The following is a 122,178-nucleotide window of genomic DNA, read 5'->3' as shown; positions in this document are numbered from 1 at the left end:
GACTTAGGCGAGTACTCTGATCCGGGAGTTAGAGACAGGGTCGCATGGCTGAGAGCAACTGACCCGGCTGTGTGGCTTTGACCCTGTCTGGGACGTAAGGCTGGTGAGTCCTCAGGATGCACCTGCTACGCTTGCCCTGCCCTGCTAGTGCTTGAGCAGCTGTCCAAGGTGCTAATCTGGGTGTGCCCCACCCCACCCCACCCCATTCCTACAGCCGACCCTGTCCCAGTCTACAGCCCAAATGGCAGCCTTCCCACGGTATCTCCTGCTAGCTGTGGCCAGTCTCTCTTGCACGACTTCATTTCTCACATGGCCTGCGTCTCTGGTTAGCAGGGACACTTGATTGGAACCACCATGATGTTTTGCACATGTGTCTCCCCTGCTATCCTAGCACGCTTTCTCCAGACACCTTCCTCAGCTGCTGGGCGGCGGGGGAGGGAGTTCTTTTCTGATCCCACATCACGCCCGGCTGTTTATCTCACACACACGTTACTGATTGTTCCCCAGTTAGCAGAAAGAGCAAGGATTGGGAAGGCTGACAGGTGTGGGAGGGATCCGCCTCTGACATGTTCTAGTTGGGGGACCTTGGGCAGGTCAGTCCCTTCTCAGAGCCCTACTCGAAGCTCAACATGTTTGTTGAGATGGGAGTTTCTACAAGGCTCTGCATGTGTGTCCATGTGACCCTGAAGTATGAGGCAGGCTCTGTACTCCTCTGTCACAGCCCCTTCAGGGTTTCATTTCGATACCTGTGAGTCCCAGATCAGCAGGGCTCTGGCCCCCACAGGGCTACTGCAGCCAACCAAGTGCCTAGGTGGATATCTCAGAATGGAGGTGCGATTCTCCTGGTGTAGGGGGCTGGGCAGTTAAGGTGGATCCAGACGGAGGCAGGAGGACAAGAGGCCTGGGGGCAGCTGATGGACTTGCGCAAGGCAGGGGTTTCTGGGAAGAACTGTGAGAGAAGCAGTTGATTTGCCCTGAGAGTTAGGGCCTTGGAGGCATAAGCACAAAGCCCAGCCTACAGGGTGCTGGTCATTCTTCTGTGATGGCCTTGGTCAGGCCTGAGAGCAGACCTGCATTCCACAGGTCGCAATTTAGCCAGAGGGTGGTAAAGGTCTTGCAGCCGGTGCGGTGGATTTAAACTGGGCTCCCTCTCTTGCTGGAGAAGGGACCATGGTGAAACATGGAAACTACAGAAATGGGTGTCTTGCTGTGGGAGAGCAGAGAGAGGGAAGTGGCCCCCAAATACACCCCAAATGAGTGTCTCACAGGGAGGACTCACCTGCCACCAAGATATGTCCCCTCCACAGTGTGGCCAGGGCCTGTGCCAGGTGCTTCCCTGGGATTATTTTATTCCAGAGTAGATCTCCACTCCCACTTTATAGAAGAGGAAGCAGAAACTCGGGGCAAGTGGCTGACGCAGAGCAGGCAGCCAGTGATTGGTGAACGGGGCCTGTCAGCTCCATCTTCCAGATGGAGCAGTCGTGCAGTGGGCTTTCGGTGGTGGCCCCTGTCCTCGGTGGCTCCTCTCAGCCATCATAAAGCCAGAGGTCTTAGGGCCTGGCACAGGGCTGGCCTCGTTAGCAGTTCTGAAATGCCAAGTAGGCACAGCCCGCTGGGCCACCTCATCCATTATGCATCTGGTGGGTAGGCCCCCGGCGGGCAGCTGGCACAGCCCAGGCCGGGAGCCAGCAGCTGCCTCCTGAGCCCACACCTGCTCCCAGCTCTGGGCAGGAACCTTGTGGGGCAAACAGCAAGACTGAGCTGGCCAAAGCGGTGAATGCCACCTGTCCCAGCTAAATAAGAGTGTGGAATCCTACTGGGCACAGGGGCAAGAATACATCCTAGCAGCCATTTCTGAGAGGAACCTAAGTTCCTAGACCTAGACGTAAATGAACAGAGGTAGCTGATGGAGTCTGAGGTACACACAGACATAGACAGACAGACAGACAGACAGACAGACACTCTCTCTCTCTCTCTCTCTCTCTCTCTCTCTCTCTCTCTCTCTCTCTCTCTCTCTCTCGCTGTCCAGAGTGGAGCTGGGACTATTTACCATTAGCCTCAAGCAACTATTATGCACCTACAGGTTTCCGAGAACTGAGACTCAGCAGCCACCATTAAACACCTACTGTGTTCAAGGAGTTTGCAGCGAGCACTAAGCACCTACTGTGTGGGGGCAGGGAGGGTTCCAGATGCTGGGGGTTGGGGGGGGGATCAGTGAAACATGAGACAAGCTGAGACATCTCTGTTTGGCCATGACTGGTTGTACTTCTCTGGGCCTTGGTGTCCTCATTTGAGAAATGAATGGGAAAAAGGAATTGTAAGCGGACCAATATCTGATTTTTCGTCTGCCTTGCATTGAACTCGCAAGCAGGCTTCCAAGTGAAGGAAGAGGCTAGCCGCGCTGGGCTGTGAGCCACTGCCCTTCACACAGGTAGATGTTCACACAGCTTTGTCCCAGAGATTCCATAAGCCATGTATTGCTCCTGGGCCAGGAAGAAGCTGAAGCGGGGAGAGAAAGTTCTGAAAGGTTTTTAGAAGACCTAGCGTTTAGACTCTGGAGGAAGGGGCGGAGACAGCCGTGAGAAGAGTTGGGGTATCTAGGAGCAGCAGGTCCTGAGGCAGGGATGAGCTTGTATGTCCTATGAACGGAGAGGAGTGGGTGGCTGGAAACCTGAGGAGTGTGAGGCCACAGGTGGCTCTGAGGCTGGGGGAGGCCGGGACCGAGTGGGTTCTGCAGATAAGATGTGGGGTTCAGATAGGTCAGCCACACCCCTACAGAAGTACCGAGTCTCAGCTGCCTGGCTTTGAGGAATCTGAAAGGCTACCGACCTCCTGGACTCTTTGGCAGCAGAGCAGCCCTAGAAGTACCTCTTGTAGCCTTCCCACTTGGCAAGGAACCACTTCATCTGCTCGTGACCCCCTTCAAGTACTAGAAGCTTTTGGGGCCTTGTGAGAAAAACACGTCTCTACTTTCCGTAACTTTTTTTTTCTTTTCTTTTTTTCGGAGCTGGGGACCGAACCCAGGGCCTTGCGCTTGCTAGGCAAGCGCTCTACCACTGAGCTAAATCCCCAACCTTACTTTCCGTAACTTTATGGGCCTCTTGAGCCCCCCGTGCCTCGGTTGACCCATCACCCTTTCTTTTTTAAACATTTTATTACATTTATTTATTTTAGTTAGTTGTGTGGGGTGGGGTATGAAGCACCACAGCGTGCTTGTGGAAGCCAGAGGACAACTGTCAGGGAGCAGTTCTTTCCTCCCACCAGATGGGTCCTGGGGGCGTCGGGGGAGGGGACACAGGTTGCATGCTGGACAGCAAGCATCCTTACCTGCTGGGCCATCTCACTGGTTTGCCTGTCACATCTTCTCCTAGGTTCCCAGTGACAGGCGGCTCCCTGCCCTTGAATGGTGGTCCCTTGCAATGCCAAGCAGCTTAGATGGTTTTCAGAGGGTTTTCTTTTCTGAGCTGCCTGAGCCTCTGTGTGTTCTGGGGACACACACACACACACACACACACACACACACACACACACACACGCGCGCGCGCGCGCTCCGTAAGAGAAGGGAGCTCTCTGAGGCTGCTCCTCCTACATAGGGTTGTGTATTTGCATCCTGGCTCCCCTTTCACCCTCCAGCTCAGTTACTGTCTTAGTGTCTTCCTATCACGCTATACAAAAGGGCGACCCCTGAGAGGGTCCTCAGAGAGATGCCTTCTGTCAGGAAGCTTCCCCGTAGCTTCAGGAGACCAGAGTTAGGTCCCATCTCGGTGGATTTAGATCCTGGACTGTTGTGGTTTTGCAGTTTGGCCTAGGCAAATGATTGCCACCAATCCCATGCACAGCACCCACACCCTCCCTGTTCAAGGTTCCTGGTTGTTCTGACTTGACCCTACATCCTGTTGGTGCCCAGACGGCCCCCTCTGTCAGGAAAGCTCTGAGCTCCCTAAAGCCGGTTCAAATGCACACTCTGGCTTCCACTCAGTTATGTTGTAGCATTTCTCAATCTGCTTTGCCTCTGGGCCTTCCATGATCCATGATCATGTCAGTGTGACCACTTAGAAATGACTGCACTGTGGCTCTTCAGGGATGTTTCCTGCCTCTGTGAACATTGGCACTGAAAGAAAAGGTTCATTAGTCCACAGAGACCAAATGTCACGCGCCTGAGCACTTGGCGGGGGAGTGGATGGCTTAGGAGGAGGCTCTCTTAGTATCTTGGGGTGCAGGATCTTATGCAAGATTATTGGCCAAAGTGGACAAATCCAGGTATTAATGTGGGGAACCCTCGGAGGGTCAAAGCCTGTGCAAACCAGGGGACATGGTGGCAAGCCGTAGAGACAGGAAAAAGGCCATGACTCTTGGAGTTACTCAGGCCAGAGAGGAAAAGGTTAAGGCCAAATTTAAAGTGCAGACTGTCATGGCAAGGCAGCAGGGGCTTGAAGCAGGAAGCTGTCCATCCACAACCAGGAAACCATGAATGCCTGCTTCTCAGCTTGCCTACTCTAGAGGGTCCAGAATGCCAGCCAGGGAAATGCCATCCACAGTAACTGACTCTTCCCATCCAACCAAAACAATCCCTCAGACATGTGCAGCGACCCTTCAGTCAGGTGAGTCTAGATTCTATCAAGCAGACAGTTAGCACTGACCATTTCACTACAATGAGCCAACGTGGAAATGGGCTGCATGGCACTGCGCATGTGTGCGACAGACGGGTTGGCTACATGACACTGCGCATGAGCGAGACAGTGGGCTGCATGGCACTGCGCATGAGCGAGACAGTGGACTGCATGGCACTGCGCATGAGCGAGACAGTGGACTGCATGGCTCTGCGCATGTGCGCGACAGACTGGTAGGGAGATAGAGATTGTGGGTTGTGTCTGGTGGGGTATGAGCCCCATGCAAGAGAATGTTCTAGGAGATCGTGGCAGAGAAGAGCGGATGGCTTGTGCTGGGCACAGAACCTCGGCCATGTCTGGCCACTGAGAGCAGCTGAGTTACCCATCAGGCCCTGTGTCTGATCTCCATTGGGGCGTGGGGGTGGGCTCGGAGTCTCTGAACCCTCAAACCAGGACTTATCCTGACCTCCTCTTTGAAGCTGAATTGTTCTGGGCCTTTGGAAACCAAATCCTGTTGGTACTCTGGGTCTGGCTTGTGACTGCCCCCACAGTCTGGATTTGGAAAGTTAGGGAGCTTCTGTGGGCCTCAGTTTCCCCACTTGTTAGGTCTTTAGCCTGTGTGTGGGGAGAGAGAGAGACAGAGAGACAGACACAGACACAGACACAGACACAGACACAGACACAGACACAGACACAGACACAGACACAGAGACGGAGAGAGTTAAACACATAAGTAAGAAACTAGGCCCAGGGAAGAAATGGGGTCAAGTCAAGACACCACACACATCCAAGCTTGCAAAGCCTCTTGCCCAGACCCCAAGCAGCTGCTGGCGTACGTATAACTAGAGGGGGGAGTAGGCTGTTTGGAACCCTGGCAAGAGTTGGCTGGAAACCGATGGCAATTCCACAGGCACCAAGGACCAACGTAAGGCCTGTCACAGACCTGCCCCTGACCATAGTAGCTCTTCCTTCTCCACGGTCATTGAATGCATAGCGGCCCTTCCGTCTGCTTGGTGTCATGGAGGCCTCTGCCTGGGGGTGATGAGACTTTCCCCAATTCCTACGTGAATGAACACACCACCTACTGGTGCCCACACAGGCTGACTGTCTCAGCTGACGACCCTGAGGAGTCTCTCACCTGAGTCCTTCTTCCTCCCTCACACAGTGGATGTCTGGGATCCCCCACTTCAGGGCCAGTAACATGGGGAGGACATGCTGGAGGGAAGCCTGCCTGGTGACCCGAGTGACCTGTGGATAAATCACTTCTTCATAAACCCAAGGTCATCTCCGTACATTCTTGGGCACCTGGGCTCCAGTAGGGGCTGGCTTGTTTGACCTGGTCTGACTATTTGCTGTGTGAGTTTAAGCTAGAGGCTTGCCTTGTCTGAACCTGTTTATGCCCATAGATATATAAACAAGGATTTAGTCACCACATAGGTGTCCTTGAAGTCAGTTTGTCTGTCTGTCTGTCTGTCTGTCTCTCTCTCTCTCTCTCTCTCTCTCTCTCTCTCTCTCCTTTGTTGTTATCATTGTTGTTCTTTTGAGACAAGGTCTCTTTATTTAGTTCTGACTGTCCTGAGACTCAAGACCAGGCTGGCTTTGAATTCACAGACATCCTCCTGCCTCTGTCCCCCAAATACTGAGATTAAAGGTGTGTGCCACCATGCCGAGCCCTGTAAGGCTTTTCATTGGCCAATAGTTCATTGAGCAAATACTTCCCAGGTTCATGGCCTGAGCTGGCTATTCACCTGACGCTGCAGGGAACTGAGCGAATGAAGCCTCACACAGCTTCCCTTTGGTTGGAGGAACAGACATGAGATGAGCTGATGGGCCGCTGAGAGGATTTCAAATGGTTAGCATGGTCTGGAACAGACTTATAAAGGATCCTGCCGTTGAAGGGTCCCAAGGAAAAGTGTGTTGTAGGAAGGGTGATCTAGATAGCAGATGCTCTGTTATAGGGGTCAGAAGTGAGATTTTTATGTCCCTGTCTCTTACCTCAGCCAGCTTGGTGACAGTCCTCTGCCTTCAGCCAGATGCCCACGAGGCAAGAGGTCCCTTGAAGCCTCCTGCATTGGTGCCCGTGTACCCACAGAGCTCCGGAGTTCACCTGCACAGGCTGCTGTAGCAGACAGCTGTGTGGTGAACATGGGGTCACAGGAACACCTCTCACTGAACAGCAGGCGATAACCCAAGAAGCTGGGCACACTGTGCACTGAGCAAGTTCTGGTAGCAAGGTTCTGTGGGCCTGGCCTGGGGCTTTTGAGGCAGGCTGTTAAGGGGGACCCCTCTCCTGGTTTGTAGGGGGTTCAGGAGAGACCGAAGAAGGGCAGAGCCTGAGATGCTACAGTGAGACCCGGCCCAGGGTGTGTGCAGAGACCTGGAGTTGTTTAGTGTCCCAGGGACTTGGGAGCTACAATGGTTGGGGAGGGAGGGCCATTCTGAAGGGGAGATGGGAGCCGCGTGAGGCAGCGTACCTTCATCCTCACGCAGAGTGAAGCCATTAGGCAGGTGGGTGGCACAATCCCATGTGAGCACACTGGCTCCCAAGCCCACGCATGCCCCAGACACAAGAGCGTTCTCCGCCACCTCCACTTCCTGTCGTGCACACCCAGCCACTTCCCACCCTGTACTGCACGCCCCCCCCCCTTGCTCGACTGCTGCAGGGAACCCAAAACTCAGAAGGGACAGACACACCCACTGTAAACAGCCTGGCTCCTGGGGCTCAGCCCCTGTGCATGAGGTGGCTGACTGCCTGAGAATTTTCCCATGAACCTGCAGGGTGGGGTGGCTACCACCCCTGCACGCTGGAGAAAAGTGAGGCTCAGAGGCACAGACCGCACAGGCAGATCTTGGCACATCCAGGAACCGAACTGGGGGCCCCCAGACCTCTAGTTCTGCTCTTAGCCCTCTACCTTGGGCATGTGCAGGTGTGGCTGGTCTGCCATTCTCCCCGAGACGGGGACAGGTGACCTTCAAGGCCAAAGTCTTGCACAAACAAGTTGATTGACACCAAGTCATTCAGAGCTCTGGGAGGGGGCTGGGCCAGCCAGGTGGCCGGGAGGTCTCTAGGGTGGGAGTGCAGTAGGACGAACCTGCGGCCAGCTGGGCATAGAGCCTGTGTTTGCATTTACAAATGAGATAGGCAGAGTTGGCTTCCTGGACATTACTGTGACACCAATATCCTTCCTTCACCCTCAGGTAAAGTGTGCAGAGTGCCAGGGAGGTGAGTGGCTGGCTCTTGTGATCGCCCTGGGTCAGTGTCCCTAGGTGACTGGAGAAGGCAAAGGAGCCAGGTCCTGACAGTCTTTCCCTTGGTCTTCTCTTTTTCTTTCTTTTATCCGATTATTTGTGGAATGCTTCCTGCACATCCTTTTATTATCCACAGTGTAATAATCTGCAATTCCTTGTTAACTCTTCTGTATCTGCAATTCCAAACCCACGTTTGTCTTCGGTGGCTGGGAAACCTCCATTCTGCCCACACGGTCTAAGCCCGGGTCTTGCTAACCTACTGAGGAATGCCAGTCTACCGAGCCTTCTGCCAGCCAGTCTTATCCCAGAGTTTCACGACCTACAGAGGCTGATGTGAGTCTTGATTCTGTTGAACGTCAAAGCTGGCGTGAGGATCAAAAGTCACTGCTCGGGGTTGGGGATTTAGCTCAGTGGTAGAGCGCTTGCCTAGGAAGCGCAAGGCCCTGGGTTCTGGTCCCCAGCTCCAAAAAAAAAAAAAAAAAAAAAAAAAAAAAAAAGTCACTGCTCAAAGTGGTGCTGAGTGACTCAGAGTGGTCAGCCTGCAGGGGACCCCCAGGCAGTGGCTTGGAGGCTGCAGGCAAAGGGCAGACAGGAAGGACTGGAGTCACGTGACTCTTCTTTTTCTTAAAATACATGGTGGGGAGCCTCTCAGCTGGTGAAGGTGCCTACTCCCAAGCCTGACAACCTAAGGTTGGTCCCTAGAACCCACACTGTGGAAGGAGAGAACCAAATCCCACAAGCTGTCCTCTGATCTCCACACGTACGTGATGGCGTGGTAGCATGTGCCCCCTCCCCCGCCCGAGTAAACAATGATTTCTGTTTTGTTTTGTTTTAAGAAAGGGAGGGTGCTTGGAGAGGTGGCATGCATCTCTAATCCCAGCTCTTGGGAGAAAGAAGCAGTCAGATCCTTGTGAGTTCAAGGCCAGCCTGGTTTCCACTGTAAGTTTCCCGCCAGCCAGGCTACAGTGTGCGCCACTGTGTCAATCAGTATAAAAGGCAAGGTCTAATTGTTGCTACTCAGCCACCCAGCCTGTTAGCTGCTGACTCTGCCTCCCAAAGAGGTGGGCTTTCATGGGCTGTCCGTGCTTTTTTTATTTAATTCCTTTGTCGAGACAAAGTCTCATCTAGCCCAGGCTGGCCTTGAATTCACCGTGCAGCCAACAATGAGCTTGAACTTTCAATCCTCCTGCCACCACCTCTCAAGTGCTGGGATTATGGGCCTGTGTGCCCCTTATGGCTGACTTTTCTCCTTTGTTCAATCACAATACTAAGTCCTCAGAAAGGGCTGAGGCTATCGCTCAGTGGTAGATGGTTGTCTAGCATGTGCCAACCTGGAGATTCATGCGACAGCACACACGGCTCTCACTAGAATTGAAAGTAGAAAACTGTGTCACAGAAAAGGGCGGAACCCCATCCTGCTTCTTAGACACAAACTGTGGGGACATTCGCATGTAGTTTTGACTTTTTAGGAAAATTATATATTTTTATTGCAGCTTTTCTTTTCTTTCTTTCTTTCTTTCTTTCTGTCTTTCTGTCTCTGTCTGTCTTTTTGTCTGTCTGGTCTTTCTGTCTGTCTGTCTTTATGTCTTTCTGTCTGGTCTTTCTGTCTTTCTGGTCTTTCTGTCTTTCTGTCTGTCTGGTCTTTCTGTCTTTCTGTCCATCTGTCTTTCTGTCTGTCTGGACTTTCTGTCTTTCTGTCTGTCTGGTCTTCCCATCTGTCTCGTTCTATCTGTCTTTCTTTCTTTCTTTCTTTCTTTCTTTCTTTCTTTCTTTCTTTCTTTCTGTCTTCCTTTCTGCCTGTCTGGCCTTCCCGTCTGTCTCTTTCTATCTGTCTGTCTTCTTTCTTTCTTCCTTCCTTTCTCCCTCCCTCCCTCCCTCTTCCCTCTTTCTTTCTTTCTTTCTTTCTTTCTTTCTGAGACAGAGTCTATGTAGTCTTGGAACTCACTATATAAACCAGCCTGTCCTTGAACTCACAAAGAACTGTCTGCCTTGGCCTCCCAAGTACTGGAATTTAAAGGCAGAGCCAGCCTTCTTTGTTTACTTAATGTGCCTAAACCACTGGAACCAGAGGCCTGCTTTACCCCGGTTGCCTAGTTCTTCATGGCTTGTATGTACCTTGAGATATTCGCTTTATTATGGTGGTGAGAGCCAAACCCAGAGCCACATATGCTCTGACAAGAACTCCATCCGTTTACATTTGTTTGGGAACATGGTCTCACCAAGTTACCCAGACTAGCCTGGGCCTTTCCCTCCTGTCTCAGCCTTTAGAAGGATGGATCGAGGCCTGGGCCTTCAGACCTGGAGTTGTTTGCCTTTGTGCAATGCTGTGGGTGGGCTTAACCATCCTGAATGTTCCATTGCCCACTGGCCTCCTTCAGTGGCTGCTAAGGGGGACCTTCCAGACTTTACCTTCTGCAAACCCTGCTGCATCGACTTCCCAGATCTCTGTGCCCCCTTGTGCATGTTTATAGAGAAAGTAGAAATGGAGTCTCCACACCAAAGCATGTGTCATTTGTTCTTGGCTAGGAGAGGGTTAAACCTTGTTTGCCCTGGTACATCTGGAGAAATCCTGGAAGCCATGGGGATTTATTCTGGCCTTGGAGGTCTTATGGAGCTGGGAGTGGGGGGAGCAGACATCTTAAAAGTCCTGCCCAGGCCTCTGTCTCTGCTCCTCTGGTCTCCAGCTGCAGTCCAGGTCTGCCTGCCCTGCCTTACTGTCCAGGGGACCAATCCCCCACCCCGCTGGCTGCTCATATCTACCTTCTGGAACAGAGCCCAGCCCGTTGTCAGCAAAGAAAGAAGACAGGCGGGGAAAGGGGAGGGTCCAGGTTCTCATTTACCACACACTTTCTAAGGGCTAATTTACCAATGTTCGCAGACCGACACCGTTGTTATCCTTCCTTTAAATTCTAAGTGTGTGCGTGTGTGTGTGTGTGTGTGTGTGTGTGTGTGTGTGTGTGTGTGTGTGTGATGGAAACCCACGGCTTCACACATGATAGGCAAGCAGCGTGTCACCGAGCTACTTCTCCAGCTCTTCTCCCTGATTCTGTTGGGAATTTTTTAAAGGCACATTTAGTCAGCTCTTGGGAGGCAGAAGCAGGAATATCTCTTTGAGTTCAAGGCCAGTCTGGTCTGCAGAGCAAATTCCAAGACAGCTAGGGCTACACACAGACAAATCCTGTCTCAAACACCAAAGAAAAAATTTTTTTAAAAAATTTATGTGAGGGGACTGGAGAGATGGCTTAGCGGTTAAGAGCACTGACTGCTCTTCCAGAGTTCCTGAGTTCAAATCCCAGCAACCACATGGTGGCTCACAACCATCTCTAATGGGATCCGATGCCCTCTTCTGGTGTGTCTGAAGACAGCTGCAGTGTACTCATAAATAAAAATAAATAAATCTTTAAAAAAAAAAAAGACAAACCCTTTAAAAAAATTTATGTGAATGAGTATTTGTCTGTCTGTCTGTCTGTCTGTTTCTGTGTGTGTGTGTGTGTGTGTGTGTGTGTGTGTGTGTGTGTGTACCATTGTATGTGCAGTGCCCCCAGAGGCTAAACGAGGACATCAGATGCTCTGGAGCTAGAGTTAGAAAAAGATGGTTGTGAGCGGCCATGTGGGCGCTGGGACCTGGACCTGGGTCCTCTGCAAGAGCAGTCAGTGCTCTAACCACTGAGTCATCCCTCCAGCCCCTCTTCCGCTTGATTTTTATAGGTGCGGAAACCGAGGCTCACAGAGGTTCAATAACTCTCCCAACGTTACAAAGCAGTCGTCAGACTTAGAAATGCAGGTGGCTTGTTTCTAGAGCCTACACTGAGGCTCACACTGGAGCCCCTAACTTATAAGTACCTGTGGTATACTCAGGTCGAGGCTAGTCAGGATATACATATACATATACATACAGGATATACATATAATTAGGACACCTAATTTATTACATGTAACAACCCTGCACAGTAGGTATTTATTATTCCATTTTGCAGACAAAAAACAAACTGAGGCCTAGAGCAGAGAAGAACTTCTGAGGGGATTAAGGTCTCTCCTCACGGAAAGGTTTCCTTCCAGGGTTTGGGAGACCACCTTCTTGGAAATTTACCTGTGGGACCTCACAGCTGGACTTTAGAATTATCTAACCTGAGACCCAATGTCCGACGTCAAGGCTCCGGCTCGGAGAGGTGGTAGATCTCTACGGAGATCACTACATAGTCACTGATGTACAGACAGAACCAGGGCCTCTTGTGCTGTCTTCTTCAGTCAGGAGACCGTGACCTTGTCCTGGAGTTTCTGTCACAGCTTGGAGCCCTCGAGGTGACAACTCTGATCTTTAGCAGGGCTGGTGCAGAGGGGGAGGGGTGGACTAAATAAGGCCTTGGTTATGGAATTGGACATCTTGCTGGTAAAATCAGGGTTCTGGGCACAGCCAGAGAATCTGGGTATCTCTGTGGATCTGCTGGGGTGGGGGGCGGTCACCCACCTTGGCCCCCCTGCCAACATCTAGCACCATTGTCTGGCTCCGAGCAGGCGGCAAGCCATGCGCTATGGATGAATGACCAACCATAGGAATGAAGGGGGGTGGTGGTGGCTGTGCGTGGGCCCTGACGGAGTGAGTGAGCACAGGAATGTTAGGAGAAAGGGGACCTCCTGGGCTGCAGAGGCTAGGACAATAGGTCAAGGGTGGGTGGGGTGACACAGAGACTGTAGGCAGCTATGGAACTCTAGCCTGGGGGTGCTGGAAAGGGCACCCTGGCCATCCTGGCTTTGTGTCTGGGGGGTGGCAGGTCCATCTGAGAGAGCTGGCACATGGTACTCTGTCCTATGGCTATGGCGGTGTGGGCAAGGACTAGAAATACAAGGTGTAAGCTTCGGGTGTCACTGCGGGCAAGTCCCCTGTTTATCTGTTGGGACTGCGGTTTTCTTCCAGGTAGAGTGGATTGTGTTACCTGCCAGTGGATTTCTGGGTAGCTGATACAGCGGTCCTTGGGGAGGGATGGTGGTATGTCAACGGAAGGCTGCATTAGCAGATGTCCCCAGCAGGACAGGTCCCTGTGCCAACGACCTCTCATGTGTAGTTTCTCCTTCCTATATACTGTGAGAGCCGAGTCCATGCCTCAGAGCCAGGAGAGCTGGGAGACAGCAGAGCTCAGAGTTTAGGCTACCTGAGCCGGGCAGACCAGCACCCCAGGTTGGGGCCAGTCCGTGACCTCCTCTCTGGCTTGCCAACCTGCTGTTTGCTCAGGAGGCCACTGCCTGGCCCAGCTCCGGGATCCGGGTATTTGGGCTCTCAGCCAGCACATGGTAAAAGCCCCATGTGCCACCTTTCTGTCCACTGGTGAGCAAGGCCTCTCACCTACATGTTCTATGGGGGCTCTAGCAGCTGTAGCCCCAAGTCAGGAGACCCTGAGCTCATCTCAAAACTGGGTGGTGGCGGTGGCAGCCACCACAGGCGTGTCCTTAAAGGATTAAACGACATCACAGTCAACAGGGGCTCTTGGCCCTCCCCCATCCCCACCCCCATGCTCCCTTCCAATTGCCATGAGGTCAGAGGTACCTAAGGAGGGATGCCAGATGTGGAATCGCCCAGGCCTATATCTGCTTGCCTCCGCCTGGACAGAAACCCCCTACCTACCGCGCCCCCCCCCACACACCTTGCTTTGAAACCTGTTCACTTGGCTATGCCTAGCCACATTTCCTGGCACCTGGGCACAGGCAGGGATGGGCAGGCAGGGCATGGGGCATGGAGGAGGTCTGTGCCAGATGGCTGAGCTCTGAAAACAATGGGCCTCTGTGCCCCCTGGGTGGGGGAAGCTCTCGGGGCAGCCATTTGGCTTCTGTTTTATAATAGAGTCCTCTCAGGTCCCTGCTGAAAGACTGGGGCCCTGGAGGGCATGGCCCTCCAAACCTGTTTCTCACTGGGAAAGTGCCCCTTTCCCACTTACCAGGAGGGCAGAAGGACTTGGCTGACAAGCCCTTCCCCCAGTCCCTGCTGGCAGGCACAGGCTGGCCGGCACCCTCGATGTCTCAGTCCCTCTGTCTCTAGCTAGCTCTTCCTTCCCAAGCCTTCATTAGCTGGACAGTTCTCCTGACTACTGTATCTGGTTGTCCATGTGTGCCAAGTGGGTGTCCTCAGGGCAGGACAAGGAGAGGGGCACGGGAGGTGCGGGGTGGGAGGGGGCATCGGCAGGGTCCTCCCTCGGGCACCTGGAATCATTGCTTGCTTCAGGCTTATTATAGGCAGGCAGCCCTTCGCAGACAGTTCCTTAGCTCTCGCTTTGGAGATTCAAGAAAAGATGGGGTCCTGCCACCAACCTCCTGTTGGGTCACAGGGGAATGTACCCTGGGGAGGAGCCTGGTACTCATCCTCCGCCTGCTGGAACTTCCAGAAGTGTTCAGACCCAGCTCCGACCCCGCCATGCAGCCAGGAAAGATCTCTGGGGGTCGTCCGACCCTCTGTGGTGTCCAGAGCTGAGGGGTAAGATCTCTGGGGGTCGTCCTACCCTTGTGAGGTGTCCAGACCTGAGGGGTGTGCTGTGGGGGAGTCTGAGCTTTCACCTCTGATCTCCTATTGAGTGCTGGGCCACCTCCAAGGGATGCCTCAACTTCTCCAAGCCTCGGTTTGCCTTTCTAGTCATGAGGAGCCTCAGCTCAGTGCCTTATCTGCCGGCTCAGTTCCAGTGAGAGTCCTAGAGCACCGATAAACCAAAGGATAAAGCAAAGAAACCTTTGGAAAGCGCAGAGCCCGCCCCCACCCCGCTTGTGCGATTATTATTACTACCTCGATGCGGAGATAAGAGAGATGCAGAATGGTTGCCAAGAAACTAGGAGCTGTCTGCAGCAGCTTCCAGCCGTCCCAATCAGGACCTGGGCCCTGTCCCCTAGACCCCTGCCTTACTTTTTCTCAGAGAAAGACGCACACCACCGAGAGGTGAAGAAACTGGGCCAACTGGCTGGCGACCAGGCAGACACAGGAGCTGAAGGTCACTCTAGAGTATGCCTGGCCCAGACTTTAGGTTGGCTCTCCCTGTGACACAGAGCAAGTCGCCTCTTCTGTGGCTGCAGACTGTTCATGTGTTCGGGATTGTACTGTGCACACCGGAGATAGGAAGGTCATGGCACTGTGTGTAGGAGCCCAGGGCTGAGGTAGAGAAGTCGCTGTGGGCAGAGAGCTAGTTGACAGGAAGAGGGACCTCCTCACAGAGAGCTGGGATGTATGTAGTGGAGTCAGACCCCAGCCTCGTTCTTTCCCTGCTGTGTGATGTTGAACTGTTAGAGGAAGTCTCTGTGTTTCTATTTTTTCATCTGAATGAAAGGTTGATAGAGACACAGCCCAAAAAGCCATTTTGTGGGGGGGGGGAAGGGGGGGAAGAAACAAGATGGCTCATCAGGTAAAGGAGCTGGCCACCAAGCCTTACTACCCGAGTTTGATTCCTGGTACCCACATGGTGAAGGAGAAACCAATTCCTGCGTGTTGTCCTCTGCATACCCTGTAGCACGCAAGCACATGCGTGCACACATGCACACATACTCACGCGCACACAAACACACATCATTTTATTTTTGAGCCACTGCCGTGCTGGCGGGAGACCTCCTGTGTGAATTGTAGGAACCAAAAGGGGCACCTGGCAGTGCAGAGCCCCTTCCCCTGGCTGCCGGGGTTGGAAGAATGGGAAATATTTGAATTGAGTTGGGGTCTGAGGGGTCAGGAAGGGTTTTGGAAAAGTGGGGAGGGGTCAAGTTCAGGGGACCTACCCCCCCCCACCGTGTAAACAGAGTAACAGAGACAAGGGTGGGGTAGATGACTCAGGAGAGACCTAGAAGGTCAACTTCGTGAGGATGGTGGGGAGGTGCAGAGAGGCTAGAGGATGCCGGGAATGAGGGTTGAAACAGGAATATCTAAGCAGAAGGCAGAGGGGAGGGGAGGAGGAGGGAGAAGGAAGGGGGGAAGGAAGGAGAGGAGGGGGGAGGGCAAGTCTGTTCTTTGCTGTTAAAATGAGGGTTAAATGAGCCACTACTGTTTGTTAAGAGGCGCTGTCATGCGTGGTTAAAGAGATAACTCCTCCCTGACCCTCAGGAGTTTTATGGCCTTGGACTTACTGAGTATGACCTTGGACCAGTCAGTAATCAATCTTACAGTGTTTTAGTGTCTTCTCTAAAAAGGACCCCAGCCGGTAAGTAAGATGGCTCCATGGGTAAAGTAGCTTGCGGCCAAGCCTGAGGACCTGAGTTTGATCCCTGGGACCATAGTGGAGGGAGAACCAATTCCTACAAGTAGAGCTGTTCTCTTCCCTTCGTACACGCCTCGTGGATGGCTCTGCCCCTCGATCCTGACATCTCTTCAGCTGTCCACAGCAGCGCTCAGCCCTCAGGCTGGGAAGGTTCTGTCAGGCTTGGGCCACATGTGTCAGTTTAGATTTTGACTTTGGACATTATAAAGTTGGGTGCAGATGTCTGCTCTGCAGGTGGGTGCCCTTTTTCAGCTTCAGTTGGGACCATGTAGGAAGTGGGCAGTTGCAGAACGCTACCTCGTTAGACTGTAAGGCTTTTGCTAAGACTGTCCGTCCATCCCTCAGGGCTGAGGACAGGATGTCCCCTGCCCTAGTCCCACCCCTGGCTTCTCCAGCCCTTAGGACCCAGCTGTGGCTTATTAGAGAAACCGTCTTGCTGGGGGAGGGACAGGACTCTGGCCAACAGAGAAAAGTGAGCAGGGGGCAGGGAGGTGAGGGGTGGAGGTGGGGCCTAAGTGGAGGAAGATGGGGCTGGAGCGTCTCCCCACAGCTGTGAAAGGTCTCTTCTGCAGCTCTCCCGGACACAGGAAGCAGGCGAGGAGGAGTTGCTCTGTTAGGAGTAGCTACTCGGCTGACCACAGCGGTCAAAGCGTGATTCTGTGGCCAACAAATGGGTAGACAGAAGGTACCACTTCCTGAACGTGGCTGTGCAAGCCACCATCACATGCAGCCAGTGAGAGCCCAGGACAGCCACTGAGAGCTTTGCTCCAGCTTCATCAGTGCTTCCTGGCCACTAAGCACCTTTTCTGTTACACTCCATGGGCACCGGCTGTGCTTGGTCAAGACAGCGAACCTTGGAGTGCAGTCCACACTTGCTGGGGACTTAGTTCCTTTGTCTGTAAAATAGGGGGGTCGGCAGGGGACCTGGGAGCTGGCTCAGTAGGTAAAGTCCTTGCAGGGCAAGCGTGAAGACCTGAGTTCAGATCCCCAGCACCAGGGTAAAAAGCTGACACAATGGCACACGTCTTTAAAATTCTGAGGAGACAGAGGCAGGAGGATGCCTGGGCCTCATTGGCCAACCAGGATAGCCAGGTCAGTGAGCTCCAGGTTCATCGAGAGCTCCTGTCTCAAAAAGGAAGATGGAGGTCAACTGACGAAGACACACACTCACACACACACATACCACACACACTCACACACACACTCCCACTCCCACACACACACACCATACACACACACCACACACACACACACACACACACACCACCACACACACATGCACACATGCACACACATGTACACATACACACACACATGCACACACACACATGCACACACACACACACTCACACACACACACCCAAACACACTGACACCACACACCACACACACACACACACCCATACCACACACACCACACACACCCACACCCACACACACCCACCACACACCAAACACCACACACACACACCCACACACACACCACACCACACACACACATACACACACACACCACACACACACACCACACACACCCCACACACACACACACACCACCCACACACACACACCCACACACATACACACAACACACCCACACACACACCACACACACACACACACACACACACACACACACACACCACACACACACACACACACCACACACACACATACACACACACTCACACGCACATACACACACACACACACACACACACACACACACACACACACATACACACACACATACTCATCACACACATATACATATATACACACACACCACACATACACACACACACATACACATATACACACATATACACACACCCCACACACCCCACACATACACACACACACCCCACACTCTACTCACACACACACCACACATACACATTCTTACATACACATGCCATACACATTCTCTTACACACACTCTCTCTCTCTCCCTTTCTCTCTCTCTCTCTCTCTCTCTCTCTCTCTCACACACACACACACACACACACACACACACACACACACACACACACAGTGAGAATAAGTAACTCCGTTGCCCGTGTCCAGTAAGGCCATCAGTCAGCAAATACTCTATTGGTCCTACTTGGGAATGAGTTTGTTGCGTGAAGAATACCTATGACTGCCCAGTCACGGTGATGAATTGTTTTAGAGACCAAGGCCCAGAAGGGCTGCTGCACTCTGGACTCAAGGCACAGTAGCCATTGATGCGATGGGCATAAAGGGCTGCTGCCTTTTGAGTCAAGTAGTGTCAGAGCTCAAACCTTGTAAGAAGCTGACAGACCCGGAGGGTAGGTAGGGGGGCCCCTGTGCTAAGCAGGGTTGACACCTGTAGGAGGGAGTTGGAGTTACCATGCTAAGCAGGGCTGAGGCTGGTTCCTATGACCCAGGGAGAGGCAAGGAGCTTAGAACTTGCCAGGGTCTCCTTCGGGCCGGGATCATATGGGCCCTCCCTCTCCTGGGTGTGTCTACCTTGCTCTGCCTGACTCAAGCCTGCCACAGGCCACTGAAGCTCCTCTGGAAGGTGACTCACTCTCTCTGGACTAGTCTGCCTTGGTGGAACCAGGGCAGGAGTGCAGCCATGTCAGGTTGGCCTCAGGCGACAACAGAAGCCAGGCCTGCTTCACCAGGCCACCGGTTCCTCGAATCCGGGAACCAATGGGCATGTCTTCCTCTTGACGTGGGAGGTGGACCCAGCGGGCTTGTGCGGGAGACAGGCGCTGACTTCACCCTTCTGACACCTTCCCCCTGTCTGTGAAGGGCTGTGGGTGTAACACTGTCCAGGCTTGGAGTCCGATGGATCATGGACAGCGGCCTGTTGTGCGCTGGCTGGGTGACCTCTGTGTACACTCCGGTCCATGTCCTGAAGTGGACGTGTGACAGTGGCACGCTTCAAGGCCATGGTGCGCTCACTGCGTGGTGCTCACTGGTGTCAGTAATAGCAGTCCTCAAGGTGCTGCCCATTAAAGACTCAGGGAGGGACCCAGAGAGATGGGGACTCTGATAGCTCCTGCTTCTATAGCAACGCTTGCTGTCTCTACCTCCGTCTCCCATCTTCAGAATGGGCTGGAGAGCTGGTAGAGAACTTGGGGGTCCATAACTCTGACCTCTGGGAAGAGAAGCCTGCTTGTCAGCCCTGCTCAGGAAGCCCCTCCTGTTCTTCCTTTTACAGGGCTCATAGCCCTTCCCACCTGCTTTGCTCTCCCAACTCTCAAAGGACTCGTCTGTCCCAAGATCCCAAATCTCCTAACCTGGGGCTCTCCCTGACCTCAGACTCTCTTTCTCTTCCAGGAGGAGTGATGGAGAGAAACACAGCTTCCCTCAGACACTGAACCTGTTACTAGTGGACTCAGTTCCCTCCCACCCTGCTTCACCCTACCCTAAGGTAAGTGACCCCAACCTATGGCCCTGGTCTGCCCCCAACATGCCAGGGCCAGGAGATGCCTACACATGACTATTGGGAAAATGTAAAATATTTAGGTCAATGCTTGAGGGCTTAGTCCCCAAAAGGACATGGCTCCTGGCTGTTGGGTGGCTTGTGTTGTCTCAGAGGTTGAACCGGGGTCTGCATAAGTGTGCTCTGGCCATCTCTCCAGTATCATCATGGCCACATCTGTCCCCACTACAGTCCAGATGTGATAAGAGCCCCTGGTTACCAGACCACACGCACCAGGTTTCGATGAAAGGTATCTCTCCAGTAGCCCAGGCCAGTTCTGGCTCCAAGTCTTGTGGTGAAAACCTTTCTGTTGCTATCAACAGCCATGGTTTGCCAGGCACCTGCTTAGTATCTAACGTCAAGGACACATACTCTATACCCCAGACGCCATGCCCAGGTCATGAGATGAACTACTTAACAACCTCTGCAGGATGTGAGGGGCCAGGAGGAGCTGGTGTTTCAGGAGGATCTTTCAAGAGGCACTGCACAGTACTAAATGTCTGGCATGGAGGGCTGCTCTGCCCCTCAGTTAATCACTCTTTGATGTGGCCATGGTGATTCCAATGCAAGCCCAGAGATGCTATTTGCCCAAAGGGCTACAGGCTGGATGCTGTGGTATGGGGACTGGCTGATGCTTTCTGGCCAATGTCCGGCTTGTGGACTTTCCAGTGTACAGAAATGAACCCCTGCTATGGCAGGACTAAAACTCACACACAAGTCACCTTGCCACCTGGCCCTTTCATCAACATCAGGCAGGAGGGCATGCTCCCAACTAGGATCCAAATGTTCAGAGAGGTGAAGGGTCCTTCCCCAAGGTCATACAGTCTGAAGGGTCTGCCGGACACCTCCTCTAGAGCTCTGTGCTAGATTAAGGATCGACACCTTTCCTAGGCCAGGAGGATGAAGGTCCAAGGAATGTTTTCTGTGTGTAGGACTTCGATCTCCATGGATATCCCAAGCAGGGATGCTATCAGAGGCATAAGGACCTCCTGAGACCTTCTCCTGCCTTCCCTTGAGGGCAGCGGCCCTGGACAAGGCTGCAGGAGCCCTCAGAAAATGCAACTTGATGGCAGTCACTTTCTTGAGCAGCTGGGTTTGTGAGTGAGGCTTCCTCCTGGCCATGGGACTGTTTCATCTGGAAGGGAGGCTAATGTAGCATATCCTTGGAGCCTTGAGCCTTCTGCCACCCTTCTGTGTGCCCTTCTGTTGCCAGTAAGCCACTATCCTTCAGCCTCCTGGCCTCCACCACTTTCCAATCGTGCTAATACAGGGCAGACCGTGAGTTTCAGGCCACCACATCCCCACAGTGAACCCCTCCTCCAAATTAGGACTCATTCTGTGAGCTGCTATCACAGTTCACAGAAACCAACTCCCCAGAGTGACTCATCTGGATTCCCAGCAGGCTATTGGTGGGCTGAGGGAACCTGCCTGAGATAGTCTCCAGTTGTCCTCAATACCCTATACTGGTACATATTTATAATGATACTGGAACCAGTTTGAGGGGCATGTAACCTTCCTGTACCTAAGAACAAGTCCCACCTATAACATAGTTGCTTCTCCTTCTTCCTCCCCCCTCCTCCCCTCCTCCCCTCCTTTTTTTTCTCCCGCTCCTCCTCCCCTCCTCCTCCTCCCCCCTCCTCCCTTCTTCTTTTCTTCTTCTTCTTCTTCCTCCTCCTCCTCCCCCTCCCCTCCTCCTCCTTCTTTTTTCTCCTCCTTCTCTCCTCCCCCCTCCTCCCCTCCTCCCTCCTCCTCCCCCCTCCTTCTTCTGTTTTTTTTCGAGACAGGGTTTCTCTGTGTAGCCCTGGCTGTCCTGGAACTCATTCTGTAGACCACTCTGGCCTCATACTCACAGAGATCTGCCTGCTTCTGTCTCCTGAGTGCTGGGATTAAAGGTGTGTACCACCATCGCTTGGCTGAGAGTGTCTTCTCTATTGATCTTGCCTGGTCATCACTGGGCAATGCCTTAGGAAGTGCTTTGGAAATAATCAGTCTTGCTGTGTTCCTAGGGCTGGGCAGGGGTGGTATTTTCTTCTCTTTGGGGAGCCACATTTAAATAGACTCTGAGTCGCTCTCTGCAGGACTCAGGGACTCTAAAATCTGCATCCATGTGCCTGCCTATACCTAGCCAGGGGCCAGGCCACATTCAGACAGACAGACATATATCTATACTGTATTCAAAGTTGCTCATGAAGGAGACAGTAAACACCCCTGGGCATCCCTACCCACCGCTTCCTACCCACCCGCACTTCTATGCTACAGAAGGGCAGCACGTCTCGTAGAGCCACAATTAACCTTGGAGATGCACACGCACACAGACAAGGAGCTGGATACATGCACAGCATCCGCTCTACCTGGCCTACATATCGCTGGTGATGTGAGCAGCTTTGGCCTCCCCCAGGGCCGCTGTGGGAAAGGATGTTCCTCTGGCTGCATTGTGATGGGTGCCCGGAAGCGTGCAGACCTGGAAGTGGTTGTGTAAATCAATATTTGCTGTTGTTAATTATTAAAGCCAAAGCTACTCGGTGTCTGGAATGCACATCTCTGGTGTTCCCACTGGCTCTCTAGGTCCAAACCTGACCCTGGGCCAGGTCTGGAAGAGAAGGGAAAGTGCTGCCTGCCTGCCTTCTTTTCAGGAGCTCCCCAGCCCTGGGGACTGAGGAGGGTAGACAGCACTTCTGGGAAGTTGTAGGAGGTCTAAACCCCCCGCTGGAGGAAAGCCCTGCCCCTGGAGCATCCAGACTTCTCCAGCATCTGTCTCGGGGCCTGTCCTCGCTGCACAATGGCTGCACCCGCCCAAGACACAAGGACAGCAGTGTCAAGTAGGGGGACTTCAGCGGCCTTGTAATTTACAGATGGTGAACTGGTCCAACAGAGGTGCCAGAGACTGCAGCTCCACGCCTTCCTAGGTGTCCCTGGATTTCCTAGCAGATAAGCTATGGCACCTCTTGGAATATGGTTTCCCTAGCTGTCTAGTGAAGACATTTGTGCCTCCTTGGTTATGGCCATATGGTGAGACACGCAAAGGGTCCTGCTAAGGAAGTGCTCAAGTAAAGCAGCATCTCCGGGACTCTTGCATTCCCTGGGCACGGCTGTCCCAAGAACCTTGTCCTTGAAGCCCAGAGGCAGGGTCTCCAGTCTGGGAAGACACAGCTGCTAACAGAAAGTGCCTAAGGCTTCCTGCGCGCAGGCGCAGTGTCCTGGGCCACTTGCCGGGCCGCCCCGCGAGTGGGCGTGGCCTACAGTCCGGCCCCTCCTCCGCGCCTCCCGCACCTGGCGCCCCGCCCCCTCGGGCCCGGCGGCTGGGTGAGCCCAGAGAAGGCAGAGCCGCGGCGGCGGGACAGGAGCGCGGAGCTCCGGCTACGGGGCCCCGGGCCGGGCCGGCTTACAACGCCGCCGGGGCTGGGGCTCGGGATGGCGCAGCCGCGGCCCCCAGCGCCCCAAGGCCGTCCGAGGAGGGGCTCGTTGCCGGCGGGGGCCGGCTGGCAGGTGAGGACCCTGGCAGGGGCGGCCTGGCCAACTGGGGACCCAGGGCCATCACTCAGCCTTACTACCCAGAGTCTGGCAGGCTGTACCTGAACCCCGTTATGGTGTGTGTGTGTTTGGACTGACACCCGAACTACACGGAGCATCCCAGTCCTATAGGCAGTTTTTCACAGCTGCCCCTGGGTCAGATGTGGGGATACTGTGGCCATGGGCTGCAGTGACACTGGGTGTGTGTGTAACTGTTGTTGGGACCTTCTGCTGTCTTCCCCACACAGTTGGCGCAGCAGTATCACAGGGTAACTTTTGGTGGCTCTTTCCCAGGTGGGATGTCCGACTTCTGGCCACACCACTCCCAACCTTCCTTTGCCATGTGTCAGGGCGTCTGCTGTTGCCTGTGGGGCTGTAACTGTGGGTGTTACTTGTTGCTGTGTGTGTACACTCTGGGTGACAGTGCCATGTGTCAGTGTTTATATGGTGGTGATTCTGGTGCAGCAGTGTGTGGTATTTCATTGTGACTGGCCGTTTGGTCACCTTAAGTGGGTCTCCTCTCTTCCTCAGCCCATAGCTGGGTCTCCTTAGCAGGGGTAGGTCAGAGACTGTCCACCTGCCCCTGAAAAGATGGTGGCCCTGTTATGACACTGTCACACTGACAGATGTGTTTATCTTCCTGGACTCTAGGTGTATGTCTATGCTATCTGCCAAACTGCCAGTGCTTGGGTGTGGCCACAGGTACCCATGGCTCAGGGGCTCCTGGCTACTACCGAAGTGGACTTTACAGGTTGGGTCTTGTTTTGTAGGTGGGCTTCAGAGCATGTGCACAAGGGGTGAGGTTTTGTGACCTTCACATTGTGCATATGTGGTGATGGGTGGTTATACTCAGGATTCCATGAGGTTTAACAACCCTAGCACTTGCCTGACTCCTTTGCTCAGAACTCTTGTCTACGATGTGGGATGCTGGCTTGGCCCTGTTGCACTGATGCCTTGACCCTGGCACCGGGGCCTGGGATTCTGCATCTGTTTCCCTGAGCACCTGGCTGATCCTGCACACGCACCAGTGTGTGCCCTGGTCTCAGCCAGGAGAATGCCTGTGTTTGCGTGTGCAGTTACTGGGGTTCAAGCCTGCGTTGGTATGTGTGTGCACATGTGTGACTATCTGGCAAATGGACTTGAGTATGTGCTGTGTGTGACTCAGGACACCAACATGTGTATGTGTGTATTAGGTTATATCTCTAAGAATTGCTATGCGCAGACTCCATATGGATTGTGCGTGCGTGTGTGTGTGTGTGTGTGTGTGTGTGTGTGTTTTGATACACAAAAGATATGCCTGGCACCCTGTTCAAATCATAGTGTAGGGGTTGGGGATTTAGCTCAAGATATGCCTGGAACCCTGTTCAAAAAAAAAAGAACCAAAAAAAAAAAAAAATCATAGTGTAGAGGCCTGTGAGTGTGTGTCTCACAGATGGAGAGTAGTTCCTTGGATTCACAACCTTAGCACATGTGTGTGAGGTCAGATGGCCCCTCCTCGGCAGCAGGAACCACCTGAGTTGAACCTTGGAAGGGCTGGAGGAAGGCTGGCCTGGAGACTCTGGGGGCTTCCCAGGCCCGGCCCCCAATCGACAGCCTCCATCCGGTAGGGATGCTGCCTTCCAGGAAGACTCAGAAGGGAGTTGGCGCTGGAGAGGCCCACGCTGCCAAGCAGCTGCCAGACGCTGCATTAACCCTGTGCGTGTCCTGATTGGCCTTGGACAGGCTGGCTTGTGCTTGGCGGGGGTAGGGAGGGTCCATATGGGACCACGTGCAGGTGAAGGGACAGTGGCAATCCAGCATCTCTCCCCAAAGAGTCCCCAGCCCCCAGTTCTTGTAGGGAGGGCTGAGGGCTGTCTGACAGCGTATCGTTGGCTGGGCTGTCTTCCTGGGTGCTGGTGGAACCACAGACCCTCCCCACATACTTGGTAGACCTTGGCTCTACGGCTGGGTCCTGGGGGCTCTCAGGGGTTCATATGCCAACCCCAGAACTGATATTGTTGCACCCCCAGAGAGGAAGGTATCTCTTCCCCGAGACTACAAAACAGCCTCCTCCTTGCAGAAAGCAAACTGAGGTTGGGGCATCTGCCAGAGATCCAGGAGCTGGGCTCTGGGCTCACATCACTAGGCAACTGGCCAAACTCTGGAGGGTCAGTTGTACAAAGCTCCTCCCACAAAGTCTCGGTTGCACCCTCTTGGTACCTCCTGAGAGGACCAGGCAAGCTGGGGTGGTTAGCACCTGTCCCAGACTTGACAGTATCAGTCGCACCTCCCTCGGGTCTGACCCCACTCTCTCATCTCTGTTGCAGAACACAGATCTGTTTGAGATGATTGAGAAGATGCAGGTAAGGGTTGGCCGGGGAGCCCTAGAGCTGCCTGGGCTAAGGGTGAAGGTCCCCTCTGCAGAGCCTTGAAGGACTAGCGTTAGGCACCTGCCTCCTCTCTGACTGTGAACTCTTCTGGGCTCCCAGGGTCCCCAGCGGGCCACCCCCACACATACATACCCACCCAGCTCATCAGAGTTCTGGTGGGCTCCTCTGCAGGAACCCCAGGCAGGATGGAGGAGGAGATAGATGGGAAGGGATTAATGAGCCAGGCAGCCTGGGGTGCAGTCCTGACCCTTGCTTCACCCCTGCTCACTCTCCACCTCCTAGCCCTGGCCTGTTTGCACCTGGGTGAATTCACCCATGTATCTTGATGCACTAGCCCCTTCCCTCCCTCCACACACACACACACACACACACACACACACACACACACACACACACCAGGCCTGAGTACACCACCCTGCCTGCCCCCACTCCTAGCAGCATCTGCATGCCTGCAGAGAGCCCCCAGACCCTCCCTGCTGCTATACGTCCCTCCGCACATTACAGAGAGGATGCCAGAGGCCCGAGGACCCCAGCCAGCCAGCACCTTGCTCTGCAAGTCCCCCTACGTGCATGAGAATCTCTCTTAGGGCTTTCCCCTCAGCTCAGGGAGGGCTCCTGGTGACAGGCAGGGCAGAAGGGTAACAACAGCATCCCTTCTCTTGCAGGGAAGCAGGATGGATGAACAACGATGCTCCTTCCCGCCACCCCTCAAGGTAGGTGGACCAGGCCACAGTCTGGGACAAGACACCCTACTTGGCTGGGCAGGGTCTCTGGAGAGCGTCCCATTGTGTGCCAATCCTGGGCCCTGGGCGCACAGGGCAATTGGCCCCGGGAATTTAGCAGCGTGTAGAGCCTTTGCCCTGACTCTGGCAAGAGCCTTCAAAGCTAGCTTTTGCTGGCCTCCTGCACCACTGAAAGCACCCGCCCCTCCAGGCCACCCGGCACTAAAGCTGAAGCCCTTGTTGCCACAAAGGTGGCTGTCATCAAATGTCTGTGTTTACTCATTGGCCTGTGAGCCTTGCTCCTCTCAGCTCTTGTCTGGGGCAAGGGCAATCACAGATCCTCGGATAGCCATGTACCTCCGATTCAGAATTCTCCCTAGAAGATGTGGCTGGACCTAGGGCAGGGTCATAGGGCTGGGGGGCGGGGTGCTGGGCTGTGAGACTGAAGCTTCATTCAAGGCTGGGGTCTCAGAGCTAGCTGTCCTCAGACTGACGCCACCCAGGGGCTTGGTAGGAATGTCAGCTATAGAGTCCTACTCGGACTACTGCCTCAGTGCATCTGAGCTAGACTGGGGAGGAAGGGGGCATCCTTTGTCCCTGGAAGAAAGCTTCTGAAGATATCAGACCCAGGGAGCCTCAGAGCAACCTGGAACTGTGTGTGTGTGTGTGTGTGTGTGTGTGTGTGTGTGTGTGTGTGTGTGTGTGTGTGTGTATGCGCTTATGTGCACACACATGCTTGAGCAAGCATTTGTGAGAGGTGAAGCCCCACCTCAGCTGGCCCTTGGCTTGTTTAAATTTTGCAGACGGAGGAGGACTACATTCCCTACCCAAGTGTCCATGAGGTACCAGCATGAGCCCCACACCCACCCTTACCACAACCCCAGGGAAGCCCTCATGAAAGACTGTCCCATTGGAGACCCACTTACTGGTTCTGAGTGTTCCACGGCTCTTTGAATCTGAGGCCTCTGGACCACACTCCCACCCCTCCCCCATCTTTTGCATAGCGCTGAGAGGAGCGGAGCCAAGTAGCTTCCCCAGAGGGGTGGATGAAAGTCTAGGACCTCCTCATAGCCCTGGGCCATCCAGTAGTGCTTAATAGTCCAGGGTCTGAGTTGGGAGGTTGCCCTGGGTTCCTTAACGGGTGCTCTGTGGAGTAGCTCTCAGCCGAGTCCCCCTCTAGGTTTTGGGGCGAGAAGGGCCCTTCCCCCTCATCCTACTGCCCCAGTTTGGGGGCTACTGGATTGAAGGCACCAACCATGAAATCAGCAGTATCCCCGAGACAGAGCCGCTGCAGTCTCCCACCACCAAGGTCAAGCTGGAGTGCAACCCCACAGCCAGAATCTACCGGAAGCACTTTCTCGGCAAGGTGAGCGGCTGGCTGGGGTGAGAGTCCGGGCCCTGGGGGAGGGGACGTGGCTAGGTAGGCATCTCAGACTTCTGAGTCTCAGGGGGTGTCCCGTGGCTTCATTCATACATTCTCTCACTATGAAGGCAGTTGGGCACGGCTGTCAAGAGAAGAGGCCTCCGCCATGGTTTGCACCTTAGCTGGGTTACCTTGTTACCTGCCCCGTCTGGTCTGTAAAACCGACAGTGATGGCGTCTCGCTCACATGCTTTCCAGGAAGCCTTAATGAGAAGATGCTAGTAGGCGATTTTGAATGTCATCTGAAACTGTTTTTCATGTGAGCAAATAGCGAGCGCTAGCTGTATACCTGGTCTTGCCCTGGGCACCAGCTATGGAGCAGCAAATTAAACCAATCCAGACCTGGCCCTCGGCAGCCAGGAGGCCGGGGAGACACAGGGGTGTCGTAGCTTGACTTGGACGGGGGTCACCATGGTCTCAGAACAGACCTGATATCTGACACTCAGGGTGACCCTCTGCTGAGTGGTGGCTGGGCAAGGTGAGAACTCTCCAAGGTGAGCCGGGTAGGGTGATGCATGTCTGTAATCACAGCACTTGGCAGTCTGAGGCAGGAGGATCACCAGAGGTTCAAGGCCTACCTTGTTTCACAGAAACACAATGAAAGAAATTACTGGGTGAGAGAGTTGGGAGGAACTCTGTGTTGGGACCCTAGGTTCTACACCGGCATGGTGTCAGTTTGCCGTGAAAAACGGAAGAGTTATCTCACGGGCTCTGAGGCCTCAGGGCCTAAGTACCCAGTGGTGCCTCCGTCTGTTGGTCTGCGCTGTTATCTTGGGTGTTTTATTTAACCTCCTTGAACTGCTTCCTTATCTGTAAAAAATGCTGTAAGGCAAGCGCTTGTGAAGCGCTTGTAAGGCAACCGTGTAATAAACACACGGTTGGCGGTAGTTGCCGCCACACCTGTCTGCTCTGCCACCCTGAGAGCAAGGCTCTCCCTATTCTTAGGGAAGAGGAAGCTCAAATTCGCCTGGTGACTCGGGCAAGATCAGTTACTGAGCCGGAAGATGGGCTTGAAGCCAGGGGATGGGGGATATATGTGTGCACACATGCACATAATGGAAGGATTTGGGAAGCTATGTGGTCTCAGTGTAGACGCAGGGCACTAACTACATCTAGGAAATACTAGTGCTATCTGGGTTGGGGGTAGGTGGGGCAGTTCACTTGGGCCCAGCTCGATTCTACCTCCTAGCTGAGCCTGCGGGGGAGGAAGGGAGACCTTCGTCCCCAGTGCCCACTGTCCAGTGCTCTCAGCTCTGTCTAGGAATCGGGAGATCATGAGCCTGGCACGTAGTTGGCGCTCTTAAGCTTGCTAATGGAGTCACAGTGCTAGGTGGAGGTAGGGGTCTTCAGCACAGCAGATGCTAAGGTACAGGTGGAGGCACTTGGAGGAGGTGTGGTGACTGGGGTCAGGTCGGCAGGACGGAGGTGGGGTCGCTGGGAAAGCAGTGCCCAGGGAACACATCACGGCAGGAAGAGTCACTGATGGTGACCTTAGGCACCAATTTCCAGAGAACCTGAGCCCATCTTCCACTGCGTCTCTAGGGCTCCTCTGCCCTTGTCAGGAACTCCCAGCCCCAGGACTCCTGGCCAAGTACCTGCCACTCGCCAATGGACAGTGTCGGGGATTTGGGGGTTTTCTCACCCTGTGCCCAGGCCAGGGATTAGAGGAGCCCTGGTATAGATCCATTCATTGGCTCCTGAACTGCAAATTTGAGGGCACCCCCCCCCACCAGCCCCACCTCTCTCTACACCCTGCCTCCAAATGCAGTGTTCGTGTTTAAACAAGACTGGCTTCCAGGATGACTCTCAGGGCGGGTGTGGCTGAACAACTCCACTCCCAGGCCTGGGCCAGCAGAGGGAGCCCAGGGCCAGGCTGGGGCTGGGGCTTCTCACTTCTGGGCTTAAGGTTTTCCCCCTTTAAAAAGGTGCTGGGCCTGGGTACCATCGAGGGGTGCCTTCTTGTCATAGGTATCCCTTGTGCCCTGCTGACTGTCTTGCCAGCTTACTCTGCTCTAGGTGAGGCAGGAGGGCAGAAACCTGCCTGGTCACTTAGGATGCTTCACTTCCTGTTTCTCACGGGGCCCGGCTTCAGGGGCCACTGAGCCACAGCTGGGCAATCAGTCAGCGGCTCGGGCTTCTTTCCCCTTCAATTTCCGTTTCTTTTGAGCTGGTTGGCTCCACCCCTCCCTCTTTTCCTACTCCCTTTATTCTGTGGAGGTCAGGAGAGGGTGCTGGATCGATCCTCTGGCCCTAGAGTTATGACCACCTCACATGGCTGTTGGAAACAGAAGTCTGGTACATGCTCTCACCTGCCGAGGCATCCAGCCCCATCCCCTCATTCTCTTTTCTTAAGACAAAGTCTCCCTGTGTTGCTCAGGCTGGCCTTGAACTCAGGTTCGCCTGCTTCAGCTTCCCTAGGCCTTCTGGCCAGGTGTCCCCACCTCACCTGGCTGGTTGGCTTCCCTCATCGAGTGCTTGCTGAGTACTCAGGAGCCAGGCCATACTCACACATGCGGGCTAAGGTGCCAACAGGCATTCTTCAACACCTGGCTCGCCTGCCCCGTTCGGATAGGTGGCCTCCCTCCCGCTTCTCGGCTGGTAAGGGGCGGAGCTAATGCTGTTGTCACCGCTGCATCTGCTGTTTGGTGAGGGACCTCAGTTGGGACCGAGTTGGCTTCCGGGTTTCCAGAGCCACTTTTCTCCCTCGCTTCCCCTCCCCCTCCCCACCACAGGAGCACTTCAATTACTACTCGCTGGACACTGCTCTCGGCCACCTGGTCTTCTCGCTCAAGTATGATGTCATCGGGGATCAAGAGCACCTGAGGCTATTGCTTAGGTAAGGGCGGGTGGTGGGGGGAGCCCAAGACAGTAGGGAGGACCGAGGTCTAGAGTTCGAGTGCTCTGCTCGATGTACTGGCCTTCCTGATGGAGGCCCAGAGAGGAGCAAGACGTTGCCTGAGGTCGCACAGCAAGGTCGTGCCTTAGCCAGGCTCGGTGCCCCCCACTCCCCGGTCTCCCTGAGATCTTCCCACCGTTCAGTCTCCCACCTGCGCTACTTTCTCTTCCCAGGACCAAGTGTCGGACCTACCATGATGTCATCCCCATCTCCTGCCTCACCGAGTTCCCCAACGTGGTCCAGATGGCAAAGGTGAGGCCATGAGCATCCTGGATCTGGCACTTCCGGGATCCCTGAGCCTGCATGTGGCCGCCGCCTCTACGGGCAGCCTCTTATCTGGTTCTGTCTAGTGTGCATACCGTTCTGGGTTGTCCTGGGTGCCTGCGTATATGCTTCTAGCTCTCTTTACAGCACCCACAGATCCCAGGGGGCCCCAGTTCTCCGGGCTCCACTTTTAGCAGCAGCGAGGGCTCTTAGTCTTTTATTAGCCCCTCCTGCTTCCAGCAGAGCTGGTCCCCACTCCTTCTGCCGCTGTCTTCCCTAGACTGGCCTACCAAGACCCAGGAAGTCTCTCCCTTTCTCTCTGAGCCCAACTCCCAGCCCTCCCTGTGCTCTCTTGCAGTTGGTATGTGAAGATGTCAACGTGGATCGATTCTACCCCGTGCTTTATCCTAAGGTACCTGACCTGGCTTGCTTACCAAGGATGGGTGGCAGCTGTTGGTACTCTGGATGGCCAGGCATGTCCCCCAGGTCCTCTCGATTGCCCCTGACAGCCCTACATCACCCACAGTGTTAGTGCTATCTGGAGAGTTTCCTAGGATGGTCTGTGCTCTGGAGGTCCATGGCCCTCGCCTTCCAGGGGATTCAGGGGGACAGAACCCCTATACAGCAGCTTACAGCCCCATGCTGCTGGCTCTGGTGACATCTGTGACAATCCTGAAATAATAAGCCTTGGAAGTCATGGCCTTGAGCGACGCTGGGGGTTCCTGGCTGGGTCTTTGATCAGGCTGAGGTCCTGAGAGGTGAAGGAAGGGACATCATAAATCAAGCCCCACCTCTTGGTTCTGGTGGAAGAAACAGGCTCAAAGCGAGGAGGGACCCCCTCTCAAGGCCCCACGGCCAGCTGGTCAGACTTTGGGTGCCTAGGAGCATGAGGAGGTTTGCCCAAGGGTCAGGGAGTGAACTGGGCATCGTAGAGCAGATGGGAGCTGCCTTGGCCATGACAGGCAGGGCTCAAGGTAGAACTTGGAAATCCAACGGGATCAGGGAGGGCCAAGGCCTAACCCTGGCAGGCCTGCAGGCAAACCTAAGGCAAACTGCTGAAGCCTTTGAAAGCAAGGGGTTGGGGAAGGGTGGAGTCTCTGCTTACGAGGATGCCCGGCCCAGGGCGGAAGGCGCTGTGATGCTCGACCCTTGGTCTCCACAGGCTTCCAGACTCATCGTCACCTTTGACGAGCATGTTATCAGCAATAACTTCAAGTTCGGAGTCATCTATCAGAAGCTGGGGCAGGTGTGTTTACCCTTCCCCTCCCCTGGCCCAGCCCTGCAGCCCACCCCACCCCACCTTACCTGTCACCTGCCAGGGCACTCAGTTTCCCAGGAACATGGGCTGTTCACGGCCACTCTCTGGGAGGAAGTAGGGCAAAGGGAGCCCCCCCCCCAAGCTGCAGCTATGTGACGTCACCTCTGTGTGGGCTCCAGACGTCCGAGGAGGAACTGTTCAGCACCAACGAGGAAAGTCCTGCCTTCGTGGAATTCCTTGAGTTTCTGGGCCAGAAAGTCAAACTGCAGGATTTCAAGGGGTAAGCCCCAGAGGAAGACCTGCTCCGACCATGTCCCCGAGCGGGGAGGGAGCCCGGTCCTGGCCCCATGGAGGCCTGACTGGAGCTGGAGACTGAGCCATGGCCTTGGGGACCTGGGGACAGGTTCCGAGGAGGCCTGGACGTGACTCACGGGCAGACCGGGACGGAGTCCGTCTACTGCAACTTCCGAAACAAGGAGATCATGTTTCACGTGTCCACCAAGCTGCCATACACAGAAGGGGACGCCCAGCAGGTAGCCTGGGCACCCATCTACCTGTTTCCTGCAGTCACCTGTGACCCCCATCTACTTGTCTGTTTAGCATCCGTCCCACTAGACTCAGTGTGGCCCTGTGCTGCAGGGGCAGGTTGTAGGTGGGACAGGGGAGGAGGCAAAGCCTTGGCTGCTCCCTCTGTGAGGTGATGGTGATAATGGCTTCTACTGTAGGAATGCAACTACAGTAAATTATACGCAGCGGGGGCCCTGCCTGGGTGAGCTTGAGCAAAAGACATGGTGGGGTCATGTGGGGGTCCCGAGACTGAGCAGAGCCAGGAGTTAGGAAGCGCTTTTAAGGTGAAGTGACAGGCTGTCAAGTCGCTAAGAGAACGAAGTGCAGAGTCCCACGCAGGAAGAGTAGGGAGTTCAGGCATGTTCTTAGACCTACACTCATCTGGAACTTTCCCATCAGGCCATCTGCTTGCCTCTGCTCCCCCAGCCCAGAGTGCTAAAAGGTGCTGATGGATGAAGGAGACGATTACTTTTACGGGTTTTTTTTTTTTTCCTTTGATTTTCCACTTCAGCATCACTACCTTCATTGTTCAGTGATGGACTGTGGCTTGGGGTGCCGAGATAGGGTTGGGATAGGGAAGGGCTGAGAGGTGAGACCTGGGTTGAAGTCCCTGAGGGCATCAGGAGACCTTGGAAGGCTCAGCTTCCATTTTCTCATCCGTCAGAGGTTATCAAGGAGACGGGAATCGTTTTAAAGACAAGTTTTGCTATTTTGGGGGTGGGCAGAGAACACTCATCCCTGGATGTGATCTCTGCTTGCTCCATCCCCCCAGCCCTACACCCTCCGGGTACCCCTGCCCACACCCTACATGGCCAGGCTATGAAGGCCTGTGGCCCTGTGCTCAGTTGCAGCGGAAACGGCACATCGGGAACGACATCGTCGCCGTGGTCTTCCAGGACGAAAACACGCCCTTCGTGCCAGACATGATTGCTTCCAACTTCCTGCATGCCTATGTGGTGGTGCAGGCAGAGGGGGGTGGCCCCGATGGCCCCCTCTACAAGGTGGGTAAATTGGAGCCTCCGAGGGCTCGTGGCTGTGAGGAGCGAGGACTCCTTAGAGGGGCCGCTTACCTCCTGGTCTGGTCTGGTCTGGTCTTACCCCACCTCCTCAGCCCGGCAAACTCAGGGCAGCAGCTGGAGGAGCTGAAATTCTGGTTTAAAAGGTTCCCAAACTGAGCCGCCCCAGATCCTCCCCAACCCCACGGGATAGGAGCTGATTTAGGGGTCTGTGACCCCACGGACTCAGCTTCCTTTCCTCTCAGGTCTCAGTCACCGCGAGAGACGATGTGCCCTTTTTCGGGCCTCCCCTCCCAGATCCTGCTGTGTTCAGGAAGGTAAGAGGCAGCCCTGTCCGTTCCCCTCCTCTCCCCCTCCTCCCCCCCCCATCAGGAGGGCAGGATCAGAGTGGGAGGGGCGGGGGAGGAGTTGAAGCATCTCTGTGTACTGAGGATCTAGGTTCCTTTTCACCCTTCACCGGTGCTACCTCTCTTTGTCTGGATAAACACCGTGACTTATTCTTCAAGGTTCAGCCTACACCACAGGCTGCCTTACATTTTTCCTAGCTGACTGCGTCCTTTCTCCTCTTTGACTGTCTTTCCTCAATGTGTGTGGGGGAGGGGCACACACGTCTCTGCCAACCTCTCAGGAGACGCATGGCAAACCTTGGTTTGACCCCTCCCTCCGCTTTCATGTTCTAATGGGCCCTCCGCAGTTAGGGGTTTCCCATCAGGGGTACAGGGTCCCTCACAGGTGCCTGGCTAGAGAGCGGACTCTGGGAGGCCCAACATGACTCACCTTCCATCAGCCGCTAAATGGTCACCTGACCCTCTTCTCACTTCCCCCACGCTGGGGGGGATCCCAGGGGCCTGAGTTCCAGGAATTTCTTCTGACAAAGTTGATCAACGCTGAGTACGCCTGCTACAAAGCAGAGAAGTTTGCCAAACTGGAGGTAAACGTGGCCTGGAGGGACGGACACCCTCCCTGGAGGGAAAAGGCATGCTCACACCTCGGCCTCGCCTCCGGGGTGCTGATTGGGGAGGGCAAGCAAGAGGCAGAGAGGGTAGGGTCCACATGCACGGGGTGGGAGGTGAAGACCCACGCAAGAGGAGGGAGCTGGAGGATTAGGGAGGCCAGTGCAGCTGCAGGAAAAGCTCCTGAAGGTGAAGCCGGGATTGGGGTCCCCAGGCAGGGACTCGATCTCTGGGGTCTCTCATGGCTGACCCACAGGAGCGGACACGTGCTGCCCTTCTGGAGACACTCTACGAGGAGCTCCACATCCACAGCCAGTCCATGATGGGCCTGGGTGGTGACGATGACAAGATGGAGAACGGCAGCGGTGGGGGTGGCTTCTTCGAGTCTTTCAAGGTAAGGGGGCCCGGGGCTCCACCCTGGAGGGCAGGGCTCATGGAGCAGGAGTAGGGTGTGACAGCAACAGGCAGCTCAGTTGTGGATGGGTCTGGGTCTTAGTCCCAGAGGTGGGGTCTGAGGTGGGACTGGTGTCTCTGTGAGAGACATGTGGCTGGAGGTGGGGTCTGGCTGAGGGCTGTGTCTCGGCTTGCAAGTGTGGCTAGGGTTGAAGACATAGCTTGGTGGACCTAAGCTTTCGGGTGCATGGAGATTTGGAGATGTGCTCTGTGCCTTGGGTTTTCTGAGCGAGGAAGAAGAGTATGATGAGGTGGGGCTCTGATTCCGGATGGGGTTAATGGCTGGGGGAGCTCTGGGTCTGTCTGGGAGCACCCCAAAAGGTTGGAGTCCTCTAGATCAGCAAGGAGCAGTGGTGCTGTGGGCTGTGGCTGCCAGGTTTGAGGGGAGGAGGTCTGTCTTGTTTGGGTGACATTGCAGGGGTTCCTCACTGTGTGACCTCGGTGGTACTTTGTGGTTTAGCTAAGAGCACGGGGTCCCTGGGTTTACATTTCAGCTCTGCCTCTTAGCGTGAGCATTCTCCAAACCTCAGCTATCTGTTGAGTAGGGAAATGGGGGGTTCATAACAGCTCACCACACGCAAACGCTTTTGAATTATTTGCAAAGCAGTTAGGCGAGCATCCTGTGGGTGTAAAATCTTGCCCACCTACCACATCAAGGACAATCTAGAGGTGGGCAGAGGAGGGGGGCTTCTGATTCCCTTTGGATGGGGCCTGGACTCATCCAGCTGCAGGGTGGTGCGTAGTGATTTCTCTGTTCCTCTTGGTCCACAGCGGGGAGGTGACCTCACTCTTACCCAGGCTCAGCCGCAGTGGGAACTGTGGGCTTCTATAGGAAGATTAATCTAGTAGTCCACAAAGGACACCAGCCAGAGTCAGGGACCCACAGACTGAACACAGGTCTAGTGTTTGCTTTGAGCAGGGTCCGGGGGTTTCTCATCTGGCTGATGCCAAGTAGGGACCCTGGATTAGGTCCAAGTGTGCTCCTAAGGCAACAGAGTCTGCAGGGAAAGGCATATGATCTGGCCCCATGGGCCCCGGGCTCACCTCTGCCTAGGGTTTTTTCCTGGTTAAAGTGGCCATTAGACAGCTCCACCATGTAGAGGAAGCACTTGGAAAAGAACAGACAGAGGGAAGGGACCCTGAGAGGGTCCTGAAGGGCCCCTGATGAGCACGACCAGCCATGCACATGCTCAGTGTTGTCTGCCCTCCTCATGACATCCACATGAGACGCTCAACATGCTGGTGACACATCCAAAGTCAGCGGCTCTGAAGTTCGCTGTTCACCTGCCTCTAGTGTGACACACAGCTGATGCTTCAAAGGGTGGGGCTTCCCAGGGTCACCCAGAATGGCATTGGTGACAAGGGGACAGATGCATGTTTCCTGAAGGTTTGCCAAGGGTAAGAAGCCCCAGGAAGCCTATGCCTCCTTTATGCCCCCCTCTCCTCCCACAGAGGGTCATCCGGAGCCGGAGCCAGTCCATGGATGCCATGGGACTGAGCAACAAGAAACCCAACACCGTGTCTACCAGCCACAGTGGGAGCTTCACCCCCAACAACCCGGACCTGGCCAAGGCAGCTGGCATAGTGAGTATCCCCAGACTTTCCCTGACCCGCCTTCCTCCCCAGGGCCCTTGGTGCTCCCTTCCTCCTGAGGCCTGGCCTTACCTCTTCCCACCGCCCTGCTGTTCCTGTGCTCACCCTAGGCACTGGACTTGATGTAGATACTGCTCTCCGGGGCCAAGTACCCCAATCGGGACATACCGTTCCTCAAGCCCCTGGCCTTCTCCTCCTGGCCCTTTGTTTATTTGGGTGTGACTTTCTACAGCCTCTGTGTCCCAGTCCTTACTGAATACCTGCTGTCTGTTGTGTGCTGGAAACTGGGCTGCTTTGTGGGCACCTACTGTCAAGCCTTAAGTCTCTGGAGGCACCTCTGTGTGTGAGGCTATGGGCATCCACTGTGTGTCAGGACTTGGGCTGCTGTGTGGACATGTACTTTGTGAGCACCTACTGTGAGCCCAGACTTGAGTTCTCGTGAGCACCTACTATGTGCCCCATCCTGATCTGCTGTGTGAGCACCTACTGTGTGTTGAAAAAAAATGGGCTTCTGTGTGGGCGCCAACTCTGTGAGCACCTTCTGTGTGCCCCAGCCCTAGGCTGCTGTGTGAGTACCTACTGTGTGTCAGGAATTGGGCTGCTGTGGGAGCAAAGGATGCGTGCTAAGCTCTGATTATCAGGGGACAAATGCTGTCTCTCAGGATGTATGCTTAGGACGTATGCTAGTCTGTGTCTGCAGCAGCCTGGGCCTCAATGCCTGTGACTGCCTTTTGTGTGTCTGGAACTGGGCTTCTGTGTGGGCTTGCCTAAGTGAACCCTGTCACTGATTACTGTCTGCCAGTCTCTATGGGAGTCTGCACCCCCAATACTCAGGGAATTCAACAAGCCTACATCATAACTTAGCTGCTTTGCGCCATCTAGTGGCTACCCCAGACACTGCATGCATCGCTCTGCCCCTCTCCCACTCCACTTACCTTCTCAGACATCCACCCACTTACCCACCCATGCATCCATCTACCCATCCGCCCACCTATGCATCTATCCATTTATCAGCCCATCTAACTATCGATCCACCCACTGGTCCGTCTGCCCAACCATAATCCTCCCACTTACATATCCATCAGTCCATCCGCCTGTCCACCTACCCAGCCACACATTCTTTGCTTGCTGTCTGCACGCCAAGCCCTGTGCTTTGTGCTGTGAGACTGTGCATGTGGCGGGAGTCTCCCCTCTCCCTACCATCTCTCGTGTGGTCTGGTCTGGCCAGGGGAGCAAGGTGAGGCTTGGCTGTCCAGTGGCCACCAAGTCCATTGACATCCAGAACCTGGCCCAACTTCTCCCCAACCCAGGTTCTCAGCCCTTCCCTTCCTGCCTGTGGAGCGGCCCCGCCTCCCGTGGGTGGCTGTGGAGGGGCCCCGGGTTAGGGTCAGGCCAGCAGCAACCACCGTGGCAGTAACCAGACCCATTTCTGTTTTTGTTTTCGCACGATTCTCCCTCTCTTCACGTGGCTTCTTTTCCCTATTCTTCCTGTTTCCTCCTCCTTTCCACACCTGCCATTCCTTCCTTACCCTGTCCGCTTGCCCCCCCCCCCAATTCCTCCTGCCCTCGGTTTCCTTTCTGACCCCTTTCGTTCCACCTGCCTCACCTCCCTTGCCCCACTGTTCCTCCCTACCCTCGGTTTCTGTCTTCCCCATGTCTTGTGCTCTTGCCGTCCCCACTTGCCACTGCCTCCTCTGTTTCTCCCTTTCCTTCTTTCTCTTCATATTCCCACCCTCCGCCCCCGCCCCTGCCCACCACTCTCTCTCTCTACCTCTCTGCCCCTCACCAGTCATTGCTTATTCCCGGGAAAAGCGCGAGTAGATTCGGACGCCGGGGCAGCGCCTTAGGCATAGGAGCTGTGGAAGAGGTTGTCATCCATCCAGGGGCCGCGGCTCCGGAGCTGCCTGCACGCGCTGTTCTCCGCTCGCTCTCAGGACGGAGGCCATATTGGGGACGTTGCCCCCTTCCCGGGACAGGCCTAAGGGCGTGCAGGGCAGAGTGCCACGGCTCTGGTGATGCTGGGACCTGGGCCAGACCTCCTCGCTAGGAGACTCTGGCCCTGGCCTGGCCCGGCCCCTGGAACCCTGACTGGGTCCTTGCTGGGATCTGGTACTCTCTGCCCAGCTGCACGTCTCCCAATATTGCCGGTTCTGCATGAAGCATCATCTCTCCCTATCCCCGTGTCCCCTCCTTACCATGAGCTGCCTGCAGATCCTGTCCCTCCCTTCATGCCTCCTCAGGGCCCACTTCCTACCTCCCCATGCTTCCCGCCATAGTGTGTGTAAAAGGGGATGTCCCCATTTGGGGCACAGAGCCTCCCCAGGTAGTCTGACGCCTGAGGGTGGAGGTGCCCTGGTAGGGGCTGGGTTTGCGCCACTGCTTTCTCACTACTACTTTTAGGCTGCAGCTCCCATGAGGCCCAGGGGCAAGAGGCGGGGCCATCTGGGGATTTGTCCTTCCTTCTGACCCCAGTGGCTGCCCTCTCCCTCTCTCTAATGTCCAGCACAGCCCTGCTGAGTGTTCTCCGGAGCAGCCCCGGCCCTCTGTGGGCCTGCCCGTCTATCAGGCAGCCCTCCGGAAAGCACAGTTTCTCTCCTTTCTTGCTCCTAACCTGTTGGCTTCTGGGCGCGGTGGCAGGGCCCTGGTGGGAGGTGGGGCCACTGGTGATCCAAGGCAGGTAGGCGCTGAGACAGAGTCTCTCCCCCACAGTCCTTGATTGTCCCTGGAAAGAGTCCCACAAGGAAGAAGTCTGGTCCATTTGGCTCACGCCGCAGCAGCGCCATTGGCATCGAGAACATCCAGGAGGTGCAGGAGAAGAGGTGGGTTGAGTGGGAGCCAGACCCACCAGGAAGCCTGGTGCGCCTCCCACCCTGACCGGCAGGGGCGCTAGTGTGTTGTCCACTCCGATCTGCAGGGGGCGCCAGCGTGTCGCCTATCCTGACTTGTACTTGCCCTCTGCCTCATACCCCTCCAGTGACGGCGGTCACTTAGGAGTAACTACTTCTGTCTGACACTGAGCAGTTCCACTGGTTCCCTGGGCCAGCACCTTACAGATAAAGTTCACATTCCCAGCAGGGGCGAGCAGGGAGAGGGGCTGGCGGTCTGTGTGAATGCCTGTGGGCACGGCTGAGCCCAGAAAGCAGACAAGAGGACCTTACCCTCTTGCAGCTTTGTAGGTTGGGCCATACCACTGTACTTCTCTGAGACTCACCACAGTGTGGAAAGTGAGGTAGGAAAAGAGCCAGCAGCCTGAACACAAGACAGTGGCCAGTAGATTCTCATACCCCCTGAGCTCCGAACATAAATCCAGGGTTTAAGGCCTGCTGTAACCAAGTCCTGGCTGACCATCCGTTAGGAGGCCATTATGGATAGAGAAAGGACCAGCCAGCTGGCTAAAAAGCCCATGGGGACTGTGCCAGGGTTGGCCTCTAAAGCTACACCATGCCCATGACCACCCCTCACAGCCTGGGCCTCCCCCCGCTGCCCCTATGTGCCCCACAGGGAGAGCCCTCCAGCTGGCCAGAAGACCCCAGACAGCGGGCATGTCTCTCAGGAGCCCAAGTCAGAGAACTCATCTACTCAGAGCTCCCCAGAGATGCCCACGACCAAGAACAGGTAGGGCTTTGGGTGAACTGGCTTGGGGGAGAGGGCCTCTCATTCTTTTTGTTCCCTGATGTCCCACTGAGCACCTCGTGAATGCTGTGCCCACTCTGTGCTCTGGAACACAGCTGCACGCTGTGTGCACAGCCAGCCAAGGAGCTGCTGGCCCGGATAATACACCTAGCAAACCATATCTGCGCTGAGCGCAGAGAGAGATGGCAGGGAGGAATGAGGCCTCCTTAGTGGGTCAAGCCCCGCCCAGGCACACCAGATGGATGGAAAGAAAGGCCACGGGTAGCTGGAGCAGTGTGAGGGACTGTGCCCATTGGGCAGTGGTAGCAACGAAGTCAGAGAGGTAGGCAGAGACCTGCTCGTAGCTTTGGAGGCTATGTGAGAGCATTGAGTTTTATCTTAAAGGGACAAAAGTCTGTAAAAAGAGCAATGCTTTTTAAACATGCTATTAGAGAGGCTGGAGGGGTTGGGGATTTAGCTCAGTGGTAGAGCGCTTGCCTAGGAAGCGCAAGGCCCTGGGTTCGGTCCCCAGCTCGAAAAAAAAACCAAAAAAAAAAAAAAAAAAAAAAAAAGAGGCTGGCAGTGGGCAGGACCAGAGGCAGGGAGGCCTAAGGAGGCTGCTGCTCTGTTGGGCTGGTCCCTGCCAGGGGGTGGGGTGAGGGGCCATCATGAGCTGGGGAGTCAGACTGCTGAACAGAGACAGAAAAGTGTGACAGGGACAAATTCGGGTTGCGGAATTGTCGGAATAGGCGAGACTCTGGGCAGGAGACACAAAGACCCCGAGTGTGAGGGCTCCAGGCTGAATGCCACCCTCCTCCTGCTTCCAGGCCCGTGAGATGGGTCCCACAGCAGCACTGTCTCAGGGGACCAAGGCATTGAGCTTCACAGTTACTGAGCACCAAGGCAAAGCATCCAACTTTCCCTGGGGGCAGATGGGGAGCCCCGAGAGGGTGTTTAAGCATGGGGGGGACCTATCCACAGAGTTGGGAAGGGCTTCACCGGGAGCCCGTGGAAGCTAAGAGGCTGGATGAGCTGTAATGGTAGTCATGGGGTGCTTGCTTGGCTCCTGGCCAAGCTCCCTCGGGGAAGGCGGGGACCAGGGAATATGGCGCAGTGCCCACGGCTGATGGCTCCCGGCACTCACTGTGTGGCAGAGTGGAGTCGGCTGCCCAGAGAACGGAAGTGCTGCAAGGCTTTTCCAGATCCTCCTCCAGTGCCAGCAGCTTCACCAGCGTGGTGGAGGAGACGGAGGGCGTGGATGGAGATGATACAGGCATGGTGAGACACAGAGGGGTCAGGGCCCCGGGGAGGTGGCGCAGGCGGCAAGGGTGTCCCAACCTGCTGGGGATGCAGACAGCTCTTAGCCCTCCATGGCTGCCCAGTGCTGTCCACAGAGACAGACCCCTGAGGGCCCAGACACTCCTCGTACCCTGTTGTCTCTTACCTCCTCAGACACTCTGAGCTCCTCTGCAGTCCCTAACTGTGGTGGGCTGACCCCGCCCTCAGGCCTTTGCACCTGTGGGTCTCGTCTTCCTGCCTACTCCTTCCCCCTTGGCCAAGCAGACTCCTCCCCTCCCTCTGGCTTGGCCCTCACCTTCAGCACCTTGGCCATTTTCCATCAAACATACTTCCAGTGGGTACCTGCAACTGTCCTGTCCTGTGTCCCTTGACAGACACAGGCCCTGCCTGCTGGCCTTCTAGAGTGGAGGTACAGGGGCCTTCACAGTCTGTGGGCCTCTGAGACTTCAAGCTCTCTGAGCTCAGGCTCCGGGTCTGTTCTATCCCTGAGACCCAGACCAGGAGAACATCTGCAGATGTGTGTTGCCTGAACAAAGGATGGGGGTGGGGTGGGCTGTGGGTGGGGCTGACCTCCCCCCCCTCCCCAGGAGAGCGTGTCGTCCTCAGGAACGCCCCATAAGCGGGACTCCTTCCTCTACAGCACATGGCTGGACGACAGCGTGAGCACCACGAGCGGGGGCAGCTCCCCAGGTACCGGGCTGTGCTGGGGGAGGGGGCGGGGCCAAGCACATGGGGCGGTGGTTCGGGCAGGTAGACTGGCCTCAGAGGACAATAGAGGGTACCTGGGAGGTGAGTTGAGGGTGAGGATCCCTAAGGGAGGGGCCTGACAGGGTGGGGGAACCCCAGTGCCAGTCACCCATCCATACCTGCATCTCCTTGGTGCCTCCTCTTGGTCAGTGAGGTGGCTCCCTCCTGCCCCCCTTCCCAGGCCTCACACGGTCACCCCACCCAGACGCCGTCAAGTCGGGGGACCCTGCGTGTCCCGAGATCAAGATCCAACTGGAAACATCTGAGCAGCACACACCCCAGATGGTATGAGGGGATCTCTCCTGGGAGAAGGTAGAGAGGGTTGGGGACAGGGACCGGGGGACCGATGGCTGAGATACCTCACTAGGCCAGAAGGACTGGGCTCATCCAATGACTTCTGGTTTCCTGTGTCTCCTGCCCCCACCTCTGGTTGCATCTGTCTCCACAGGGCTGCTAGCTGCCATCTCATCAGCAGGCGGGACTGAGCAGGTCAGCTCGTACTTGCCTGGATCCTATGGGCTAGAGGAGGGGATGAGAGGCCCCGGGCTGGGCGGGACTCTCCGGCCTCGGTGGCTGTGGGCCTGGGCTAGTCTCGACGCCTTTAGGCCTTGTGTTGCCTGTTTGTGCATGGGCACACAGCGCTGCCTCACCTCTGCCTATGAGTTGTTGGGGAACTTGATGGAGCCAAAAGGAACTGGGCGACCATGGAACATGGGGAGAGCTGGGGATGCCCATGGCCTGGGAGAAGCTATTGCCCTCTTCCTCTGAGTCTCTTGTCCCCCATTCCCTGCAGACGAGGCCTCAGAAGCACAAGAAGATGCTGCACCACATCCAGGCAGCTGGCCCTCTGCCCCACAGCCACCACCCCAGCCCCTGGCGCCCCTCCCTCCAAGCCCTGGGCCCACCCATCTGGGCTGTCTCCGCAGGGCGGAGCCATCCAGAGCTCTCGAATGGATGGATGCTGCTGGCATCACCCCACCCCTACTCCAGGCTGGAGCTCTGGGTGTGGGCAGGGACTGTGGCCCTGGATTGCCCCCACTGGGGCCTCCGTCACACCGGGTTCCCCACTGGAGTCATGGGGAACGGGGTAGGAAAAGGAGAAGGAGCGCCGTGCGCATGCGCGCACCCTACCGTGGAAGCAGCAGGTGCAGGGTGTGCCGATGAGCACTGGGCAGAGAGTCCTGTGTGGCTTCCGCGGTGAGACCCTCATTCTCTGGGCATCTGTGCCGCGAGTGGACAAGAGCATTTCAGAGATCACTGAAGACAGATTCCGTGCACCTGCCCCAAAAGGGGGTCGTTGTCCTAGGACCGCCTATCACGCTGACTGCTTCCTGAGGCCCCAGGTGGGCTGAGGGGCCGGGGCTGCTGTACCCATCACCCAACCTGAGTCCCCCAGCTTTACCACAGAGCTGCCAACGTCCTTTCACTGTCTACACGATGGATGGCCAAGTATCCTCTGCTGGGGTCATCCCTGGCTCCTCATCCAGCACCCAGCTTAACCCTGCCACCCCGCGCTCCTGGGTGTACTGGGTTGAGGGGGTCTCAGCTGGTCTGGAGTCCAGACCTCGACATCCCCTGCCCACCATTGCTGTGGAGGGGGCTGCCAGGCACAGCTGCTGTGAGCCAAGTCCTTGTGTGTATCTGTTCACTCTTAGGAGCCACGCCCAAGGCGAGACTTCCAGCCACAACACCCACTTTGGAAGCCCCGTGGCCACATGTATGTCAGTAAGGGTTGTACAAAATAAATTCTATTTATCGCTATTGTACCCAGAGTTGAGAACGGCTTTGCGTAAACCCTGCCTAGACACACTCCAGATGGATGCCTGCAGGACCCAGGGTGTAGAGAATAAACCTGTCCCCTTTGAGGCTGCTAAGTCGGAGGGTGCGGTGCCTCCAAGGCCAGCAGGCCACAGGGTCTGTGAACACCAACTGAGGCTTCCTTCTCATGGCCCAACTCTCCCACCTCGTACCCGCCACGTGCCCTTACCCATGGAGGATGTGTGGTTTTGAAGTCTGCCTTGGTACCATCTCTCTTTAGCTTGGTGGTAAGGAATTCCATCTCTCTCCTGTCAGAGGAGCAGGAAGAGCTTGTGATCTCCTTAGGGACTGTGAACATCCAGTGAGCTGGTTCACACAATCACCAGACATAGAGTCAGGCCAACACACAACTGAAAATTGGCGCTTTCCTTTCCCTTCTCATGTCCCGCAAATCCCGTTTCCCTTATATGGCCACTAGGGGGCACCAAAGGATCGCCATCGGGGACAGAGAAGCGGTCAAAGTCCCAACCTCAGGAGCTGATAGAGTAGCCACAGGCTTAAGGGTAAAAGGGTGGGCAGAAAGGGTGGGGGAGGTAGAGGCTGTAGGTGAGAGGGGTCTGTGTGTGAAGAGGGTGCACCTCAAATTGGAAGGGGTCCAAAGTGAGGACGGTCATAGAGGGGACAAGGAGGTAGGTGGGGGTGAGGCCAGAGACCTCGTGGTTTTGAATGCCAAGCCCAGGGCCAAGACTTCAAGCAGAAGGCAGTGGAGAGACACACTTAGAGTTCTGATGGCTGTTAATGGAGAACTGGTGGGCCCGGCTGGCTGGTGGAGTCATGAGGGGCGGGTTTCTTAGGGGAAGAACCACAGGAGATTCATGGATGGGACAGTGGCCTTGTGGGTAGATATCCAGTTGAGCTCTGAGGGATAAACCATCTTAGCTTCCCTAGAACCTCGGTACCCCTCCTCACTCTCACCTTCTGAGAAAGATGCTGAGGGTACTTTAGGCTCCCAAGATGGACCATGCCTTTCTTGACAGGGCCTTTCTATGACCCACGGATGCCTCAGGCCACCCAGGGACCATGACTCATACCCCAGCTCCAGCCCTGACCAGCAGGGTTTGGCTCCAAGGCTCCCTGGCTCAGTTGTTCCTCTTCCTAGGTCACCCCATATTCCACTAGCTCAGCTCTACAGTGTGTTCTGCTCTTGCCTGAGGCCTGCAGTCACCTCATCCAGCATGGAGCTTCCTGGGCGCTGGCTCTGAGCTCATTCTCTAGTGATCTTGGCCCCCTGTCCCTTCACCTCCTCTCCTGTGGTCTCTGGTATGAGGCTCAGGGAGTGAGGCCTCATGGTGGTCTTGCTGCAGCTGGAGCTATAGAGGCTCAGATGATACGGAGGGGAGGTTAGGGGCAGGAACAGAGATGGTGGGTCATAGTCTCTGAGCAAAGGTAACCACGGACAGCCCCACTGCTAAGCCTTCAGATGGTACGGTCTGACCTGTGACCAGAGGACATTGTCCTGTGGGCTGGCTCCACACAAGCAGAGCTGAAGGTGGGTAGTAACGGTGCACACCTTTAATCACAGCACTCAGAAGGCAGAGGCAGGCAGATCTCTGTGGGTTCAAGGCCAGCCTGGTCTACAGAGAGAGCTCCAGGACAGCCAGGGCTACACAGAGAAACCCTGTCTCAAAAAACAAAAAATAGAAGAAGGGGGGGGAGAAGAGGAGGAGGAGGAAGAAGAGGAAGAAGGAAGAAGCAGAAGCAGAGGAGAAGGGAAAGGAGGAGGAAGAAGAGGAAGAGGAAGAAGAGGACAAAGGAGATGAGGAGGAAGAGAAAGAAGAAGAGGAAGAAAGAAGAAGAAGAGGAAGAAGGAAGAAGAGGAAGAGGAAGAGGAAGAGGAAGAAGAGGAAGAAAGAAGAAGAAGAGGAAGAAGGAAGAAGAAGAGGAAGAAAGAAGAAGAGGAAGAGGAAGAGGAAGAAGAGGAAGAAAGAAGAAGAAGAGAAGAAGAAGAGGAAGAGGAAGAGGAGAGGAAGAAAGAAGAAGAAGAGGAAGAAAGAAGAAGAGGAAGAAGGAAAAAGGAAGAAGAAGAGGAAGAGGAAGAGGAAGAAGAAGAGGAAGAAAGAAGAAGAGGAAGAAGGAAGAAGGAAGAAGAGGAAGAGGAAGAGGAAGAAGAGGAAGAAAGAAGAAGACAAAGGAGATGAGGAGGAAGAGGAAGAAGAAGAGGAAGAAGAAGAGGAAGAAGAGGAGGAAGAAGAGGAGGAGGAAGAGGAGGAGGAGGAGGAAGAGGAGGAGGAGGAGGAGGAGGAGGAGGAGGAGGAGGAGGAGGAGGAGGAAGAGGAGGAGGAGGAGGAGGAGGAGGAGGAGGAGGAGGAGGAGGAGGGAGAGGAGGGAGAGGTAGAAGAGGAAGAAGAGGAAGCACCTTTGGAAATGCTTCCCTAAGCTTCACCACCACAAACTTTTTGGCTGATCATCCCTTCATGGGGATTTGCTCAATGGTGTACCCGCTCCTCTGGATCTACTCCAGAGCTGAGCTGGAGCAGCAGGGCCCTGGGGAAAGCACAGGTGAGTAGCTAGGAGAACAACCCCTGGCCAGCCCCTCCAGCCCTCCCTGCCTGGTTGCACTCGATACAGGAAGAAGCCTCCAGGCCGCAGCCCAAGCCATTACTCTCAAGCCCCAAGGTGGGGCTCAGGGAGGCCGAGGATGCATGGGATCAAAGTGGACAGTGCTGTTTCTCTTGTCCCCATGCCAGTTCTGTGCCTACCCTGGATTCTGAGGTGGGGAGGGCAAGCCGGGACACCAACTCCAGGCTGGAATTAGGGCTAGGGCGGGGGTCACCAGCTCCGGGAAGCAACTGGCTCTGTTAGAAATAACCTGGGGTTCTGGAAACAGCAACTTTTTCCCAGGAGACAGTGGGGGCAAATCACACCCCTGGCATCCCTGGCTCCCTGTGGGTAAGACTCTTCAAGTGTCACCTTAACACAGGACAAACCCAACTATGGTCCCAAACATGTCATACCTCTAAGGAGCCGTGATGCATGAAGCATGGTGCAGAATCCACGTCTATGCCACCCCACCCCCACCCCCACAGTAAAAGTGCCCCTGGACATCTATGACCAACTCCAGGACAACGTTGCCAAAGCAGTGGCCGCAGGCCCAGTTTGGGGCCAGAAGACCAGAACTTGGATGCTCCCTGCTTCTCAGGCTGCAGGGGGCACTCAGCCAGGGGCTCTGGGATATTGAGGTCTGTCCTTCCTTCCCTCCCTCCCTGAGCCTGCCCTATTGAGGGGACAGCCCAGGATGGATCCTCCTGAAATAAATAGATCTGGTGAGCGAGGCTAATTTTAAAAGCCACTCTGGCTGCCCCATGGGCCCTTCTGGGAAGCCCTGAATGTTCCTATGTGTGCCCTTGGGAGGGGTTCCTACTCCACACCCCAAGTTGCTTCCTAAAGCCTATGGACCCAGGCTTGACCCTGGGGATCAGGAGCCCAGGCTCCCCTCTGCCACGGACCCTCCCTCACTGCAGCTCAGCTTCTTTCACTTTCCGTCTCGGACCCTGGACCATCGGCCACCCTGGTCTTCTGCTTCTAGGTCTCCTGAGCTCCATTACTGTGTCTCTCACACTCCGGGTCTGTTCTCTGCAGCTGTGACTCCATCCCTCTCCCGACGTAACATACCTGACTGCCCAGAACCTGCTTCGTGCAGGCCAATAGAGGTGGCTGTCCAGCTGGAATGGAGGACGGGAGTCCTAGGGCTGACAAGAGCTAGGCCCGGCATGCAGAGGCCGAGTCTGGGCACAGGCTGGACCACCTGGCCAGGCCAGGTGCCAGTGAGCTTCGGGGCGAGGGTTGGCAGACGGCAAACAGAAAACATGTGGTGCCCAGTTAAATTTGAATGTCAGGTAAACACAGACTCATTTTTAGCCTAAGTATACCTCATACAATATTTGGGACATACTTATAGCAAAAAATGATTCCTGTTTACCTGACATTCACAGTGAACTAGGCGCCCTGTGTTTTATCTGGCAGCTCTGCCTGGGGGCCTAGGAGTGAGGGGAGGCCTCTCAGGGACAGCCAGTTCTACAAACTGGTTTGAGGGTAGAGGTGCAGTTCCTGACCAGAGGGAGGGCTCAGTTTCCAAATGGGGACATGGTGAGGGGTCACGTGGCATCCTGGCACAATCACCTGACAGCAGAGAGGGTCAATGCGCTCCACTGAGCCCCAGGAGTGGGCATACAGTGGGTCCTCCATAAGTGCTAAGTGAATGAGACTCCTCATACCATATCCACGTAGGATATGGGCCACCCAGCCAGGAGAGGGCTCTAGAACTCTGCTCCTAAGGTCCCCAGAGCCAAGGCAGGGTGCACGGGCTCCAGCCCTGGGCTCTCCTAAGGCAGCGCAACCTGCGAACAGACAGCAAGCTTAAGGGCTCTTCTCCCCAGCCCACTCTGGCCCAGAGCTCGCTCAGCTCTGGTCAGTGGTGCAGGAGAAGGGCCTGAAGCAGGGCAACTCTGCCTTCTAAAGTGGAGGAACAGACCTGAGGTACTGTTCTATGTTCCCTAGGGAGCATCTGAGCCAGCCATGGGACACCTAAGGTCCAGAGTGTTGGAGACCCTTGTGCCTGGGGTTGAGGTTTCAACCATAATCCCATTGTCCACTCATCCCTGGGTCTCTTACTGGAGAAAGATCTGTTTCCCTCTTATTTTTTTTTAAAGATTTATTTATCTTATTTATATGAGTACACTGTCGCTGTCTTCAGACACACCGGAGGAGGGAATAGGATCCCATTACAGATGGTTGTGAGCCACCCTGTGGTTGCTGGGAATTGAACTCAGGACCTCTGGAAGAGCAGTCAGTGCTCTTAACCACTGAGCCATCTCTCCAGGCCCCCTGTTTCCCTCTTATACCTCTCAAGACAGAGTCCCTTAAACAGCGTATCCACCCATCCATCCATTCGTTCACGCATCTATTCATCTCCAGTCACCTCCTCATCTATCCATATCCACCCACTATCCACCCATCCACCTCCATCCCATCTCCATACCTCTGTCCATCCACCCATCCACCTACACATCTGTCCATCCACCCATCCACCTACACATCTGTCCATCCACCCATCCACCTACACATCTGTCCATCCACCCATCCACCTACACATCTGTCCATCCACCCATCTACCTACACATCTGTCCATCCCTCCATCCACCCATTCATCCACTCACTCACCCATCCATCCATTTCCACATCCAGCCACCCGCCGAACTCCTGCGCCTCAGCCCACCCTTTCACCAGCTCGCCTGCCCAGCCACCCCATCCTCTCACCACACTCCTGTGCTTGCTGACTCGCTCCCCACCTCCACCCACTGGAACGGTTCATCCCTGAGCCCCCTTTCCAGGCCTCCTGCTAAAGGGGCTCAGAGCGAGGTGTCCGGCTCTACCAGGGACACCTGTGCCGTGCCACACCCAGATCTGCCCCTGGATCCAAGCCTGACTGTGCCCAAGACCCTGGGGACTCGGAACCTCAGTGTTCCTCTCCCTAGAATGGGGCTCACATTAGCAGCTCCTGCCTAGAGTCTGTGAGGATGGTGAGGCATGCAGGCCTGGGATGGGGGCGGGGTTCCCAAAGACAACTGCTGACACAGCTCACTTTGACGATCAGGTCTGGGTCCCTGGGAAGAGGGCATGGGGAAGCCTTTGGTTTTTATGGTTATTACTGATTCCGAGATGCCCCTCTCCTCGGGGATGGGGGGTGCCGTTGGCGCACCTTATCATCCAAATGCCACAGTAAGTCCTTCTGAGAAAGTAGGAGTTGAAGGGAGTATAGGGTGTCACCCTCTTGCCCTGCAGTGGGGGGGCTGGAGCCTGGCCCCCTCCTACACCGAAGGCCTCTGTTTCTCCCAAAGTGTAGGGAGGAGGCTGAGCTAGACACCCTTGTGGCCTGGCCTGGTCCTCTGTGTCATCCTGTTGGTAACACGTTAGCTTTGAGCCCGTAATCACACCTGTCCGGGGATGGACGAACCAGGCATTTCTTTAAATTGGGCTCTAATTGCAGCTTCGAGTGTAGTCAGATGTGACCTTCCCCGGGCTGTGTGAATCACCGAGGTTGTCCTGGCCTGCCCCACAAGGACCAGGACCCCCCAGGGCCTGTTTTTGCCTCTTATGGGGCCTTGATGGGGCTGTGGCTGATGTCCCTAGAGGATCCACACTTTGTGCCATGCCATGGACTGGGTATTTTCTGTCCAGGGGACTTTGTGATCTGTCCATCACTCTGTGACACAGAGACTCTGTCACCGTGTGTGTGTGTGTGTGTGTGTGTGTGTGTGTGTGTGTGTGTGTGTGTGTGTTTAAAGGGAGAAACTGGGGTTGGGGATTTAGCTCAGTGGTACAGCGCTTGCCTAGGAAGCGTAAGGCCCTGGGTTCAGTCCCCAGCTCCGAAAAAAAGAAAAAAAAAAAATAAATAAATAAATAAATGGAGAAACTGAGGGTCCAAACAGGCAAAGGCAATTTCCCAAGACCCATGAGTCCGGATGTGACTGAGTCTGCATTTGAAACCAACTTTGTCTGATTCCAAAGCTTTTGTTCTTGGCTTGAAGCTCAGAAGAGCTCCGCCCAGTCCAGCGAAGCCTCCTTCCTGAGGGTCTCCGAGGCATCTCGGGTCACTTGTATTCCCACCACAGCCTTCTCCATTCACAGTTGTCTCTGCCATCTGCCCCTTCCCCCTGGTCACAAAGACCCATCTGCCCTCTTCTTGCCAGGCAGCCCTCCTGCCCCCTCCCCTTTCAGGGTTGAGTTCACCACTCTGTTCCCCCACCCACCCATCCCCCACAGAAGTGGGAGCCAGGCCTGGAGAGTGGGGTGTGGCAAGAAGCCAGGACCAGCTCCCTCTTCGGTGGGCAGGAGAGGAGCCTGCGGTTCCATGTTTGTTCTGGAGACCCAGCCGCTTCCCCAAGGAGACAGCCAGTGGTTCCCAGGCCACAGCCCCTCAGGCGGAGCCAGACCACGGCTGGCCAGCCCTGACGGGCTCCGCCAGGGCCTGGCGCTGGGTGGTCTGGGCAGGAGCCAGGGAGGCCTCAGTCCTGGCCTCAGGGCAGCAGCCATGATGAGAGCCAAGCTGAAAGGGACCTGGAGGGGTCCTGAGGTCTGGGGGGTGGGCAGAGGCAGGCATCAGGCAAGTGGCCAGGAGAGATTTCAGGCCCAGGTCCTAAGTCCAGGAAGATACCAGGAACGTCACAGTTGGACGGTTTCCACCCAGGTCCTGAGTTGGCACGGGCAGATGCCCACCATAGAGCTGATGGCAAAGTCAAGTCCAGCTTGTCGACAACCTGACTCCAGCTCTACGTTCTCTGGACCTAGGCTTTGCTCTCCGTACCACCGTGTCCGCCAGCCATCCAGGCTGGGGACAGCTCAGAAAAGGCTGTTCTAGCTGGACAGCCCGAGTGTAGGTGGCAAGTGGCCCAGGCTGGAGGGATCTGTCTCTGAGTTCCTTCTCAGGGCTTCTTTACCCCTGAGGCTGTTAACACGTATACCCATCCAAGTCTCTCCTCCTAACCCTCTCAGAGTAGAGGGCCCTGGAGTGGAAGGAACTCCGCCTGGCCACTGGCTCTCTGGAACCTTGGGCAAATCACTTCCTCTGCATACCTGCCTGTGGGCAACTGGGGTTCTCCCTGTGTCCCAGGCTCTCCTGACGGCTCACTCAGCCTCTCTACCCCTAAGTCCAGTGTGTGCCACCATCTAACTGTGACCCGAACCCAACTCTACTCACTCTCCCCAAATCTGGTCTTCTATATCCATAAATGGCACCTTCGTCCACCCAGGCCCTGGGCCAAAAACTTAGGGGGAGCCCCTGATTCTGCCATTTCCTCTTCTCCCCATGCCCTGAGCCAGGCAGCCCTGCTGGCTTCAGCTCCCCAACGTGTCTGTGACCCAGCCACCAACCACCACTCTCCACCATGCCAAGCCAGTGCCAACCCCAGCCCTGAGGACACAGGGGCCTGCCAGTTACAGAGCAGCCTCCACTGTTGTCCACACTCCTGAAACTTGCCTCTTGACCTCCACACACACATGGACACACACACACACACACACCCCTACATTCATGATCACACCTACTAATCTTGCAGAATACAATAATAATAAATTAGCTTTAAAAAAAAATTTAAAGCCTGTGCTCTAAGCGTCTGGTCTTGGCCTTGGCTCTAGCCATCGCTGATGCTGAGATTTCCCATAGCTTATGACCTTTCTTGTCTGATCCTGATGATTCATCTGTAAAATGGGATTAATAGCCCGTGGCCCTCCGAGGCTGGTTTGTGGAAAAATAAGATGGGCCCGTGCGTGTCAGAGTGCTAAGGGACAGTGCCTGAGGCCCAGGGGACATCATGGGAATTGCTGATTGGAACTGGGAATACTTGTGAGTGCATGTGTGTTCCCGCTGGGCTGCAGACCTACTGTGCGCTGAGCCTGTTCCCATGTTCCCACAGCCTAGCCTGTTCTACAATGTCAGCTTTCATGTCCAATCTCCCTGACGATCACAGGGACCACCGTGAGGAACTGGGAAAGGGCCTGGCGCCAGGACAGAAGCAGAGGAAGCCACGTAGGGGGCCCAAATCCTCCCCTAAGTGCTTAATCATGACCCCCACCCCCACCCCAGGGAACATCCCAGTGGGAGGTCTCCAGTTTAGCTCAGGGGGTAATTACAAACTTTGCTGTCTGGGTCTCTCCCCCAATTCTCCCCAAGGAACCCACAGTCCTGTGGTTTATGGGGCTGGGGCCCTCGTCCTTAGATAAATTGACACCTTAGGAGCAAGGGAGAGGGGTATCCACCATCTACAACCATCTACATCTGGAGCGGGCTATCATGCCCTTTGAACCTCAGCTTGCCCATCTGTAAGTGACAGTGACACTGTCTACCACTCAGGATGATGGCGAGTCAGCTGTGCAAAGTGTGTCCTCTAGGCAGCAGCCCCCTTCTATGTCCTGTCCAGGGCACTTAGTATGGCGCACGGCACACAATAGGTCTCTTGCTGACTTTTGTTCTTGATCTCGGGGCATTTGGTAAGTTGAACCACTCAGGTAGAGGCATAAACTCCTCCTCAATAACCAGGAGCAAGATTGCTGAGAGTCATGTCTGGGCTTTCCCACCTCGCTCCACAGCCACAGCCTAGACTTCCCCGCCCGGCCTGTTGTAGCAGCCTCCTTGTGGTCGCCCAGCCTCCAGCGTCATAGACGTTTCCTTAAAACTGGCTGCTGAGAGGATGCTTCCGCAGTGGTGTTGATCATGACGCCCCCAGGGTCTTCATGGCCAACAGCAGGCTTCTCAAAATGGCACCCGGAGTCCTGCGGCCCAGCCCACTTTTCCCAGGTCACTGCCTCTGAACTCTCTTAGGCCCCAAGCCCAAGCCTTCCCCATGTCGGGTCTCACTCCATGAGCTATCTTCTCTGTCCTGCTTGCCCTCTGCCCACCACCTCGATCACCCAACTAGTGCCTCCTTCCTAGCCCCCTACTCTTCGTCTTCCCTACTCGGGGGTGGTGTCGCTAAGAAAGAACTTGTGGACAGTGGGTTTGTTCTCTGTTCGGTCACCCAGGTGCAGCACGTGGTATCTGTGAGTCAAGTGTCAAACTCTCAGCTTCCACAGTGGCTTCTAAAGGAGCTGAGAGCAGTATAGGGGGATACCAGAGATGATGGCTAAGCTACTGACACGACCCTCTTCCAAAGAAGCCAGAGACTCAAGTCTTCCACAACATCTAGAGCGTCTTGAGAATTAGTGGAGCTGTCCCTCAAACTTCCCAGCCCCCTCCCTCAGCTATTGCAGGGAGCAATTTGCCCCTCCCCCGCGCCCCAAATCTCCTGATCAGAAGCCAGGGTTGCTACCCCAGCCTCCACTTCCATCACCTGCTCCTCAGTGTTAGTATGCTAAGTGTGAGAACCTGATTTGTTGGTATGAGGCAGACGCTCAACTAAAACTACATTTCCCAGCATCCTCTGCACTTGGGGCGGTCACGTGACGAATTCCTGCCAATGAACTCTGAGCGGAGGCTAAGAACGCTCAGGTGGCAAATCAGGGTGCTTACTGGCTCTACTAAGAAGATACTGCCCAAATGGAATGGTGGTGGTGGGAAGAGCTTGGATCTATGCCTCTCAGCCAGTGTACCCATGTGTTGACATGGAAACAGAGTCACATACTGTGTTATGAAGAGGACCTGCCGGTCCATCTCTGTCCTTGCCTGAGAAACCTGAGAACAAGGAGACTTGTGAGCCACTAGATGCTGATTACAATCAGTGTGGTTGCTGGGGACAGAGGTGGGTCCACTGCCGACATCTCTGGCTTAGACTGGGAGGCATAGCCCACGTGATCAGCAGCCAGGGTGACAGTGCCCTATGATGTGTGTGAGCATCCGGATGTCTTGGAGAACATCCTGAAGAGGAAGAACTAACTGCATGTTCACTTTGGGGACTTCCGTGCCCACAGCGTGCTAGGCTGGGGTGTCAAAGGGCTGCAAGACCTTGCCCCAGTCTACAGGGCTGAGACAGGTGTGACCCCCGTGGTTCTGACTCAGCCATGCTCCCCCCTTTAGCACATCCCACAGCTTACTCAACAGATGTGTCTGTCCTCTCTAGGATCCTGATTCCAGTACTCGCTAGGGGGTTTCAACCTTTCAAGAAGCAAGATGGAGGCTCGGCATGATCTGTCTGTGATACAGCCCTTAGCCAGGGAGGGAGATGGAGAATCAACATTCCACTTCTTCCACACCCTGGGGGTGACTCTGAAGTCTACCTCTTGTGCCCGGCGGCCTCATCATACAACTCCCTCGTTCCTTCTTTTTCTGTCTCCACTCACTCTCAGTTCGATAATTCATTCCCGCTCCAGACCGAGACGCAAAGCCATGGTTCACACACAGTCCCTATGGTAATCATGCTTAGCTACATGGGTAGACTGCAGGCAGAACTGGGGGATGTTTAAAAGCATGTGGATGTAAGGATCTACTAAATGACAGTTCAGAGAGATCGCAAAAGCTTCAAAGGGATTGTGCTAATATCTCAAGGCGCTGTGGTACCCAGTTCAAGACGAGTGAGTTGGAGAGCTCTGTCCTGGACAGAACGCATACAATTGAGTTTTCAAGCCTAGCATCCGCTTAGCTGTGCTTCCCTATTTTGCCTTGACTGCTAGGAAGCTCAGAGAAAAAAAAAATTGCTCCCTGTCCTTGCAGACCCAAAAGAAGTCCACTCCAGATATTCGGTGTTAGTTCCCGTTTAACTGGTGTGAAGCCTTTGGCTCCTGTTTTAAGTGGTGAGAATTGTGAGACACTGGCCGGGACTGAGTGGGCAGGAACTTGGAAATGTATCATAAACAAATAAACGATGTCATTGAGTGCAGGAACGTTGGCATCGAGCGAATTTGGAGTCAAGTCTCTGTCCGCAACGTGGGAGACCTTGACAATCATGCACCTCTCACGCCGTGGGTGATCCTCATTCATAAAGTGGGTGATGGGGAGGTCTCCCTCAAGGGGGAGCCTAGTACAGGCCATAGTTATTGGTTATAGACGGGGGCCAGTGTTCACTCTCACAAGCAAACGGACTTGAGGCAAGCGGGACAAATCTAGGGGACTCTGTACCCCAATGTCTGTAGCAATCCCACGAGACGGCGGCGTTATGCGCTAGGCTGCTAAGAGGCGCTCCAAAGGAAGGCGTGTGTCCGCCGCATTCACCAAGAACCTCTAGTATAATTGTGTGTGAGCGAGCGTGCACCACAGTGTGTGTGTGGGAGGTGGTAGGAGGTGACCACTCCGTGGAATGATCTTTTTCCTCCTACTTTTTCATGAGTTCTGGGGATCACACTGGAGTTGTTATGCTTGTTCTCGGCGGCCAGTGCCTCAATGGGCAAAGCCTTCTCGCTGGCTGAGCCATTGCCAGGCAACTACTGAGCCTTTATACAGTGCCTGGCGGTTGCTCGGCATTGCTGACAAAGGCAGGATGAGCAGCTACACCTCGCTGGGCTATGCGGTGTATTTTGTGAGTATAAAGGTGCTCCGGGTCACTGAAGCCCCCTGCCCCCGTGGGTTTAGGGACAAAGGACTCCCCCTCTTTTAATTCTCACACTGACCTATGAGTAGATTGTCTCTCATTGCTATACATGGCGGCACTGAAAAACACAGTGGATCACAGCTGGTGAGTGGTGAGGCCCCCCCTTGTCTGACAGGAGCCCCGGCATCTCGGCTGGACATGCCCTCACCCTGAGTCCAGTTCTTTCCTCAGTGATGGGCCTATTTTGGTCTCTTACCCACTGACCACAAAGACTCAGCTCTGGCCTCAGAAATATTTGGAACATTTTATTTAAATGTCTTGTGTTCCCTTTTAACCAACACCAAAAAGAGAAATTAAAAATTTTTTTTCTTTTTTTTCTTTTTTCTTTTTTTGCTATTCCAAACAGGAGAGTCGCTTCAGTGAAGGGTTGGCGAGTCTCTGGAGCTGGGTGGGGAGTGTGTGCGTCCTGTCCGGCTGGGTTGCTCTTCCCAGCCTGGCCACCCTGGGTAGACAGCCAACCCCGGAGGTGGCTTCCTGGGAGTCTCACCCTGAGCAGACCTGGTCTTCCCTCCAGGGAGGGTTGGGTTGAGGGACTGGCTGTGACTATGGGACCCAGTGTTCCAGAGAGAAGGGGTAGGGGAGAGAAGGTCAGATCTGGAATGTTCCATGATGGTTGCAGGGTCTGGAGAGTATATTTGGTAGAAAAATAAGGTGCTTTGGGAATCTGCGCAGTCTGTGCCCTGCCGGCCCAAGAGAGAAACCCACCCTGCTGGCCAAAAGGCAGTGAATAGAGAAACAACGGCAGAGCCAGGAATCTGACCCACGGAGGGTTCCGGGCGGAAGTGAGGCAGGTAGCAAACTTCTGTTCCTGCTCGAGGTTGCCTGGGCCTCCCCCGTGAGTGTGGGCTGCCAGGTGGCAGGCCACAAAGGGAGGGGAGCTGGCTGTCCATTGTGGGCTCCTGTGGGACCTGGGCCCTCAGAACAGGGTGCGTAGGGGGAACAGAGCCAGTGGAAGCAGCAGGGCCCCTGGGGAGGGGCTGCTCGCAGAGCTGGCCCAGGCACAGTGGTCAAGGTTGGCTCCAATGCAGGAGGCATACGCCATGACGTGGGGGATGTAGTTCTGTTCATGGACGCCGTGAAGCAGGTGAGCCATAGGGCCCTTGGCGAAGACCGCCACATCTTCCCCACCGTGGGTCTCGTGCCGCAGGGGGACAGCGGACTGGGCCTGGTAGTTGTTGTGAGCTGTAGGTCAGAAATATCTTTTGAGTGCCTGCCTGAACCTCAGAGCCGTGAGAGAAGTACCCCCTTTTCCTCACCCCCAGACTGGCCTGAAGGACCTTTTACGGGAGAGGAAGCCACAGCTCAGCAAGCAGGGAAAGCATTTCACCAGACACAACCGGCTCCAAACCAAGTCTGCCTCACGCAGGAGAGAGACCACACTCTCAGCCCTTTACAGCGGATTCACCTAATAAAGCACATGTGGTACCGACACAGGCCAGGCACCAAGCTAGGCTTATAACACCCATGGCATCTTCCAGGGTAAAGTCCCCAGCAGGCAAAAGCCTTTCAGTGAAGAAATCATGTGTCCCAGGTCAAAGTTACTAAAGATCAGCAGAGAGCCCAAACTAAGGTTCTGACTCAAATCTGGACTACACCAAGACCACATCAGGCCAGCCTTGAGGGATAAGAGACCCTTCGCCCTCCCAGCCCTGCCTCTGTGGTCTCACCATAATCCACCATGGAGACGTTCTCCCGCTCACCGTCCACCACCTTGTAACCAGGCCCGTTGCCATACAGGATGGCTGTGAAGGGCTTCTTGTCCGTGTCGCTCACCATGGGAGCCAGACCTGCACAGGGAAGGGGCCCAAGGTCACAGTGGGGAACTGGCAGCCTGGTCAGCAACCCCCTAATCAAGCTCCTCCAGGTTGGTGGCTCGATATTTCTTGGTATCCTCCTTAGGAGGCAAAGCTACCTCCACGAAGTCACCATACAAATGCCAGGTAGGCGTTTTCATGCCACCAATTATCTCTTTTCTCCCATGCCACCAATTATCTCTCCCTCCCTCTTTCCCTTCCTCCCTCCCCTGTCTGTCTGTCCATCTCTCTCCTCTCTATCTCTCTCCCCCTCCCTCTCCATCTCTCTGTCTCTATCTATCTCTCTCTCCCTCCTCTCTGTCTCTGTCTCCCCCTCCCTCTCCATCTCTCTTTCTGTCTCTGTCTGTCTCTGTCTTTGTCTCTCTGTCTCTGTCTCTGTCTCTCTCTCTGCTGCCCTACTCTACACACGCACCCACGGCCCTGGTGTTCGGCTCTCCTTTATTCTCCCAGTATCTCTGCCGCCTTCCTCAGTTCTCGTAGGATCCCAGCAGGTGCTACTTTGTGCCTTTCCCACCCCAGGCCTACTCACCGAAGATGGAGTTGCCCCTGGGGGTGTAGCCACCAAACGTGAAAACGTGGGAGTGATCAGCAGTAACCACAGTCAACGTGTCTTTCTGGGAAGTCATGGTGCCAGCCTTTCCGATGGCCTCGTCCATCTCCACGGCCTCATGCAGCGCCTGCTTGGCCTTGCCTTCATGGTGCCCGTGGTCAATCCTGCCTCCTAGGGACATCAAGACAAAGGCCTCCCATAAGGCGACAGGGCCCTCACAGGCCCCAGGACACTGTCATCGGAGTAACATCTCCTTGATAGGGGATGACAGCGACCTTCACCAGGGACTCCCTGTGCCAGGCCCACCTCGGGCATCTCATAGCCAAGCAGCCTTCAGAGGGCAAGCAAGGAGAACGTGGGGGACAGGTCATGTGGGGAGAACAGGGTCACAGAGAAGGGAGAACCACAGGCTCAGAGCCTGGATCTCTCCCACACGCCCCTGTTCTTTGCTCAGCATCCTTAGCTGTTTTAAGGGGTGGCTGAAACCTTCAGCAGAGGAAAAGGGAGGGAAGGGCGGGGGAGCATGCTTGAGTCTCCACTGTGAGCTTGGCACGACAAAGAGGAATCGAGTTTGATTTCAAGACAACCCTGGGCAGTGGGGGTGTCTCTGGTGCAGCGACTGAGGAAGCCTGGGGGAGTGGCATTCCCATGGGAGTACTGGATAGGGGCTCAGGTCCAACCCATTCCAAAGCCCACAGCTTTGTTTCGTCCATGAACATATCCCTATGCCCAGAATGCATGAGGACTTCTCTCTTGCACAAGTCCCCAGTGCTGGGGCAATGTCATAGTGGGTTCCAGAAAGGCCAATGGAAGGTTGAATCCCATAATGCTGGACCCTTGGAGCAGAAATATGCAGTACTTAGCTTTCTGCAGGATGCCACCTAGTGGTCACTCCCAGTTCTGAGGGTCGTGAGCTGGGGCGCCAAGGGGTGCTCCCTCTCCACTAACTTCATTCACCCTCATGGCCAGCCGGCCAGCCAGCCAGGCTTGGCCGGGCGGGCAGGCTGGCCTTCCCTTTGTTGTGGTTGTGGGAGCAGCTGGCCTGGCCCCGTTCACAAAGAGGACCACTCCCAGGGGACCTGTGTTCACCACCACGGGTTCCTGGCGTTTCCTCAGATCAGAGGCCTGCTTGGGGCCAGGCCGAGACCGCTGTGCTGGTGGGAACCCCAGGGCTTGGCAAGAAGGCAGCCTAGCTGGGCAGGAGGCCATTGGCCTCTGGAGGGTGGAGGGGCCTAAGCGGGTAAGTGTATATTGGGGACGTGTGCCTGTGCGTGTGCATGTGTGTGTGTTTGTGTGTGCAGACATGCCCATGTGTCTTCATGGGATAAGATTATGCCTACCTCAGCAGGGCCACCCAAGGGACCACAGAGGGCAAGGGTTGTAGAAATTCTGGAAGATTCTGGAAACTCTGTTACCTCCTATTGTTGGCTTGGCTACATTGTAATTACAATGGTAGCAATGGAAACACTGACGAATAAGGTTAACTCTTTGCTTCCCCAGGGTTTGTGTACTTGCTGGCTACTGGGTGCCGGGTGTGCATGGCTCCACGTGGGTGTGTGCCTAAATGTCTTTTCTCAACCACCTTCCCCCTTTGTTTATTTAGTTTTAAGCTATTTTATTACTTATTTATTGTTTTGTTGTTATTGTTTTGTTTTGAGACAGGATTTCTCCATTGCAGCCTTGGTTGTCCTGGAAATCACTCTGTAGACCAGGCTGGCCTCAAATTCAGAGATCTGCCTCCCGTATGCTGGAATTGAAGGCTTGCACCACCACTGCCTGGTTTAGTTTTATTCTTCTCTCTGTTTGTCTGTTTTTTTTTCTGTCTCTCTTTCTGCCTCTCTATCTCTGTCTCTGTCTCTGTCTCTGTGTGTGTGTGTGTGTGTGTGTGTGTGTGTGTGTGTGTGTGTGTGTGTGTGTGTGTGTGTGTATGTATGTTGGGGTGCCTGCACAGGCCAGAAGGTGTCTGACACCCTAGATTGTATTTTTGGCCAGAAATTTATGCTCAGTATTTTCACCACAATTTTTAACCAGGCTTCAGTGCCCACAGTGTCTCTAGGGCTGGAGTTAAAAGTGGTTGTGAGCTGTCTAACATGGGCGCTGGCAACAGAGCTTGGGTCTTCTGCAAGAGCTGGGTCTTAACTGCGAAGCCATCTCCCCAGCCCCTCCACCCTCGTATTTTTGAGACAGGGTCTCTCACTGAACCTGATGGTTATGGAGTCAGCTGGGCTAGCTGGCATCAAGCCTCAGGGGTCCAGCTGTGTCCACCCCTTCAGTGCCAGATTACATAGAGCCTGACTTTTCCACAAAGGTTCAGGGATCTGAACTCAGGTCCTCGTGCTTGTGTGGCAGGCACCAGGGAGATGACCGAGCCACCTCCCTCAATCCTTAGTCCTTGCTTTATTCTTCTGAGAATGATGAGGCCAAGTCACCACTCTAAGACAGGGGACAAATTTTGCCCTCATTTTACAAAAATGCTTGGTGAAGCTCCCATAGCCATGGATGGTAGCAGGTGGACAAGAACCAATGTCACCTCCCTGGCCTCTGACAGCCACAGAGCACGTGGAACTGTTTTTGTATGGGTGACACTCACAGGCTGGATGGCCCTCTAGAGCTAAGCCTGAGAGAGTCTTCTCAAAGGCAGATGGCTTCTCCTCCGCCAGGAAGCCCTCTCAGATTGGGATGGTAATATAGGTAGTCTCCCCTCCCCTGAATTCTCACTGTCTTTGCTGGGAGAATCCACCACCTCCACTCTTCACCCCCGAAACTGGCAGTTCTCTTTGAACCATTCCATCGCCTAACCCACGCCATGTTTCTGGAAGGTTTGTCTCCGTCACCTCCTACCTTCCACTAGCAAGAAGAAGCCTTTGGGATTCTTTGTCAGGATCCGGAGGGCCACCTCCACCATCTCCGAGAGGGAAGGGTCAGTCAAGTTGTTCCGATTCAACTCATACTGCATGTCCCCGGGCTCAAAGAGACCTGTGAACGTGGGAAGGATATGGGTGCCAAGAGCCCCGAGCCTGCTGTGAAGACCCCAAGGAACCCAGGGTGTCACAGAGGATACAAAACCTCTACACTCAACTTGGAGTAAACCTAGGAGGGGCCTTACCTGGGAGGCTCTGCAGATCCAGCAATGGATTCATAGTTTTTATTCTCCTCACAGCCTACCTCACCAGGAACACGGGGCCTACAGTCCGTTCCACTAGGGGCAAGGGGTCTACAACTCACCCTACCAGAGGCATGGGGTCTACAGCTCACTTCAGCAAGGGCACGGAGGCCTAGAGCCCACCTCATCAGGAGCATGGGGACTACAGGCCACCTTACCAGGGGCACAGGGCCCAACTCACAGAGGAGGAGAAGGGGGAGGAGGAGGAGGGGAGGGGAAGGAGGAGGGGAAGGGAAAGAGGAGGGAGGAGGGGAAGGGGGCGGCGGCTGCAAAGGGCCCAACAACTTGCTGTTTTCAGCAGGTGAAAGGGCAGATCTGCGACTCAAACGCAAGAGGCAGTGGACTCTGGACTGGGCTCAGTGGGGGCAACAGGAGCACGTGCATATTTATAGGTAAGGTCTGAGGGCACAGTGGCTTGTGCAGTGAAGCGGCAGAAACACAGGGGTCATTGTCTCTTAAGCTCTCTGCCCTCAGTTTACTCCCACGAGAGCCATCCCTCACCTGTCACCATGCAACGGCCAAAAAGCAGCTCCAGGGAGCCCAGTGCAGCCTCTGTGCCACGCCACCTCGCACCAGCGGGAGCTGACCTCCAAGATGGTGCAAGCCACTAGGCTCCAGAGTGCCCACTCTTTTTGGTGGCCCCTACTCTCTAGGGAACAGGGGTTACCCCAAGGACCAGCAGAAGCTGCCCAGCTGCTTTTGCCCTGGTGTGCTGTGTGCTCTCCCTTCTCTTGGGTTTTTGAATGCCAACTGGGGCTCGTCTCCCGCACAGCTTAACTCCACAAACCAAGCCTTTCCTCCCTCTGCACCCTGGAAGGCCTTGCAATTGGAGAGTATCTCCTACTACTGCAACCGTGGGCTTGCCGCCTTCTCTACTTACCTAAGAGGTAGTCCACCCTGGAGGGGTCAAGGGCCAGCAGTTCAGTGCGGTTCCAGACATAGTGGGAGTGCTAGGGGGTGGGGTGGGAGGGGTTGCGTCAGCACAGGCCTGAAAAGCTGAGGAAAAGCCCCAGCTGGCCTCAGAGTCAGGGTGGTTCAGTTCCCCTGCATCATTTAACATCCTGCCCTGAGCTCCTATGGTGTCTGTACTCAAGAAACGACAGAGATTATTGGATACAACCCAGGCATATGTGGATCCTGGGGACTGATCAAGGAGAGCTTCCTAGTGGAGGGGACACCCTTTTGGAGGTCCAGAAGGCAAAGCAGGAACTGATCCATCTGGGATCAGGGAATTGCTTTCCCCATAAGGGTGTCATAGGGTAGGTCACAGAAAGTTTGAATGCCTACAGAGGGAAGGAGTGGTGTTTGGACGTCTCTGGAGAGCCAGGAGGGACTGAGGTCTGTGCCTTGGGAATCCCATCTGGGAGGGGAAATAAAGGAGACACTGCCTCCCGCAGAACATAGAATGAGACAGCCTGGATTGTGGGCCCAGTACTGTGGGGAATTTGCTGTGTGTTTTCAAGACAGCTCTTGCTTTCTCTAGGCAGTGGCTTTGGGGGTGGTTTTTTCCAATCCTTTAGGTTGCTCTGGGGGAGGGGGGAGGAGGAAATGAAGACTTAAGCTTGGGTCCCCAGGGCCCTGCTGTGTCATCCAACACTCACAGCAGTCTCTTAAGACTGTCCCCACTTCACAGATGAGGACACGGAGGCATACGCACACCAGGGTTACTGAGAGCCACTTCTAGCTCCTTTATCGATGCCCGAATCTGGGATCTGACAGTGACTCCTACTGGGTAGGGCTCATGGCAGTAGGTACAGGCCCCTGCCTGTGCCAGGAGTCTACACAGAGTCCCCAGGGAAGAAGGATGGCTTGCTGGTCCTGATCGTGACATCCAAGACCAGGAGGATGTCTCTTTGGTTTGCCTATCCAAGCTGCCCCAGGAGGGGAAAAGAGAACAGAGTCCCTCACTCCCACAACCCCTACACAGCCATGGGGCTGTCCCCAGCCCTGCCCACTTTACTCTTAGCTCAGCCTCTTATGCCAGCGAGCCTCCCTGGGGACCCCATGGAACCCTGAGAAACCCAACCCCAGAGTGACATCAAAGTGGCTGCCAGGCTGCTCCCCACTGTCTTCAGGCCTGACCACAGTCATTTCCAGACCCAGCTGCTCGGCTGGCCCACAGCGGCAGATTTAAAGGGCCAGAGGCCTCTCGGAGGACCCAGAGCCTGGCATAACCCTGTCCCAGACTCCCTCTCCTTCCACGGGGGCCCTGGCCCAGGGCATGTACTCCGTGGGCTTTACACCCACAGCCCCAGCCAGCCACTTTTACAGAGCCGTGTTCTCCCATATCTGCTCAGCGCTGCATGCCCACGCCCTCCCATTTCTCCCGGGCTTCTGTTGTAGCCCTTCTGCTTGCCTCCAGATCCCAACTTCCTGCCATCCAGGCACATGACATCCCCTGTGTTAGGTGCCCAGCCTGTCTGGGGTCCATCCAGGTGACTCCCTGACCCTGTCATCATCCCCCTTGGTGCCGCCCATCCTACAGGGAGCAGGGGTGTCTTGTCAGTCACAGGGCTGTGCAGTAGAGCAAACAAAGGAACTTCTGCACTCTCACTGGCAGAGAACATTCTATACATGGATGGGGGATCCCAAGGTCCATGGTCCCACAGCTGAGCCCACCCGCAGCCGTAGGTTTACCTTGTGTCTAGGTTTGAAGCTCTTCCAAATGCTGATGAGGTCCAGGCCATCCAGCCTGGTGCCCCTGGCCTTCTCATCCAGTTCATATTCCACATCAGTTCTGTTCTTGGGGTACATGTACTTCCGGCCGCCACCCATGATCACCTGAGGGACAAAGGAACCATCACACCCAGGGTTCTAAATTGTCCGGGAGCCCCAGGGGTTCCAGCTTGGAAAGCAGACACCAGAGTCTGGGTCTCCACAGTCGTCTGTGGACGACTGCCCAGCTGGGTAAGGCCTGGGCCTTATTCCCTCAGCCTCTCTTTGCTCAGAATGGAGAGATAAAATCGCTGACCTAGCAGGACTGTGGTCTGGGGCTTCTGGGTGGAATATTAGTGTTCCTGAGTAGCTAACATCCCCTACCCCCGAAGGAAAGCTTATTAGCTGCGTGTCGGGCTCTGAGCCAGTAAGACAGATTAACTCACTCAATCTCCTAGCCAAGGTGCCAGGGAAGCGGTTTGCATTTTCTCCCTATAGACACAGAGAAGTCATTTCTCGCCCCTCAGCTGCACAGAAGTGTATGGCACCAATAAGATTCAAACCCAGAAGGCACTGCTCCTCTACCAGAAGCCCCCCAAGTGCTCTGCTGTTTGTGTGAAGCCAAGGATGGAGACTCCGGGAGTGTCTTCTCCCACAGTGAGTGGCCTCGGCCAGGGAGGTCTCGGGGCAGCCCAGCCGGGAACCAGTCCACTGCCTGGGCAAACACGGGCCGCCTCACGTCTGTGAAATTCCTGCCAGGCTAATTTTATCCACTGTGGCTGGCATGCGAGGGCGGACGGATGGACGCGGGGTTGTTTGTTTTCCTAGGGAATCCATGTTTGAAGTCCTAACTATTTTTAAAGTAGGGGCCAAGAACATAACAGCCACAGCCCATGGTGACCACCATACTGTGTCCCTCTGTCACCGTGGGCACCAGCCCATCTTGCTGCCCCTGACTGACACCTGAGATCCAACGTCTCCAGATGGGGCAAAGTTCTCTCTCTCTTCTATTTCCCATGACAAAACCAGAGTTCTAGGGGATAAGGAGAGAGATCTGGCCATGGATGTGGGTCAACCATGGGTACCCAGGAAGGCCAAGGACACTGAAATAAAGAGCTGACTCTACTATTCGGCAACCAAGGGTGTATTTCTTTGATCTTACAGGACCTCAGTTTCCTAGTCTGTAAAGTGGGAATGACGAGCCAGAGAATAAAGGCAGTCATGCAGTGTTGCCATGGTCTCTACTATGGAAGGTGTCCCTCCAGAAGGGAACAATGAAGCCGGACAGGAGGGGAGGGTCCTACTCCCACCCTGTGGCGAGGAGCTTGAATGGTTCAGACTGGGTCTGGGAGAAAGGACTCCAGGTCACTGGCGCCTTCTCCTGTTCCCACAGAACCTGACCCCTTGGCATTTTCAGAGTGGAACTGAAGCCCCCAATCTTCCTGCCCGGATCGCATGGTTCCCAGCCCGGCAGGGACTTCACACGGGCTCATTAAACCTCCAAATAACAGACTTGCTGTTTGCCTTTGGGGTTTGGGTTTGCCTCTCTCTCTCTCTCTCTCTCTCTCTCTCTCTCTCTCTCTCTCTCTCTCTCTAAAGCGGAACATATTTATTTTCAGAGTGGACACCGGGGTTTTTGATTCATGGACGGTCTGGGGAGTTTTTGGGTAGCGGTGACAGGGGCAAATGCAGCTGGGGAGTAAGGGTAGAGGGGCTTTAGGAAGTCCCCAGCCATTCCTTGGCTCGTGCCCTCATGGCTCTAGGAGACCCCAGCCCCACTCACTGTCTCCAAAGCTTTTGTCCCAAAGTGCCTCTCCCTGCCTCAGCCGCTCCTACCCCAGCTGACTATAGAGTTACTGTAATCACCTCGCATGCTCCCCCCACGAATACACACCCCTCAAGGTAGGACCAGTGTTCTCCACATGATCTCATCTTGGCCTCCCGCAGCCTGTGGGTGGGGCCCAGGGGTGGGAAATGGAAGGATGGAGGGGGAGGGGGATCGCTGCCTGGAAGGTGGAGATAAAGCCAGGGGGTGGTGTGTTGTGTTCCAGGTGGCTCTTACCTAAGAGGAGTCAACAGGACCAGTGTCCTGAAAGCAGCTCTGTCACCTGCTACTTGTAAAAGAGCCTTGGGGGCTTGAGACACTGAGCAGAGAGAGAGGGCTGGGAGCTTTTTCTCTGAGGCTCACTGGGCCCATACTTCAGGCTCAGGGGTTCTAAGTCATGGTCAACCCTCATAGCTGAGAAAGAACAATTCAGAAATTCTCCCCAAGAGCTGAGGGCCTGCAAGTAAGAACCTGCTTGGGTGTTGATGTCTGAGCACCAAGGACAGGTGGCTTTACACATCAAGCTGTTATTTGAGCACTCCCGGGGGCCAGGCTCAGTGCCAAACTCAACTGGGATTTTCTTACTTAGTTCTTCCAGTGAGCTGTTGGAGCGGGTCCAGTGGGCAGAAGGGTTGTCCAAGAGGAGGTTCAGAGAGGTTAAGTAACAGCCCAAGGTCACACAGCTAGCCAAAGGCAGAGTATGGATGGGAAAGGCATAAGATGCTCTGGCTGGGGGTTGGACATTTAGCTCTGTGGTAGGCATGTGCCACCTGCCTGGGTCATCCCCTAAGGCCCTACGGTGGTCCCCAGCTCGAAAAAAAAAAAAGAACCAAAAAAAAAAAAAAAAAAAAAAAGATGCTCTGGCTGTTTTCTGGACATGTCGTGTCTGTGTGCATGTGTGTGTGTGTGCATGTGTGTGTGTATGTCCGTGTATGTGTGTATGTGTGTGTCTTGTGTGTGTGTGTGTGTGTGTGTGTGTGTGGGTGTATATGTTTGGTATGTATGTGTGTATGTGTGTGTGGTGTGTGTATGTGTGTGTGTGCGTGTGTGTGTGTGTATGTGTGTATGTATGTGTGTGTGTGTGTGTGTGTGTGTGTGTGTGTGTGTGTGTGTGTGTGTATGTGTGTGTGTGTGTGTGTGTGTGTGTGTGTGTGTATGTGTGTGTGTATGTGTGTGTGCGTGTGTGTGTGTATGTGTGTGTGTGTGTGTGTGTGTGTGTGTGTGTCAGTGATAGTGTGAGCAGGGGTGCACCATCAGGTTCTAATTTATGGAGTAATCCTTGTGCACTCCAGGCATGGCAGCCACACGAGAGTTCACCTCAGCCCCACCGCAGAGAAACCTTACAGTGGCTGCCTGTCCCAACCACAAATCCCTTAATGCGTTGGGAGCTCTCCCAGGTATGTGGGGTGCCCAAGCCTTTCCCAGGCCATCCTGGGGCTGAGGCCCCCACCGGCACCTCCCTGTCCCCCACCCCGTTGCGTCCTGTGCCTGCTGCTCCACTCACATCGATGTCCTTGATGTTGTGCATTAGCTGATAGGCGATGTCCTTGCAGCCCTGGCTCAGGGCCTCTGGCGGCATCTCGTTGTCCGAGTACCAGTCCCGATCGGCCGAGTGCGCATAGGCTGCACTGGGAGTGGCGTGGTTCACCCGAGTGGTGGTCACGATGCCCACGGACTTCCCTGAAGTGCGGGACAGGAGAGGTTAGCACCCCTTGTAGATAAGGTTGTCCCTACAGACTTCCCTCTCCCCCACCGCCCCCCGCCATAGATAGTCTCCCGTCAGTTTCTCTGGTTATCGGGGCCTCAGTTTCCCTGATTTACGTGAAGGCAGATGTAGGCTGGGGTCCTCTCCTCCTTCTATGACTTGCAGAGCTCATGCCTATAGGAAGACCTAGGTGGCCCCCAAGGGACGTCAGACAGAGAGCAGGGCTTTGTCCACCTGCCTTCAAAGTCCCTGAGACAGAAGGAAGGAGTGTTGGGGATTGGTTCTAATGCTTTGAATTAATCCGGCTCCCCCCAAATCGGGAATCTACGTATCCAAATGCTGAAGGTCCCTGTCCCCAATTGGTTTTTGATCGATCAATAAAGAGGCAGATAGACTGAGGCAGGACTTGTGGAATTTGCGTGGACTAGAGACTGGGAGGTATGAGGAGGAGAATTACCATGTCTCTGAGGGAGACGGATAAGATTTAGAGCTGCAGAAGAAAGTTCATCCAAAACGTAGGTGGGAAGGGGGAGCCACCCTATGGGAGGGGCTGCCTAGAAGGTAACAGGGCAGCCAAGATGAAACCTAGATTTAGAAGGGATTGAGCCACGCGTACTGGAGGGCAATGTATGCTAGCCAGGTGGAGGATTAGAACTGCCCAGCCTTTGAGCTAGTCAAGGCATATTTAAAATTAACCAGTATGTGCGTGTGTGTGTGTTTGTGTGTGTGTGTGTGTGTTCTTTTATTTGAGAATCTAGATAGCTACTAGGCAGGTACGTGCATATAACCGATTGGGAGCACAGAGCGGTTAACCATGGAGTATCACACCCTGAGCCTCTGCAGGTTGGCCCTGGCTTGGTCCTTTGACCTCCTCTCAAAACCCCGCATGGGCTTCATGTCATGCAGTCTGGAGTGAAGTGCACAGACCCAGGCGCTCCGTGCAGACTCCTCCGTTCAGGAGGAGTCCCCTGGCTCCTCAGCCAGACTCCACCCAACCACGCATGAAAGAGGAGACTGCGATCCAGACAGTCACAGACTCAGCCTGCGATGGCTCACCAGCATCCTTGGCCCAGCGCAGGATGGACGTGACCTCGTTCCCCTGAGTGGTGTTGCAGCGCGTGCGCTCAGTGGCCGCGCTCACTCCCACGGTGCCCTCGTTGGCCTTCACGCCACACAAGTAGGCAGTGGCAGTGCCCGCGCTGTCGGGGACCTGAGCGTTGGTGTTGTACGTCTGCAATGGGAGCGAGAGTCAGGGGGTGAGCACCCACCATGGCAACCCTACCTCCATTTCCATCTGAGGGACACCCACTGACCATGGAGGGCTCCCAGAACCGCAAGGTCACCTGACTAAGCTGTCTGCTTCCTATGCCTTGGCAGAACTCAGGGTTTCTCTCCTAGTATTGGGACTATGGAACCAGGAAGGGTGGGGCAAGCAGGTAAGTCTGGCAGAGGGAGAAGAACGTATGTCCCTGAGGGGAGGGGAGAGTGGGCCTGTCTTCTCTGTTGCCCCTACAAACGGTCATCACTATGTCCAGGGAAATCCTCTAGGCAGGCCTACCTCCCTGGCCCCCATGAGCCTGAGAGCTCACCAGAGGTCCAGAAACTACAGCCTTCCCCTAGAAAAGGCAGGAACCTGACTTTGGGTGGCTAGGAGGTGCTTGTTACATGCGTGTGCACGCACGCACACACACACACACACACACACACACACACACTCACACAGCACGCAGGGTGTTGAATGATTCACACTGGGAATCTAACCTGGGAAGTGTGAACTACGCCCACTCTGTTTACAGAAAACACAAGATCAGACATAAGCAATCAATGGTGGCTATCGGTGGCTGCTGTCAGTGGAGGAAGAGACAAAGACAGGACACGGCTGTCGCCAGCTCAGGGGACAGCCAGTCCATGGGCAGTTACAGCAGTCAGGCGCTGGCTACACAGGCATCACCAGCTTGGGAAAGGTTCACATTGCACTGTGAGCACTTTTTCCTCAGTATGTCATACACACGAGAGGTTCTACATGGATGAACTAAAAGCCGTCAGAAACCTTGGGAACGGCTGCTTTTGTCCTGGTTTCACGGTGGGACCATGGGACCCAGGAGGCCTGATGACCTTGCTATGATTCACCAGGTCGAGAGTGGACCTGGGACAGAACTCACCTTGGAGAGAGCCACAAAGGGGAACTTGTCCATCTCCAGCCGTGTCTCCTCGCCCGTGTTGTGGTGTAGCTGGCCCTTAAGGATGCGGGCAGCTGTCACTGTGGAGACGCCCATACCTGTTGGGTGGGGGAGGAACGGACAGAGAACTCAGATTCTCAGGCCCTTTAATCAGCTTTCTCAGGCTCCCAGAGCTCTTCCCAGAGCCAGGGCAGTGGGCAGAAGGACATGAAGTGTCACCGGACGGTCTCTCTGTCCTTCCATACTCTCAGGGTGACAGGTTGGTCCCTTTCTCCTAATCTATCTCTTGGAACCCTCTTCCACAAGGTCCTTCACCTGACACCAGGATTCACACTTTCCAGCTCCCCATTGCCTCAGGTTCCAAAGACCCCACTCTTAAGGCTGCCTGCTCCCCCATTCCTAGCCTCACTGCCCCCAGACCCCCTATTCCCAGCCTCACTGCTCCCTCGCCTCTCGATTCCCAGCCTCTCTGCCCCAGCCCCAATTCCCAGCCTCACTGTCCCAGATCCCACTCCCAGCATCCCTGCCCTCAGCCCCCTGAATCCTAGCCTCACTGCCCCCAAAGTCCATTCCCAGCCTCCCTGCCCTCGGCCCCCCGAATCCTAGCCTCACCATCTCCCAGGAACATGATGATGTTCTTGGCCACATTGGTGTTGAGTTTTTGGAGTTTCAGGGCATTTTTCAAGGTCTCTTGGGCTTGCTGTCGCCAGTAACCGGGGTCTTTCTCTTTCTCTGCAGAGACAGATGATTATCTGGCAAGGCAGGGAATGGTATACCCATCCCCAGGATTAGACACCCCAGCAGCTCATTGCTGGGGCACTGAGATGATCTACACATGGAGGACAGAGTGAAGGCTTGTGAAGAGGTTCCAGGCAAATGCTGGAAGCCACCGTGAGGACACTGGCATCTTCGCGCATGGCAGTGTTCGAGGAAACCCAAGGCCAGAGACACCAAGTGACTCTCCCCAAGACACAGAGTGTGAACAGACTCAGACTTTGACAGAGACAGACTTCCCTGCAAAACCCACACTTGCCCTTCTCCAGCAAGCCATTGCCAGCAAGCCATTGCCAGCAAGCGGTTAGCAGGGAAATCTTTAATCTCGGCACAGACGTCCCTAGTGGTATCCAGCAACATCACCGGTAAACTCTGTCTGGCTTATTCATTACAGCAGGTTCAGCAGGCGAGCGGTTTCCTGGGGAGAACCCTGTGGACGGAGCTGGAAAGCAAGCCTAGCCCTTGGCTGAATGCCTTACACAAGGCGCCCTTGTTGGGGTAGCAGGGAAGGAATGGGCTGGGGCTCCATCACCACCCCTCACTCTAACACTCACTGTCCCCACTTAGGCCAGCATCTCAGAGTTTGGGGATACAATAAGACCTACAGTTCTTCCTATTCCTCCTTCCCTCTGTCTCTCATAGTAATCAATCCATAGCCTTGATACCCTGGGCAAATCACTTCCCCAAGCCTTAGTTTCCTCACCTGTCAAATGGGTGTTTTTGAGGACTACACTAACTCCGGAAGTGACCGGATTCAAAGAGAGGGCCCAAAGATGCCCTTTCACCTTTTTACATCCCCGTATTCCAAGGAGATCGCTAGGGTTCCATCTCTGGAGCTGGTGAAGGGTCTCCACTGTTTTATAAGGCTTCCTCTCTGTGGTTCCCTGGCCCCACTAGACCCTCCCACAGAACTGGAAGCCCAAGGTTGAAGGCTCCCTGTGGATGCCTCCTTCAAAGCCTCTCTCTTCAGTCAGGATGAGGTAGAGACAGAGGTCAGAAGAGGTGAAGCCTCCAGTCCAAGGACACAATGTATGTCTGAGGCCAGAGATAAGGTCACACGCTCTGGCCTGTCCCGATATACACTTGCCCCTCAGGAGAAGTCTCTTGGTCCAGGCATGGAACCCTGCCTGTGTGCCAAGAGTTCTGAGCACCCTAAGCTGTGACTTCTCAGCCACCTCGTGGGAGGGGCCTCACTTTCTTCTAGCAGGAAGGGAAGAGAGAGAAAAATGAGCTTTACTTGAATGAGGACATTCAAGCCACCAAGCAATGGCTACTACACACAGCCGAGGGAGGGGGACTACACTCCACCTCAAGTCTTGGGCCTGCCAGGCCTCCAGCCCTCTTCTCCTGCATCCTGCACCCCAAAAACTTGCTGCTGTCTTCACCTCTAAGCTCCAGGCCCCCTCTTTTAGAAGCGTCTTCTGGAACCCTTTGTTTCAGACCTCACAGTAGAGCCTGCACCTCCCAGGGGAGGCTGGAGGCCTGGGCCTTGCTGTCCACCCCTGTGCACTGGGTAAGTTCTTTGTCCTAGTTTCTGGCCTAGGTGACTAGAAGGGGGAACTGGTGACAGAGGCCATAAAGCTGTAACAGACCCACTTGGATTTTAAGACAGGGTCTCTCATTGGATCTGGAGTTCACTGACTTGGCTATGCTAAATGACAAACCCCAGGAACCCTCCAGTCCCATAGGCCTGGGATTATAAGAATATGCCCCTACAAGTAGCTTTTTCACAAACCCAGATCCTTGCCAACTGAGCCCTCGAATCCTCAGCCCCTGGGTCAATGGTTTAAATCACTGGTTCTGTAAACCTGGCTGGTCCTCACCTCTCCCCTGCACACACCAGAATGCCCTGGGTCACAGAGCATTTACGTGAGTGCCACTTGGGGGTTGAAGAACTTCAGCCCGTTCTAACCACATGCCCATTACCACAGCAGTCAGGCAGACACCGGGCCTGACTGACGCCAGTCTGCCCCATGTCCACGATCTTTCTCAATACCCGTCCCGCCGCCATTGTAACTGGTCTCTCTGCTAGATAGGGAATCCGATGAGGACTCCGTAGTCTGTTTCTAAGAAGGGTTGAGTCAGTACCAAGCCGACCTCCTTACCAGAGAGCTGGCAATATTAAGCAATGATGGTTTGGATGACTTGATACCAGGAGACCATTATTTCAGGGGAAAAACGGCAGGGACGGATGCCCAGGATGTGACATTATGTCCTAAGGTACTGATTAGAACCTATTACATGAATCCACTCCCATGGTTCCAGAACATGCTGAATGACACTTGGCATCAGGATGGGGTTCCTGGGAAGGGCACTGAGGAGCTGGCCTGTCCTGTGCCTAGGAATATCCCTTGATCTGAGCAGTGGTTTCACAAACATATGTGTGTGTATGTATACATACATACATACATATATATATACATACATACATATATACATACATACATACACATACATACATTATATATCCGAGACATCTAAGATTTGTGCTCTTTATTCTGAGTTATAATTAATTATAAGAACCAGGCAGTGTAACAACATAACATTCTCCTTGGAGGGTTTCTAGAACACAGCCAATGAGGTGGCTCGTGGGGCAAAGGCGCTTACCGAGACGCTATTTGATCCGAGTCTGATGTCTGCGACCCATAAAGTAGAAGCCGAGAACTGACCCATACATGATCTTCCCATGAGAACACACAAGGGCCCATGCGTGCACACACGCACACAGTAATCAAAATTTATTTTAAGTGGCTAGAAGGAGAACTGAGAATTGAATTGTTAGGTGTTTGTGGATAGTTCTCATCTGTTGCTTTGAAACAAAGAATACGGTTGCTTTTCTGCCTGTACGTATGTCTGGGTATCACATGTGTGTCTGGTGCCCTATATGTGCCATGTAGATGCTGGAGGCTAAATCTGCATCCTTTGGAACAGCCGGTAATCTTAACCCCTGAGCCGCCTTCCCAGCCCTAACTGGTTTTGTTGTTGTTGTTGTTGTTGTTGTTTTGCTTTTGTTTTTGTTTTTGTTTTGTTTTGGGCTGGGTTTTGTTTCTCTCTTCCGTTTCTGTCTCAGGTTCATCTCTCACATCTGAGTGGACTGTGGGTGCTGAGAGACAGGAACTCTGTCCAGATGAACCTGGATTCCCATGGGCAGGCCTCGTTGGACCCCGGAGAACAGGCTGGCCTGAGACTCTCACCACCGTTGGAGCAAACGCTCTGCCTATCTCCTCTGTTAAAATAAGAGACTCCTCTAAGGCGGGGGGAGCAACGTTCTGTGCGCTTGGACTTCAGTCAGATACTGAATCAGTCTCTGTACTCCCTCCATGGCTCCAAAGAGGAGGGGTGTTATCTCCCAGGCAGACAGAGAAACTGAGGCTCATGGAGGGAAAGACATTCAGTCGCATGATGGCTGGAGCCAAGGAGGGCTCCTGTTGCTGACTCAGGATACAAAAGCCCCAGGAAAGATCAGGGCTAAAAGTGTTTGCTATGAGAGCAAGGTGACACGAGTTCAGGTCCCCAGGGTCATGCACCTGTAGCCCCAGTGTTGGGGAACCGAGACAAGAGAGATCCTGGGGCTTGTTAGCCAGTCAGTTTAGTTAAAAAGGTGAGCTCCAGGTTCAGTGAGAGACCCCATCTCAGAAATAAGGTGGAGGGCTGGAGAGGTGGCTCAGTGGTTAGCAGTACCGACTGCTCTTCTAGAGGACCCCAGTCCCACACGGCGGCTCACAACTGTCTGTATCTCCAGTCCTAGGAGACCCAATGCCCTGTCTCTTCTGGTTCCCCTGGTCACTGCATGCACTTGGCACACACAGATATACGTGCAGGGGAAAAAAAGAAGTGCCGAGAAAGATATACAACTAAGGGGCTGGAGAGATGGCTCAGTGGTTAAGAGCACCGACTGTTCTTCCCAAGGTCCTGAGTTCAAATCCCAGCAACCACATGGTGGCTCACAACCATCTGTAATGAGATCTGATGCCCTCTTCTGGTGTGTCTGAAGACAGCTACAGTGTACTCATCTATAATAAATAAATAAAAAAAAAAAGATATGTGACTAAAACCAGGCCCTACCCTCAAGAAGAGGAGTGGAAGCTCCCACAAGGACTTACGAGGAGAATCGTGGTAAGGGGTAAGCAAGGATAACTGTAGAAGAACTCTGGGGTGTCAGGGCAGATGCAGGTCTAGCTGAAGCTAATGGGACGTGTGTGGTTTTGAAGCAAGAGATAGAAGGGGAGAGACAGCCCGAGATTAGCTGGAGGTTTGAGTTTAGAGTATATCAACCATTGGTACAAGAACTCGTCTAGAATTAGTGGATGACCTGAGGTGTAAAAAGCGTTAAACAGGGGCTGGGGATTTAGCTCAGTGGTAGAGCGCTTGCTTAGCAAGCTCAAGGTCCTGGGTTCGGTCCTCAACTCCAAAAAAAAAGAAAAAAAATCATTAAACAAAGTAAAACATTGTAGAAATGCTTCCGGTGGGTAAAACAAAGAAATTCCCCATAGAAACACGGACCAGCAGTTAAGAATGTGTCTCTTACCAGAGACCAGAGCTGGGTCCCAGCACCCATGTGGGGTGGCTTACAACAGCCTTTAACTCCAGCTCCAGGGGATCTGGTACACACTCACACTCGTGGGCATGCACACACACACACACACACACACACACACACACACACACACACACTCATGCATCTAACTCTTTGCACTGAAGACCAGTCCTGGCTCCCAGCTCTTAAATACTTTGGACAGGTCCATGACCTTGAACCGGGACCACACGCTCACGTGACCCTGCCCACCCTCTCCTTCCACCTGAGTCCCGCAGTCCTACCTGGCACAAATGAGTTGGTAAGGCAGGTGCCGATGGCCAGTACTAAAAATGGCAAGATCATGGTGTACCCCGAGATCCGTTCCTCGCTGGAGCCCAGATGGGTGGGAAGAGGTGGGGGGCAGTGTCAGCTGTTAATTGACGTTCCGATCCTAGAAGTTGGAAAAGAAGAAAATAAGGCCTGTTTCACAACCCTGGGGCAGTTCCTTTCTTCCCCCGCTTTGCTCCTTGATTTTTTTTCAGCTAGAACGTGTTGATTACTGAAAAGCTGTTGTTGGGCCACCATTCTGGGAAGAAAACCACGCAAACAGTTGTGTAAGCAAGAATGCATTGCTGGGTGCCCGACCTGCCCTCAGGCAGGTTTCGTATGCTGCACATTTGACAGGGGTCAGAGTTGGGGTCCCTTGGGGGGCTGTGCTCCAGCCAGACCTAGGCCTAGTCCAGAGGCTCTTGTAATTCTGGAAGCTCTGCTTGCTCACAGACCACACATCAGGAAGTAAAGCCTACAACCGAGTCCACAGCCTTCTGACCCACCCCTGTGCCTCACAGGACAGGGATAAAAGAAATGGAGTTTCTTCACAAGGGCATTTGTACCCAGAACACCAATATTCGCCCCATTCTTTCCGACGACTTACCAGTTTTGGGTAAGCGATTATAAGCAAAAGTATCTATGTATCCCAGACTGGCTGAGGATAACCTTGAACCCCTGATCTTCCTGTCTATGTGTTCCCCGGGCTGGGATCACAGGGCAATGTCTCAGCCGCTGACTTGCTTTGATTTTTTATTTATTTATTTTTAAAGAATTTCACTTCATTTTGCCAAAATTATTTCCGCTTTTTGTTTGTCTTTGTTCCGTTTGATTGTTTTTTGTTTTGGTCAGTGCTGGGATCAAACCCAAGGCCTCACACAAGGTGGACAACTTTGGCTCCGATTCCTTGATCCGAGCTTGCATGTCCCTGATGATTACCATGCTAAGCAGCTTCCCAGGGCCTCCCTGGTCATGTGTATAGCGTCTGCACTGGCGAATCTGTGGAGATACTCTGCCTTGGAGCTGGGAGGTAGCTTAGCAACGAGAAGTATTCGCCAAACAAACCTGGGATGTGAGTCTGATGCCTGGAGCCTATGGGGGAAGAAGAGAACTGACTTTGAAAGTTGTCCCCTAGGGTTGGGGATTTAGCTCAGTGGTAGAGCGCTTGCCTAGCAAGCGTTCGGTCCCCAGCTCCGGGGGGGGGGGGGAGAAAGTTGTCCCCTGGACTGTGGAGGTGACTCAGAGGATAAAGACACTTGGCTCAAGCCTGATGACGTGGTTCAATCCCTGAACAGAACCCACAAGGTAGAAGGAGGGAATTAATTCTCTCATTGTCCCCTGACCTCCCTACATGCATCATGACACAACTGAATTCATAACACACAACAACAACAACAACAACAACAACAGCAACAACAACACATTTGAAGACTACTCTGCTCCCCCCAACTCCCATGCTGGGGATCAAACTCAGGACGCTTCCCACAGCTGAGCTATACCCTCAACCTACTTTAAAAATATTTTTTTTTAAAGAAGGAATTTAGGACTGAAGGAAACACAGCAAACATTAGCTGGCGGTTTGCTTTGGGTGGCAAGACCAGGAATAATTATTTCCTCTTGTAAATTTGTTTCCAAGTTGCCTAAAATCAGCGTACGAATAGCTTAGGCCTGTTTTTAACTGGGGTCGTGTTGTTGCAGCCACACAGGACAGCCCCACGGGCAGCTAGCTACAGGACGTCCACACGACTGGGTATCGATGTTACGGAAGGAGATGCGGATTCCAATATCGAGAGTTTTGTTAGAGATAACGTTACCGGGTCAGGACAAGCCAGGATGTGATTATCCCATTTGTTATGGGAAATAGTAGAAATGACAGAAATTCCACGGTGAGAAAGGACGGATAAGCCACCAATCTGCCCCCAGAATAAGGAAGTTTAGAGGTAAGGCTTTGGTGAGGGAAGGGTGGTTAGGGATTGGGAGGAAATGTCCCCCATCTAGTGTCTAACCTTACTTAACTCTGAGGTCTATTTCAGGTGATTGCTCAACTTGAAAAACTTTTTTTTCCCGACCAGGGAGGTAGCTCAGTAGGTAAATGCGCTTGCACCAAGATTGATGATCGATCCCTGGAGCCCACACAGTGGAAGGAGAGAACCCGACCTCTACACAGGTAAAATGGAACACCATCCAACGGTCCACTTACTCCCACCACCCACACTCATGAACATACACAGTAAAAACATTGTGTGCACACCATATGTGTGTGTTCGTATGCATGTATGTGGACTGCACGTTATCTATAGAGGCCAGAGGTCGACACTGAGTGGTCAACATCTCTATTGCTCTCCATAATGGTTTCCAGAAGAGTCTCTCAACTGAAAGTGGTATTAGACCGTCTGTGTGGCAAGTCCCAGGCATCCTCTTGTCTCCATGCTCCCACCAGTGCTAGGGCTATGGACGTGCACCACCATGTCTGGCTTTTCTCATTGGATCCAAGCTTCCATCCTCACAAATTCCATCCCCACAGCATGAGCTTTGCCCACTGAGGAAAAAAATCTAATTTTTTGTTTTGTTTTTTTTTGAGACAGTTTCTCCGTGTAGCCCTGGCTAGCCTGGAACTCTCTCTGTAGACCAGGCTGGCCTGGAACTCAGAGAGATCCATCTGCCTCTGCCTCCCAAGTGCTGGGATCAAAGGTATAGCCCGTCACCACCTGGTGTCTACATTTTTTTATTCTACTTTAGATGCCAAATAGTTTCACAGCAAATCCTAAAATCAGAAAGTCATTAAGCTGACATAAACTATGACTGTATTGTAATATTATTCACAGTGTAGAAATATAAAATATAAAGTCACTATTGACATCAGGAACTGACTTTACAGTCAGGAACTGGCTTCTAGGTCACAGGTCACCTCCAAATCCAGTGATGATATCACCCCATGTGACCACAAAAGGACCTATGCACCTGCTGTCATGGCAATTGCCATACACTCCCAGTGTCCATCTGGTCTACCTGCCTACCTTTATCTGAGTGCCACGTGTGTGGTTACATCATGGTCCAAATAAAAGGCAGAGCCTTCCTGACCTTCTCTCTCTTCTCCTTCTTCTTCTTCTTCATGGCCCCCTTTGTCCTTTCCCCTACAATAAACCTCTCCCAAGGAACTGTGTTGGCCTGGTGTGATCTGTCCGGACAAGCCACCATTCTAACAGCAGTCACTTCTTTCAGATGAACGCTAACACATTTCCCTCAACTTCGCACTGCCCCAGTGGTTGGTATGCACTTCCGTGTTTTCAAAATAACGCTTTCCTGGTCCATCCCAGCCACTATAATAGCCACCTCTCCACTTTCCTGATACAGCTCGTGTTGTGGTGACCCCCAAACCATAAAATCACTTCTGTTCCTACTTCAAAACTGTAAGTGCCTACTGTGATCAACGTTATATAAATCTCTGGTAGGCAGGATGTCTGGTTCATGATCCCCAAAGGACCCACAGGTTGAGAACCAATGTCTAAGGTTTCTGCTCGCTTATCTGTGCTCCTCCAGGAGACTGAGGTGGCCATTGACCATCAGAAGAGCGTCGCTGGATACACCTTTGGGCACCCACCACGGCTGAGCAGCATCCGGCTGCCCCTTTTTCTCCACGTTGGCTCTTGTTTCCTGTCTCCATCCCGGCAAACACTGCAGAGGACTTGTAGCTGACAGAGCCTCACGTGCCCCTCTCAGTGTGTGGCTGAGGCAGAACCATGAGCACACATGGACGCCTATGGCACAGCCGTGCAGGATGCAGCACCCCATGGGCAGACCCCCTCATCCCTTTGTTTTTTGGTACTAGGTACAGAGAGAGCGAAATAAGACAGGCGTGTCGATGGGACTTCTGAGGTGCAGGAGCGCTCTGTTCACTGTCAAGGTGTTAGCGCCTCCTGTGGGCTGAGCTTGGAAATGGAACAGTCCCTTGCTGTAGGGACAGGGGCTTCTCTGCATGTGGGTTACTGTCTCTAAGGTTGGGGGGACATTGGGAACACAGTCAACACGGGACGGTCCGGTATGGGATTTCCATTGGGGTTCTCGCTAGGAACTTCTGCAGCAAGGCAAGAGGAAACAACTGACTCCCACGACGGACAAGAAGACCACGGCTTAGAGAGGCGACGTAATTAGCTTGTGCTTATGAACAAGCAGGTGGCAAAGCTGAACCTTGACCACAGGGCTTTTGATTCTAGAAATAACGGCAAGATTGCTATGGTAACCCCAACCCCTCCATTTCCTCAAGTATAAAGCAAAGGCTTTGAAGTCTGACACAAGAATAGAGTCCTCCGAGGCTGCCATGATTGGGGAGACCCGCCTTGCCACCTAAGCCTGTATGGTCTCCTTGTAATCAAGCAGTCTCCATTGCCAAACCCGGCTTCCCTGATTGGTCCTCTAGCACCATGTGACCAGCATTGTAAATTCAGCCGGTGAGACCTCAGATGAAGGTGCTTGCCACCACACCTGATGACTTGGAACCCACATGGCAGGAGAGAGAGACACCTGCAAGTTGTCCCCCGATCTCTCGCACATGCACTGTGACATGTGTGCACCCACGCTGTCTCACACACAAAATCAATGTAAGTTTAAATTAATATAGGGGCTAAACCAACTTAAATTCTAAACTTCATGTGTGCGTGTAGGGATTCCTTGGTATTTTCCATGTAGACAAACATGCAATTTACCAAGAGTTTAAGGGGCAGTGAGACTTAAGTGGGTAAAGGCACCTGCCACCAAGGCTTGACAACCTGAGTTTTCGACCCCAGAGAACTCCAGGATGGAGAAGAGAACTGATACCTGAAAGGTTCCTCTGACCTCTGCACAAGCATGTGTACATGCATAGACATACACATGTATGCATGCACGCACGCACGCAGAACTCATAACACTAAGCAAATAAAATGTAATGACTTTTAAAGAAGTTTTACTCTTTCCTTTCTAGCCCTGTAACTTTTCCCACTGTCTTTCACCCCTTGCTTTACTCCACTGGCTGGTACTTCTAGTGTGAGGAGGGATAGAAAGGACACACACACACACACACACACACACACACACACACACACACATCCTTGTTTCTGATCATAGAGTGAAAAAATTCACCTTTTGGCACTAAGGTGACATTTGGAAGTGTGAGGTAGAGTGGATTTTGTGGGGATGATTCAGGGACTTGGCAGGTTTGAGGTGTCATTGGGAAGGACAGACAGCTGGAGTCAAGACTGGCAGGTTTTGGCTAGAGGTAGAACGTTTGGGATCAAGGGTGTCTGTTACAACCTTGATGAGACTCAACAAGGTCACCTGAAAGGGGACAGGCATAAGAGACACGGTGGCAGCACGCAGAAAGCCAGGCTGAAAAGAACTTGAGGGTTTTCTTTCTTTTTTCTCCTTCCTTTATTATTTTTTTCTTTGCATCTCCCACCTTCTTTCTTGCTTCTAGATAGAACCCCAGGCCTCACACAGGCTAGGCTACAACTCTGGCCCCCAAAAGGATTTTTTTTACGTTGGCAAAATGGGCGAAAGCCATAACCAAAACCTTGCAGAAGGGCTGGAGAGATGGCTCAATAGCTAAGAGCACTGGCTGCTCTTCCAGAGGACCGGAGTTCAATTCCCAGCAACCACATGGTGGCTCACAACCATCTGTAATGGGACTTGATGCCCTCTTCTGGGGTCTGAAGACAGAGCACCCATAGACATCAAAAAAACAAACAATCTTTTTTTTTTTTAAAGCACCTTATGGAAACCATTATGAATAAACACGGCAAATTCTCTGTAACCTTTGACCCAGCAAGCTCCTGTTCATAATAGTAACGTGACGCTCAGTTTACAACTGTGATGTATCAGTCCCAGCAAAAGTAGCTATCAAACATGCAGCATGGACAGAGCTTGAGGTGGGACCACGAAGGATCAAACATCGTGAGTGATGCGGGGAACAGGGACAGACAAGGGGTGGAAACTGAGGTGTGGCACTTGTGGCCTGAGAAACCATTCACTCCACTCTCTCTGCACCTAGCATCTGAAACAAAGGATTTGAGGGGGCCTACTCAAAGGGCACCAGCAGCCTGCATGGTTCGTGTGAGGTTCCTGGACACTGCAGACCCAGACCATGAAGGTCTTTGCACCCTGAGCCTGAAGTCTACGAGATGCTCAGGCTGGGATGCTGAGCTCTGGGCTCAGGCCCGGCACTAAGATGGCCGGACTGGGAGATAAATCTGTGTAGTACCCGGAGCGGAGGAACCCAGGAAACCCTTCAGCCTCTGCTCAGCTTCCTCCCTTCCCCTACCTCAGAGGCTTCAGGGGTGAGAGACTCTGGTGGGCCCAGTCTGGGGAGTCCTGGCTTCCCACTACCCATTGTTTCAGTGGATGCTGGGACATAGTCCCCTCCCACTGCCTAGCCTGGCCTTTCTGCCAGGCTTCCAGCTACGTGATCTGATTATTTAGGACAAGCATGGTTCCAGCTGGGCTGAGGCTCTGGGTGAGGGAGCTGCTACTTGGCAGGCCAGAAGAGAGGCTTCGAGGCTGGGCCTGGCCCCTGACAATGGCACTGAGGCAGCGGCTCCAGTGTTTGGCGGAACGCCAGTCTCCGGCTGGTGTCCATAAAGCCAGGACAATCTGAAAGGCAGGACTGAAGACGGCCATTACCAGGCACTCAACACGGCCTCCCAGCCACAGGTTCTCCTGACCTCACAAGACAGTTCAGCTTAGCTGGGCTCCAGTTAGCTGACAAGCACCTACATACGCAGGCAGGCTCCGCCATTTCCTTCTCCAGGGTGGGGATGACCCTCTTCTGGCCTCAGTTTCCCCACCAGAGACAAGAGAGAGACTAGTGCCCATCTTTTGGGGGAGGCAGGGCACTCGATAGAGACAGAGGTTAGGGTTTCCTACCTGAGTGGCCTGGCTAGGCGACAGGTGAAGAAACATAGCAGGCCCAGGGCCAGCATGAATAGAAGGAGGCTACCAACCGCTGTGACCACCAAGTCCAGAGTGGGCGACAGGAGGGCCATCTTGGCGTGAAGAGTGCCGTAGATGTGATTGCCACACAAAACCGCCAGCTCTGAAGCCTGAGGTCAGTGGCTGTGACCTGACCTTACTCCCCAGTTAATCTCCTGGGATTAGCAGGAAGGATGAGATGGGGCCCACAACGTTCCCCTCCCCCACCCCAGTCCTGGGAGAGGCTTGTGGGGAGGGCTGCCTGATGCTGTTCATTCAACTTTGTCCATTCACTCCTCCCTCCAGAACATTTGCTGGGCGCCTGCTGAAGGCCCAACTCTGTTCTAGGTTTTAGTGAGATTACTGAACAGCCAGGGTAGGAAGCACCTATCATGTGCCAGGCACTTGGAGAGATAAAGCTAAAGGGGCCAGAGGTATGGCTCACGTGCCTAGAATGCAGAAAGCTCTGGGCTCCATCCACATCACAGCGTAAATCAGGCGTGATAGCATTCGCCTGTCATTCCAGTACTTGGGGGGGGGAAGCAGAAGGGTCAGGAGTTCAAGATCATCCTTGGCTACTGCGGCTACTGCGATGATTAGTGTTGTCAACAGACTCCAGAATCACCCAGGAGACTAGCCTTTGAGTGTGCCCATGGGGGATTATCATGATTAAGTTGAATTTCGGAGATCTGGTGACACCATTCCCATGCCAGAGTCCTGGATATGATGGAGGAAGAATTTCTTGCCTGGGGGCTTAATGTAATTGGCTGCTTCCAGCCCCTGCTGCCTTTACTTCCCCACCACAAAGCTCAGAGTCTGGAACTGGGAGCTAAATTTAACCCTTTGCTTGTTCGTTTGTTTTCTGAGACAAGGTTTCTCTGTGTAGCCCTGGCTGTCCTGGAACTCGCTCTGTAGACCAGGCTGGCCTCGAACTCAGAGATCTGCCTGCCTCAGCCTCCAGAATGCTGGGATCAGCTGCGTGTGCCACCACCTAGCAACACTTCCTTTCTTGAGTTGCTTTTGTTAGGATGTTTTGTCACAGCAACAGCGAAAGAAGCTGAGACTCTACACAGCGAAGCAACCTGGACTCCGTGAGACCCTGTCTCAGAAAACCCAAAACCGGAAAATTAATATTCAATAAAGTTCCGAAAGAAAGGAACCCTGGAGTCCCCGAGTCTCTCAGTCCCCACACGCACGGGCATGCACAAAATACATAAATAAAAATGTAATGAAACTTCAAAAGAGTCATCGTGGCCCTTGCTCTGCCATCTGCCTCCTCTTACTGCTGGGCTCCACTAGGCTCTTCCCAGGAACCTAGCAACAGCTTACATCATCACCCGCTGCCAGGTGCGAGCCAACCTGGCGTATAAGAGGGACTGCTCAGCTGAGGTGCTCCCTCCTGCTACGTTATACCGTGACGTAAAGCATAACATTGTGAGACTTAGTGGGCAGGATTACAGGGACACTGGGGAAGATGGGTTTACTGGGGGGTGGGGGGGATGGCGGACCTCAAGTTGTCCCAGCATTCAGGAAGTTAGCGACACTAGCCACCTTCCAACCCCACAAGAAGAACGAAGGTACAGCTGGAGTAGCTCCCTTATCAGCAGGCACTGGGGAGCTCTCTCTGATGCTAAGACTGGAGGAAGTGGAAGGAGACAGTGTTTACAGCAGCCACTGTGTCAAGCGGCCCCGAGGAAGTCTGAGGCTTTAGCTGCAGTGCCTGGGAGGGAACCTGGACCTGTCTCTTGACCAAGTCAAGCGTCTATGACAGTCCTTTCTGGCCAGGGCATTATTCATTCACTGATGGAAGTTATTTAGGGCCACCGTGAAGGGCTCAGGGAAAGAATACGCTCTGATAAGAGAGGGCTGTGGTCAGATCCAAAAGGGACTTCCATAGACGGGGGTGTGGGGGGGTGGGAGGTGTTAAGCCAGACGCAGCAAGCTTCAGATCTCCAGCGATGACATCCCTTCTTGGCAGGAAACAGGCATAAGAGCACAAGGTTGAGAGAGAGAGAGTATTGGGTCTTTAGGCCTTGGAGAGAACACCCTCAGCCACGCTCAGTACAGCTGTAGACTGCCCTCCCTGTTCTGGAAAGTTCTCTGAAGTCCACCCAAAGACTCTTCTTGTTCCCTTTGCACTTTCCCCTCAGCTCGGCTGGCCACCCCAGGCCCAGCCAGGCATCACCTCCTAATGTGGCTCAAATGTCTCTGCCCTTGGGCAGTCTGTGGCTGGAGAGGCCGGGGCAGCAGCCAGAAAAGGCCTGCCCGGCCAACAGTGGGTGTTGGAAGAGGCAGCCTGGCAGCGTGAGGGTAGTGCTGAGCCAGGCTGCAGGGGTGAACCTTGTCTTTGCCCTGCAAGCTGGATACCCTGAGGTGAGAAATCTCACCCCTCCTGCACCGGGTCACTCCCTTGTGAAGTTAAGAGTCTAAGAGAGACTCAGGGCTGCTCTAAAGATTCTGGCCATTTTACCTGCAGCAAAGGCTCAACCTGAACATGGGACCAGCAGGTGTGAGGGGTTGAAAGGCAATAAGTGAGGAATGTAGGGCAGTGGGGAGAGAGACTGAGGGAGACAGAGGAGAGCTGGGTGGACGCATGGTAGTGTATGCCTGCACACACACACACACACACACACACACACATATGCAAATATAGCTTGCCCACATGCCTGCTCACCTGAGGCTGAAATGGTCTATCCTGCACTAGAATGCTCAACCTTCAGCATCTGGATGAGGCTGGTCACAGGTCCCCATCTCCTGTCCTGTCCCATTCACACTGGGAAGATACAAGCCCCAGGCGGTGTGACGCTCTTCCCCGTCTTACAGAACAGACAACTAAGGGTGATCTAAAAGGTCACTGGTAAGGCTGGCAATGTGGCAAGGTCAGCACGATCTGAAGCTGAGAGGCAGGATGCGAGGAATTTCAGTCAGGGGCAGCGGCCAAGCACATAGCAGTTGTTTGAGGACAGAATGGCCTGGAGTAGCCCTGAGGGATCCAAAGCAGGACCTGGCTTGTGCCATCCCTCACCCTTGTCACCAGCTCTATTTCGTAAGTCAGGGCGTGGCTACCAGAACTGGAAATCAGAAGGCGCTGGGCATGAGGTCTGGGACTATCCAAGACTCACTCACTGGGACACCAGAAAGCCTCATGGGCTGTAGCCTGGGCCTAGGGCCGCAGTGGGAGGAGAGGTAGGAGGTGGACGGCCTAGGGCATCATTTTATAGGTACACAGGCTTCCTCCCACCCATGGAGAGGACACATCCTGCCTATGGGTCTGGAAGCTAAGCATGGGAGAGGTTGTAGGGGGCCATGCATCTCTGAGGGGTGTTTCAGGGCCCTGCCCGCTCTGTGCTGTACCCAGTTTGTGTCCCACTCTCTCACGTCCCCACCCCCACCAGGAAACAGGGCAGTCCCAACCTAATATCAAAAACTGAAAAGCACAGAGAAGTTTCATGACCTTCCAGGGTCACACAGCACACTGACGCAGCTTCCTCCCTCGGGAGGCGAGGGTTAGCGGTGTAAGGTGGTCTGCAAGGCAGGGTGGTGATGCCGGTGTTTTGAAACTGTACGTTAAGCACATTGATGTGTGAGGAGAACACATCAATGATAGCATTAGAGAACACTCCTTCCTCATCCCGCCCCAACCTTATACAGGGTCTGTCTTGGGAAGCCCTGGCTAGCCCAGGGAGAGCTTTGTAAGTGGAACGTGATGGTGCCTGTCTTTCATCCCAGAACTTGGAGGCAGAGGCAGGTCGATCTCTCTGATTTCAAAGCTATCCTGGTCTACATAATGAGTTCTAGGCTAGCCAGGGCTACTTTTACCTCTATTAACTCATTTAACCCTACAATAGTCTGAAGGATAAACACTACAGCTCTTCCCATTCCACAGATGGGAAAAGTGAGCACAGAGAGGTTGAGTAGCTTGCCCAGAGTCAAACAGCAAGTAACCATGTCAGAATTCAGTCTTCCGTGTGGGTGTTTTCTGCTTTTGGATGTCCTCTCAAGGTCCAAGCTGACTGACTGGAAATGTTACACATGTTCTGTACGATGCATACGCAATAGGTACTGGACGATACCATGACTCAGGACGCTCGCTTCCCAAATCTCATTTTTGTCATGCTTCTTTTAGACTCCTGGGGGAGGGGCTCCCCTTACCCCAGAGAGAGATGAGGTCTGCCAGAGGCCACACATTGAGAAATGGGTAGAGTTACTTCTTGGACAGGCTGGGTCCAGGTCACTGACCCAGCACCTGTAGCCAGCTGGGCTGTGGAAATCCCTCTGGGATTTGGGCAGGATATTGACCCTACTTTCCCCACAATCCCCAGCCTCAGTCCATCCTCTGAGGACTCTCAGATGCCCTCCCCACCCCCAGCTCTGTCCTGGCTGTGTTCCCCTGGGAGGACCTGGTTAGCCCCCAGACAACCCCAGGGAGGAGGCGAGGAGGGCCTGACTATGGAAACTGGCCTTGAACTTGTAACTCGCTGGGTGGGCCTGACACAAGCAGAATCCCAGCTGGCACACGCAGGGAGCACACAGATGCTGGTAGTTGGCGGCTGGGCCCCCACAGCATCCTTTCTACATTCCAATCGAGCTTATGACCAGCTGTCAGGCTCCCAGCAAACTGGGGTGTTTGAGGTTCTTAGTAGTGGGGATGAGAGAGGCGGGACACCCGGCTGGTGATGACCTAATCCAGACAGACATGGTGTCGTAGGTCATCCCAGCACTCGCTATCCAGTTAGTTCAAAGACAGCCTGGACTACCTGAGCTCCTGACTCAAAAAATTAAACCCATGGTGCTGTGCTGGGGCAATGGTCACACTGACTGCTCTTGCCATAGTGCTGTAGGAATTCGACAGGACAAGGGACGAGGAGAACAACACTGTCACCCTTTGTGACAGAGGCAGCAAGTCAGCCAGCACGGTTCTGATTGGTGGATCCTCCTGTCCTTGCTCCCAGGGCACAGAGAAGTGAAGTGAGCTGGGCAAGGACACACAGCAACTAATAGGAAGAGGGGAATGTCTCCACAGGGCGCCTACTATGTGCTAGAAGATTTCTATACCATCTCCTATGTAGGCAGAACTCTCAGGACCAAGAGTAGAGGGAACTCATGGTTCACACTGCAGGGTGTGGGAGAACCAGGAGCCCCTCAGGCCTGGTAGACTCCTCACGCAATGCCTTTGTCACCCTAGTATCTAAAAGAACTGTCTCCTCATGGACTAGGGCTGTGACACGGGATCCCCATGACAACTGAGTCCCCTGGCTCAGCCTGGGTTGGGGACGAGGGGGGCGGTCTGACAGAAAGCACACCTCAGACCGTGTAGGCTCTCCTCCAGCTCCTCCTGCCTTGAATGTGACCTGTGTCCTGGGGGCACTATCCCACCAGACTTCCCTCCTACCCTGGTCCACTCCTCTGTGGTTACCATTCTGCAGAGAGAGAGAGTGAGCCACGGGGGCTACCCCAGGCTGCCCTCCCACCCCTAGCACAGGGATGACTGCTCCACCAAGTTTCCATTGTCAGTTTATGAGACAGGACCTCTTTAGTGTTCTCTGTTGCTACCATGGTGACTTGGTGACACCTGCTGTCACATCTAGCTGCTCTGAGTTCATTCTCCTTCCCAGCAGGGGAAGACCCACTCCTTTCGACTGCTGCGGGGTGGGGACTGGCAGATGCAGGGACCATTTCCATCGGATGGCAGGGTACCGTGGGTGTGAAGTGAGGGGGCACCTGAGGGGAACGACAGTCCGTGTGGTGGACTAGAAATCTACAGAAAAACCCATGAGTTGGATGCTGGTGTCCGGACCCTGGACACAGGAACGCCTGAAGCTCGCCTCTGAATGGGAGCCAGTTCATTCTCCTAATGTTTGCTTTGGTTTTTCTGTTGCTTGGAGCCCAGCCTCTGCCCTCAGAACTCCAGTCCAGAGGTTTTTTTCTCAGCTCCTTACACTGTAAACAATCACACCTGGTCGGTCATGCTCAGATGGCTGTTTCCACCAAAGGGAAGAAACGGGGCGAACTAGTTAAAGGTGGGCGGACACACTGCGTGTGAGCACACGTGTGGAATCCGTGGCTGTTCATGGCGATGCGTGACTGTAATCCCAGTTACCCTGGAAGCAGAGGCAGGAGGATTGCTCATTGCCCAGAATAGTTAGAGACACACAGCTTCCCCCCAGGTATGGGTTCCATTTAACATCAGTGTTAATAAAAGCCCTGTGCCTGAAAGTGTCTGTCTGTCCACTGGGCCCTTCAGTCTAGTGGTCAGTCAGTCCCCAGGGAGTCGCTGGTACAGAACTGTAAAACATCCATCTCAGAGGAGAAAACAGAGGCACAGGAGTGACAGGACTCACCCAAGGTCCCTGAGCTGAAGAGGGGCAGGACTAGCTACAGCCCAGATGTTCCTGGCCCCAAGCCGAGGGCCTTTGCCCCTGGTCACTGGGTAGCAGGGATGAGGCTGGCTGGCCGGCCTCTGAGGTACTTTGTTCCACCTGACAGCCTTCAAGGCTGTTTTAAAAGTTAAAAGGAACAGATGTGCACAGTGTCCCCCGGGTGCCCAGGGACAACAGCAACTTCCTGCGGGACCTCTATGGTCCCTAATGGCCCCTGGGCTGAAGTTCATTAAGCAGCTAACTGCCCACCAGGGGGTCAATAGAATAGGTCAGACCCCTATCAGGGCTGAGTCAACTGAGAAGGAAATGAAGAACCTTGCGGAAGGGAAGCCAGGTCACTGTGATGCAGGAAGAGATACAAGAGCAGGGAAGGGAAGGCGGGCTCAGAGAAGGGTGAGCCCATATTGCAGAATTCTACAGCACACGCTGTGACACTGGGGAGCTGCTGCACTCACACCTACACAAAAGAAAACTGAAGCAGAGAGGCGTAGCCACAAGCCCAGGCAATAGAGCCACAAGCCCAGGCAATGCAGAGTAAGCAGCTTCGTGAGGCCCCTGGCATTCCCTTTGGTCTCGGCCCATCCTTCTAGCTCAGGCTGGGGGTCTCCTTTCCTGGGGCCACCCTTCCATCCCACTCCATAAGCCTCAAAACCCATTGGGCTCTATCCCAGATCGTGTGAGCCCTGTCAGCCCACTCTTGTTCTGTCTCCGACATTAACTTCTGGCCCATCACTGAAAATGGATTTGCCTGAGGTCTACCGAGCACACGGCTGGACCACCCATGTGATGGGAAGCCTCCAACCAGCTTCCCATTGGGGCTCATCTGGTAGTCTTCCCAGCACTGGTGAAAAAGAATCTTGGTCTTGGAGGTGGCAGACATGGGGCCCGGTGTGGTACCCGCCCCATCCCACAGACGTGATGTAGAGGAAGTGTACACTCTAAGGCTCGGTCCATAGGATGTATGTGGAAAGTGCTTGCCCCGTCTTATTACTTCCTGGTTTTTGTCAGAATGAAACCCAAGGCCTAGCCCACGACAGGCAAACACTGTACCACTGAGCTATACCACCTGTGCTTTGAGGTAGGCACTCATGTGGTTATCTTCATTTTAGGGTACACAGAGAGGTGAAGTGACCTGTCTAAGGTCACACAGCATGAGCAGCAGGGCTAGGTCTAAAGTCTCCAACAGTTTGGCATTATGTTGGGATGAATCCGCTGAGGCTTCAGGAGACACTCAACACAAGGTTTTTCAGACTTTTCCCCCAAAGAGGTTATGTGACCTTTACAAAGTCACACAGAATGGGGACAAGCACCCAGGGTCTCTGTTGCCAAGGGTTATGGAGTCAGGAAGCAAGAAAGACTGAGTGAACAGCAGGTAGGCAGCCCGTGCAAAGGCCCAGAGGCCATGAGGGACTGGAGAGGCTGAATGATCCAGTGTGTGTCATGACTGTGGAGGAAACTGACGCTGTGTGTGTGTGTGTGTGTGTGTGTGTGTGTGTGTGTGTGTGTGTGTGGTGTTCTATTATTATTAAGACAGAATATCTATATTATTATATAGACAGGGTCTTTCTCTATAGCCCTGACTGGCCTGAAACTCACTACGTAGATGAGTACACTGTCACTGTCTTCAGACACACCAGAGGAGGGCGTCAGATCCCATTACAGATGGTTGTGAGCCACCATGCGGTTGCTGGGAATTGAACTCAGGACCTCTGGAAGAGCAGTCAGTGCTCTTAGCCACCAAGCCATCTCTCCAGCCCTGTCTTGAACTCTTAATTCTCCCACCTTGGGCTCTCAAGTGTGGGGATTACAGATGTGAACCTGAGCCTCTGTATTCGCTCACGGGAGCTGGGATTACAGAGAACTGGGCTCTCGTTCTGGTTTAATTTGCCCATGTTCACCTTTTCCGGTGTTGTCTCGTTTGTAATGTTTCTGATGCAGAAAATTCAAGGTCTGGATCTGAGGCACAGCTCGGTGGGGGAGCACTGGCCCTGGGTTCTATCCTGGCCCTGGGTGCAGATTCATTAAACAAAGGCACAGGTCTGTCTCGTCTAGACTGAGCTAGGGATCAGGGCTCATGGCTCCACAGCCATCAGATGGCCCTGCTCTGGAGATCAGGTCACTGTGCTCTGGGTGTGGTGGGGCAGGCCAGGGCCTGCACACCTTGGTCAAAAGTGAGCAGTGGGGGGCCGGGGGTGTGGCTCAGTTGGCAGAGCGCTTGCCTAGCGTGTAACAGGCTCTGGGCTGGCTCCTCAGGGCCACGCAAGCAGAGCGCAGTGGTCCGTGCCTGCAATCTCAGCACTGAGGAGAATCACAGCTTCCGGGTCATCCCTGGCTATAGAGTGATCTGAAAGAGAGCCTGAGACCAGACTGTGTCATATCAGACCCTGCCTTCAAAGTAAATAGATGAATAGATGGATAAATTTATAAGTAGGTAAATAAAGCGGTCAGGCAAACAATAGGAGTGGTTCCTACATTCCCACACGGACGCTGACTCCAGATAACGTGACAAGGCTCAGACGACTCTCGAGGAGACCGAAGCCCCCTGCACATGGAGCAGGGCCTGCATGTCCTCACAGCGAAAGGCAGATTGAGCTGTTCTCAGCTCTCCTTTTGCACCAAGAGGCCCGTACACTCGGACATGCACTCACTGTCGCTGGACCACCATAGCTAGCACCCTTAGGAACGGGCAGCCTAGACAATATCAAAGATGTGTGGGGTCACAGGAAGGAGAAGGGGACCCACAGACCCAGTCATCCTACATAACAGTCACCCCATGCATGCCCTATCGGACAAGGGAGGATTCTGACTCAAGGAGAGGATGGCCCTTGTCCCTCTGGGCTCCTCCCTGGGGTGAGAAAGTAAGAGTCATGCCTGAGGTGTCAGCAGAGGGAACTGACCTGACCAAAGTCTGTCAGGTCAAACTGACCTGAGTATAGTCTGTCCCTTTGTTGAGGATGAAGATAGAATTTAAGCCTATCCCCTCACCCCAAAACACAGTACCCATGAAAAAGGTGGACTCCAAATAATGCACATTGGTCACAGAAGCGTACAACAGCACTGCAGCTTTTGGGGGTGTGGTGGGGTAAGAAACAGGTTTTTGAAACAGGGTTTCCTCATGTAGCCCTGGCTATCCTAGAACTCACGCTATAGACCAGGCTGGCCTCGAACTCACAGAGATCTGCCTGCCTCCGCCTCCTGAGTGCTGGGATTAAAGGTGTGCCCCACCATTAACTGCCCTGTAATTTTTTTTAGGTTGGGTCTCTCTATGTAGCCCTGGTTGGCCTGGAAGTCTCTGTGTAGACTCTGAGGGCCTTAGCTCTGCCTCCTGACTGCTGGGATTACCCATGTGTACCACCATGGCCAGCACTGTCGTGTGTGTGTGTGTGTGTGTGTGTGTGTGTGTGTGTGTGTGTGTGTGTGTGTGTGTTTCTGCTCGTGCGCGAGTGGAGGCCAGTCATAGCCTCAGGTGTTTGGGACAGGGTTCCGCTGTCACTGTGAGCACCAGGCAGGCCAGCCGGCTTGTGAGCGTCCAAGGATTCTTCTGTTCCAGCTTCATGTCGCCCTGTAGGAATACTGGGGACAGATGCTACTGCAACCACCTTTACATGCCTTCTGGAGAGGTTTTGCCCTTCCTCATGACATCGACATATACGTATCACATGACCAGCAATTCTACCCTAAATACTCAAAGAAATGAAAGTCTATCTGCGTGAAAATCCTTATGAGAGCATTCAGAGGTGGCTAATTTGTAACAGCTCAGAACGATGGTGGAAACATCCAAAAGCAAGTGAATGAATGAACAATGATATGTTGCTGCCCTCTGGACCAACCTCACAATAGAGGAAGGGGCTTCTGACCCAACAGGCAGGAATGCATCTCAGAAACATAAAGGAATGGCAGAGTTCGCACTCAGCATGTGCAAGGCCAACAGACAGACAGAGAGACAGAGTCCCATCACAGACAAGAGAGGTATAACGAGAAAATGCTAAAACTTTTATGTAAACAGATGTTAAAATGTAGATTAAATACACACACTCCTAAAACTAGAACTTACCGATGCTGACATAGGCAGACGTAAAAGAACCTAAATAAAGAAACCGAGACCACGTGGAGAATCTTTCCACAAAGAAAAGACCCGCCGAAGATGATCTCATCGGTAAATGCTACCAAATTTCAAGAAACAACTGTTCTTGATTTTACTCGAACTTCAGCAGAGGGAGAGTAAAAAAAAAAACCAACCATCTAGTATGGTGACCACGATCACCACAGCCCTCAAGCCCAGAGGGATGGACCATTCTAGACAATATGTCACCGGCACAAGCTAAATACACACTCAGCAAAACCAGTCGGGTCCCCAGCTAGGTCCGTCCTAGGAGCATGAGTTCAGAGGCTTCATGGGAAAGTCTTTTATGCGATGGATGACATTAACAGATCAAACAAGAAAAGCCATGTAATTATCTCGAGCATCTCAAAATGATTTTTAAAAGCATTTAATGCACTCCAAACGCAAATTAAGATTCTTTCAAAAGCTCCCTGTAGAGGCTGTCAGGGTAGCGGCGGAGCTCAGTTGCTAGCGTGCTTGCCCAGCATGCACAGAGTCCTGGGTTCCATACCAGCACCACGTCAGCCATCAGTGCTCACTGTGGTCCCAGCACAGACGAGAATCTCAATCAAGGTCACATAATCCCCTAGCGCATATGGAGTTCAAGAACCTAGCACACCCAGTGTAGGTACACATTTGTGTGCTCGTGTGAGCATTCATGTGTGTGTGCGTGTGTGCATGTGTGTGCATATGTGTGTGTGTGCGCGTACGTGCGAGTGTGTGTGTGTGTGTGTGTGTGTGTGTGTGTGTGTAGGACACCTCTTAGGAGTTGGTTCTCTCCTTTCACAATGTGGGTTCTGAGGATTGAATCCCTGTCCTTACTCAGGCTTGGTCGTAAACGCCTTTACCAACTGACCCTTCTCTCACATTCTCCACCTTTCTCTTTTGAGGCCTCTTTTTTTTTTTTTTTTTTTTTAAACATTTATTTATTTATTTATTTATTTATTTATTTATTTATTTATTTAGTATACATCATACAGCTTTCTGCCTGTGTGTACGCCTGCAGGCCAGAAGAGGGCACCAGACCTGATTATAGGTGGTTGTGAGCCACCATGTGGTTGCTGGGAATTGAACTCAGGACCTCTAGAAGAGCAGACAGTGCTCTTAACCACTGAGCCAACTCTCCAGCCCCCTTGAGGCCTCTTTTGAGGCAGGGTCTCTCACTATGATCACAACACTGGATTACACATCTATCACCGAGCCCCACTTTCTACACAAGCTCCCAAATCGAACTCAGAGTCTCAAACTCGTGTGGCGAGCACTTTACTGCCGGAGCCATCTTTCGCATCCCCAAACCTCCCCGTGTTCATCAGGATTTCCTTCCACATCAGCAACAGCCTGAGGACCAAAGCCAACCATCGTGAATAGAGGCCGGGAGCATAGCTCCGGGAAGGAGTGTTTGCAAGCCTGAAACGCTGGGTTCCATCCTTAGCGCAAGATCAAATAAATAAATAAATGCTGTGGGAATAGTCATCCACGGGAGGTATTATACAGAAGAGAAGGAATGAGTCACAATGATACATGCAAACATATGACAGCCTCAGCCATGGAAGAATGAGAGAGAGCAGTTGGATTTTCCATTTCATAAGGTTGAACTTGTATTCTGTAGTTGCATACCGCCATACGTACGGTTCTAAATACTAACCTCTCAAGCGGAGCATGGGAGGGAGCTCGGTGAGGAAGATGCCTGCTGCACCGCATAAGGACCTGAGCTCAGATCCCCAGACCCCTCTGGAAAGCAAGCCAACCAACCACAGGAAGTGACAGTGCATACCGCAACCCCGGCGGAGAGGACACAGAGATGGGAAAATTCCTGAAGCTTACCAGCCAGCCAGTGTATGAGCTATGAGTTCAGTGAGAGACCTCTCGCAAAGAGCGAAGGTGGAGAGCGACTGAGAAGACACTTGGGGCCGACCTCTGACCTCCACATGTGTGTATACACAGGTGTGCGCACACACACACACACACACACACACACACACACACATAGTTATGCCCACACTAACAAATATGCACATACCATACACATACATACATGCATACATACATAGAAAAATGGATGAGGGACGAGAAGCCATGTGCATGGTATCTATCTATGAGTACACAACATTAACACACTGGGGAGGTGTCCGCAGGAGAATCAGGAGTTCAAGGTCAGCCTCTGCTGGGCAATGAGTCTGAGCTCAACCAGAGCTATGTAAGACACTGTTTCAAAAACTAGGGCTAGGGCTGGAGAGATGGCTCAGTGGTTAAGAGCACCCGACTGCTCTTCCAGAGGTCACGAGCCCATGGGTGAAAGACTAATTTAAACCTTTTTTTTCCTTCTTCAAAAGAGTTTAGCTTTTTAAAGAGACTGGATACTTTTAATGAGACCCCCCCCCTTTTTTTTTTTTTGGTTCTTTTTTTTGGAGCTGGGGACCGAACCCAGGGCCTTGCGCTTCCTAGGTAAGCGCTCTACAGCTGAGCTAAATCCCCAGCCCCGTAATGAGACCCCTTTTAAAGTGTTTGAATTTGTAAAGGTGTGGGACCTTTTAAGTTTGTAGGTTTTTGTTTCCTCACGGAGAGGTTTAATGAGAGAAGAGGAGTAGAAGGGGGGATAAGTAAAAGCCAGCCATGAGCACATGGAGGGAAGGAGAGAGGATGGGGAGAGGAGGGACAGGGACAAAGAGGGCACCGGAGCAGAGAGGAGGAGAGGAAGAACTGTAAGCTGTCTTATACTGTGATGTCTTCATTAATGTGGAATCTTGGGGACGGACAAGACAGGAAAGGCTGTTGCTTAACAGTGAAGCAGTGCTGGTTAGTTTTATGTCAACCTGACACAAGCAGAAGTCATCGGAGGAGGGGGCCTCAATTGAGAAATGCTTCTGTAGGCAAACCTCTAGGCCATTTTCTTAGTTGGTGATAGATGTGTCAAGGCCCAGCCCATTGTAGGTGGTGACATCCCTGGGCTGGTGGATCTGGGTTCTGTAAGAGAGCAGGCTGAGCAAGCCATGAGGAACAATCCAGTAAGCAGGCACCCCTCCTTGGCCTCTGCATCAGCTCCTGCCTCCAGGTTCCTGCCCTGTTTGATTGAGTTCCTGTCCTGACTTCCTTCAGTGAACAGCAACGTGGAAATGTTACCTAAATAAACCCTTTCTTTCCCAGGTTGCTTCGGTCTTCGTGTTTTATTGCAGCACTAGTAACCTTAAGACATGAGTTTATCTGTGCAAGCAACTCAGTTATAGGGCAGGGAGAAGAGTGAGACAGGTGGGCCGTTAACCCACCCGTAGATCCCTGGTCCGTAAAGAAACAGAGAAGGGACCCTCAGCACGTATCTGTACCATGCCAGGCAGACATAAGAAGTGTCTGCTGCTCATCCTGGCTCAGAGAGGCCCAAGCAATCCTAGGAATTCATAATCATGCTGCTCTCGCTGTTTCTGAGGCTCACTACAGCCACCACACAGATCCCAGGCCCGGTCACTAAATCCCACACTCCACCCGATGAACAAAGCAGACACAAGACTTTCGGTAAACGCTTAGCAGCCATTTCGGCCCAGCGAGTGAGGCAGTGTGGAAAGAGACTGGTAGGTGTGAGGAGGTCTAGATTTAGTCCGATCTCTCTTTTTGTGGACCATTTCTCTCCCTGGACCTTGCTGTCCCACCTGTACCTGAAGGGGACAGGAGCCATGGGTCACCAAAGCCATTCTGTTATTCCATTGTTAAGGGGCCACCAACAAGCAGGAGGCCACTGACCTCTGCAGTCCCCTGGCAGGTCCTGTCCATGCGCCATCCATCTGGGTCAAAAGCCGCATACGTGCCCTAGGTCCTACCCACCTTTCTGATATCACCCCTAGCTCCACCCCTCTGACCTCTGGGCCAATTTCTCTTCCCTTACATTCTATTTCTGAGGTATTTTTGAGATAGGGTCTCCAGTAACCTAAATTGGCCTCGAATTTACTACACAGCTGAGGATGACCTTGAACGTCTGACCTTCTGGCTACCAGCTCGAAAGGCCTGTGTCACTATGCCTGAGTTCTTCTCTTCGTATGGTTTAGGGTTTGCTCTTGACGTCCTAGAACACTCTCTGTACAGGTCTTTGTGCAGCTCCTTCTCGCTCACCCTCCAGTTCAAAGGTCACCAGACCCTCCCCCTTCGCCCCCCAGTTCCAGAGTCCTCAGCCCAAGGAGTCCTTTAATCATTCATAAGCCTTTCCCTGTCTTCTCTGCTCCGATTGATTATAAACTGGTTTTTGTAAAGGTTTATTTATTATATATAAGTACACTGTAACTGTCTTCACCAGAAGAGGGCATCAGATCCCATTACAGATGGTTGTGAGCCACCACGTGGTTGCTGGGGTTTGAACTCAGGATCTCTGGACCTCTGAACCACTGAGTCATCTCTCCAGCCCGATTATAAACTGTTAACTTCTGTCTTCTCCCAGGAGACGCAGCTCGGGCCGGCACTACTGTGGCTCCTAAACCAGACTTGTCTGCTAAAGGCCACCTTCCCCGAGGGCCCTTCTGCTTACACTGCCACAGGCCGGTTAGGTGGCCTCTCGTATTTCCTCCATCTTAAGCGCTGGTTTTGCATAGGTTGTTGGACCTGGTCAACTCCCCTCATACGGGAATGGCCACATTTGCTTGCAATGAATATATTACCCCAAGGCCTCGCAGGCACTGGGCTAAAGATAAGTCTGTGGAGAGGCTGGGATGTGGCTCGCCTAAGAGGACTTGCCCAGAATGCACAGGGGTCTACGTCCCATCTGCTGTACCACAAAAGCCAAGTGTGGGTGGTGCATACCTGTGAGCCAGGGAGGGAAGTAGAGGCAGGAGGATCAGGAATTCAAGGTCAGAGTCAGCTATGTCATGAGTTTGAGGCCAGTCTGTGTTAGAGATCCTGTCTCTCAAAAAAGTAAAACTAGGAGCTGGAGAGATGGCTCAGCGGTTAAGAGCACGGACTGCTCTTCTAGAGGATCTGGGTTCAATTCCCAGCACCCACATGGCGGCTCACAACCATCTGTCATTCCAGTTCCAGGGGAACCCAGCACCCTTTTCTGGTCTCTGTGGACACCAGACATACAAGTGGTCACAGACACCCATGCAGGCCAAACACCCACGCATATGAAAAAATACAATCAAAATTTTAAAATGAATAAGCAAAATAATATATAAAAATAAATGCTTGTTGGTTGGCTAAAGGAAGGTCCTCTCGAAATCTCCTCTTCCCTACCTCCTGACTCTTCTCCCTTCTCTCCATTCACAAGTACCAGGACACCGGCAGCCACTGAAGGGCCATTGAAATACCACCCTGGCAGGAAATTCTTGGGACAAGGGTGCTTTGCTTCCTCCACTTGGCAGAGAGGCTCTCCAGGTGGAGAGGGACAAAGCCCTACCTAGCAGGGCTGCCTCTGTCCCAGGCACTCTCTGGACGTAGGCTGCCACAGCCGCTGGGACAGACATTTCCCCTGGAGTCTACCCCGGGCGGCGGGAATGTGCCACAGGACACGGAGGCTGGCGAAGGTCGTCACTGTGAGCCCTGCCTGGCCAAGAGCCATGGGGAAGCACTCGGTTACTCAGATGGGGTAGCTGCCCCGGGGGAAAGGGTGCACTTCCCCCACCCCAGGGAAGCAGGGCGGCCAGTCCTGCACAGCCTGGGAGCCCACAGCGGAGGAGGAAATTGGAGAGCAAAACTCTTGCAAAAGTCACTGCAGGGAGATCCCCCCCAGCCCAGGAAAGCTCTGGAAGCCAGAGACAAACTCAGCAGAATCAGGCCCAAGGCCAGAACCCTGGCTGGATGCTGGGGCTGTCCAGCCACTCAGACTCCTGAGTGCTCTCCCCCTGACCTGGAAACACCAGGATTGCCCTATGGGGTCTCCATCTCCCCACCAGGAGTCCCTGGGAACAGATAAACTGTGCCTGTCAGCTCTGGGTCAGGGGGTGGCTCAGTACTCCCTGGAGTGTTGTAGGCTGTAATCCTGCTTATTGCTCAACTCCCGCTCCCTTTAGGAGGCTCCTGAAGAAGTAACAGGTTCAAGGGATCAGGCATCCGGTCCACAGAGAATTCTCCAGTGGCTCTGGGTGAGCCCCGCCCAGAATTTGAAGCTAGGCTGCTGGCATTCAGTTTTGGATTAACATTTCTGGAGCTGCATAACCTTGGAGGTATCCCTTCCCTTCCTCTGTGTTCTTTCACCTTTGACAAAAGGGATTCCACAGCCTACGTCTTGGAGACATTTGAAGCTAAGGAGAAAGGACAGACAAGCCCTCTTGGCAGCCGGCACAGTGTGGGGGCTCTAGTGGCCAACAGCTCTCAGGAGTCACAATACTAAAAAGCAGATTAGGGAGAGTCAGGCTGGGAGCTCTGCACCAAACATTCCAAGGGAGACATAGTATCTCCTCCCAGACTGATACAAACTAACCCAGAAACCAGAGGAAGTCCAAGGTCTAGGTTCAAATCCCAGCACCACCACTGGCCAGCCCCACAACCCTGGCCATTTTGGGGTTCCTGTGTGACACCCTCTGCATGACTCCCCACCCAACCTGAGACTATGAGACCTTCCTTCCGCAGCTTAAAGACACGGCAGTTCTCTGCACTGTCAGCTCTGGGTGGTGCCAGGAACCTAGGCGCTGACACATTGGGTCTGCCCCAGATGGAGAGAGGTAACAGGTCTCTTGTCTTCTCTAACAATGTCTCTGGACCCAGTCTCCAGGAATATAAGTGAGGGGCATCACAGAATCGAGGATACTGTTCCCCTCCCTTCTCCATGTATGTATTATATGGAGCTCTGACTGTGTTCTTACCTGGACCTTCCTGCCTGAGGGCAGCAGCCCAGTGAGGTGCCAGGAAGCCAGCAGGAAGCACCCAGAATCCTCCAGACAGATGTCATAGTCAAACAACTGCAGTGCACACCCAGGTCTACCAGTCATCCACCATTTACTGGCCAAGGCCCAGCATGTGAGCAAAAAGAGAGACAGCAACAGGACCGCCCCCCTCCCGAGAGAGGCAATGAGGGGTCACTAAGTTACTACACCGACTTACCACACGACAGGGCGACTGTGATAGCCAAGTCAGGACCTCTGTCCTTTCTCTTCTGACAGCGCTCCTGGTTTGCGGATGGGCTCCCTCTGCCTGCTTCTACCCAGCCTACCACTGCTGCCTGTTCCAGTGAAAATCACAAGGTCCACCATGTGCTTCTCACTGGGCTGGGAGTGCGTTTTTCTTGGAGGAGTTACACTGTCTAGAGCAGCTGGAGTGCGCCCCTCACACCCTCACGCTCTTATATTTGAACTCTTGAATCTGGGGTGTGGCTCTGCTTTCGGGGACCCGAAAGGGGAGAGGGGCTCCTATATTGTGCTCCATGGAGCACACACAGCCTTCGGAGAGTCCGGAGAGCCAACCTTTGTGCTCGATAGCAACTGTCTGGCCTGGAGAATAGGTGCTCAACCTCCCTGAGCCTCAGTTGTGAGAAATAAATGAATAAGTATCATAAGCCCGTGATAGGCTTAGAACAAAGCTGGGCTCGAGATCGACTGTATTTTAAACAATGTATACATCAATTACTGCTCTCCAGACCTATGGTGGAGATAATCAGTGTGCGAGAACCGAGACCCAAAAGCCATACAAGGTCACTTTTTTTTTCTTTTTCTCTTTTTTTTTTTTTTGGGCTGGGGACCAAACCCAGGGCGTTGCGCTTGCTAGGCAAGCGCTTTACCACTGAGCTAAATCCCCAACCCTCAAGGTCACTTTTTTAAAAAATAATCTCTGTGGGATTTCATTCTTCAAATATTTATTCTTCCAATAAGTATGTAGGAAATACCTACCACACACCCGGGAGTGGGCACAGGTGGGCTCAGCAAATGGTCTCTGGGACCACTATTATCCTCCACCCCATATCCCATCCAGTCCGGACCGCATCCATCCATCCGTCCTGTCCGGGCCTTCGCAAAAGATCTACCCTGAGATCGGACCCTCCATCCATCCATCCATACATACATACATACATACATCCACCCACCCATGGCCATCCACCCACCCACCCCCTCCATCCATCCATCCATCCATCCACCCCATCCATCCATCTATCTATCTTTGGTTTGACACACTATCTATCTCTATCTATCTATCTATCTATCTATCTATCTATCTATCCATCCATCCATCCATCCATCCATCCATCCATCCATCCATCTATCTTTGGTTTGACAAACCAGAGTCTTGCTGTCTCCCAGGCTTTCCTAGGCTCTCTCTCTTCCTGCCTCTAAGTCTCAATGGCCAGGCCAGGGCTATGGAGAGCCTATGTCATGGATGGAGCAAGGAAGACCACAATGAACTGAGAAGGGCGGCCAGGGTGAGGCCAGGAGTGGCTTAGGTTGGAAATGTCAGTCTTCACAGGTCCTTAGGCTGCAGAGTTGGCAGACAGGTTATGGGAAGCCTGCCAGGGGCGATCCCTGGAAGTGCAAAGCTCTTGTTCTCTTTAGTGTTTTCTGTGAGGCCCTGCCCTCCCAAAGCTCACACTTGAAGTCAGGCACCCGTGTGAGAACAGATCTTACCCAGCAGGCTCAAGAACTCTGACCACGGTCTAGCCTAATATTGGAGGCACCACAGGCCCAGCAGGGAACCTGGGCAGGGCTAAGAGAGCTGGGGACTTGCCTGAGAAGGTCTTCGGCTGGGCTCCTGACTTAGATTGGAGGGTGACTTTAATAATCAATCTGATCTCTGTTGTCTTGCCTCTCCGAGCCTTGGTTTCCCCTCTTGCTAAATGAAGACATTACTCTCAGGCATGACCAAACTTTTGACATTATGACAAGAAGTTGTCATCCAAAATATTCACACTCAAAAGCCACATAATTACTTCTTTTTAAATTGCAACATGTCTGTAAGGATCCTCTGAACTCATAAAGAAATGACTTTAAGGCCCAATATGGGGAGTGGCACACCTTTAATTCTAGCATTCCGGAGGCAGAGGCAGGCAGATCTTCTATGAGTTCAAGGCCAGCCTGATCTACATAGCTAGTTCCAGGTCAGTCAGAGATACATAGTAAGATCCTGTTAGGAGGAAGAGGAGGAAGAGGAGGAGGAGGAGAAATGGTTTTAAAACTTGATGGTAAGAGGCTGGGACTACAGCTAAGAGTGTTAAAGTGGCAAATTCATCTTGTGTGGTGGACTGAAATAAACCGGGCATGCATCCATACAGGAACTAGGGCAGGCCCAACCACACTCACATTAAATCAACACTCCTGTACCCCAACCCTACCCCAGGCCGAAAGAATAGGCCGGGCACTCCCTGTGTGATCCCTGGCCTACCATACTCCCTCTCTGAGCCGCAGTTTCCCATTTGCAGTGGTCCCCTTGTGAGTCCACAGAGGGGTCAGGACTGAGCTGTGGCTTTATAATGGAGCACACTCTTAGAACGCATGAGGCCTTGAATTCCAGGCACGGCACCTCATTAGTGACCCAGGAAGCATTAACACGGAAGCTGGCAGTCCCAGGACTGCCTGGGAAGTAAGCCGGAGTCTCAAACATGTTCCCCCTGAGTGGGTTTTTGGCTAGAGCCCTGGGCTGTTCTTACAATTAACGTCAAGGCTAACAGAGGGGCGGGTGGATGAGACACTAGGTAGGTGTTCCTCTCTGTTACTATTATTGTTACTACGTTGCTGTTGTTGGTCTTAGGAATTGCCTTCTGCCTTCAGGAGGACACCAGATGGTCACTGTTGCCATGGCAACGGCCATACATTCCCAGAAGACCTTTGGGCTCAATTCCCACCTCCACCTGGGAATTTTGACATCACATTCCAAATAAAAGGCAACTCCCTCTTCCCTTGTCTTTTCTCTTCTTTCTCTCGCCCCTTCCCCTTGTCTTGTTCCTCCATTAAATCTCACCTCATAGAACCATGTTGGTGCTGGTTTGGTATGCTCTTTCTGGACAGGAGCAGCCGATATTTATTAACAACGAGATTTTAATAACAACAGTTGTTATTAGAGAGGAGAGGGCAACCTTCAGCTCTTTCCAGGAAAGCCTGAAACAGCCCCTTCTTTACCCCTCTTACTTAAACCAAAGCAGTTACCAGGCCTACAAACCAGAAATCCTCTTTAGGCTAAATGTGGGGACCTGCTGTGGCCCCATAAAACGTCTCACACCACATCAAAAGCCAGTTCAGGCACAGTCTACCTCACAGTTAGTTCTTCCAGCACTCTGACTGAGGAGCACCGTGACATTTGAACCAATGCCACCTGGGCCTGCCCCACCTGGACCTGCCCTGTTTCCCCACTCCTGGTCCACAACATCACTAAATTAATCTGGTTCTGGGTTATCCTTTCCTCCCGTGTGCCAGTTGGCATTTAGTGACTCACGGCTGTCTGGAGTACTATGCTGTAGCGGAGGGAATTTCAGCGGGATACAGAGCAGGGGTTGATTAATGATATCTGACACAGGTGCAGGGCAGGGACAGGGCAGCATGCAAGTCAGCTTTGTGTCACCAAGGAACTAGAAAGGTCCTAAGGCCCAATCTCATTTGCATGAATGATGGTTTTCAGGAAAGACACTAGAAACTGAGACTACCGAGACAAAAGGACAAAACCAAGGCTACTTAGCAGGTATTCAGATCCACGCCCTCTGGGTGCTAAGGGTAATTCCTCCTAGGACTGCAAGGGCCTTCAGGACCAGGAAGGGGTGTGGCCAGGCTGAGAGTCATTTGTCTGGGAGAGCAGATGCTGATGCAGAACTAATTCCCCGTGGTGCTAGGTCCCCTCCTTTTGGGGATCCCAATCCTATGTTGCAAATCCCAGAGGCAGATGGTTCAACAGAAAATAGTGTCATCTTCTGCGGACTTGCATCCAAACATAAAGATTTCAATCAGTTTGCAAGTCTGACGGGGAATGAAACCTAAGCACAATGGAACTGTGTGACTTTCAGAAAGTTACATACCATCCATCTCTGAGACAAAATAGCAAGCTAAATACAATAAAGACGCCGAAGGTAATTGGTCCAACTTCTAGCCCAGAATAAGTCCTTACAATTAGGTATAGGGATGGGTCAAAGCACAAAGAATATTATTTACAAGAAATAATGTCTGGAACATTAATGTTTGAACAAGTTACAAAAAGTAACACTTGATAGCCATGCTTACCAGAAACTGAGCTACTGAACTTTGTTACTTCAAAATAAATAAGAAACTGGCTCTTCCGGGAAGGCGGAATACTCATGACTCAGGGAAGAAAGCAACTTGAATAGGTAGGTTTTACTTCCCACTTCCCAGTGAGGGGAATCTGGGCCTCAATACTCAGGGCTGTCATGGGACCATATGAATGTGTCATCAGCAGTTAGAGACAATGGACGAGTGGAGGGCGTGTGTTCCTGGGGACTGAACCCGGGATGCACATAGGCTAAGTAAGTCTTCCATCCTCTATCTTTGAGCTAAGTTCCAACATTCTGAGACAGACACTCACCTATTACCCAGGCAGGCCTTGAATTTATCCTCCTGTCTCCTTATAATCTGAGTAACAGGGATTATAGGCCTACACCAGGCCTTTTTTCTTTTTTTTTTCTTTTCATCTTCCTTCCTTCCTTCCTTCCTTCCTTCCTTCCTTCCTTCCTTCCTTCCTGTCTGTCTTCCTTCTTCAGACTCATGTAACCCAGGATGGCCTCAAACTTAGTATTTAGCTAAGGATGACCCTGAACTTCTGTGTGCTGGGCTCACCATGCCACCACACCCAGTTACATAGCATTGGGGATGGTCTCCTTGTATCCTGGACAGGCACAGCAGTGCAGCAATGGACGTGCCTAGAAGGAAGGAGTCTGGGAGAGGGAGCGGGACTCAAGACGCACTGATGAGACAGCTTTGACTTAGCACCAAAGGTGTGTCAGTCTTATGCAGAAGTCAGGTAAGCCATTGTGGGGTAGCGGGTGGAGGGGAGATGGGCTTGGCCAACGCAGCCAGGAGGATGCGGGGATACAAGGGAAAGCGTCTCATCTGAGGATGCACACGTGTGTGCTACTGACAAAGGAAGCGGCTGCTGGGGTGGAACTCAGCAGCTGAGGGCTGACCTAGCAAGAATGAGTGTCTCAGTCCTAGTCCCTGCCCTGCAAAAAAATAAAACAAATCCATTGGGTAGATCTTCACAAAGGTCGCATTTAAGGTTTTCCAAATAAAAGCAATTCGCTCTGGCCCTTGAAGACTCACTTCTAAAGGTCTGTGAAAACACTGGCAGACCTCTGACCACCAGGCAAAGGCCAGAATTTTACTCTTCCACCCAGACACCCGAGAGGACGAGGACCAGGCTCAAACCTAAGCCCAGGTGAGGTTGATGGGATTACTTTATTGGCAAGCTGAGGCAGGAGGATTGCCAACAGTGTGGGGCCCTCCCCGCTGCTGTGAGACTCTGTGTCAAACCCAGAAAAATAACAAAAGTCAGGGGTTACAGATGTGCAAGGGGCTGGGGGGCCCACGACAGGGTCTCTCTGGTCTTCCTACACGAAGCTACCTCCCCAGGCCTTTCTACAACCAGGATGGGGCTCTGCCCAGAGATCACAACCTCTGAGTCTCTTTAGCAGCAAGAGGGGAGAATAGGGAGGGTGTGCATAGGTGCTGGGAGCTCAGGGTAGATTGAAATATTATATATAACATATAACATATTACATATTTATTATGTCATAATCTATAATATTATTATATAGTGTTATGTCAACCTCTACAATTGCAAGGTGCACAGACCTGATATAACTCTCAGTTATTAAGGTCCCCAAGTTCACTTTGCGTCCCCCAGACAGCCTATCTGTGCAGACCTAGAAGCTCATGAGTGGTTATACCCCACCCCCATCTCCAGGACCTCATATTTATCCAGCAGACCCCACAGCCTCCAAACCACCTTCCAGACCACGCAGTGATTCTGAGACTCCAACCGAGGCCACTTTGCCATGCGCCTGTCATCAAAGGCTTTTTCGGTGCCAGCAAAGTGATGAAGAAGAGAGCTGTGGGCCTGGCTGTAGGTCCTGCGTGTGATGGGACATAAGGTGAGGTGACAAACATCACAGAAGTCCCTTCTCACTGTGCTGCTCAGGCTCCAGAGCTTAGGGATGTCTCGGGCAGGCCCAGCGGGCTAAATGTCTACAGGTAGTTAATGGTGCCTCATCCCCCAAACTTCTGGAGCCCCTAGATTCCACTGAGGCAGGAAGAGGCTCCCCACCTAGCCAGTGTCTTTCAATGATGCATCTAGAGCTGTCTGGACTGTATCCATGATCCCATCCTAGCCCCCTGCAGGCTGGCCCCAGCCTTCCATAGTCATTCAAATATGATGCCTCTCTAACTCTGCCCCTAAAGGACAAACTCAACAGAGCAGCAGGCTGTGCTTGAATGGCAAGGGGGCTGTGCAAGCGACTGGAGTGCAGCTAAGTGGTTGGAGCAGCTGCCTCTCAGCTCCGGTCCTTGCGGTCAGGCAGAGGCGTGGCCCTGTAGAGCCTACATCTTCTGATCTTTCCAGAGAAGCCAGAAACCAGTGTTTTTATGTAAAACGAAACCACCCGGGGTTTAACAACACTAAATTGAAGCTTTTAACTCAGTGTAGGAGCCAAGTCTCCTGCTCCTGCCCACCCCCACGCCCCATCCCTTAGGCCTTGGGCTTTCCACACACAGTAGGCCATATCTGACCCATTCCAAGGTTCAGGGAATCCCATCCTCTCTCCTCTTCAGGCATCTTGGTTTACAGATGGGGAAACTGAGGCTAGAAAGAGGAGGGGCCTTGTCCAAGTTCTCTCCCACCACCCACAGCATCTTCATCCTCTCTTGAGTGGGTACAGCTTTTCAAACAAAGGTAAGCTTGGGGCCAAGGATGTGTCTCAGTTGGTAGACTGCTTGCCCAATATTCATGAAGCTCTTGGTTCTATTCCCAGCATGCAAAGCATGCCTGGAGGTACACACCTGTACTCCTGGAACTCGGGAGGTGAAGGCAGGAGGAACAGAAAAGTTGAGGGCCATCCTTTGCTACATAACAAGTTTCAAGGCCAGCCTGGGCTACATAAGACCCTGTTTCAGATAAATAAATAAAAAAAGTAAATTAAGGACACACCATGGAAGTGACACGCCAACACGTCAAGTCCACCAGAGGCATGGCTTGTGTGAGTGTGGGGGAGGGTCACCTTTGGAAAACCCAAAGAGGCAGGAAGCTAAGCCTAAACAGCTGTGTGCCCGTGGGCAAGCTACTTTCCCTCTCTGGGCCTCAAAATTACCAATGGACACAGCCAGGGGCTGAGCCTGGCTAGCCTACAATTCTAGACATCTCTGAGTCCCCTCCAATGACCATAAAGTAAAAAAAAATAATAATAAAAATAATAATAATAACAATAATAATAATTCTGGGAGAGCAAGTTATCTACGCCAGCCAGAAAAGACCACAGTTTTTAGAGAAACCCGACTCTTAGTTCTTGGTTACTGGAACTCAAAAGGGGCAATGGTAATAACACAGGGGTGTGGGGGGTGTGGTTTAACCACCATCCTCCAGTTAAACAAAAACACATCTACTTCAACTTCATCCCCACCCCCCGCAGCCCCCACCCTCATCTCAAATGTTACCCCTTCCTTTGAGAAGTTAAATCAAATGCAAACAATTGATTTCATGCCACATGGAGGCTGGGGTTTGAAGCATGGGAAACTTTAAGCACCAGTTTTTTCTGGGAGCAATTACAAAATCTCGGGGCGGGGGGTGTGAGAAGGCAGATAAATAGAGAAAGCATCCTGGCGTGTTCTTTGGACCATGGAGCAATCGATATTGATGTTGGGGACCACTGTGAGCTGTCACTCAAGAGAGGGAAAGCCATTTGCTTCCTGCCGCCCAGCTGAGAACTGGAACCATAGTACTGATTGATTGATTGATTGATTGATTGATTGATTGATTTTGGGGTTTTTTTGAGACAAGGTTTTTCAGTATAGCTTTAGCTCTCATGGAACTTGCTCTGTAGACCAGGCTGACCCCAAACTCAGAGATCCACTCGCCTCTGCCTCTGCCTCCCAAGTGCTGGGATTAAAGACGTGCTCCACCACAGCCCAGCTTAAGGTACTGACTCTTTTACAGCCCAGGTAGTTGAAGCCTAAGGTTGGTAGACTGCTTATGATCTTGCCGGCCCTCAGCAACTGATACCCATGCTTATTACGCCACATCACAGGTGAGGAAACAGAGGGTCCGAGGGGAGAGAAGCTTGTCTAGGGTCACACAGCAGTACAGATAATGAGTTTTCAATCTACTGTCTCCCACTGTCTTCCGAAGGTTAGCACAACTCCAGAAATAAGAAGGCGGAGGGTGGGGGGGGAGCCAAAATAACACACATACCACACAGCCCAGCCCTGGTGTGCCAGTGACGATGGGCTGTTGTGCTCCGGAGCTCAGTCAGCATTCCTGTGGCCACGTGGAGAATTCTGAGCACAAGTTCTCAGCCCAGCTTGCCCGCTCCCCATAAGGCTTCTCCTCAAGCTTCAGGGTTTTTGTCTTAATATGCCCAGTCAGATAAACTTCAGGCTGAGAACGTTAAACTCTACCCCTGGATTCTGCATCCTGGATTCACCCCCATGTCCCCTTTCCCCTAGAAGCCTGAAGCCCACAGACGCTCTGGCAGGGAGATCACTGGACCTATCACAGGACCTAAAATTGTAGGTCCTTGAGCCCAGTCCCAGAGCCCCAAATGGCTTGTATATGTTCCACGGCAGGTCACTGTCCCTTCAAGCTGTCCCTTCAAGAGATTTCTTCGCATGCAGGAAAGGATAGCATCTCCTGTCTTTGCAGGATAGAACAGGAAAGGGTTTGGTGCTGGGTTGCTCCATGGGCAATGAGGTAGAGGTGGATGGTAGGAGCTTCCTGGGTTATTCCCAGCCTGGAGCTCCAGGCTCCCTTCCCGGGCTGGGCTGTGTCGGTCCGGGAGGGAGGAGCTACATCTGAGTAACAGTAGGAAGGCCGAGTGCTTCCTGCCCATCAGGGAGTGGGCAGAGCCTGGACAAAGGTGGTTGACGGGATCGCAGGGTTCAGAGGCAATGACATAACCCTGTACACTCTGATGCAATTTCTGGTGACACTGGAGCGGGGGACAGTCATTGCTTTCTATAGCACATGAACCTGCAAAACACGTTGCGAGCTGTACAGTGCCCTCCTTACCCAGAGGGTCTACAGAATGATGAGTTCCAGTTCCTGTATACCCTCAAGGAGAATCCGAGACACAGGGAGACCAGAGCTGTGCCCTGGTCACACAGCTATGCCCCATCTCGTTAGGACCATGTCCTGGCTGCTCCCTGTGACACGGTGTGATGCCTTTATCCCTTTCTTTGGGAACTACTTCATCTTGACTCTACTGTGCGACACTCAAATTTTCAAAGCCTGAAAAGAATTTGTTATGCAAAGGTTCACCTCAACAGGATGGGGGGCCCGTTGCTGACAGTGCCACTCTTGGCACCTAGAATAGAGTTAGCACACAGCTGGTGCATGGTAAGGATGTGTGGATGGGAGACACCCACCATTCTGGCCTGTCTGGTCTTTTGGTTCACTGTAGCCCTAACATATAGATGGGACTGTCACAGACAGGACATGGCAACCAGCCTAGACCTGTCTCACTCCACCAGTAGGTTTCTGAGAAGCTGTGTTCTGCCCCCAACGGAATCAGAGACAGTTCAGGACAGGGAAAAGGACAGACAGAGAGGAGATGGGCAGGGAGTTAAGGTTGGAGAGGAAAGAGTTGGTTGGGAAGACCAGGGAGGCTTGGAGGATGAAGGGAAACCTGAGAGGGGCTTTCCTTCATCTCTTGGACTACGGAGAATAGGCAACAGGGTTCAATTCCTGACGTCACTTACCTTGTCTAAAACTCGCTGTCCCTATTTGTAGATGAGATTTCTGTCAGGTGTCAAAGCAGTGTTTAGCACACAGTAGGCATTCAATAAACGGTGTCCTCCTCACTAATTCTCAACAAGACTGAGAATCTGAGCCTGCCTGAGGGGGTCTTTAAGTTCTTCCTAGAGCCAAAGTTCCTTTCAGGCCTGAGAAGCAAGCATCCCTCTCTTGTATGCATGTGTGCACGTACCCACATATGTATGTATGTGTGTATATATGTGTGCATGATTTTGAAACCTAATTTCCCTAGATAGCTAGAGTGGCCTCGAACTTACTGAGATCCCCAGCCTCCAGACTGCCAGCATCACCGCGCCAGCCCTCTCTTTTAATCAGGATTCACAGGCATACCCAGAGTCCTTTGCAAGGCCTCCTTCCCCAGGCCCATTAGTGTTGAAAAGGATTACCATGGACAATGTGGGGTAAGAATGAGGTTTTCTTCTGCCTTGGGTCCTGCCGCTGTGCCTGTGCCTTTAACCCTTTCTTACCCACGCTGGGCAAGGCAGCAGCCCCACTCTCACGTGCACGCAGCCCGGAGCCGTTCGCGGGCTCCTTCCGTTTCCTGGGCTCCCCCGCTCCCAGACAGACACTAGCATGCGGTCTCCGATCTCTCCCGCCAAAGATCTCAGCACGTGCCTTCTCCCAGCTGCTCCCCAACTACTTTAGACACCAACGGGACAGAGTGGCTTGGGACCAGGAAGGGCGCAACTGTGGATTACGGCGCCGCGTGGGCACCGGGAGCAGGTGCTTAGCACCAGGGTAGGGTCCTGAGTAGCGGCTCCGCGGGCGACACGACCATCATCCTGCCAGGCCCCAAGAGATGCACGCGGGGTCCGGAGCGGGAGGTCGTGAGTCCCCAGGGAGCCTGACCTTCCACGTTCCCCACAGTGGCTGGGACAGTCACTACGGGACCGGCGGAGCGCGCGCGTGAGAGTCGCACCAGCCGTGGGCGCAGCATGCTTTCCTTACCTGCAGGCAGGAGTGGGGAGGGTCTGTCCCGGCGCGCCGAGCGGTGGCCCTAAGGAGCGCAGTGGCGGGAGCCTACTCTGGCGGCCACCTCCCCCGCCTGCTTATGAAGGCGGCCGGGCCGAGCACCCGCCGGCCTCCCCGCCCCCGGCCGCCCCGCCCCCGGCCCGCACCCGGAGCCCCAGGCCGGTGCCTCTGCGTTGCCAGGGCGCCCCCTGCCGGGAGCGCGGCCCTCGACCCGGCCCGTAGGGCTGCAACAGGCAGGTTAGCCCGCCTTGCTCATCCTGGCCTCAGGGCTGGCTTGTCGTTAGGTTTGATTTCTCCGTAGGAATGTTTGTCCCTTGATGGTTGTTTCCTGTGCCTGACTGCGCGTCTATGAATCCACTTGGCTTCTCTTAAGTCTCTATCTTTCTGCCTAGACATCCTTGTCTGTAACCATGTGCGCCTCTGAGCCTCTCACCCTTACCCCTTTCCTAGCCACTTTCTTTTTCGCCCTTAGCGAAGTCAGTAGGAAGCAGAGGGAGATCCCTCCGGCAGGGCCTTCCCTCCCTAATGCCTTCAGAAATAGGGACTCAGGACATTCTGTCTGTCCCAGCCAGAGGCCCCAGGACCTGTCCGGGTCACACCACTTCCCAGGCAGTGGAGACAGACTGTCCAGGCCCACAAGCCTGCTCTGGTGACCTCGGAGGGCTGCCCGAGGCTCTATAACCGGCAGACACTATCCCCTGGTTTCCCTTGCTTCCCGTTATTGGGGGAGTTATAAGAGACCGCCGTGTTGGGAAAATGCACAGGAAACAAATTCTAGATCAATGAGAGAGGAAAGGCAACCGCTGGGTGCTTGCAGGCCTCACTCCATTCCCCAGGGGCCACCACCTCCCTTTCCGTGAGAGCCAGTCTGGGTTCTGGAAGTCTCTGATCCGTTTCCTGCTGTGAACTCCTGGAGGTCGGTTTGAATCCCTTCTCATATCCTTCTCCTAAGAGGAAGGTCTTACTGAAGCTGACTGAAACTATTTGTGTCTCTAATCCCCAACAGCCAGAGATTTGAAAGTAAGGATCATGCATCCCCGAACTCCATCTTCCTCAGCGCCTATGCCCCAGGATTGACCAATTCTAGCCTCAAGTTCCGTCTTAGGTCCCAGCTTCTTCTATATGAGATCTACCATTGAGCCCAATGTACAGAAGGAAAACCAAGGCCCAGAGACAACGTATGACTCATTGGTAAGTTCAGGGCCAGAGCCGGAGTCTGATGCCAAAAACCAAGAATGCCTGGGTTTGTTTCCCTTTGGTCTTGCATTTTAATAACTGATTCTGTTTATTTACAGTAGTGCTGTAAAATTTCCCTTAAGAAATAAGTTTATGTTTTTACAAAGTGAGACCCAAGTGTTGGATCAACTCCTCCTTTGTTTGTGTATTTCGGTAGTGAGGTCACGGTGGCAAAAGTCATGGGGGCAATGAACAAATGAAGCTCTGGACGTTTCTCGTCCTTGTCTGTAAGAAGCCGAGAGTTAAGACAGCCGTGAGCTCAGAACACAACGCTTGGCAATTGCTTGCTAGCGCCAAACGGCTTGGGATTACAAAAGGCTTGAGATAATATCAGCCTCTGTGTGCCAAGGGACATCCGCATCACAGAAGGTCTTCCTTCCCAACATGGGCAGAGCTGAGAAGCTGAAGCTAGCGGCAGGAATTGGACGGTTTCTGTCTGTTACCATGACCTTCCCCCACCTCCCAGGCCCCCAATACCATCCATTGGGAATGAGCAATTCTGGTTTGGCTCATGGCTATCCCAAGAGACCATTGTGTCTTCATGGAGAATCACAAGCACTCTCCAAGGGATTGGTGTGGCTGATTATCTCCCCCTCCCCACCCCCCACCTTCTTCACTACACACTTTCCCTGTTGTTGGTCTCTGACCCTCAAGAATTCAGTTGAAGAATGTAATCAGTGGGGTATAGTTCTTGCCTATGTGCACAAGACCCTGGGTCTCAGATTCAGCACAGAAGTAAGCAATCAACTGAGATGGTGTCTCCCAGCATGCCTTGCTTCCCTGATCTCTGGGTACCACTTTTGATGCCGCCTAAAAGCCAGGAGGAGGCCAGGCCTTCACATCAGGAGCCTGAACCCACACCACCCCCTGCCCTAGCCTTGTCCTAGCCAGCTGGTAAGCTGACAAGGTATCTCTGGTTAAGACCCAGATTCCCAGGGTTGGGGATTTAGCTCAGTGGTAGAGCGCTTGCCTAGCAAGCACAAGGCCCTGGGTTCAGTCCCCAGCTCTGAAAAAAAAAGAAAAAAAAAAAAAAAGACCCAGATTCCCTGCAGTTGTTTGGTCCGGATGCCTGGCCTGCTCAGTGAATGCAAGCAGCTCCTTATATAGATCTCACACCATCTTTTCATACATGGTCTCCAGGGTACAATCAAGATGAAAGAAATGGGCAAACGGAACCACTCAACCTCCAAGCCCCCATGCCTGAGAGCTCTGTGTCCTTCCTCTTTGTCCACATTGACTCCATGCCATGAGCTCCCTGCTTGAAATAAGACCCAAGTTTCCTAGTCACGGCTCGGTTGACCCACACCCCTTTAATCTTAATATTCAGAGGGCTGAGGCAGGAAGACTGCAAATCCAAGACCAAACAACTGCAGAGAGGGACCATGTCTTAAAAAACCGGATGATGTGGGGATAGAGGGCTCAAGTAAGAGCCAGGAGTCCAAAGCTTAGAGTAGGGACCTTAGTGGACAGAGAGGGACAAAGGAGAGGGGACGACTGACGGGGGCAGTGTGGCCCCTGGGGGTAGGAAAGACTGAACTCTCGTAGATGTTTACAGGTGTGATGGTTATGTTTCAAGCTTAGGCCTAACCAAAGCTTCAGCTCTTGACTCTCTGGGTCCCCTCCGGCCCCGCCTTCAACTCAGTATGAAAATGAACTTGGAGATCCCGAAGGAGGGGCCTGCTGTAGGGTTCCTGACTCCATCTAGTGAGTCACGCTGCTCAGAGCAGCCCTACATAGAGAATGGGGAATTCACAGTTGGGAAAGGAAAGTCCACTGTGAGTTGTCATTTGAGGAACACTTCCTTTGTGCCTGTCCACATGATTCAAAGCTCTCGTCACAATAAGACACAATAAGATTCATTTTGTAACCATGGAGGCAGCCTCTCTAACACCTCTCCCCAACCCTCTCTTTAGGAGGGGGGGTTCTTATTGGGTAGCGGTGACACATGACTTCAATCCCAACACATAGGAGGCAGAGGCAGGCAGATATTTGAGTTTGAGGCCAGCCTGGTCTCAACAAAACCAAACCAACCGAACCGAAACAAAACGAAAGGAAACAAAACATAAGAGAGTGAGTAAGCACTGTGTTGCCCAGGATAGCCTCACCCTGATATGTAGTCAAGGATGGTCCTTCTGCCTCCACTACCTGCATGCTGGGATTGCAGATATGTGCTAACACATATCTGTATATACGGCTAGGGCTCGAACCCAGGGATGCTACGTGAGAACTCTACCCTCTGAGCTATATTCATAGCCCCACTGGGGATGATCTTAGACTCCCAATCTACTGCCTGTACCACCCAAGTGCCAAGATTACAGGAGGAGGCCATCTTGCTCAGTTTATGAAGTGCTGGGCCTTGCGTTTGTTTGGCGAACGGTCCCCTAACTAAGCTACATCCCTAACTCCATTCTCTTTTCAAAGGAGGAAGCATTCAGCTCCGCTAGGACAGGCTGGCAGTTGTGTGCACTCCACAGAGGTTTATTAGATACCTAATGTGGTCCAGGCTGCTCCAGGAAGTGCGGCCACACGCTAACAAGGTGAAGGGGAGGGACACTCTCAGGAGTCCGCTGACAGAAACAATACACATCATAAATGAACAGATTACTTGGTAACTAAGATGACCAGAACAGGAAGCCAGAACAGATCCCAGTGTGCTGAAGAGGGGCCAACAGTAGCAGTTGCCCAAGGGAGAGAAGAGAAAGTTGTCCAAGGACACTCAGACAGGAAGAAGAATCCGTCTACCACCTCGGCTCTTACACAGTATGTAACATACCCTCCCAGGACCAAACCTCAACCCGTCCTAAGCTTAACCTGATCCTGCCTCAGCCCCTTGCTTAGCTAATCTCATCTCTGGCTTCTTTCGCTCATCCCGTTTCTCTATCATGGGCAGACCCACATCCAGTCCCTTCACACATAACAACTCTACTCCCCAGCCCGAGGCCCCAGCATGTCAGCCCTGCTCCCAGCTCCTGGCCCACAGACTGTCCTCCAGCCCCAACTGCCCTGTGAGGAAGTCCTTCTGACAAAGGACCAGAGGAGCCCGCCCTGTAAGAAAAACCTCATTGTCTACCAAACAGTGTGCCCATTTTTGTCCTTATTTCTCAAGGGACTTGTGAGCAGGACTCCAAGCTGGGAGAGGGAGCACACTGCTTCCTACTCTCAGCCCCGAAAAGGCTGCAAGCCAAGAGCAAAAGGTCAAGGCAGCCTTCTAGGAGCCGGATTCCAGAGGCCAGGGCAGACTCAGGCAGCCACAGCAGCTGGCCCTTGCCACAGTAAGTCAGGAAAGCAGTACCCTCTTATCAGTAGTGGGAGGGCTTGGTTGTGTGCAGGACAGCCGAGGAAGGATCTCTGTCTGTCCGCCGTGGCTCTGTCTTCCCTGAATCCATAGGAGATGGGCCGTGCAGATGCTCCTCTGAGTAGGACATCACTTCCTGCTAAGTATGGCAGTTCAATATGGACCAGAATGGGGATAGCTTTACTTACGTACATACAGCTGGTCCTGAGGATTGGACAGGGCCACACATGTTAAGCATGTACCCAGGCAGGCCCCAGCAGTAGCAATATACATTTTTAGAATTGGGGGGTTAGGGGAGGAGCAAGCCCGCATACGCGGGCACAGACGCCATGGCATACCTGTGGAGGTTAAAGGACAACTTTTGGGAATTGGGTCTCTCCTTCCATCTTGTTGAGGTAGAGTCATAGTTAGTGTCCATAGCGCACTGTGTACTCCAAGCTGGCCAGCCCGTAAGTTTCCCAAGTAATTTTCCCATTTCTCCTTGCCGTTTTGCCACAGAGTGCTGGTGGCTTACCGCCACCTGTAACTACAGCTCCAGGGGAATCCGATACTCTCTTCGGGCATCTGACCTTAGGGTCTGTGAATCTCCTCATCCTCATGGTGATCACAGATGACCTCTAGCAAGGGGTTGGAGGTGGGGTCAAAGAGCACCACTAATCGGCCTCTGGCCCATTGTCCACCTCTTAGTGTAGCCAGACAAGGAGGTGGTTCTCCTTGTTAAACAAAGGCTTAACTGGACGGCTGGGAGGAGCCTAGATGTGCTGTTTGATGTGCTAAGCCTCCTACCTCCCAGCATTTGCTTCTAAATATAGTCTGAGGTCTTGAATTCAGCTTTGAGGCTGTGATAGTCTTCCCTCTTAACAAAGCTCATTTTCCTCCCAACATACACAGGCCCAGCTCAAAGACAGGGCTTTTTTTTTTTTTTTTTTTTGCTGGCAGTTAACAATGAGCAAAAAAAAAAAACGTGGCTGACCATCCCAGAATACTAAAGTTCCCCACAAGCCAGCTATGTACGTACAAGTTTGAATCCCACAGTCGCCAGGCTATAAGGCAGCTAATGCATCCTCTGTCAGCTGTGTGGGGCTGCTGACTTCCCAGTTCCGGTTCACCTTCTGGTACCCACTTCCATAGCTCTGTAAGGTCAGCATGACAGAGACTGCAGCGTGCTACATTGTTTCTGTTCCCAGTTTCTTTAGTAGGGAGTTGTCCTTAATAACAAAAAAAAATCAACTCCTTAAACAGGTTTAAAAACTAAGGAAGCTCTCTGCTCACTAAATGGGGTGACTTAATGTTTTCAGGACCCAGTTTCTCTTGTTCTAGTTCTCTGTTTCCAACCAGGTGAGGTTTCAGGACACATGGTAGTTCCTTTCAATATTTCAAAAATAAGATTGAGGTCAGGAGGTGGCTCAGTAATAAAGCAATGGGGACTCAGTAAACAAAGTTACTCAGTAAACAAAGTAGCTAGTGATGGAGGGAGACACCCAATGTCAACCTCTGACCTCCGTGCCCTGGAACACACAACACATGCTCACACAACTGTTCTCATGTGTGCACAAAAACATGCATACATATAGACTTGAATACCACACATTCAAAGAAAGAAAAAAAGAGCCAGGCAAGGATTTTAATCTCAGGATTTGGGAGGCAGAGGCAGGTGGATCTCTGTGAGTTCAAGGCCAGCCTCCTCTACATAGCAAGTTCCAGAGCAGCCAAGGATACATACAGAAACCTTGTTTCAAAAAAGAAACAAAGAAACAAAGAGAAAAGAAAGACTGGAAGGGAGAATGGAAGGAAGGCTCACTTGGTAATAATTCCTGCAACCAACATAAAGTAAGAGAACAGGGACTAGAGAGATGGCTCAGTGGTTAAGAGCACTGACTGCTCTTCCAGAGGTCCTGAGTTCAAATCCCAGCAACCACATGGTGGCTCACAACCATCTGTAATGAAATCTGATGCCCTCTTCTGGTGTGTCTGAAGACAGCTACAGTGTACTGATATATAATAAATAAATAAATCTTAAAAAAAAAAAAGAAGAAAACCAACTCTGACCACCTGAGTACCATGACAATCTCATGCCCTCATAAACATGAATATCATATCATAAATGCAATAATTATACAATAATAAACAATATTTTATTATATTATTTATCATTAATATGTTATACAAGCATATAATTACATAATAAGTATATTTTTACTTTTTTATTTTTTAGATTTTTAAAAAAATTTATATGAGTATACTGTTGCTCTCTTCAGACACACCAGAAGAGGGTATCAGATCTCATTACAGATGGTTATGAAATACCACGTGGTTGCTGGGAATTGAACTCAGGAAGTGCTCTTAACCACTGAACCATCTCTCCAGCTCCAGTAATTTATTTATTATGATTGTGCATTTATTATATAAGTTATTGTTTATAATAATATAATAATAAATAAACACATTTAAGACAGACAGATAGGAAAGAAGGAGGGAAGGGAGAAAGGAAAGAGAAAAAAAATTAACCTATTGCCTTAAAAAAAATACAAGTTTGGACTGGAGGAGTCTTCTAGCCTGACCTCTATCATGGCTTCCTAGCCAGTCACCACAGTAACTATGTAGGCCAGTGCCGGCCCACCCAGGGAGATGGGCAGATCCTGCCCACACATTTTCCCCCAGACGAGAAGAGAAACGTGGGTACTGGGGAAGCCCACACACGGTAGCTTCAGCGGTTAGACAGTTCTCCACTCTCTTGCTTCGGTGAGATTCTATATTTGCCAGAGAAAATTACTTCGAGGCAAATAACAATATTTTAAACAGTGTGTGGTGACTCAGGCCCAGCCTTCAGGAGGCTGATGCAGAAGGATTGCCACGAATTCCAAAGCCGGACTGCTCCACAGAGTGACTTCCAGACCAGCCTTGGCCATGGTGTGAGATCCTGTATCAAAAATAAAATAAATCCAAACCAGAGGGCTGGGATGTGGTTGGTAGAGTGCTAACCTAGCTCGCACGGGGTCCTTGAGTTCATACCCCAGCAATGTATTAACCAGCTGTGGTGGTGCACACCTGTAATCACAGTACGTGGCCTGGAGGCTGGGGGACCAAGAGTTTAAATCTATCATCTGCTACATGCTGAGTTCAAGGCTATCCTGAGATCATGAGACCCTGCCCTAAAATATCCAAAAAATTAATAGCCATACTTTATATGTACAAAGCTCAACGGTTTTTGTTGTTGTTGTTGTCGTTTGTTTGTTTGTTTGTTTTCGTTTGTTCGTTTTTTCAAAACAGGGTTTCTCTGTGTAGCCCTGGCTGTCCTAGAACTTACTCTGTAGACCAGGCTGGCCCTGAACTCAGCTGCCTGCCTCTGCCTCCAGAGTACAGAGATAAAGGCAAGCCTGAGACACTACCATCATAGTAGGTATTTAATCTCAGTTGAGGGGTTCTGCCATGCCTTTGATCATTTCATTCCCAGATAAAAGACAAACTTTCATATTTATAATAAGCCTTAATGCACTAGACCTGGGCAGACATCTACCCACTAAGCTATTTTGTCTACTTCCCAATCAGTAACCCAGAGATATGACTTGTCATGTTCAGCCTGGGCCTCTCTAACTGACTGGCCAGTCCTCATGGCCCGTTCTCACAATCCCTTACCCCATGATGTCTTCCTCTCTCTTCAGTTTCCTCTCTCTCTCCTCATGTTCTGTGCTTCAGACACCAAGTCAGGGAACTTTAGCCTTGCCTACCTCTCTTTGGCCCAGCTATAAGCTATAGGCTTTTTTATCAGGGATAACCCAGGGGCAAGGTTACATAGCATCACTTGGTATACGTGAGGATCTCCTTGTTCCTGGGATAAAGACCTTGGGGAAGGGGGTCCAGTCTATAATACATAGCAACAGACCAAACCTCAACACACTGCTATCTAGCTCCAAGATGTTTTTAAACATATGGGCTGGCTGGTTCTTAACTTTGCACCAGTTAGAAATGTATCTGAGAAGTTTGGATCTTGATTGGGGGGAAAAAGCCTCTATAAGCCTACTGGCAAGTCTGTACTGTATTTTCTTCTTCTTTTTTTTTTCTTTTCTTTTTTTTTTTTTTCGGAGCTGGGGACCGAACCCAAGGCCTTGCGCTTGCTAGGCAAGCGCTCTACCACTGAGCCAAATCCCCAACCCCTGTACTGTATTTTCTTGATTGGTGCTTGATGTGGAAGGGCCCAGCTCATTTCGAGTGGTACCACTCCTGGGCAGGTAGTCCCAGGCGCTATGAGAAAGCAGGGTGAGTAAGCCAGGATGAGCCAGCCAGTAAGCAGCATGCTTCCATAGCCTCCGTTTCAGTTCCTGCCTCCAGGTTACTGCATGGAGTTCCTGCCCTGAGTTCCCTTTGTGACAGATGGGGACTGGGACATGACCTGAAATAAACCCTTTCCTCCCCAAGCTGCTTTTGATCATGGCGTTTTATCAGTCATAGCAATAGAAACCCCAACTAAGATAATGTGTGAGTCACTCTGTTCGGGCGGGGAGGCTTAAATGCAAAAAGAAGGATCGTTGGGGTAGGAGAGGTGCTTTAGCAGTTAAGAGCATTTCTTGCAGATTGGCCAGGGTCAGTTCCCAGCACCCACCTAATAGCTCACAATCATAAGTAATTGTAGTTCCAAAGGACCTGACCCCTCTTTTAACCTCTGCACACATGGGTAAGCATACATCCAAAACACACCCAAAAAGACCCCAATTATTTTAAAGAAAAGGTAAATTGCCTACAACCTCAGTACACACAGGTGCCCCATGGAACACCTTGGTAATAGTTTTCTAAAGTTAATTTATACAGTAAAGAAAAACTTTAAAAGAATTGCGCCATGGGATACATACACCATTTCTCAGTCTTGTGCAGAGTTCTGCCCAGACACACATCCCATTTATTTCTCTGGTAACCAGCATGGTCCCCACTGCAGAGAAAATGAAACAGAGGCTTGAAGGCCAAGACATGGTCGGCCAGCAGCAGCTAACAGGCTCCTGGCCTTGGCGCCCTAGTTCCAAGAGAAAGGATCTACTCATGGGCCTCAGATAGAGCTGTGTGGTGAGTTGAATGAGAATGGCACCCCCAAAGTTCATATGTTTGAATGCTGGATCCCCAGCTGGTGGAACTGTTTGGGAAGGATTAGGAGGTGTGGCCTTGTTAAAGCAGATGTGTCACTGGGGGTGGCTTTGAGGTTTCAAAAGGTCAAATAATTCCCACAGTTAGCACTTGTTCGTCCTCTCTCTCTCTCTCTCTCTCTCTCTCTCTCTCTCTCTCTCTCTCTCTCCTGCCTGCCTGCAGACTAGGATATAAAGGTCCAGCATCATGCCTGCCTGCTTCCCACCATGGTGATGATGGATAACCCTCTGAAACCAATTAAAAGCTTTCTTTTGCCCGGTAGTGGTGATGCGCACCTTTAATCCCAGCACTTGGGAGGCAGAGGCAGGTGTATCTCTGAGTTTGAGGCTAACCTGGTCTACAGAGTGAGGTGAGAGCTACACGGAGAAATGTAGTGTGAATTTACAATCTTAAGCAGCCCATATAAAAGACACACAACACAACCCAGGTGTTTATTCACAAGCCATAAGCCTAGACTGGGCAGATCTAACTTACTCCCCAGCTGTAGGTCCCTTGTTACTTGCTATTTCTCCTAGCTATGCAATTCTGGTCCATGGTGGCTTCTTCTCCATTGTGATTGTTTGTATATGCTTGGCCCAGGGGGTAGCCCTTTTAGGAGGTGTGGCCTCGTTGGAGTAGGTGTGGCCTTGTTGGAGTAGGTGTGTCACTGTGAGTGTGGGCTATAAGACCCTCATCCTAGCTGCATGGAAGCCAGTCTTCTAGCAGCCTTCAGATGAAGATGTAGAACTCTCAGCTCCTCCTGCACCATGCCTGCCTGGATGCTGCCATGCTCCTGCCTTGATGATCATGGACCGAACCTCTGAACCTGTAAGCCACCCCCAACTAAATGTTGTCTTTTATAAGACTCGCATTGGTCATGGTGTCTGTTCACAGCAATAAAACCCTAACTAAGACATCCATCTTTCTCTCCTCTGTCTTTCTACCTGCAAACCCCTCGCTGGACCCTATAGTCCCACCTTTCTCCCTTCCTTGCCCAATCACAGGCTCTAGCCTTTTTTTTTTTTTTTTTTTTTGGTTCTTTTTTTTTCTGTGCTGGGGACCGAACCCAGGGCCTTGCGCTTCCTAGGTAAGCGCTCTACCACTGAGCTAAATCCCCAGCCCGCTCTAGCCTTTTCTTGACCAGAGAAACTGGGGAGAAAGTTCGCATGGCATCATTTAGAATACATGAGGATCTGTGATCACATCTTGAGGAACCGGAATTTAGCATTAGAATACAAGTCACATCAGACCGACCCACTACATAGAAACCCTCTCTTGAAAAACAAAACAAAGCAAACAGACAAACAAAAAACCCAAACCAACCAAACAAACAAAGCTTTCTTTTATAAAAGTTGTCTTGCTCAGGGTGTCTCTTCACAGCAATAGGACAGTAACTAAGACAGGCTAGCTGGCAGAGTGCTCCCTTAGCATGTACGAGGTCTTGGTTGAGCTCTAGCATTGCATAAACTGAGTTTGGCAGCGCATGCCTGAAAACTCTGAACTCAGGAAGTAGAGGCAGGAGGATCAGGAGTTCAAGATCACCCTTTGCTATGGATCTTAAAGCTGACCTGAGATACATGCTCTTCCAGAGGTCCTGAGTTCAATTCCCAGCAACCACAGGGTGGCTCACAACCATCCATAATGGGATCCAATGTCCTCTTCTTCTGGTGTCTCTGAAGAGACAACAGTGCACTCACATAATTAATTGACCCCCAAACCTTATCCAAATAGTGC

General features: G+C 53.0%; 2 protein-coding genes across 2 annotated transcripts; one reads left to right on the top strand and one right to left on the bottom strand.

The window, feature by feature from the left end:
* The first annotated feature begins 22,830 nt into the window (after positions 1-22,830).
* On the top strand, positions 22,831-43,976 carry Rap1gap (RAP1 GTPase activating protein). Its single transcript, XM_032895854.1, has 23 exons — positions 22,831-23,015; positions 25,346-25,381; positions 26,074-26,121; positions 26,934-26,972; positions 27,311-27,496; positions 30,285-30,388; positions 30,622-30,700; positions 31,071-31,124; positions 31,875-31,958; positions 32,150-32,250; positions 32,374-32,503; positions 33,383-33,538; positions 33,799-33,870; positions 34,398-34,484; positions 34,763-34,900; positions 36,412-36,543; positions 39,262-39,371; positions 40,054-40,167; positions 41,319-41,442; positions 42,051-42,153; positions 42,392-42,495; positions 42,659-42,699; positions 43,004-43,976. The coding sequence occupies exons 1-22, from the start codon at positions 22,941-22,943 to the stop codon at positions 42,665-42,667; spliced, it is 2,085 nt and encodes a 694-aa protein (XP_032751745.1). The 5' UTR covers positions 22,831-22,940; the 3' UTR covers positions 42,668-42,699; positions 43,004-43,976.
* A 12,296-nt stretch (positions 43,977-56,272) lies between these two features.
* Positions 56,273-110,846, bottom strand: Alpl (alkaline phosphatase, biomineralization associated). The gene is made up of 12 exons (XM_032895843.1): positions 110,778-110,846; positions 75,527-75,675; positions 70,547-70,666; positions 69,917-70,032; positions 68,811-68,985; positions 67,554-67,729; positions 64,207-64,350; positions 62,450-62,519; positions 61,248-61,382; positions 58,386-58,577; positions 57,710-57,829; positions 56,273-57,224 (listed from the first exon to the last, which is right to left on the bottom strand). The coding sequence occupies exons 2-12, from the start codon at positions 75,585-75,587 to the stop codon at positions 56,959-56,961; spliced, it is 1,575 nt and encodes a 524-aa protein (XP_032751734.1). The 5' UTR covers positions 75,588-75,675; positions 110,778-110,846; the 3' UTR covers positions 56,273-56,958.
* Positions 110,847-122,178: the final 11,332 nt, after the last annotated feature.

The sequence above is a fragment of the Rattus rattus genome, chromosome 1 (genome assembly GCF_011064425.1).
Source record: "Rattus rattus isolate New Zealand chromosome 1, Rrattus_CSIRO_v1, whole genome shotgun sequence".
Lineage (NCBI taxonomy): Eukaryota > Metazoa > Chordata > Mammalia > Rodentia > Muridae > Rattus > Rattus rattus.
The sequence above is the reverse complement of the archived record's forward strand: the minus strand, read 5'-3'. Positions and strand labels throughout refer to the sequence as shown.

Excerpts from the sequence above, each read along its gene's own strand:
- Rap1gap (XM_032895854.1), top strand. The coding sequence starts at position 22,941 with ATGGCGCAGCCGCGGCCCCCAGCGCCCCAAGGCCGTCCGAGGAGGGGC. Across the intron at positions 41,443-42,050 it reads ATGGAGATGATACAGGCATG|GAGAGCGTGTCGTCCTCAGG; the intron begins GTGAGACACAGA and ends CCCCCTCCCCAG. Across the intron at positions 42,154-42,391 it reads GAGCGGGGGCAGCTCCCCAG|GCCTCACACGGTCACCCCAC; the intron begins GTACCGGGCTGT and ends CCCCCTTCCCAG.
- Alpl (XM_032895843.1), bottom strand. The coding sequence starts at position 75,587 with ATGATCTTGCCATTTTTAGTACTGGCCATCGGCACCTGCCTTACCAAC. Across the intron at positions 67,730-68,810 it reads GCGCTGGGCCAAGGATGCTG|GGAAGTCCGTGGGCATCGTG; the intron begins GTGAGCCATCGC and ends CCCGCACTTCAG. Across the intron at positions 58,578-61,247 it reads CTTCTTCTTGCTAGTGGAAG|GAGGCAGGATTGACCACGGG; the intron begins GTAGGAGGTGAC and ends TGATGTCCCTAG.